The following is a 121,896-nucleotide window of genomic DNA, read 5'->3' as shown; positions in this document are numbered from 1 at the left end:
CAAAATGTGTAACTTTTAAGCAGTTTTACTTTTAGATTTATTTATCTTATGTCTATGAGTGTTTCGCCTGCATGTGTGTCTGTGCACCACGTGCCTCTCTGGTGCCTGAGGAGTTTAGAAGGGAAGTGTTGGATCTCCTAGGACGAGGGTCTGGATGTCATCTTTGTATTCATTAGCTGCCATATATGTAGATGCCAGGACTGAACCCAGGTCCTCTGCAAGAGGAACAAGTGCTCTTAACCACTGGGCTATCTCTCCAGCCCCCAAACTTGTGGTTTTAAAGTTAACTAAGAGTCGGTGAAACTAGAGGGCTTATGTACATTTGGTCTGGTTTGAACTGGTTTTCTGGTAATAATTCTTCCTCTGTTTTGTTTCTTATCTCTGTTTAACCATCTTCACCCCTAGTTTTATCTTGGTTTGGTCATAAGGGACTCTTAGTCAGTAAACACTCAGACCTCATGACTTACTCAGAAAGCAGGCAGAGGAAAATACATAGTGCTTTTCATCCGAAACAAGGACCCAGAGTTTGCCTTTTGTCCCCTGTTTCAGAAGGACAAACACCATTAGTCAAGCTCAGAAACACAGAAAGTGGACTAGAAGGTACTAGGGTAGAGAGGAAGGGAGTGAGCTGTTACGGCTTGATGGCATAGTTTCTGGTTGACGTGATAATGAGAAGGTTTTGGAACTAGGTGGTAGTGAGTGTTACACAAAACAATGTGTGTAGTCAGTGCCACTGAATTGCAACTTAAGATGATAAAATGGTAAACTTCAGATTATGTATATTTTCCCGCCATAGGAAAAAAAAAAAAGAAGACAATCATGATGTAGCTAAGTGATGAGCACTTTCCTAACACACGTGAGGTCCTGAGTTTGATCCCAGAAAGAGGACTCAGCAGTTACACATAGCTGATGCTCTTTCAGAGGATTCAGGGTTGGTTTCCAGCGCCCTCATCAGGCAGCTACAGCTGCCTGCAACTGCGATCCAGAGGGATCTGACATCTTCATCTGGCCCCTCAGGGTACCCACACGCACGGCATACACTTACACAGATTCACACATATACACATGAGTGAAAATGTCTTTTTTTTTTTTTTTGGAAGAGAAGAGGGAGGCGGAGGGAGGGAACAAAACACCTCCTGAGAATTTAAATCAGCTTAGAGAAAAGCAAATGGAAAGATGGTCTTAGCTGGACTTGGTTGAAATAGTAACTTGAACATATAAGTTAAATATGTATGTATATATTTATGATTATACATAGAGGTGGCCGATTCTCTGTCTACACAGACACATACACACACACACACACACACACACACACACACACGAGTAAAGGATATTGTAAGCAGAGAGAACAAACAGCACAAAGGCTTGAAAGAGCAAATGTACCTGATGTATTCAAGGAACACCAAGAAGACAAGTGTTTAGTGAGAATGAAATGAGCAAGATTAGAAACATTGTTAATATACAAAGTCAGAGAGAAAACAGATTACACAGAGACACTATAGATCATTTTAGGACTTTGGCTTTTATTCTGAGCAGAGCGACCTGATTTCATAAAGATTAAAAGCAACAACTGGTTGCTCTGCAGGGAACCGACTCTAAGTGGCAAGTAAGTGGCAAGGACGCAAACACAGGGTCCAGCTTCAAGCCACTGAGAGCTGCTGACAGCTCGGCACCAGGGCTGAGAAATTACCAAATTTGAATAGAACTTCAGCCAGCAAGATTTTCCTTCGGATGGGTTATTGGATAAAAGGTAAAAGAAATTTGCCTGGACACTTATAAAGATGTAGGGCCTGCACTATGAGACAGTTCGCGAGCCAGGCAAGGGACTGGAGATTGAAACACATACACACACACAGACACGGGTCATCCTTGAAACAAGGATGCCAACTTTATTGTGCTCCAGGGAAGCTTATATAGAGATCCTTAACTGATAGCCACGCCCCAGCTCTTGGGATTTTCTGCTGTAAACCCACCAGAAACCACTCCCCTGCCATCAGGAACTCACGAGGCTCTCGGGCTCCGAGCAGCTGCAGACACAGGAAAACAAGTTGTTTACTCTGTTCACACCGTCAGGCAGGCAAAGGGTCACAGGAAGTCAAGGGTCCGAGGGTCTGCAGCTCCAACAGCTCCCCGTTTCTATATAATTAGACAGGCCTGTCTTGGGTTGTAGAAGCACACATTCACATCTTACCCGTCATCAAGAACACTTGCTTCAGCTCGCAAGGTCTTTGTCTTAGGTTGTGACAGGATCCTGTCTTTCCCGTCTCTGGCTCACTGGTCTCTCCGTAGCCTGTTGACCCATACTGCGCTCGGAGGAAGCCCACTCACTTGGGCAAATAGCGATTTTACATCACTGCTGCTGCTGACGCCTGTTGTAGAGGCAGAGCAACAGAAACCCTCCAGCTACAGGAGTTCCTAGCTGTTCAGCAAGCCTAGGCTGTGTGGTGGCTGGACTGGCAAGGGAGCAGCCAACCGCATGCTCCGACTGCTCTTATAAAAGGAGGTCTATAGGTCAAACCGGAAAATGCCCTGGTGAAAATTATATAGGGAATTCTGAATCTCTGAGGTAGTGGCAACCTGTCTGGCTAGGGGATCAACAGTGCTAGCCACAGCAGTCGTCTGACTGGTGGCAATTCTGGCTATCTCGGAGGCCGCAACGGCGACAGTGACAATAGCCGCCACCACAGCCACGGAGATCCCGAGGGATCTCAGGAGGGACTGCTCGGCACCAATTGACTCACTGGGACAGGCACCAAGCCCACAGCGGCAATCATCTCGTTAGCCCAACAACTGTTCAAAAGACAGAAAACTTGAGAACAGTTAAGGGCAGAATCATTCAAGGTATAATTAGTCACAGACAGCCACATGAGAAGTCCTATTTTGGCTCTGGTTTTAAACAGGCACGAAGTCCACAGAGATACCATCCCATGAAGGTAAACACTACCACACTGGGCTGGATTCTGGAAATGAAACTCCTGAGAATCCTTGCTAACATTCTTGTAAAGTGATCTCGGTCCCCACCACCACAATGAATAATGTGCTTTAGCCATAAACCATAGTACCGAGCCAACATTTAACACAACGAGAAAGAAAATTCAGCAAAAATAAAACACAAACTGCCAGGTAGTTTTCACATGCCAGTAACATTATTATGTCTCCAATTAATGGAAATGACTGGCTGTTCTATAGCCCAATCAGTGGAAAGGAAGCATGGCCACAAGGAACTATCCAGCGACATCATGTCACCATATGATGACATATATGTCGTAGCCCCAACGACAGCAGGCACCAGCGATTCCTGACCTGGGCCCATCATACATGTTGGTCATGGCTGATGGTCAGGAGAACCGTCCATAGGACGCACAAGACGTTCAGGAATCCAAATGGGGCTTTCAGCATCCTGCAGAAACACACATGCACTTCCACACCCCCAAGTGAGGACTGGATCAGGCCACACCCATGCTCCAGTCAATGCATCCTTCCACTGTGCCGTCGATGAGTAGAGCCACGGGGCTGCCAGTGCTGCTGAGCAGCCGATGTTTGAGTATGTGATTCAATCGTTAGAAAATTTAATATATAGAGAACATTAGAAAGGATTTTCCATGGGAATACTATACTCCCCCTTTTTTGTTTTGTGAATATAGTCTTTGAGAGTTCGGTGAGCTGTTCCACTATAGCCTGTCCCTGGGGATTGTAAGGTATTCCTGTCTTATGAAGGATGTCATAACTATTACAGAATAATTGAAAGCCTCTACTGATATAAGCTGGTTCATTGTCTGTTTTAATAAATTTTGGGGCCCCATGTAGGCAAAAGCTTGGAGGCAATGACTTTTTACATCCTTCACCTTTTCCCCTGAGTGGGCAGAGGCAAGGAGCATGCCTGAATAAGTACCCACAGAAACATGTACAAATCCCAGTTTGCCAAAAGATGCCACCTGAGTAATGTCAGATCTTTTGCCAGATCTGACTGGGCAAAAGACCCCGAGGATTAACTCTTAGATGAGTAACAGGAGCAAGTTCTGCACATAAAGGGCATGCTTTGACAATCTTAAGAGCTTGTTCCTTAGAAATTTTATATGTGAGCCTCAAAGAAGTAACATTAAGATGGAACTTATCATGAGCCCTCTGGGCAGAGGCCAAGGAATCCTGGAGCAGAGAGATTAAGAGAGCTCAGATCACCTGGTCAGCCTGTGCGTTGCCTTCACTAAGAGGGCCAGATAAGCCAGAATGTGCCCAAAGGTGGCCAATATAAATCTTATGAGATCTTTTTCATAAAAGTAATTGAATGTTAGTTAACAATTCATGAACTGCAGAGGTAGTGGCTGTGTTCCTGCTGTTTCCAAAGGGGGAAGAACCTTAGCAACATATATGCTATCAGTAAAAAGATTAATATGTTCAGCCGGAAAGGTAACTAAAGCTACATGAATGGCAGCCAGTTCTATTTGTGCAGACTTGTAGGGTACTTTCATTCTGACAGTCTTCTGGGCTGTGACTACGGCAGCTGTGCCATAGGAGGATCCATCTGTAAATACATTAAGGGAGCAATCTAGGGGAGCTAGCGAAATAATTTTAGGAAAGCAAACCAGATGTTCCTCAAAAATTTTTACTAATTTATTAGGGGGGTAATGATTGTCAAATTCAGCAGACTGAGTGGTTAGAAAGATGGTCCATTCTGGGCTAAATAACTGGGGCCAGTTAAGCTGCCCCTTATTGTACGGAACAATCACTTTATCATGGATTTTGTCAAATGTCCTAAGAGTCTCCAGGTAGGCCGTGTGTAACACCTCCAGTACAGCCAAATGATAGGGCTGCACAACCTTTTTTGGAAAGGCTCATCCGTGCACCCAGAGAATAGGTCCCTCCTGCCAAAAGACTGCAGTGGGCTGCAAGGCTGTGCAGAAGACCAGCAAAAGCAAAGGCTAAGACATTCACGACCTTCAGGTGTCAGTAGCCTGGGAGACGTGGGGTTTGAGTCACCTCTTAAGATTTCAAATAATGACCTAATCCAGTTAATGTCTCCCCAAAGCCATTGAAAGTCATTGAGAGTGTGGAGCTGATCTATTCTAAGAGTGACCTTTTGTGGTTGAACTCCAGTCTGTAGGAGCTGATGGCCCAAATACTGGAAAGGAAACATAGTCTGCATTTTTCGGGGGGGGGGGGGGCAACAACTAAACCAGACCGTTGCAGTCTCTCATAAAGTGTCTGCAACCCTGCATGCAAATCACATTCCCGAGAGCCTGCAATAAGAATACCATCCATATAATGAATGACATATAGCTGGGGATGTTGCTCCTTTAGGGGCCACAGGGCTCTGGAAACATAACTGGCACAAAGTTGGACTATTGGCCATGCCCTGGAACAACATAACCCATTGATACCTTTGGTGCAGCTCTCTGAAATTAATAGAGGGAACACTGAAAGCAAATTTGGATGAGTCCTCAGGATGCAAAGGAATAGTAAAAAGCAGTCATTGAGGTCAATCACCACCATGTGGTAGTCCTTCGGGATAGCCACAGGTGTTGGTAATCCTGTCTGTAATGATCCCATAATTTCCATACATTTGCTAACCTGCCTAAGGTCCTGCAATAGTCGCCAACTGCCAGATTTCTTCTTGATAACACATATGGGGGTATTCCAAGGGGAAGTGAATGGGACTACATGCCCAGCAGCTGACTGTTCTTGCACAGGCTGCTGAGCAGCCAATAGCTTTTCTTCTGATAGGGGCCACTGTTCCACACACACTGGCCTAGTTTCTCTCCATTTGATGGGAATTGCAACTTATGGCTCAACAGTGGCCCTCAGAATAAAATTTCCAATCCTGCTCTGTCCCCATGGAGGCACTGGAAGTTGAGATCAGATTTCCTACCACCACTCAAGAGAGGAGAGAGACCTTCCCTCTCCCTTAGAAGAAATCATGTATGCACACAGAAGTCACACCCTAAGGCCGGTACCCAAAACTTTACTGCCAGAAAGGAATTCCCACAACAGTCGGGGCCAGCAGACACTGTTTTGCTCCAGATATCTCCTCTCTCTGGATCTTACTATCATTCTGCCTTCTCTCCTGTGATGAAAGATCATTTTTCATTTACATTTTCTTCCAAGGCAGTTAGTTACACACAAGCTTTCTTTCTTGCTTGCTTTTCTTTTGGTTTATTGAGATGGCCTAACTCAGCAGCCCAGACTGTCTTGGAAATCATTATGCAGCCCAGGTCTCTCACTGAACCTGGAACGTGTACAGATATGTGCAGCCATGCCTGGCTTTTCACATGGGTGCTGGGGATGTGAACTCAGGTCCTCAGCCGTGCTGAACAAGCACTTAATCCACTGAGCATCCCTTCAGTCCTGTATGGACTGTTTTCTGTGAGACTTCAGTGTAATGAATTAGAAGTGGAAAAATAAAAGGCTGTCTATCTCTTTATATCTTTCTTGTTGTTGTTGTTTGTTTTTCAAGACAGGGTTTCTCTGTATAGCCTTGGCTGTCCTGGAACTGCTCTGTAGACCATGCTGACCTCAAACTCACAGAGATCCGCCTGCGTCTGCCTCCCGAGTGCTGGGATTAAAGGTGAGTATCACCACATGTGCCACTACCGCCCGGATGTCTTTCTATTTTTAAGATAGTGATGATGTAGGATTCCCCTCTGTATGCTATGAATATGTTCTATTACCATTGGTTATTAAAGAAGCTGTTTCAGCCAATGGCTTAGTAGAGAAATCGGAACAGAGCTATAGAGAGAAAATAGGCAGAGTCAGGGAAAAGGCAGCAGAGGAGAAAGATGCCAGCCGCCACTCAGAACCTTACTGGTAGGCCACATCCTCATGGTTATACACAGACTAATAGAAGTGGGGTTAATTTAAGATGTAAGAGTTAGCTAAAAATATACCTAAGCTATTGGTCAGTGTTGTAATTAATATACTTTTTGTGTCTCATTCAGGTCTGGGCCGCCAGGAAATAAACAAGCAGACTCTGCCTACAGAGAGTACTAGTGACTTGGAGTCATTGTAACAGGACACTGACCACACAACCAAAGGGAGGGAATGTTTGTTGAGCTCATGGTTTCAGAGTGATTTCAGTCCATCACAACAGGGAAGGCCTGGCGACTGGAGCAGTTTCACTGGTGTCTGCAGGAGCGGGAGGAAGCAGAAAGAGTTCAATCAGAACCAGGTAGGGTTTAATAGTGACCGACTTCTATCAGCCGTGCTCTACGTCCTAAAAGCTCCCACAAGCTGGGGTCTGAGCACTGAAAACACGAACCGTGAGAACATTTCAGAGTCAAACCCTAACACATGGAAACACTACCAGTTCAATCTCTAGGCATCTTGACATTTGAAAGCAAACTAACTAATTTACTATTTTTAGTAGTAACTTTGAAGCATGGAAGGGTATGATCACTAGCTGCTTATGTCGTGAAATCCTTGGAACAAGATTTCACCTTGTTGCTGTCACCTGGGTTGTAGTGGGAACAGCATAAAAACAATTGCTTTGGAAAAATTCTTGCCTGTGTTTTAGGAGGTAGGCTCAAGAATATTCACAGCAGCAACAATTCAAACGCTTACTGATGAGCGACTGCAACCTTCACAGGATACTATGTAACAGGGAAAACAAACCCACCTCCACCCAAAATTATGTATCAACCTTAGAAATGTAGCAGGTGAACTGCAAAGCTAGTGGCAGAAAGGTTCCCACGATCTGAAAACTAAAGTGTGATGGTGGCTCAAGCATCTTCCAGGTTATTCTGTGGACTGAGGCTGGAGGATCACTTGAACTCAGGACTCAGAGGCAGCCTGGGCAACCGAGTGGGTCACTGTGCTGGTCAGTTTTTGTCACCAAACCTAGACTCCCCTGGGATGAGGGAATCAGTTAAGGAACTGCCTTTGTGGCCTGAAGGCACAACTTTGAGGCATTTTCTTTTCTTCCTTCTTTTTTTTTCTTTATTTGAATCATACTTTATTCTTTCATTCATACTATTTAGGTGATTTCTGAACTTGAAGATTACCGTACACATTTTTGAGATAATATAATTATATCATTTCACCTTCCCTTTCCTTTCTTCAGACCCGCCTATAGCTCCCTTTTCAAATTCATGGCCTCTTTTCTCATTAATTGTTGTAACATGTGTGTATATGTGTGTTTGTATTCCTAAATACATAAATATGTGTGGAAAATTTATTTATTTATTTTGTTTTTTTTCAAGGCAGGGTTTCCCTATGTAACCTTGGCTGTCCTGTAACTCACTCTGTAGACCAGGCTGGCCTTGAACTCACAGAAATCTGCCTGCCTCTGCCTCCCAAATCCTGGGGTTAAATGCGTGTGTCAGCATCACCTCAGCATGGGACATTTTCTTAATTACTGATTTATGCAGGAGGACTGCTGCAGAAAGTGGTGCTTTGCAAGCCAGGGGAAGCAAGCTAGTAAGGAGGGTTCATCTGTGGTCCCTGCCTCAGTTACTGTCTGGGGCTCCTGCTCTGGCTTCCTTCAGATAGACAATAACCATCCGTGAGCTGAAATGAAACGTTTACCCTCCCAAATTGCTTGTAATCCTTGGTTCGTGGCAACAGCAGAAAGCAAACTAGGACAGACCGATGATTTTAAAGATAGGAGACAATTTTAGGAAATTTTAGAAAGAACTGAGTATACATTAGGAAAGATGTTACCAAGCCAAACTGTTAAAAGGGATACAGAGCCAGATAGGGTGGTACATGTCTGCAATCTCAGCAATTAGGAGGTGGAGCAAGGGGATCAGGATGCCATGGCCTGCCTGTGTGGCATAGTGAACTGTAGACCTGAACTTCATGAGACTCCAGCTCAAAAAAGAAAGAAAGGAAAGAAAGATGAAGAAAGGAATTAAGGGAGGGAGGGAGGGAGGAAGGAAGGGAGGAAGAGAGAAAGGAAGGAAGGAAGGAAGGAAGGAAGGAAGGAAGGAAGGGAGAAAGAGAGAAGGGAAGGAAGGAAGGGAGGGAAGGAGGGAGGGAGGGAGGAAGGAAGGAGGAAATAGGAAAAAACATGAGAATACCTGTGTTCAATTAGTGTTTCTTGGCCCCAACGTGTAGGAGGAAAGAGATCCTTGTTGATTCCTGGCTGCTCAACCTTGAAATAATCACACAGAAACTGTATTATTTAAATCACTGCTTGGCCCGTTAGCTCTAGCTTCTTATTGGCTAACTTTTACATATTAATTTAACCAAACTCCATTAATCTGTGTATCACCATGAGGTCGTGGCCAACCACAAAGATTTAGCACATCTCTCTTCAGCAGGGGCTCCATGGCTTCTCTTTACTCTGCCTTCCTTCTCCCAGCATTCAGTTTAGTTTTCCCCGCCTACCTAAGTTCTGCCCTATCAACAGGCCAAGGAAGTTTTCTTTATTAATTAACCAACCGTATTCACAGCATACAGAGGGGAATCCTACATCACCAGGGAAAGAAAATAAGTAGAGAAAAGAATGGCCCAGGTAAGTGTAATAATGGCGGCCATGCTGAGGGACTAAGTCAGTTCTAGACTCAAGACCATTTATTTCATTAACTTCTATTACACATAAATATCCTTTTTTTGAGAAAATATTTCATACTCAAAACATCCAAGTTCATGAAGCAGAGACTAAAGATTAAAGAACCAGGATCCTCAGGCCATAGGGCCTTCTGCTGTCCTTAGGGCAGTGGTTCTCAACTTTCCTAACACTGTGGCCCTTTAACACAGTTCCTCAAGTTGTGGTGACCCCGACCATAGAATTATTTTCATTGCTACTTCATAACTGAAATTTTTCTACTGTTATGAACATAATGTAAATATCTGATATGCAGAATATCTGATATGTGACCCCCCAAAAGGGGCTATGACCCACAGGTTGAGAATCACTGCCTTAGGGAAAGCCCTGACTCTCGACTCCATCCTAGACCACGTAGGCAAAGTGAAACAGTTTCTGTCGACCAAGGTCTTTTCCCTCCCACTTGAAGACGAGCTCTGCAGTCTTCACATGCCTCTCCATTGTGCTCTGATGTGCAGTCTTCACACGCCTCTCCATTGTGCTCTGATGTGCAGTCTTCACATGCCTCTCCATTGTGCTCTGATGTGCAGTCTTCACACACCTCTCCATTGTGCTCTGATGTGCAGTCTTCACACGCCTCTCCATTGTGCTCTGATGTGCAGTCTTCACATGCCTTTCCATTGTGCTCTGATGTGCAGTCTTCACACGCCTTTCCATTGTGCTCTGACGTTTTAGTTGGGAAGGGAACACGGGATGGTTTATTGGGTGGGTTCCCCCACCACACCTTTTAATCTCTGTAGACATCATCTGTTTAAAAATTCAATTGTAGGACCACACCACATTAATTATATAAAATACAGGTACAAAGCTGGGCGGTGATGTTGCATGCCTTTAATCTCAGCACTGGGGAGGCAGAGGTAGGCAATTTGAATCTGCAAATTCGAGGCCAACGTGGTCTACAGAGAGAATTCCAGGACAGCCAGGATGACACAGAGAAACCCTGTCTCAAAACAAACAAAGAAATAAACAAACAAAAAGGAACACTGAGTTGATTTCTATTCACAAGTCAAGAGAAATGACCATAGATATCCAGAATATTAATATCCCCGGTACTGTGGTGAGAGAGAGCTATCGCCCTCGAACGGTGGAAGTGGAGGTTGCCCACAGAAACAGGATAGAGCAGCCGGGAGACCAGAATAAGAGCACAACTCTCCTGCTCCAATTCCAGGAATTTAACATCCTATTCTGGCTCCTTCGTGTCGTGTAACAAAATTTTTCCTGGGGGAAGATGAAACACAGTCTACTCACCCAGATAGGAAGCCTATGATAGACCAGGGTACAGATATCACCAAAGTCAAATTTGGTGAACCAGTGAGTTTACTGGGGTTACTTGTAGGAACAGAAATGACTCAAAGACAGCTGTGCCACCAGGGCCCACCCCAGCATAGGTGACAGTTCACAAAGCTGGGAACCTGGAGCACACTGCACAGCCTGCAGGCAGACCAGCAGGCTGGAGGGTGTCCTTTCCAGGTGCCTCAATTGGTCAAATCGCTTTCAGGCAGCTTGGCTGGTTTCAGGCAGCTGCTCTGGTCGCAGAGTCCTCCTCTTCGCAGCTTTTTCTCCTCTGAGAGTCTTCTTTGCAGCTTAGCTTTGAACTTAGCTTGAAAAGGACTCAGTTTTTTCTGTTACTTTGGCAGAAAGGAGCCTGGTGAATCTGGTAGGTTTCAGGGACTTCCTGAAATTATTTTGGGTTGTTTACCCTCCTGCTTAAGGAGCTCCCCTGCATGATGGGCTGTTTCAGGGTCAGAGGAGAACTGCTACACGACAAGAGGACCCAGATTTGATTCCCATCACCCACATGGTAGCTCACAGCTACTTGTAACTCCAGTCCCAGGGGATCCAACACTCTTTTCTGAACTCCCCAGCAGCAGGGCATACACGTGGTGCATATTCATACATGCAGGCAAAATACTCATATACATGAAAGAAAAAAATGTATACATTTTTGTATTTTCCAAGATAGGATTGTTCTGTATATCTGGCTGTCCTGGAACTCACTCTATAGAACAGGCTGACCTGGAACTCAGAGATCCACCTGCCTCTGCCTCCCAAGTGCTGGGATTAAAGGCATGTACCACCATATCCAGCTTATAAATCTTAAGGGAAAAAAAAGTTATACGCCTCCACTTGGGAGGCTAAGGCGAAACTGTCTCAAATTCAAGTCCCCCCTGAGATATGAAATGAGTAAGGGATGCTAGCCCACTAGAGCATGTGGCTCTCAGGCCTTGGCCTTCTCCTTCATTCCTCCTGCCTTGCTAAAAATCCCTTAAATTACATTCCTAAACCTAGCCACCAAGGTCTATTCCCTTACTTGGCCACTTCCTCCCGAAGTTGATGGCCAAAGTCGAGTGAGCAATCAGAAGGTCCCTTTGGTTCACCTAATTAACATGCCCAAGTTAAAAATTAGACACCTCATCCTAACGCAGGGTTTGCCCCTTCATTTTTTATAAACCATCTTTTACCTAGGCCTCACATCTGTCTCTCCTCTATCTAGAGAAGGTCCTTTGTCCCTCCAGGACAAATACCCCTTCCCCCTTTTCCTTGTCCCATTCCCCTTCTCGCCCCTCCCCCCTCCCCCTTTACCACGGCATCCTAGCCGGTTCTAACACAGACCTCCCCTTTTCCTCCTCTTAAAAATCACACCTGCAAGGTCATTTGCTGCTGTTTTTCTGCCTGAGTCAGAAAGTAGCCACTTTAACTTTTCTTCACTGCTTAATAAAGTATCTCTCTGTGAAAACAGGTGTTTAGATGTGTTCTGTGCCTAATTGGGAGGGGTGTCTGGGAGGGAGCCCCTTCCGTGAATTTCATACCAACCTGGTCTAGAGTATGAATCTTCTTTAAAAAGGCGGAGGCGTGGCGGAGAGGGCTGGTGTCCAGGGAGGCTGGGAATGTGACAGAGAGTCAGACTAGCGCCCGTGAGACACTGGGTTCAATCTCTCTGTTGACGTTTCCTCCTAACTGAAATATTCCCTCCAGGAGAGAGGGAGAGGCTCATTGAGATTCCGGTGAACAAACGGCCACACTTCTGAGAAAGCAGAAAGTTGCAAGGCTGTCTGTTGAAGGCCCCTCCTCTAGCTTTATGGCAAAGAGTAAACAGTTCAGGGGTGGGGGTCGGGGGGAGGAGTCTCTGACCAGCAGAGCTGCCCGGAGAAAACCTGCCGAGCACGTTTTCAGAGAACTCCGAGGGATGCTGTGTTCTTGGGTTGTAAGGCGTTCTGGGTGAGCTTTTCGGAGAAACAGCGGCTTTCAGTCATCTCTGCGCCTGAAGCAACCCCTTCCCCATAGTCCTGTTAGTGACTCCGATACATGTTCCTAGTCCGGGCTACCTTGATGCTGTGAGGAAATGCCACAGCCAAAGCGACGTGGAAAGGGTCTGTCAGGCAGATCACAGTTCATCATCGGAAAAGCCAGGACAGGAATTCAAACCGGGCAGGAACCTGGAGGCAGGAGCAGGTACAGAGGCCAGGAATGGGTGGAGCTTTCTGTTAGAACCCAGGGCAGCCCAGGGTGGTACCACCCACAATGGGAAGGGTGTGGGGAGGGCTCTTCGACATCAATCACTAATCAAATAAATGCTTCGTAGTCTTGTTTTGCAGTTCAATCTTAAGGTGGCATTTTCTCAGCTGAGGCTCCCTTCTCTCTGATGACTCTAGCTTGTGTCAAGTTGATGTAAAACTATCCAGCACAATGCAGTTGTTACTTTGTTCTGTGGTAGGTTCCCTTTTGAGGGAAATAAATGTGTGTGTTCTGTCTCTGAAGGGAATCTCTCATACAACACCTCAGCCTCTAATAAAACAGAGATGCCTATAATCCTGGCATTTAGGAGACAGAAGCAGGAGGACCAGAAGTTCAAGGTCATCCATCCTCTATCACAAATGGCATTCAAGACCTCGTCTTGAATTACGACAATGCCCTGTAGCTGGATCTTAGGGAGGCATCTTCTCCATTGAGGGTCCCTCCTTCTGATGACTCTTGCCTGTGCCATGTTGACATAAAACGCACCAGGACAGAGGGTAGTGGTGTAGATCAAGCCCAGGCTCCACACGCGCTAGGGAAGTGCCCCTAACACCGAGCTGTACATTTGCTTATGCTACTTTGAATATACAAAAAGTCAAGAGACCCATTTTCTTTCTTCCACTCAAGTCTGAGTCTCTGAGATCAGCAATAGATCAACATAAGTCAATGAAAGTCCAGCGGACATGGGACAGCACAGATGTTTTACAGCCTGGAATCTTTGGCATGTGTAAAAGTTTCCAAGAAGAGCCTTCTTTGACCCAGGCAGGAGGAAAGCATCTTGCTCCAGCCTCAAACTTTACAAAGCCATATGCAGAAAAAAAATATAAAGAAAAAAGTTCATTATTAAATAACGTATGTTTATTAAATAATAAACAAAAGCAACACATAGTTACGGCCACGCCTAACCCTGAGCACACTGCGAACCAGAAACTCTGAGCATCTCCTCTGGAGTTGACACCTTCTAGGCCCCAGGAAAATGCTAACGCAGATGTCTTCTGCTATGGCCTAAAACAGAAGGCGATTGTTTCTGAAGGTCATGAAGACTTTGGTTTCTGATGTTGCTGACATTTGAAAACTGCTTTTGCGTGTAGCAGGACTTGAGTAATACTTTTATTTATTTATTTTTTTTTAGCAAGAGAAAAAATTAAATTCCGGAATTCTTTCTTTCTGACAATGAATGCAGAAGATTCTTTTTTAAAAATTACTTTTGTTCTGCCTGTATGTATGACTGTGCACTTCATGCATGCATGACCACAGTGGCCTGTCAGGAGAGGGTGTTGTGAGCCACTGTGTGGGTGCTGGGAATCGAACCAGTGAGTACTCTTAACTTTGAATCATTTCTCCATCCCTGTGGGAAAGATTCTTTTTTGGGGGGAGGGGTTGATTCTTAAATAACAAATTGTCATATCTAAATAGCAGGACTACTTTTTTTGTTTTGTTTTGTCTCTCGCCCACAATAGCCTTTAATTCCCAGTGTAGCCAGAGGTCTCCTTGAATGACCTGCCTGCCTCCACTCCCAAGTGCTGGGATTAGAGATGACTACCATGACCAGTTTATTTGTTACTAGTAGTGGAACCTAGGTCCTCAAAGTTCATTTTTATGGAAAGACTAATTTGCTCTTTATTTGGGCACCTTCATTGCCTTGCTAGTTGGTGTAAGCGTAAGTGTGTCTTATGTATGTGATGTACACACACAGAGGCTGTCAGGGTCTGGATGTCTTCCTGTATTACTTTCTACCTTTTCCTTTTGAGGTAGTCTCTTACTGAGCCTGACCCTGGTACCAGGTGTGGTCTCAGGCATTCCTGTAACCTCATCACTGTGGGGACAGAGACAAGAAGAAAACTGGCCTTTGCTGTCAGCCCAGCCACAAAAAAAGGTTAAGTTTCATGTTCAGCAAGAGACTCTGCCTCAAAAGAATGAGGTAGAGGCTGGGCAGTGGTGGCACACACTTTTAGTCCCAGTACTCAGGAGGCAGAGGCAGGTGGGTCTCTGAGTTCAAGGCCAGCCTGGTCTATAAGGTAGAGAGTAACAGAGGAAGACACCCAGCATCCTCTTAAAGCCTTTGCGTGTGCACTCCCACACACATAGTCACAGTTAAGCTTACACTCATATACATACACACAGAGAGACAATAAAGGTGCTCAAATCAGTCTTTTCAGAAAAACGAATTTTGAGTTAATGATATCTACTTATGTAGCGTTGCTTGCTCTGAATTATGTCAATGCAAGTGTTCAAAATCTAAACAGATCTGACTTTTAAAAGTAATTAAATTTAGTTAGGTATGGTTTGACCTCTGACCTCAGGACTCAGGGAGAGGCAGAAAGATTACTACAAGTTTGAAGCCAGCCTGAGATATACACTGAGCACCTGACTCAATTCAGGAACAGGAAGGAGATGGTTCAGTAGATAAACAACCTTGCCACTGAGCCTGATGCCCCAAATCTGATCAGCAGAGCTGTGTGGAAGGGGATGATTGAGTATTGCTTGCAAGTTGTCTTCTGACTCCCGTATGTTTGCCCTGGCATATACGGCCCACCTGCAATAAAATATATATATATATGAAGAAGAAAAGGAGAGAGAGAGAGAGAGAGAGAGAGAGAGAGAGAGAGAGAATCCCAGGCTGGCCTTGAACTCACAGAGATCCACCTGCCTCTGCCTCTGCCTCCCAAGTGCTGGGATTAAAGGTATGCATCACCACCGCCAGCAAGATAAAAATATTTTTAGGTTGTCCTCCATCCCTTGAAAAATTAGGGTAATAGAGTCATACAATGCTATTGCTATGCTGGACAGTGGTGACACAGGCCTTTAGTCCCAGCACTTGGGAGGCAGGGACAGTTGGATCTCTGTGAGTTCAAAGCCAGTCTGCTATAAAGAGCTAGCTAGTTCTGAGACTGCAGAGATGGCTCAGCGTTTAAGAACACTGGTTGTTCTTCCAGAGGTCCTGAGTTCAATTCCCTGTAACCACATGGTGGCTCACAGTCACCTGTATAAGGTCTGGTGCCAACTTCTAGCCTATAGGGACACACACAGGCAGAACATTTGTGTGTGTGTGTGTGTGTGTGTGTGTGTATAAAATAATATAAAATAAATCTTAAAAAAAAAAGGGAGCTAGTTCCAGGACAGCCAGTGCTACACAAAGAAACCTGTCTCAAAAAAAACAACAAACAAACAAACAAAAAACAACAACAAAAACCCACACATAAATAAAATGCTATCGCTAAAAATAATTGGGCATACAGAATTTGTTTCAGGAAGCAGTTTTCAGATTGCATTCTCATTGAGTTTAGAGTTCTCATTCACATATAACTGTTCTTTTTACATGTTTAAATAATTGTTTACATTCCCCCCCACCCCCGCCGCCAGGTATCAGCAACTCAGGCTGGCTTCCAATTCACTATGCAGCCCAGGTTAACTTTGCATTTTTTTCCGGATCCTCCTTCCTGTCCCTTCCCCGTGTGGAGACAGCAGCACTAAGCTACCTCCCCAGCCCTAAAAAGAAAACGTTCGAGGAAGGGGGCTTAAATAAGCTCAGACTGCTCGCTCAGAGTGATGGAGGTAGAGAAAACGAACGACGGAAGTCAGGAATCCAGGAGACCACGGAAGTGCAGCAGGATAGTGCGGTGGGGTTCGTTTTGTTTTTACCGGGTAACTAAGAACTAACTGGAGATCCACACTCTGTCACGTGCTGGAGAACGATGCCAAGACAGGAACTCTCGTAGCTCAAGCTTTGAGGCTCTCAGGCCGGGCTTCCTGGTGGCCCTGTGTGCTGCGAATTTAGATGAATACTCCAGAAGTAATTCAAGTCATGGGAAGGCATGATTTCAGCGCACATTTATTTTTATTTAACTTAATTTTATCCTTTCCTGCTTAGGGAAAAAAATATATGTATTTCTGTGTGTGTGTGATTAAAAACGTCCTAGCGAAAAAAAATCCAAAACCTGTATTCCCTGTTCTCACAGCCAATCCTGATTGCGGGTTGCGACGAGGCACCGAAAAAAAAAAAAAACCATGAAAGAAAGAAAAAAAAAAAATCAACCCCCCCCCCCAAAAAATCCCCCAAAACCCTGACATTCATCCTCCGGCCAGCAGGGGGAGGCAGGCCGTGCGCCTCGACCGCTCCGGCCGCTCTCTTCCCCACGTCGCCGGCGTCCTGGCGGCGCTACATACTACGCATGCGCGCGACACTCCGGTCTTTTTCCCCCTAGCGCCGCCGGGCCCACAGGTCTGCGTGGAGCCGCGATTGCGGGTTTCTGTTCCGCAGGATGGTGAGTGGGCATCGGGGGCTCAGGGCGGCGCCTGCACGGGACCGAGGGTCCCCTCCTCTCGCCGATGTCCGCGCGGGGCCCGTCCAGTGAGGCGCGGGAGCAGATGGCACTCGATTCTCGGCTGTGCGGCCGCCGCTCCTAGCGTGGCCTTCATGGCTGCCGGGGGGAGGGGCTGCGGCGTTGGAGGCCCGGGACACGGCTTGCGAGGGCGGACGCCCAGCTCGACCCCGGCCGCCTCCCGGGGCGTCCCGAGGGCTGCAGTGCGGAAGCCTGGCCCGGGCCGGGGAAGTGGCTTTTAAACCGGGATTGTCAGCGGAGGCTGGACGCCGTGGCACTCCTGATCCCGGAAGCACGCGTCACCTGGGATTTGGCGACTTTAACCCCTTCCCAGCTAGTGCCTAGCCCTCGTTTTCGGTGTGTTTGCTGAGATCGGACTTTGGAGGTGACGTGAGGGTGTAGGTAGCGTTACCTAGTGTTAGTGTAAGTGACTGCGGAGTGTACGCTGTCCCGGAGCACCGATGCCCTCAGGTTTTCACCAAACGCGGAGGGGAAGTAAGAATTGTGAGGTTAAATTCTCGAGGTGAGGTGCCCAGTTTTCACTGTCCAGGATGAAGGTTGGCACAGGGATCAATTGGTACCGGTTCACGAGAAAGCAAGTAAAGGAATTGAAAGATCGTTTAAAGACAATACGAAAATGAGTTTGTACCTGCTAAGTAGAAGTAGGATCCTGCAGCTGTGGAAGGCTGAGTCTTTGGCCAAAGCCTTGCCTCTGCATCCATCTTCACAGGTTTTATGATGCTTGGTTATGTGTTTTCACGATCTCAGTCAGACTGTGAGTTGGGGTCGCATACTGGCTATTAACATTACTATTCACAACAGCCAATTTACAGTTGCGAAGTAGTGTGAGGAACCGTGTTAAAGGGTCGCGGCATTAGGAAGGCTGAGAGCCACTGCCCCAGAGTGGTTCTAGATTCCAGTCTGCTTAGAACCATGCTACAAGTTGACAGTTGTATTAATTTGCTTTTGAATGTTACTGTTACATGTTTTAACTCAAGGCAGAAGTGCCTATTAGCACACAGAAGCTATCAAATTCTAGGTCTTCTTGGGCTACATAGTGACAGCCTGCTCGGAAAAATAACACTGAAACACTTAGTAAAACACTGATAACTTTTTTCTTTCCTTTAAAGGGGTTTGTGAAAGTTGTCAAGAATAAGGCCTACTTCAAGAGATACCAAGTGAGATTTAGAAGGCGGCGAGGTATGAGCAGCTTTTCTCCTGGTTTTGTTTCTGAATCAGCTTCGTGGTGGAATATCCGTCTTAAATATTTTTGTTCTTACAGAGGGTAAAACTGACTACTATGCTCGGAAGCGATTAGTGATCCAAGACAAAAATAAATACAACACACCCAAATACAGGATGATAGTTCGTGTAACTAACAGAGACATCATCTGCCAGGTGAGTTATGTTTGAGTGTTGTGTGATCAGACTCCACAACTCTAATTTAGTTGCTGTGCTAGGGAAGGTTTTCTTGGAGTTAGGTTTAAAGCTGGAGCTTCAAAAATTGCTATTTTTGGCCGGGCGGTGGTGGCCCGTGAATCTGTGAGTTCAAGGCCAGCCTGAACTCTAGCTCTACAAGAGCTAGTTCCAGGGCAGGCACCTTGTCTGAAAAAAAAAAAGAAATTGCTATTTTTGGGGAAGTTTGAAAATCTTGGCCCAGTTTTATTGAGTTTGGGAGAAAGGCTGGGGAAGCAGGTTTGTATGTGGTCTATCTCCTAATTACTCTTGCAGAGTTTGTCATACACGAGTTCCTGGCTCTTACTCTATGCCACTTTACTTGTTAAAGAGGCTGGTAATCGTTTCAAAGTGGGAAGGCCCACTTTTTTATTACTATTATTTAATGAGCACTGGTGTTTTGCCTGCATGAGGGTGTTGGGTACCCCGGAACTAGAGTTACAGATAGTTGTGAGATACCATGTGGGTGCTGGGAGTTGTGCCTGGCTCCTCTGCGAGACATCTCCAGCCCCGTTGTTGAAGGTGATGCTGACAGGCAGGATCGCCACCTGGCTGTACAGTAAGGTCCTGGATTGAAAAACCGGCTTGCTATTTCTGTTTGAAGTGGGTTTTAAAATGTATGAAAATGTCTTCCACTTTGGAAACCCTTCAAGAAATAGCAGTTCCTGTATTCAGCACTTGCACGTAAGTTTTGGGTAGCTGAAGTTTGCTGGCTGGATGCACTTGCTTTCTATGCAAATTTATTGACAGTGAAGGGAGGCTGTCCTGATAACTAAGCACCACCTATCTAAGGCTTAGTTGAATTTAACCTAAAGGATATTTTAAGAATTGAGTTTTTTGTTTTTTACTTAATTTTTGGGGTTGGGAGATTTGAGACAATATGTGTAGCCTTGGCTGTTCTGGAGCTCACTTTGTAGACCAGGCTGGCCTGAACTCATAGAAATCCACCTACCTACCTCGGCCTCCAATGCATTTTGCACCACAGCCCTGATTTTTATTTACTTTTTTGTAATGCTAAGTTCTAACGTGTAGTATATGGTTTAGCCATAAGTTGACAAGTGATAAATTCTAGCTGTGGGTGGGGATGACCACACACACACACACAGATGTTCATAGAGCTGTCTCTGCACGCACACACACACACACACACACACACACCGTCTTGTTAAAAGGACTTAGGTGGGACTGGTGCTGGAGCAGCAACAAATACTTACCTGTTTTTTTCTCACTGCAGATTGCCTATGCCCGTATAGAGGGGGATATGATAGTCTGCGCTGCTTATGCACACGAACTGCCGAAATATGGTGTGAAAGTTGGCCTGACGAACTATGCTGCCGCCTATTGTACCGGCCTGCTGCTGGCCCGCAGGGTGCGTCACGGTGACTTCTGGAGAATGGAGCTGTTTCCTTGTGGCTTCAGGGCCACTGGCGTGGAATAGTTTTGTCTGCTTGTTTGTTTCTGGATCTGTCTAGACCAGCTCTTCAGGGGTGGGATCTGTGTGGTTTGCTATCCACTGGGGGTGGTCTGTAGCCTTGTGCAGTTTGAGTATTTCAGATTGTTTATGTGTTTACTTATTTTGTGTGTATGAATGGGGCACACGCCTGCTACAGTACACTGGTGGTCAGAGGGCACCTGCATGGGCTGGTTCTCTTCTAACCGTGTGTTCCAGGGTAAAGTACCTTTACCCAGTGAGCTGTCTAATAGCACAGAACTTAGCTTCTAATCTTGAATTTGAAAAGTCAATTATGAGAATGGTTTGTTAGCCAGCAAAGACCCAACTACCTAGAGGTGTGTGAATCTTTTACTAGCCTGTATTAAAAAATGTAGGCAAGGGGTGTGTCTACTCAGAGCCTTAGAATCTCATTTGATGGGATATCTATCACAGGTAGTTTATATAGACATTACAATTTAAGAACATATCCTCCCCACTTTGGAGGATGGACATTAATGTGTTTTTTTGTTTCGCTTTTCTACATGATTGACAGTATAAACTAGTAGGTGAAAATAGGAAATCTGCCTTATTTTTGTGTTCTCAGTTCTGACTGTTTGCAGTGTAGTCGGCAAGCAGCGTATCAATGTTGACCCCATCGTTCTGGGTTGCTAAAATATACTTTTGTAGGGGAAGGTTGCTGTGATGGGTAAAAACATCTTGGTGAAGTCTTGGCTTATGGTGAAACCCAGCAGAGGAGTAGCCAAATTAAAACATCACACAGCAGAGCTGCAGACAGCCTAGGATCCTACCTAAAATTCTACTAAGACTACATCTGATGACACTCAGCATTGAGACTGAAGAAATACAAAAATCACACAAGTAAATGTAGGAATGAAGTTGTTCCATTGTTAGATGAATACATTTAGGGTAGTTTGAATGCATTGAGATAGGTTTTTATGTTGTCTTCTTTGTTCATAGCTTCTCAATAGGTTTGGTATGGACAAGATCTATGAAGGCCAAGTGGAGGTGACTGGAGATGAATACAATGTGGAAAGCATCGATGGTCAGCCTGGGGCCTTCACTTGCTATTTGGATGCAGGTCTTGCCCGGACTACAACTGGCAATAAAGTTTTCGGGGCCCTGAAGGGAGCTGTGGATGGAGGCTTGTCTATTCCTCATAGGTAATAAATAGTATTCAAGGTTTCTGCCTTGACTCCAGTATTTCCTGTTTGTTACTGGTTGTACAGTGACAGTCATTCTGTGCCTGCTGTATGTTAGATGCTGTGCACAGGAAGGGATTGTAACCTGCATTAGTAAAGAGGAGACAAGGTCTCACTATCTAGCCCAAGCTAGTCTGGAACTTGAGGTGATAATCTTCTTGCCTCTGCTTCCTGAGTGTTGGCATTAAAGGCGTGTGTCATCACTGCCTAGCCCTGTACATTTTCTTTTTCTGGTCAGAGTAAAAGTTGATTTATTGAGTTGGGTGGGGTGTGGCTTTTAGAATATACATTTAGAAACAAAGCTTTCAGCCATTAATTAAGATTGCTGGGCATTCTTGGAAATTAAGTACATTAGCTTGTAGTTCCTTGAAGTTGGTATGACTTATTGGCTTACAAATTGCTCCTTGAATATCTCATTCATTGTGACTTTAGACAAATCACTAATTCCTCTTATCCAGGGTTCTACTGAGAAATAAAAGGATTGGAGGGATGAGTTTGGGACTGCTTCCTGTGCAGTGGGCAGGGGAACGTAAGGAAATACTAATCTGAGCAGGACGGCAGTAGCACACGCCTTTAATACCAGCAAGGCGGGTGGACCTCTGTTTGTGTTGGAGGCCAGACTGGTCTGCAGAACTACACATAGAAACCTTGTTGAAATAGAAAGAACAAAAAAAGTGCTGATCTGGCTGTGAATGCTTGAGAGACAGAAGGATGGCTACCCTGGGCAGTATAGAGTTGATCTCCATGAAGATAAAAAGCAATTTTGTTTATGGAGTCTTTATCTTGTGGAATTGAGAGTGAGCTGCTAGTGATGACATCCTGCTAACTGAGCAGTTAGTAGTTGGTCCTTTGACTGCATATGATGCGATAACTGTTTCAAGACGGGACTGATGGCAGCTCCTGAAGTGAATTCCTGGGAATGTAGTAGTTTCTTGTGTGAACACTAAAACATGAAAATTTCATTTTAGTACCAAACGATTCCCTGGTTATGATTCTGAAAGCAAGGAGTTCAACGCAGAGGTACATCGTAAGCACATCATGGGTCAGAACGTTGCAGACTACATGCGCTACCTAATGGAGGAAGATGAAGATGCTTACAAGAAACAGTTCTCTCAGTACATAAAGAACAATGTTACTCCAGACATGGTAAAAATTTACCTGAACATGCCTGTTCACTTGAACAAATACTTGTTTCAGTGGGTTGTAATCTTAACTGAGGTTTATTTCAGTTGCAGAAAGGAAGGTTGCATGTTTCTCTGGGAGGATAGAGATTGGCTCCTGGGCTGCTGCTGCCCTAAGTGAAGTTAGCATACTGGGTGGGAAGGTACTTTGTGTGCTGACATAAGTGGGCTTCCAGGATCTCCAGCCTTGGGCACAAACAGAGTAGCAGGAGTGGTTTCTGCACTGCCTGCCTCATCTCGCTGGTCAGATTTTCAGTGCAGTTGTGCAAACTCGATCACTAGCTCTGCATAATGTGGCAGCGGCTAAGGGAACCAGGTTTGCTAGAGCAATTGTGGTGACAGCAATGCACCGGCCTCAGGCGGCTACTGGGGTGCCCATTCTGTCCCAGAACAGGTCTGCTGTTTCTCAATTATTTATTCTTTATTGAGACCAGGCTTCACTTCTGAACATAACCAGGGAAGTTGATATTCAACCAGGATTGTCTTTGAACTTGAACTTAAGATAGTCCTGCTTCTACCTCCCAAACCCTACCCTAGTGTTGGAGATAAAGGCACGCACTATCATGCCCTACTGTGACTAACATTTTGATTTTTGGATGGAATGAAAAATACATTTTAGAGTTTATTAATCCTGGGGAGCTGTACAGGTTGTTTGCAAAAGTAGGGGTCAGGGGAGATACTGTGTTTGCTTGCAAGAGTGAATTTGGTATTAGAAATCTAGGATGATTAGATTAACACACTGGAATAAATCCATGGCCAACCTGGTCTCCAGAGTTAGTTCCAGGACAGCTAGGGAGGCTTACACAGAAACCCTGTCTCAAAAAACAAAAACAACAAAAAAAAATGTGTGTGTGTTATAGAGAGCATATCACACTATTCCAAAGCTATTATAACTGAAAAGTATAGGTTGGGAAGCACAATTTTCTGTGGTCGTATGCGTTGGATCATCATTTGAAACTAAATTCACAGCTTGAGCTTTTAAGACAGTGAAAGCATGAATAGTGACTGTACTTCTGCAGGCTTTTTATGGGTCTTGTATTGACCTACTTATGTTGTGTTTGCTCCAAACGTCACGTTCCTGGGCTTTGGGTGCAGTTTTTAAAAGATTTATGTTATATATGTATATAGTGCTTTACTTTGTGTGCCTGCATAACCAAGGACATCAGATTCCATTGTAGATGGTTGTGAACCATGATGTGGTTGCTTGGAATTGAGTTTAGGATTTCTGAAAGAGGCTGAGCCGTCTCTCCAGCCTTGAGATGCATATTTCTTCATAGCTTCCTGTGTTCGTGCCACACTGCTCTTTGGCTAATACTTTTTATTTTGTGGTATTCAGGATTAAACCCAGGGTTTTGTAGGGCTAAACATATGTGCTCAACCACTGAGCTTCTATCCCAGGCTTTTTGTTGTTTTCTGAGACAGGGTTTCTCTGTGTGACTCTTGGAGCCTTTCCTAGAACTCAGTCTAGACCAGGCTGGCCTTGAACTCACAGAAATCTTCCTGGCTCTGCCTCTCAAGTGCTGAGATTAAAGGCCACCAGTGCCAGCTCCCATAGTTCATTTTATCTGCAGCATTCTCTTCTTGTGGACATGTATTATTCTCTACAGACATGATTTACAGTGTGAATGATTTTCACCTAAATAACCCCCCTCATCTACATATGGGAAGCTGTATTTGTTCTCTGTTGGGAAGAACCAGGTTTACTTTGTTCATGCAGACGTTCTAGCTATGGTGGACTGTGATGGGGGAACTTATTTTCTGAGAGGGAATCAAGCATATAAGGTACTAGGATTGCCAGCCTAGGCTACCACATTCAGCCAAGAAACTAACCTTTTTTGTGGTGGTTGTTTTTTTGAGACAGGGTTTCTCTATAGCCCTGGCTGTCCTAGAATTCACTCTGTAGACCAGGCTGGCCTTACAGAGATCTGCCTGCCTCTTGAGTGCTAGGATTAAAGGTGTGCACCTCCACCTGGTTTTTGAACATCCCTTCTAAGGGGGCTAGAGTTAATACTACACATTCAGGATCACAATTTTGAGGGTTATTATTATTATTATTTTAAACAAGTTTAGAATCCAGTTTCCAGCAACAATTTAATCAAATAGGTAAGGTTTGAGGTTCTAGAGACTATACTAACTACCACATAAAAATAAATAGCAGAGTATGTCTTCTGTGCTGGGAACTGCTTTAAAAAGCTCGTCATGTAAAAGTAGATTGTAAACCTGCAGTATATGAGACAAAAGAAAATTGGTTTCTAGATTTCGTGGGGCCCCTTTCTGTGTCCTTTTGCTGACTCAGTTGTCAGTGGACCTTCCTTACCCCTGTATAGTTCCCATCTTAGGCCCTTGGTCTGGCGTGTGCCTTTTCTTGAAAGAATGCAGATAGCGGTTTATTTCTATAAAGATAAGTTTGTTGTAGGCGGGGCATGGCTGCCTCTCAACATAAGTAGACGTGAGAATGCTGTGAGGAAAAGGTAGGTTACACTTTGGTATTTATCAGGTAATGTCAGCTTAGTTCTTTAGAGAACTGAGATTTAGCAGGACAGATGAGCAGGCCGTGAAGTACTGTACCTTAATAATAGGGCATCTGAAGAGAAGGCAAATACTGTTTGCTTTGCTTTGTTCCAGATGGAGGAGATGTATAAAAAAGCCCATGCTGCTATACGAGAGAATCCAGTCTATGAAAAGAAGCCCAAGAGAGAAGTGAAGAAGAAGAGGTTTGTGTTCTACCGTTCTCTAGTCATAAGGTTTCATCTCGCTGGTCAGATTTTCAGTGCAGTTGTGCAAACTCGATCACTAGCTCTGCATAATGTGGCAGCGGCTAAGGGAACCAGGTTTGCTAGAGCAATTGTGGTGACAGCAATGCACCGGCCTCAGGCGGCTACTGAGGTGCCCATTCTGTCCCAGAACAGCCCTGCATATTTTAATTGACTCCTATAGAGGAAGCACTGTTACAGAGTCACAGTCCCCAGGACTCACTATGGTGCTATATCTGTCTGCCTGTGAATTCATAACAGTCTGCCTCCTAATCTCGAATAGTAGGCTTGTAGCCATTCTCAGCTGAGGATGGCAGTGAGAATCTAGCCATTGCAGCTAACTATATGCATTAGAAGTTGAGGTGGGTGGTGGCACAGTTTATGATCTCAGCACTCAGGCGGTTGAGGCCATGAGTACAGTCACCTAAAGGAGAGAGAGACAGATAGCTATGAAAACCATCTCTCCAAATAATGAGGTTTGCAACCTCCATCCAGTTACAAAGTCTGCTGCTTTTCAGCTGAATTTGGGAGCTATATTCCTGCCTTTCTTAATTTTTACTTTGTTCTGTAGGTGGAACCGTCCCAAAATGTCTCTTGCCCAGAAGAAAGATCGGGTTGCTCAAAAGAAGGCAAGCTTCCTCAGAGCTCAGGAACGGGCTGCTGACAGCTAAAGCAATTTTCTATGAAGATTTTTTTCATAAAGATAATAAACTTATTGACCAAGCAGCCATTTCTGTGTTAGCTAAGCCGTTATTATAAAACTGGGGGATAGCATGAAGTCATGAAATCAAAGGTGTGGAACACTCAGATCCACTGCCTCTGCTGGGATTAAGGGCAAGTATAACCATATCTGGTGGCAATTTCCCCACCTCGACAAAACAACAAGCTTATTTTTCCAGACAAGCCGTCTTCCATGGATTCCAGCAGAGCTCTTGGGTTTCTAGTCTTCCTGGAAGGAATTGCTATCCTTTAGCTTGTCCGATTTGGTAAGCTACAGACCCATGATCGTTAGGATATAGTTCTTCCAATGAGGAAAAAAAACCTCAAAGTCAGTCTTAAAAGCAAACCAGTGTGAATCCATGGCTGGAAGATTTGAGAATGATTTTAACAATCCGAACAGAAAGGGTTTGGGGCTTTTCTAGGCTTAGTTTTTATTTATTGGCTGGTTGGTTTTTTCAAGGCAGGGTTTCTCTGTGTATCAGTTCTGACTGTCCTGGAACTCACTTTTTAGGCCAGACTGGTCTCTGACTAACAGAGGTCTGCCTGCCTCTGTTCTGGGGATTAAAGGCGTGCACCACCACTGCCTGGCCTTAAGTTTTATTTTATGTAAATCTTGAAAGGTATGTGCCAGACTTGAATATACATAGGAAGATAACTTGAAAGGGTCCAATATTAAATCTTAAATTTACGTGGGAAAAAACCAAGTGATATATTTATGCCTTCTAAGAAGTAACTTGGTTCCACAAGAAAATTGTCTTCTGTGAATTATGCCAGTCTCAATAGCCTCGATGTATTTTTTTGTCAGCCGAGGTGGCTCAGGATTTGAGCCTCTTAAAATGTCAGGCTGAAAACAGTTACTTAGGTACATCCCCAGCATAAGGTAATGTCTGTTGGCTGATTGATTCTAAGATGGCCCCATCAGCTCTTCAGGTTAATTCCAGTCAGTGGCAACTTGATGTTAACATGTGGAATACATGAATCTAAGAGTCGCTCTCAACAGTTTCTAAACTCCATCTGGAGTTAAAATGTGTAAGTATAAGACAACAAACCAGTCTTTTAATAAAAGGAGTCATTTTAATTTACCTGTGTGTCACTTTTAATTTGAGTTAATGTGCAGACTTTTTACCATGCTAAAACATTAGTAAATTCATATAAATTTCCTTGTTTACACAGCAGCTTCAATGCAAACAACGTGTCCAGCAATGGGATTTGCTAACCGATCTACAGTGCACTCACTGTTTATGGAATGAGGTTTTTCACAGCATTAATTTCAGTCAAAATATCAACAGTGAATGTACCTGTGAACTTGTGAAAGGGCAGGGATGAGTTTTGGACATCAACACATTGCAGATGATAACTGGCTTCATAGCTCCAGGGACAGAAGCCGTTCCTTTAAATGTTCTTAAAATTATATGTAGATTCTCAGTGATGGCGATGCTATCCAAAAGAACTAAGAGTCATTTGTGTAGGAGATTTTCTTCCACAATAATGTTTTTAGGTTATTTAATATCAAAGAATGTTCCATTTCCATTTGATTTGCTGTGACTTTGAGAGCAATACAAGAATAGAGCTGCTTTTCCAGTTCTTCCCGGATTTCACTTGGAGCACCATGCAGTAAATAGTCTTTGAGTAACTGACAGGCTTTTGCCAAGTTTGGCTGTATTACTTCTGAAGTGCATTTCATTGTGCTCTGGTCACAGCTAGTTCTACAGTCTGTACCATAGACACAGTCCAGGTCAGACTCACAATGGCGATCCTTAATAAGTTCCTTTAGGTTGGTCTCTGGCACAATTTTTCTCATATCCACCATCTTCAAGTCATATTTCTCATTGTATCCTAGGTTTTTGGCACTGGTGTCACACATGAGGAAGTTTCCATAGGGGCCATGGAAAACATCCTCCACAAATTCTAGAAGTCCTATGGCTATCTTGGCCTTTCTAGGCCAAGACGGTGTGAACAACTGGTCCATGCTCCTTCTGAATCCAGATGGAATAAAAAGTTCAATGACCCATGGAAGACTTATTCCGTAGAGAGAGGTATATTCAACACTTTCCATCACGTAGAGGTCACCACAGAACCCCATTAGTTTTGGGGTGTGTTCTTTATCTTTAAGTATGACCATCAGAAGAAACTCATTCAGTTGGAGAAGGGCCCATGCTGACTTGGCTTCTCCTAAGGAGACCTGGCCATCTCTGTCTCCGTCAGCCACTGTCAGGATGAGGTTGACCAATTCAGAGAGGTTTCCTTGGTCACCTAATTTTGTCTGTCAAGATAAAGATTTGTTGAGTTACAAAGGAGGAATAAAAATTAGGAGAATCAGGGCTGGAGAGATGGCTCAGTGGTTAAGAGCATCACCTGCTCTTCCAAAGGTCCTGAGTTCAATTTCCAGCAACCACATGGTGGCTCACAACCATCTGTAATGAGGCCTAGTGCCCTCTTCTGGCCTGCAGACAGAATACTGTATACATAATAAATATTTTTTTTAAAAAAATTAGGAGAATCCTTAATTTAAGCTTGTGTATCTTAGCAAGTAAGTCTGAATATAAAAAAAAATGCTGAAATGTTCTTAGTGCCAGTCTAGAGTACCATGTGTGAGGGTCCTGAATTTAATCTCTAGTCCAAAACAAAACCAAAGGCATCTCTGTAATAGAATCAGTTTGTAGGTCACATGATGGTGCTAGCAGTTATCTTGCCACAGAATAAAATGCCTTACATCTCCTAAATACCAAACATGATTATCATATGTATACTGTGTGTGTGTGTCTGGGCACACATGCAGCGAATGTATGGACTTGGTGTGGGGTAGAAGTTAGAGAGCTTGTAGAACTCAGTTCCCTCTTTGTACCATGTGGGTTCTAGAGATTGAACTCAAGTTAATAGGCTTGGCGGCAAGTGACTTCTGAACCATTTCCTTAGAATAAAAAAGTAAGTTACTTTTAGTTACTATTTTTGTTTTTGAAAATAAAACCTAAAAAAAATTTTAAATAAGAAAAACCTAAACAGGTTTTCTTTATTTTGAGATGGCCTCTTGTCTTTGCCTGCCAAACCCTGGGATTATAAACATTCACGAACATGGATTTACATAATTTCAAATCCAATGTAATGGTGCGCGCATATAATACTATTTACTCAGAAAGCTGAGGCAGGAGGATTACAATTCAAAGCCTGTCTGGTCAATTTAGTCTGTTTCAAAATAAACTTAAAAAGATAAAAAGGAGTTGTGTGATGCTGGAGCACACCTTTAATCCTAGCCCTTAGGAGGCAGAGGCAGGCAAATCTCAGTGAGCACGAGGCCAGCCTGGTCTACAAAGTGAGTTCCAAGACAGCCAATACTACTACACAGAGAAACTCTGTCTCAAAAACAAAACAAACAAAAGATAAAAGGGAAGGGCTAGGGATATAGTTTAGTGGTCCTTGGTTCATTCCCCCATATAATGGGAATCCAGGTATTGAGACTACATTAATTTTATTTCACTTTTTTGAATCAGATTTATTATTTATGTACATGGCCTCACATTGTAGGCCAGGCTGGCCTGGGACTTAACTATGTATCCCAACTAAACTGGCCACAAACTTGAGGCAACTTTCCTGCGTCACATCAGTCTCCCAAGTAGCTGAGATTACAGGTATAAAATGCAGTGCCTGGTTCTTGTTATCAATTGAATGTCAAAATGTGCAGCAATCGAGTGCCCCTTAATTATATTTATAGCTATTATAAATAATATAAAGGTTAACATCCATTTTTTCCCTTTTATTGGAATCATTTCTTCGGGATGGAGTCTCGAAAGAAAAGAATGCTAACAATACGACGAGTTAAGACAGGGTCCTGTGGGTTCCTCTGTGTGAACCCAGCTTCACACTGCAGGTGCAGGACTAGACACACTCACCTTAAAGAGACTGTAGACCATTTCTTTGAATTTCTGCACAGTAGTTCCCCGGGTTGGTTTATCAAATAGCACTACTTCTTTTCTTGGCTCCAATTCAGTTCCAAAATCAAGATGAAGAGCTTGTTCCATTTGACATTTCACAACACCTGGTAGATTATCCCAAATTCCTAAATACATCTTTGTGAAAAAGAATGGCAAATTACGTATCATACGAGAGGAGACGGTACAAAGCAGACAGCTGCCTTTTTTCAGGGCCTCCTCCTCTACCAAACTTAAGCAAGCACTGAACCACTGAACTAGATCAGTGACTTTATTTTTACCTTTTGAGATAGTCTCACTGTGTAGCCCATGCTGGTCGCAAACTCAAATCCTCTGACCTTAATCTCTTGAATGCTACGCACGCACCAACATACCCAGCTCCCGACTTCATTTCTGAATGTGAATCTGAAGTATTCCTAAAGCTTTTTCCTTAAAAAAAAAACTTTTAAAAGATGAACACAATGCAGCTCGGTGGTGGTGGCACACACCTTTAATCCCAGCACTCAGGAGGCAGAGGCAGGTGGATATCTGTGAGTTGAAGGCCAGCCTGGTCTACAAGAGCCAGTTCCAGGACAGGCAGGAGAAACCCTGTCTTGAAAAAAACAAAAACAAAACAAACAAAAACAGTGCAGCTAAGATTTAGGATCTCTCTAAGCTTAAGTGGGTAGTATCAAATTAACATTAGATAGTATAATAACGACCAGTAAGTGGGTAGTATCAAATTAACATTAGATAGTATAATAACGACCAGTAAGTGGGTAGTATCAAATTAACATTAGATAGTATTTACTACATTTTATAAGTAAGTGGGTAGTATCAAATTAACATTAGATAGTATTTACTACATTTTATGCAAGACTAAGTTCCCTGTAAACAGTGTGTTAAGTGCAAAAACGGTGTATTAAGCTTGGAGTAAAGTCAACTGCAAAAGAAACTAGAAGACGATGTGAGGAACAAGGGGTGTGTGCTGCGGGTATTACAGGCAGCACAAGAGTCTTCAGCGACTCCCAGGGTTGAGCCTGCTGGAGCTCTTAGGAACCCATATGTCTTAGTGTGTCTGAACGCCACATTCAGGAGCCTTAACTCTGATCATGTCGTCTCATCTTTCTGTCCCATTTCTCCATTTGGGATGGGATTTTTTGTTGTTGTTGTTATTTTTTTGTTGTTTTATTTTCCTTTTTAAGATGGGGATTTTCACTTTTGTTCACTCGCTCTGTGAACCAAGCTGGCCTGACTCTGCCTTTGCCTCCCGAGAGCTGGGGTTAAAGCTGTGTGCCACACCTGAACTTAGTTTGTTTTCTGAGACGGGGCTTCTTGGTTCTGTAGCTCTGGCTGTCCTGGAACCTGCTACACAGACTCGGCTGACCTTGGACTCACAGAGATCTGCCTGCTTCTGCTTTCCAAATGTTGGAATTAAAGGTGTCTTCCAACACCTCCCCCGCCCCCCCGGAAGCTGAACTTTGTTTTAACAGAAGGCTCCTGAATTTTCCTTCCCTAAAGCAGCTGAGGCCTTGGGATTCTGGCTGTGGACTTCACTGTAAGGTAGAGGAGCCTAGGAACAGATTGGCCCTGGGGAGCTCAGGCTGTGCTGACCCCTGGACTACCCTCTTATAAGGCCTTACTCTGAACCACTCCAGCTTGGGTGTAAGTTAAAGAAGGAACAATTTTGCATATCATTCCCAGATAGCTGGCCACCACCATCCACAGCACTCCAGGGGGGCACAAACTGATGGATCGTTGTTTTTTTTTTTTGTGTGTGTGTGTGTGTGTGCCAATAAATAATGGCACATCAAATATACCAAATCATATTCAGGACCCTAGACAGATGGACTTTCAGTTACACCAGGTAGAAGTCCTTCACAGGGAATTATTAAAAAAGCCAAACCTCAAGATTGAAGTCTGGCAGGCAGGCTGACTCATTTCCTAGTCATTTGTCCTGAACCTCATCCAGGAAAACTGCTATACTTGTATTTTTCTTTATATTGTTTTAATGATAAGTTCTTCTGCATCATATTTATCAGCTTTTTGTGGTTTGCTTGCGATTTAGTTCATTCTCCTATGCCTACAGTTTAATTCCTCTTGAAGTATGAGCTCAAATGTTATCTTTAAAAACTTTCCCTGGATACCAGCTTGACTTATGGTGCTGATCCATTCATTTATTTTCTCAAAAATATTTATTTATTTATTATGTATACAAAATTCTGTCTGTCTGTGTGCCTGCAGACCAGAAGAGGGCACCAGACCCCATTACAGATGGTTGTGAGCCACCATGTGGTTGCTGGGAATTGAACTCAGGACCTTTGGAAGAGCAGGCAATGCTCTTACCCTCTGAGCCATCTCTCCAGCCCCATTCATTTATTTTTGAGACAAGAACTCATGAATCTGAAGCTGGCCTCAAGCTGGCTGTGTAGACAAAGGTAACCTTAAACTTCTGATCCTCCTGGCGCTACCACTTGAGAGTTGAGAGTACAGAAATCTGCAGCGCCAGGACAGAACCCAGGGTCTTGAGCAGGGTAGGCAAACGCTCTACCATCTGAGCCACATTTCCAGCACGGTGAGCACCAGCTCATCTGTCTCCACCTCCTTTGCTATTTCACTTTGTGTTTTTCCAGATAGAACAGTGCATTTATAATGATTATTATTTATTTGCTCATCTATGAGCTGGGTGTCTCCCACCATTCTGGGTAATGCCGGTGCCTAAGGACAGCATCTCACTTGCGTTCCTCACACCGCACTCCTCTAAGACGCTGGGGAAGGGATTCACAAGTCTGTTTTGTTCCACTGTGTCAGGGTCTTTCCAGGTAGTTCAGGCTGACACTAAACGTGCAGTGATCTTCCGTCTCAGCCCCCGCATGCTTGGATTGTAGACATGCGCCACCATGCCTTCCTACATAAATACCTACTGAATGGTGGTAGCAAACTGCAAAAACTGCAGAATTCATAAAAAATTCCTAATGCTTTGATTCAGGAATTTTTAGCTGTGTATGTTTTCAAGGAGGTGTTTTGGTTTTAAGACAGAAGCTTGCTATGTAGTCCTGTCTGACTTGGAATTTGCTGTGTATACCAAGCTGGGTTTGAACTTGAAATCCTTCCTGATACATACATGCACACCATGCTTAGCTTCAAGACTTTTTGTTTTGTTTTTTCCAACAGGGTTTCTTTGTGTAGTCTTGGCTGTCCTGGAACTTGCTCTTGTAGACCAGGCTGACCTCGAAATCACAGAGAGACCTTCCTACCTCTGCCTCCTGAGTGCTGGGATTAAAGGCGTGCATCACTAATACCTGGTACTTCAGAATTTTTTAATAATGCTTTTAGTTTAAGGGGAATTTTGAGTTTACTAGCCAGGTACAGTGGCACACGACTGTAGAGACAACTCTTAGGAGTTGGAGACAGACGGATTAAGAAAAGCTACAGCCACAGAGAGTCAGGGGCCAGTCTGAGCTACATGAGACTGTAGAAAAACCAATAATTAATGATGGTGGTTAGACCCACTGACATTCCGGAGTGTTTATTTACTCTCCATACCTGATTGTTGGGCTTGGTGGACAAGCATTTCCCGAAGTACAATGTCTCTGTGACACAGAGGCTGCTGCACGCAGGGCCGTCAATAACTCCGGTCTTGTATTTGTCACACTGAAAACCAGGAGATGCAGAAGTAAGTGTCCATAAGTAGAACTATCTGAAGGATCCGAGTAACTGAAAGGTACTGTCTTTAAGAGGAAGTTCTCAGGTGGGAAGGTGGTGGTGCACACCTTTAATCCCAGCATTCAGGCGGCAGAGACAGGCAGATTAAGACAGACCTGCCAGGATTTGAATTTAAGCGTTATTGTTTACCATCTTTGTGAGAAGCTAGCTACTGGAGCGTACACAGAATTTTGGAAGCATTTTTCCCACTCAACATGGTCTGAAGTAGTATGGTTTCTACTTCATCCAAGAAGAGAAGAACTACATTTTCAAAAACAGTTCATCACAGCAACCTGGGCTACAAGGTGACTTCTAGGTCAACCCGGACTAGACTGAGACCCTACTTTCAAAGAGGAGAGGGAAAAGGGGGAACAGGAAGAAGAAAAGGAAGGAGAAGAGGAGAAAAGGGGAAACAAGGAGAGGAGGAGGGAGGAGGAAGAAATCTGAAATGATATTTCAATACATAATTTGGGTTGAGGTCGAATTCAAAATGAAAATGCAGAATATTCAGATTGGAAAAACAATGAAAACTTGCAGGATACAACTAGCACATCTCTTAGAGGGGGATTTACAGCTTTAAATGCAAGGCTGAAAAAAACAAGAAACTACACTTAGTCATTAAAGAAGCTCAAACTTGAGGCTTACACTAAGTTAAGCCTAAAGAGGCTCACAAAGCCCTAGCACTAATGGGAGCAGAGTAAATTCCTCAAGATGCAGGAGGTACAGGAGCAAAGCAGCAACAAGTGCAGGAAAACCCAGCAATATCCAAGTCTCCATCTTTAGAAACTTACAACGGAAGCCTTAGCAAACCTGACCACAAACACAGGAGCGGAGACAAAAACAAACATTAACAAGAAGCACTGGGTAGTGGTTGGGAAAAATACAATGACTTTATGGCAATATATTTGAAACGAACAAGTTTTTAGAAAAATATAAATAACAAAAATAAAGCCAGAAGATGCAGCAAAGTTGAACAAAATTAATAAACCATTCGAAAATTTTTGCCCTAGACAGGTTTCACACTGTAACCCAGGCTGAGTTGGAACTCAGTAAGTACCTAGGCTTGAACATGTGGCAATCCTCCTGCACTGGCCTCCCAAGTCTAGGAATACAGCCATGAGCAAATACTAGTGAATATTTTAAATAATGAAACCAGAACTGGCAGGGAAAAGGGAATTGTTGGGTGAGGAAGCATGAGGAAGAAATGAGGGAAAAGAATTAGCACACATTGTACGATACCTATGTATGAAGAAGCCATTTCTTTGTATGCTACCTAGCCACATAGACACATGTGTTTGAATTCTTAGTCCCCAGATGGTAGAACTGTCTGGGGAGGATTAGGAAGTGTGGCTGTGCTGGGGGAAGTGCATCACTGGGGTGGCTTTGACAATTCAAAAGTCCAGGCCATCTCCAGTTCCTGGAGGACCAGCTGCAATGTTTCAGCCAGTGCTCCAGCCCATGCCTGCCTTCCTGATACCAAGTTTTCGATAGGAAGTCATGACTCATCCTCTGAAACCATAAACTCCAATAACTCTTCTATAAATTGCCTTGGTCATGTGATAAGTGTGCCTTGTCACAGCAATAAAAAGGTAACTAACCCCAGCACATGGGAGGAAAAGGCAGATGGATCTCTATGAGTCTGAGGCCAGCCTGGTCTATAAAGAGTTCCAGGACAGTCAGGGCTGTTACATAAAGAAACCCTGTCTTGAAAAACAAAACAACAACAAAAAAGATGAAGAAACTTCCCTAAGAAGTTAATGAAAAAAGCAAGACACACAGACCTGAATCAATATAGGGAAGTATTTGTCCAGCATATACGAGGGTTCATTTCCAACACTGCATACCCAACAACAACCGAATCAGTAACCAAAACAATTTTGCTCCATAGAGAACAGGTCTAGATCTAGAGATCCTCTGAACACTGCCACGGAGCTCTGTTTGCAGACACGGAACCTGAAATCTGGGCCCACTCAGCCTCCTGAGCTGTGCTTTTAACCAGCAGGTAAAGCGCCAGACTGACAAGCTGGACCAGAACTAGCAGAGCAGGTTTAAGGTTGACTCAGAGACGCCACTCCTAGAGTCCCCACAGAAGGTCTCTGGTCACCTCCCGCCCTCCGTCCATCCGTCCGTCCGTCTGTCCGTCCCTCCCTCCTTCCACGTAAGCCAGCTAAGATGGAGCCACAACTCCCATGTTGTCTTTTCAGGACTTTGTGCAATGCCTCACACATCACCAAAGGAGACAGAAGTGCCTGCCAGCCGGGAGCTGAGGGGACTGCTGGGCTCCGCCCGAGGTGTGGCATACTGGGCTCCCACCGAGGTGTAGCATATGCTATCTTAAAGACCCTCTGGGGCAGGACTGACAGCTGCCTTCTTCAGCTGTCCCACCTTCAATTCTCCAGTCCCAAGATCGCTCTGTTTAAAACACAGCCTTTTCCGAACACTCCCCTTTCCAAATGGAGAACTGCCGCCTGCTCCTGGGCCCATATCCTTCCCCACTGTTTCACGTGACCCCAAGTCTAACATCACTGCAGTGTGGCTATCTTGTGCACTGGAACGTAAGGTGACTTAAATGCACAGGCCACCACGGGCATCTCTGATGCACACTGTACAGCATCTGAAAGTGCTCCACAAACATTTATTAGTTACCAACACAAAGAACACAGTGATTCCGACTGGGAGCCAAAGGCATGGGCATACCTGCAGTACCAGCTGTTCACTGAGGAGTACAAGCTGGGAATGGTCAATAGAATTGTATTCCCTTTTAAAAAATTACTATGAAAAATTTATTACTTTCCCATAATATCTCAGTTCCTTTTTGTTTTCTTCTTACAAAGTCTCTTATTGGTAAACCACTAAGCAGCAAACAGTCCGGAATACAGCTGTAAGAATCAGATTTGTTGTGAGCAAAGGCCTCAACCCAATCCTGCATCGAAGAGGCAGTCACGAGAACAGGCTCTTCAGTTTGTGCTTTCCTACCACAAATCAAAGGCAAACGTCCCACACATATGTGTGGAAAAAGCAGTTGGCTTCATAAAACTACAACCATTCCAAGTAATATCTACACAGGTGTTCATCTGTGCATCAAAATAACCAATAATTTATTAAGTAATTTTTAAAAAACTAAAATTAAAAAAATTAAAAGACTACTCTAGTAAACAGCACCTTTTCTCTTTGCTTGCACATACCTCATAGTATCAGAAGAGGGCACTATTTACCTTTCTTTTTACAAAACCCACTTGCCCTGACAGAATCCTGCCCCAAACTACAGACTGGACCACAAGGGGGCAATAACAACAAACAATGTATATAGTACTTAGCTTTTAAATGTTTTCAAAAATCCATGATCTAAAAATGTATTTCAAACATCACTTTCGGATTCCTGCTTTTCCTTAACAAGACTAAAAACCAAGTACACAGAGAGACACATACATCCAGAGATAGAGACACCAAGACACACACACATAGACAGACAGACACAGGCATACATGTAGACACAGATCCACAAATACAGACACACAGATACCCACACTCATACACACAGAGACACAGATACAAGACACACAGACAGATATATACACACTGCAGAGAGACAGACAGTCACACAGGCAAACATAGACACACATGTACAAATATAGACACACACATGCACACACACCGAGCACACGCACGTGTGCACACACACAGAGCAGAGGTACGCTTGTAACAATGCCTGAAAACATTTTCTCTATCCCTTTCTCACGTATTGCCCGTCTTCACCCTTTCTGCGCTCTGTCGTAAGCTTTTCCATCTTTTCCTCTACTGACTTCCTCTCTCACACTTTAAAGATGCCCAAGCCAGGCCAAGCTAAATAAAATTCTATTATGCATTACTGTCTAATCAAGAACATGGCTCCCAATGGCTTCAGTTTAGTCTATCTTATGATTATTGCTTTAAGTAACAAATCATTATCATTGGGAATTGAATCTCCAAAGAGACGGATTAGATTTGGAGTCCCTGGGACCACTTAGTGCCTCTGTTTAAAAGGTGTGTTCTTCTAATACTCACTTAGGGCCACTAACTGGGCCAGGGGCACACCCCAACAACTACAGACAGGGCCTTGAACCCCTATCAGAGGAGCCAGTCAGAGGATGGAACTTTGTGGCCCTGAGAAATACACAGAAGTACTTCTCCCGCTCCAGCTAATGAAACAGGGCATGTCTAGGAAATCCTGCCTACAGAGTCCAATTATACAAGATTTCTGTATGGCTGAGCACCAAACAGGATTGACTGAAATAATCCCGCAGTTAGGGAATTATAATTATGTATTAGTGGAGAGGGAGCATAACTGGAAAAGGAGAGACTCCTTCCGACCAGGGTGAGTGGTTGCTCTCATTTTCAGAAGTGGCTTCTACATGTCTCTCGTTACTCCCTGACCTGGGCACCTCAGCAGTGTTCTCAGGGAGGAAATGCTGGGGAAGCCTGACTCCCAGTCTGGGGAAGAAACACTCCCTTGCTGTGGCCCCAGATCCGTCCTATTCTACAAGGCTCTGGGAGGTTTTGTTTTGAACAGGTGTCACTCTGCAGCCCTGGTTGGACTGGAACTCGCTATATAGACCAGTCTGGCCTTGAACTCACAGAGATCCACTGCCTTTGCCGTCCAAGAGGTACCACCTCCTCTATAAGCTTTTCTCTCTGTTCTACTTACAACAATCAGGTGTCTCTGTCGGCAAAGTCTTCTTTCTTTAGATTTTACTAGTACAACTACTTGTAGCACAGACTAAGTCATCTTAACCTGATGGAATGGTCTTTTGTTGTTGAAGTTTGGCACTTGAGACAGGATCTCATGTAGCCTAGGCTGCTGGATTCAAGCTCACTGTGGAGCAAGCAGAAAGACTTCCTATCCTTCTGCCGCCACTCCCCAAGTGCTTTCTAAAATCTGTTTCATTTATTATTTGAGAGGGGGCAGATGCATGCGCACAACTGTGCATTCAATTCTCTCTTCCCATCTTTATGTGGGTCCCAGGGACTGAACTTGGGACTTTAGGTTCGCATGGATGGTACTCTCCCTGCTGAGTTAGCCCCTCCTCCACTTTTTTTTTTTAAAATGAAGTTTTGCTATTCTTCAGGCTAGCTCAAATTTGAAATCACCTTGCCCCAGTATTCAGTCCTGGGATTACAGGTGGGTGCCACCATACTGACCACACTGTTTTTATTTTTCCTGTGTCAGCTTGGTTGGGCTACAGTTGTTAGTTATTAACACAGTCTAGATGCTGTTGTGAGGGTTTGTTGATGAAGTTAAAGTCCATCGCCATTTGACTTTGGGATCTGATTCAGTTCGGTGAAGGGATTTAAAAGCGATTCTGCACGTTCTGTGATGGGGAAGCTGGGGACTGACACACTCGGCCAGTGCTCTACCAACTGAGCTGAATCTACAGCCCCTTCCCTACAGATCTGGGACTTGACTAATCTGACGATCTTTCATAGTTGGTTTTGCTTCTCTGGCAGGACTCTGACAAGACATTTTATCATAGATTTCCGTGTTTGTTATATCTATCTTCTCAGCCATACTCAAGGGCAGGAAGAAGATAAAATAGTAAATAGGTTCTAAATTCCAGTGCTTGGGAGAGAGAGGAAGAGGACCTCTCTGAGTTTAACTATTCCACATAGTCAAACCCGATGCCAAAATAACTAATAATAATGATAAATAGCACATGTGAGACATGGTGTTAATATACGAATTCATTTTATCCTCACAGCCACCTGATACGGCCATTTGTGAAAGCTCAGTAACTTGCCCATCTTACACAGTTCAAAAGGGCGACTGGACCTGAGACCTAAGTCTCTTTTACACCAAAACTCACACTACAATAGATACAACCCCTCACACAGACGTGGGGAGTGGGAAAGACAGGAAGCCGCACAGAGCACACACCAGACTGAACATGACGCTGTGGATAACCTCACCCTATCCTGGACACAGCAGCAGGCAGTGCTCCAGCTGGAGCAGTCAGCAACCTTTAGGAAAATCTCACAGTGCTGTAGTTACAGTGATGACAGGACCTCCACTAGGAGATCTACCCTCCAGGGGTAGTGGGTGAGCTGGGTTAGAGAGGGGCACGGGGCAGAAATGTCCTTCTCACCTGTGAACTGGGATTGAAGGAAGCGGTGCATTGAAGGGGGTGGGGTCACAGCCCAGGGCCTTGTCTCTGGCCTGGGATTCTCCCCAGTAGACATGATACGGTAATCCAGAAGTTCCTGATCCTCAGTAACTGTATCATCAGTGCAAAGGGCTTTAATATAAGTGTGTGGGGAAAGCCGCAAGACTTCAGGGCTGAGTAACAGATGGGGTTCAGCAAGAAATGGCGCTCTCACTGCAAGCCTCACCTCGTGTGACCTTTGTGACTTACATGAAGGTGGAAGGAGAGAACCCACTCCACACGCACACTGTGGCTCACATGCACCCCACTTCACCATCATGTGCACACATAATCCTAAATATTTTACATGTATGTGTAAGTGGCTGCAAGCATATATATGAACTGTGTGGGTGCCTGGTGCACACGGAGGCCAGAAGAGAGCATGGGATCCCTGGAACTGCTGTTGGGAACTGAAAAGAGACCATAAGCCCACATGCAGCCTTCCTCGTCAGACATCTGTCTCACTGGCCTTTCTCCTTATGAGCCTTCTGTCCAACATTTCAGACAACTGCTCCTTCTCATCAGGTTGCAATTCAAAATGCCATCTTCACCAGGAGGCTCTTCCCAGCCCGGGAGGGCAGCATACCACAGCCATTCCCGACGACACACTGTTACCTTGTCTCACTGTGTATGTGAGCTCAATCCCAGTTCATTCTGTGTTGTTATCTTTTCACTATGTTTCTTACTGCGTAGACTTTTAAGATCTTACCACTATATCCCCAGCACCCAGAATAACTATCAGAGAGCAAATATTCAATAAATACTTGTTGACCTCTTCTAGGCGGAATTATATATAAAATCTACATATAATCAATATATAATTTATAGAGCCATCTACCTATATTATCTCTCTCTTTCTTCCTTTCTTTATTTTTATAGCTCTGGCCTCAAACTCACACACACTTGCCTCTGCCTCCCAAAGTGTTGGGGTTTAGGTGTGTGCCACCTGCAGGAAGGACACTTTTAAAAGACTGCTATAGGAGGCTGGAGAAATGACTCAGCAGTTAAGAGCACATACTGATCTTTCAGACTACCTGAGTTTGGTTCCCACATTCACACCAGATAGCTAACAACTGCTTACAATTCCAGCTCTGGGAGACCTGATGCCCTCCAGCCTCTGCAGGCACTGCACTCATGTTCACACATCCACGTGTGTATGCACACACACATACACACATGCTAAATGAATGCTATATGACAGTGACTACATATGCACACATCCACATGTGTATGCGCGCACACACACACACACACACACACACACACACACACACTAAATGAATGCTATATGACAGTGATTACTTTGAGAATAAATATTTTGGAATCTAAAAGCAATACCGCCAATGCCCAGAGGGAAAAGGCTACGCTTGTAAATGCTAGTAAGCAGTGGCATTTGTGGATCTTTGGGATCCGATGTCTCTTCCTAATCTTCCTTCACTAAGATGAGACTGAGGACTTGGGATGAAATCTGTCCAAAGCTTACACAATGCTGTCATCTTTTCCTGAGCATGTTTTTGTTAAGCATGGCTTTGAGATAAGGCAACTTTTAATTTTACACCTAGAATTTGAAAACAGCAGCCACATACGTTTTGGTCCAGCTCAGCTCACCTAAGAAAAGAACAGCAGATGTAGTAACGCACAAGAGAGATAATCTACTCAGACTCCGTATCTCAAAACAAGAATGACTGGACTGAATAAGGTGTACACATTGCTGAAAATTTTGAAAAACTCCTTAGGCAAACATTGCACAACTAAAACACTGGAGGACAAATCTAAAATCACATTTTAAGGCAGTGAGGGGCTGGTTCAGATTTTCTCTACATGTACATTGTTAGAATTGTAATATCTGTATGAATGGTTTTCCTTTTCTTTACTTTCAACTTTTAAAACATTTAAAATATGTCTCTCAAATAATACAGTTAGATTCTCCACCCCATTCCCCGAGATAGGGCTTCTCTGTGAAATAGTCCTGGCTGTCCTGGAACCCACTGTGTAGACCAGGCTGCCCTTGAACTCACAGAGATCTGCCCGCCTCTGCCTCCTGAGTGCTGGGATTAAAGGTGTGCACCACCACCACCCAGCTGGATTTGTTTTCTGTTTCTGTTTTGAGGCAGGGTCTCACTCTGTACCTCAGGCTGCCCTTGAATTTGTTACACTGTATATAACTGATATACACTGTATATAAGCGGTATACACTGATCCTTCCAAGTGCTCCAATCAGAGGCCAGTGCTCCTATATCGAACTTTAGATTTTGATTTTTAGAAGACAGCCGACAAACTTTGTATGAAAATATCTGGTCCATTTACATTTAATGTAATTACCAACAGCAAATTTAAATATACTGCAGTTGATCCCACAGTGAGCCATACAGAACTCCTCCAGGACTCGAGCAGTTAACTGACAGCTACTGGAACGGAATTAGTAACCTCTTTGTTCTAGGATCTCTCTCAGTTAGAGTGGGCCTTTGAACAGGCCACGCCTCTTTGTGAGGGTGGACCTCTATGCCCACGCACTGGCCAGTGACAGTTCAAGGGCTGGGTGGACATTTGCAAGGTCATCTCAGCTCCTGAGTTCTCTCTGTGTGTGTGCACATGTACAAGTGCACACATGTGGACCCAGAAGACCACTTCAAGTTCTATTCCTCTGACACCAAATGCAAAGTAACAGCATTAAAATAAAGCTGTGAGAAAATTATGCACTTTAGGCTTCAAAGAATTTGTAAAACAATCATCCAAATATGCTGGAATCACATTCTGTCTCTAGTTCTTACAATTAAAGGGAAGTTAGGGTAAACAATAGTGAGGCACTTCAGTGGTATTTCACAGTGACAGGGTACATGCCAACAGACACCTTGTGTTTAATAAGATGTGAGTACAAGATAAAATCCTAACCACTGACTTCTGGCTCCATCTCTGAGAGTGGTCGCTCTAATATTACCAGATGGCGTGAACAGGCTTTCCTGAAATGGGGTTGTGAACATAACACTACTACATTAAAGATACTGAGATAAGTATTCAGTAATGGTAGTTGTTTATTTCTGTTAATAACTTTTTTCCAAATATGTTTGAACAAAGAATACTTGACTCAGAGATTATACATATTTGTGTGTATTGTGTGAATGCACAGGTTTGTGTGTGTGTTGTGTACATGCACATGTTTGCGTGTGTGTGGGGGGGTGTACGTGTGGATGGATGTGGCTATGCCTGCACGTGGGGACCATCAGTGATGTCTCCTATCATTACCCACCTTTACTGATCTCATGGACTGGCTAAACTGGCTGGCCTTCAAGCATCTGAGTCCTCCTGTCTCTTCCCTAACTGAGGTTTTAGGCATGCATCCCAGTGTTCGGCTTTTTACATTGGTGTCACAGATCTAAACTGAAGAACTTTACCCAATGAACCATCTCTCAACCTGACAATACTTATTTCACTATGCTTACTTACTTTCATTTCGGCTCAAATATTGGCTCCGTAAGAGCCATACACTGTTCCTGTTGTAAACAAGTATAGATGTGTATCTGAGACGACTGGCCTGGGTAAAGTGACATCCAATAATCACAGAACCGCTAATGACTTGTAACTACAGGAATCTTAAGAATTAGTCCTCCTCCTTCTCCTCCTTGTCTCCTCCTCCTCTTCTTCCTCTTCTTCTTTTGAGATAGTTTCTCATCCTCATCATGTATTCGTCTTACATGGAACTTATGGTCCTCCTGCCTCAGTCTCCTTCAAGCTTAGCAGTCACAAGGCATTACTACTAAAAATATAATTGTATGAAGGGGCCAGCAAGATGGCTCAGTGGGAAAAAGTCCTTGGCAAAAAGCTCTGATGATCTGAGTTCAATCCCAGATGCGGCAGCTCACACATCTGTTACCTGAGCACTCCTAGGTAAGCGAGGAGAAGACAAGGAGAATCAGCTCACACAGACAGCACAGCGGAGAGCAGTGGCAGAAACAGGAACACGGAGGAGGAAGAGAACTGAAAGCTGTCCTCTGACATTCAAAGCTGCACGCTTACACACACACACACACACGTACACACACATGCATGTTCTCTCATGTACACACAAACATGCATGTGCATGCATACGCACACACTCTAGATATTTTGCAGTTTTATGAGATGGGTATGGTTTGGAGGTAAGCACCTGCTTGGATCCCTTAGGTCCTTGGTTTAAGCATAAGTCCCACACAAATAGAACAAAACAAAAATAAATATATGGTTCTGAAATTAGTGTTTTGATATATATTGAAAGGTATTAGTAGAAAATAAGGAGTTAACTTAGTCAAACCTCAAGTATTTAAAATAAGAGTGCTCCACAGCCAGTAAATACTGCTATTAATCTTGAACTGATAAAATGACTTTTATAAAATATATTGAATCATTAGGAGAAAAAATAAGTGATAAATATATACCCTTTAGATAAAATTTCATGTTTGAAAAGACTCCATTTGTTAAAAATATGTACCCTAAAATGGGTGTGGTGGCCCACATCCTTAATTCTAGCACTTGGGAGGCAGAGGAATGCACATCACTGTTGCATGAATTCTAATTGGTATTAATAAATAAAAATCTGGAGTCAGATATTAGGGATGAAAGTTGAAAGTTCAGAAAAGCGTGCAGCCAGGCACTCGAGAGGCCTTTTATCTCTACCAATGCTCACACTGAAGGGGCGGTTGATTTTATCAGTTCAAGATTAATAGCAGTATTTGCTGGTTATGGAACACTCTTATTTTAAGTAATGGAGGTTTGACTAAGTTAACGCCTTATTTTCTATAATACCTTTCAATATATATCAAAATATTTACTTCAGAACCATATATATATTTTGTTTTGTTCTGTTTTTATGGGACTCTCTACTAATCCTCAGACTGCATCCGAGTTCCTGTTTCCACCTGCCTTATATTCCTCTCTCCGCCCAGTCATACCTATTACTCCTGTCTCCATCTTCCTAGTGCTGGGATTAAAGGCCTGTGACTCCCAAGTACTGAGATTAAAGGTGTGAGCCACCACTGTCTGGCCTCTATGGCTAACTAGTGGTTTAGCTCTGCACTCTGATCTTCAGCCAAGTTTTACTTGTTAGATCACAAACAAAACATCCCTACACATCTCTGAGTTCAAGGCCAGCCTAGTCTACAGAGCGAGTTCTAGGACATCCAGGGATACACAGAGAAACATTTCTCAAAAACAAGCAAAAATAAAAGTATTCTAGAAAGTCTATACATACCACACTTATATCCTAAACATTTTCTAAAAATCTGATACATAATAACCCAAATTTCAAATACATTTGAAAACTAAAACAAAATTCTTTTCTGTAGTGAGATTGTTTCCACACTGGTACACTGACTTTCCTGTATTATGTTTTTAGAATTCTAAGTACTGAATTTATCAATAAGTTAGGAAGGTCAGTACAAGTATAATATCAAATTGCCTTTACTGTTGAAGACATTAGTCAGTCCTTACATAGTAACTCTATTGGTTACAGGAGGTTTTCAAAACGCTAAAAACTTTAAAATACTTACTATGATCTTCTTACAGTCCTTCCCTCTGCATAGCTCTGTATAGGTTGAATACTGCACATATATGATCCAGCTTCCAACAAAAACCACCAACCAGGAAAAGAAAAGATACTTCACCCGCATGTACGAGAGACGAGCCTGCAAGGGAAGGACACAAAAGTCACTCGTTCAGCAGCGAGCCGGCACTGGTTGTCCTGGAACAGGGCACTCTGCTAGCTTAGAGAAGCTCAAAGCACGTCAAAGCTTTCATATGGCGCGTCTACAACAAAGCACATTTTCAAGGAACCCAAACAACACCGGTCTTAGAAAAGTAAGTTCCCCAGTCTTACCAAGGAAAGGGGAACAAAATACTCTTTAGGATGTACAGCTTTTCAAATACCACCGCCAGAGCTTCTTACTTAGCACAGCGCACAGCACCACTGAGACCAGGAAATGAGATCTACAATTTCTGTTTATTAGAAACTGACCAAACACTGCTTCAGATGAGAATTTTAAAGGTCTTTATGACTAAACATAGTAATAATAAGATGTTTTAGCCAGCCAGTGGTGGCATACACCTTTAATCCCAGCACTCAGGGGCAGAGGCAGGTGGATCTCTGTGAGTTGAAAGCCAGCCTGATCTACGGAGTGAGTTCCATGACAGCCATGACCACACAGAGAAACTCTGTCTTGAAAAACAAAGAAGAATGACAACAAGAAGAATGACTTAGCCAGGTATGGTGGTGTGCGCTTGTGAGCCCAGCACTTGGGAGGTGAAGCAGAGAATCAGAAGTTCAAGGTCATTTTAAGATTCTGTCTCAAAAAAAGGAAAACAAACAAACAAAAAAGGAAAATGAAAAGAAAAGCATAGATGACTCCTCGCGTGCCAATGAGTAAAGCCACACAATAGCATCCTCTTTGCTCTGATATCCAATCGCAGCTGTTGGGGCCTTTCTGCACCAGGCACAGAGCAAGCCGCTAATCTTCAAATGCGGCAGTCGGTCAACATCGCCTGGTATTTTCTTTTCAGATCAAGAATTCCAGTGGTTTCGTTTAATAAACAGTAGAACTGAGGTCTACAGAGAGAACTGAGCAGAATAAATTAAAGACGCACACACACAATGAGAGCTAGCTTTGCTGCTACCACCCCGAGCCAGTTTCTCACACTTGGGGAACAGTAGAACACTGTCAGCACCGTGAGCATGAAGAGAGAGCAGGGAGAGATGAAAGAGCCAAGGTGCACCTGCAGAAGACAGGAGTCCAGAGGGAAACCAAGCTCTGACACAGATCTGTCCCTGTGCGTTCTCACGCACGGTGAAAACCCCAGTACCAAAAGCCTGAGTACAAATAATTCAGTTAGATGGTAGGTTTTTGAATTTTATTACTAAATATAAAAGAGCGTTTTGTTTGTTTGTTTTTGAAGACAGGATTTCTCTGTGTAGCCCTGGCTGTCCTGGAACTCACTCTGTAGACCAGGCTGGCCTCAAACTCACAAAGATCCGCCTGTCTCTGCCTCCAGAGTGCCGAGATTAAAAAACCACACTGCTGCTCAGTACAAAAGACCCTTTAATGCAAAATATTTTTATGTAGCTCTAGGTGAATTCATAAAAAAGCTAAACCACATGCAGCACAATAGGACCAAGGGGTCCGTCTAAAAACCTTTTGCGATTACCTGGCCCTAACAGAAGTCTGATCACCAGCGATAGACCGGCATGGGCTAACATGATGAGACTCCACCAAGATTAAAGATACATGCCTGCAAAGTAAGCACCCTGTTGTGGACAGAGCAAATACTAATGAACACCAGCTAAAGTCCATCTCAAGTCATGGTGCGAGAGCCCAACAATGCTGTCCCTGGCTGCAGCCTTCTCTACCCTGCCAAAGAAAAGCCAGGATCTGGATCTGAGCAAAGCCTCTAGCTGCACTCACCAGTCCACAGGAAACAGTGGAGACAGAGGTAGAATCTGAAGCAAGTGACAGTTTGAGGCTGTGGGAAACTCTGCAACACGAGGAAGTCATTTCTTCAACCACAAGGGGTAAAAAGCAAGATAAGGAGAAACTAACAAAGAGAAAAATATTGAAACACAACAAATGACTATAATATAGAAATCTTTTTAGAGTTCTGACTCAAATGAAAAAATGGTAAAACAAACAAAAAATAAACTGGGTGGTGGTGACGCACGCCTTTAATCCCAGCACTTGGGAGACGGAGGCAGGAGGATCTCTGAGTTTGAGGCCAGGCTGGTCTACAGACTGAGTTCCAGGACAGTCAGAGCTGCACAGAGAAATCCTGTCTCAAAAAAACTAAACAAAACAACAACAACCCCACCTCAAAACCAAAACCCCAAACCCCAAAGAACAAAGGAGGATACGAACACCACCGACAGACATGCTAACACGGAAGGGGGACGCTCACAGACCACAACCTGGAGGAAGACCTGCAGGCAATGCTGAGCGGGATAAAGTCTTCCCCAGGGTCATCCACAATACCACATGTTAAACCCTGAAATCATATTCATACATGTAACATTATACAGATGGAGTGGGTTGTATTTGTATACTTATATTTAGGAATATATTATATATGTACGTACAATTAAAGAAAAAGAGGTCATGAGTTTGAGGGGGTGGTGTACATGGGAAGAGCTGCTGGTAAGGGAAGAGGAAAATGGTAAAATTTTAATTTCAAAAAATATTGAAAAAAAATCAAATTTGAAGGCCTGGATTGATGGAACATAATTTAATCTCAGTACCTGGGAGGCAGAGGCAGTCTGATCTCTGAGTTCAAGGCCAGCGTGGAGAGTTGGTCAACGTGGAGAGTTCTAGACCAACGAGGGCTACACAGTGACGGCCTGCCTGAGAACAAACCAAAATGAAACAAAGAGAAAACTGTCTTTGTGACAAGCCAAAGGTTTTCCTTTTTCTACATTTTCCCAAGTAGGAGAGAGAGAGAGAACCACCATGTGGGTTCCAGGGATTGAATTCAGGTCCTTAGTTTGGCAACGGGCACCTGTACTAGCTAAGCCATTCTGCCAGCAAGCTCTCCCTTCCCTCTCCTCTATTCTAATGTTTCCAGTGATGGGGACCAGACCCGGGTTCTGTGTTTCCTAGACAAGCATTCTATCACCAAACTAACCTCCAAACCCCACAAAGAACCATTGATACTTGTGAGACAACGGACAACCGGAAGAACGACAGAATGCCCATGGTGTGAAAAGATGGTTCTTCTCTCTCCGTGAGCTGTATTTTCCCACACACCCTGACATATGTTCCGGGAGCTGAGGTAGCCCATGAGTGCTTCACACACACAAAAGGCCAAGCATGTTGTAAAGGAAGTCAGATTAATGATGTCCCCAGCAGGGTGCTGGGCATCACCTATTATAGACATCACGACCTAAGAAGCAAAACACATCTTTATCCAGCACGCTATGGAAAATTGCTTCTTATGTATACAAAGTGGTGCAATGACCTTAAAATCTGCAGATCTGCAGCCTCCCGCTGTAAAATGATAACTGAAGGAAGAAACACTATAAATTACACCTCTATTAACTAATTTTATTTTCCCCAGGTGGCATTTGCTAAAACGTTTCTAGTAGTCTATTGTACAACAGCTACCTAGACAATCTAGCCTTTCATTAGGAAATACAGCCTGAAATTTCTGTTTATGCTTAACTGTTTAGAGTTATGTCCTAGCAGGTTTTTTATTAGCTGATTTTGTTCTTAGCTCCTAATGGAACACTGCTTTATTCCAAACTATGCTCTTGTAAAGCAAAACAGTCTTAGAAAACACACAGGACAGCAATTCCCAACTGTGTCAGTATGGCCCCCTAGCAAGACACTTGGTGACATCTGGAGACATTCGGTCTCAGACTGTGGTTTGCTGCTGGTTTCTCATGGGTAGTGTCCAGGAATATATTTAAACATGCTATGATGGATACTAATTTCCTCCCTGTGGTGGTTTGAAAGTGACGCTATTAGGAGGTGTGGCTTTGTTGCAGAAGTGTGTTGTGGAGGGAGTAGGCTTTGAGGTCTGCTGTGCTCAAGCTACTCTCAGTAGAACACAGTTGCTCCTGCTGCCTGCAGATTAAGATGCAGAACTCTCTGCTCCTTCTCCAGCACCATGTCTGCCTGCCTGCCGCTGTGACCTACCACGATGATAACGGGCTAAACCTCTGAAACTGTAAGCGAGCCCCAATTAAATGTTTTCCTTTATAAGAGATGCTGTAGTCATGGTTTTTCTTCACAGCAAAGGAAACCTTAACTAAGACACTCCCCCAAGCATCACCCAGCCCAAGACGTCAAATTTGTATGACACTATCATTTTATTTTTGATTAGCCTTTAATGGGATTCTTACCAATTGGTAAGACTAATCATCAATCTTTTATTTGTAAATACAAGTCACTGAAGATGGAAAATATGCACTTGATAAACAACCTTTCTCTGTCAAACCCACACTAGAGAACAGTGGTGTAGGTGCATCCCCAGCAAGTCCGTAATCCTAGCACTGGAGAGGTAAAGACAGGAAGAACAGAAGTTCAAAGAAAACTCAGCTAGCTATATAGCAAGTTTGGGGCCAGCCTGGGGGACATGAGATCTGTCTCAAAGACAAAGGCAAGGTGCTGAAAAGATGGCTCAGAGGTTAAGAGAACTGGCTGCTCTTCAGATGATCCAAGTTCAAGTCCCAGAACCCACACAGTGAGTAACAACCATCTGTAACTTCTGTTGTCTGGGGATCCAACACCCTTTTCTGACCTTTGCAGGCACTGTGTGCAAGTGGTGTGCAGATGTGTGGGTAAAACAGTCATCCACACAAAAGAAATATAAAGTGGGGGTGGAGGGAGGCTTCCCACCAAGCCTGCCCCTGACCTGAGTTCAAGCCCTAGAACCCATACGACAGAAAGAGAAAATGTGCTCCCTCCCACAAGCCATTTTATGACCTCCACACAGATGGCGTGCATGAGGGGGACATGCACATACATGTGCCCACCTCCCAGATAAATACAAGGCAGAACAGAAAATCCCACAAAACCCTGGAGAGATTTTAAAAAGCAGAAATTTATTTCTTTTTTTAAACTATTGCTGACACCACATTGATAATTTATCTTACAACAAATCTAAAGATTTTTTTGTTGGTTTTGTTTTTAAGACAGGGTCTATGTAGCTACCTGTTCTAGAACTGACTATATAGACCTAGCTGGCCTCAAACTGAAGAGATCTACCTGCCTTTTCCTCCAGACTACTGGGATTAAAGGAGTTCTTACATGAGAGATGATTTTCCTGAGTCCTGCTCTAAAACGTCTAGGTGGAAGCTACACCATGTCTGCAGCCACACAGTGTCTGCAGCTATACCATGTCTGCACTTACACCGTGCCTGCTGCTACACCGTGCCTGCACCTATACCGTGTCTGCATCAACACCGTGTCTACACCTACATCGTGCTTGCATATAAACCATGCCTGAAACTACACTGTGTTTGCGGCTACACTGTGTCTGCATATTACACCGTGTCTACACATACATCGTGTCTGCAGCCGCACTGTGCCTGCAGCCGCACCGTGCCTGCAGCCACACTGCACCTGCAGCTACACTGTGCCTGCATCTATACCACATCTGCATCCGCACTGTGTCTGCAGCTGCATTGTGCCTGCAGCTATACCGCGTCTGCAGCTACACCACGTCTGTAGCCACACCGGGCCTGCAGCTACACCATGTCTGCACCATTCTTTCAGTTATACAAGACCAGCTGAGGAAGAAAGGAAGGGGAGAATTACATATGGGCACAACTGCCAGGAGGTGTGGCTCACTAAGGGGCCAGCTTTGTAGACCAGCAGCCCCTCTGAGAGGGTTAGAAAGGCAGGACGGAGTGGTGAGGAAAAAGGCACAAGTGTAATACTAGCCCTGGGGAGGCAGACACTAGAGGATCCTAGGGCTCAGCTGGCCAATCAGGGTAGCCTAACTACTAAGGTCCAGGCCCCAGTGAGACAACTCATCTCAAAAAACAAGGTGAACTACTCATAGGGAATGATTACCAAGGCCACCTCTGAACTCTACATACACACCTGTGCAATGTGCAACCCCTCCACCCAAAAATTCACTTAACTGTCAATATTTCTGCAAGATTAAAAAAGAGTTCTGATAGATTCTGAAGGTTCCCTTGACAGTCTTCATGATTTCTAGACCCAGGGCAGTTAAACACTGCAGCATAATCTCTTTCCTTCAAAGAGAAGCAAGTGTGTATGTCTGGATGTTCAGGCAGCCAGAGGAGTGGGAGGCAGGTCACCTCTGAGCACCATTATTCTGCCATAGTGTCCACGAAAGGATGACTGGATGGTCAGGGCTACAGTCCAAAAGGAGTCCCTGCTGGAATAATCTGAGAGCCAGTGAGGGGTGCTGTCCCCGTGGGCTGCTGCCCTTCCCTCCCGAGACCATTACCTATCTGTAGGGTAGATGTCACAGACACTTTCTGGTCTGCTGACCTCTGTGCCATCGGACAGAGACCCCCAAGATTCTAGGCATGTTCTCTGTAAAGGAGTCTCCATGTAGACACACCCTAAGCTTTACTGTGCACGTGGAACTGGACTGACGGTTGCCTGGAAACCTGTTACTAGGAGAGGGCCCGCTTGTTCTTCCCGGTCACCCAGCTAACTTAGCCCTGAAATAACCACACAGAAACTGTATTCATTAAATCACTGCTTGGCTTATTAGCTCTAACATCTTATTGGCTAACTCTTACACCTTGATTTGGCCCATTTCTATTAATCTATGTATTGCCACGTGGCAGTGGCTTACCAGGAAAGATTCAGCATGTCTGATTCTGGTGGCTCCATGGTGTCTCTCTGACTCTGCCTTCTTTCTTCCAGAATTAAGTTCTATCTCCCCTGCCTACCTAAGTTCTGCCCTATCAACTAGGCCAAGGCAGTTTCTTTATTCATTAACCAATGAAAGCAACACACAAACAGAAGGAACTCCTACAGAAACCTTTTCTCAAACTGTGCTATGTTTAAATATGCTGGCAATGAACCACCTGGCATTGGACTCCCTGAAGGCTGACCCAGTTTGGCAAAGTCACACCACACCAGGTTTTCATTCTTATCTCTTCATGTGGTTTGCTTCCCTGTGTGACACCTGCAGGGACCACCCCCCATGCCTGGATGCAGAGGAGGGTGTTGGATCCCCTGGAGTTACAGGAAACTGTGAGCCCTCTGATGAGGTGAACTGTGTGACACAAACTGGGTCCTCTGGAAGACCCGGAGGACTCTTAACCACTAGCAATCTTTCTGGCTCTCCCCTAGACTAATAAAAAAATGTTTTGTATTTCTTTAGGGTATGTGTCTGTTTGTGTAGTGTATGAGCTTGCATTTGTGGGTATTTGTGTGTGTGTGCGTGCGCGCACATGTGCGCACGCATGCCTGCCTAAGCAGAGGCCAGAGGAAGACAGTGTCTTGTTCCGTCACACTCTGCTTTATTCCCTTGAGACAGGGTATCTCACTGAGCCTGGAGCTAGGCTAAAGCAATCAAGCCCCAATAATCCTCTTGTCTCTGTTCTCCTGTCTTAGCTACGACTGGGGTTCCAAGAGTGAAACCATGCCCAGGTTTTTATTTGGGCTCCAGGAATTAGAATTCATGTCCTTATGGTTGCACGGCAAATACTCTTAATCACTGAGCCAACCCCTCCCCTTAGTAATTTTTAAATAGTATCGAAATCTAAATGAGTGCATAACCTTTTAAAGCATGGGTGTGCCATAACGTATTTGACCCTATCTGTACTTTTGGGCATTAATTATTTCCAATATTTGCTATAGTAACAAAAGCAATACTAGTAATGATGATCAATATTTGCTACTGTTCCACATCTGGAACCAATAAACACTTTAAATATGTTAATTTATTTAATCCTCTTAAGATTTCTGAGCCACTAGAATAAATTAGCCAACGGTTAGAAAACTGGCCCACGAGTCAAGGTGCCACCTGCTTTTATAGACATGAATTTATTAAATTTACAGCCGCCACCACCCTATTCATCGGTGTGCTAACTAAGGCAGCTTCTCTCCTGTGACAGTGGAGACCACATGGCCAGCAAAGCCAATGTTTGCAAACCATCTGATCATTACAGAGAGGATCTGCTGACCTCATACTGTCTGGAAGATTCATTCTCTCCTCTGCCTCATGGATGTTGGTTCAGCCTGGGATGTGCTTTGACAAGCGTTTGTCAGTGGATGTGGTACAGACTGTCCAGTGGGATTTGCCAGGAGAAAAACAAAGCCCTGGTTGTTTACGGACCCCTAAATAAGTGACACCATAGTCTACATGAACTATACCTACACCCTAGGGGCAAGCTCAGCAGAGACTATCACGTATGTGGATGTGTGAAGGAGAAACAAGCACATGTACGCCACGGAGTTTGGGGGATGGTACCGCACATGCTGCCGTGGTAACTGACTGACTGAGGGGCCACCATTTCTCTCTTACGAGAACTCTACAAGGTGGGAACTGTTCCTCATTTTACAGATAGAAACACTGAGAAACACAGAAGGGCTGAGCAAATCATGGTGGTTCTAAGTAAGAGGCCCTGAATTTGAATGGAGGCACCCTGGCTTCAGGACCTGTAACTGCTCTCCTTCACAGCCTATGAGATACAGAAATCTTTGCCTGAGTATCTCATTATTTCTTCAGAGAAGATTTCATAAGTGACATTTCTAGTTCAAAAGCTTTGCAGTTTTAAGAGGTTTAAAACAACATAATTTGAAACACAATACTAAGTTCCCCAAAAGCTTGTAAAAATGAACACTCACTGATTTTCAAATGTACTTATTTTACTCGGCTCAGAACCCAGTTCTACAGACAGCTTCAGTTTCATTTGACAATGGCTCATTTTAAAATATGGTCTTTGAAATTTTAGCATGAGACCTGACAAAAGTCCAGGCACACTGAGGTTAGGTGGACACTAAGTAGACCTCATAGATTCCTCCCTGGGACTTCTGAAATGTAGAGTATGCCAGGGCTGTATCTAGGAAACTATCGCAAAGAAGGCAAGGAGGGTCGACCTAGGTCAACATGGCTTATCTTAAGATCTGCCAAGGCTGAATTCTTTGTGCTTGACCTACAATAGTGAAAATGCAGAGGAATCTAAGCTGGGCCTTTAGGTTAAAGGAATCCGTGGATAAAACTATAAATGACCTTGTCTGTTTGCAGTCTCTTCAGAGTTGAGTGAATATCATTCACATTTACCTATTTTGACATTTGTAGAAAAACGTTCATAGTGGCAGTAGTTCTTAGAATAGACTAAAAAAATCAGTTATAGGGCTAAAAAGATTGCTCAGTAGTTTAAGAGCACATACTACTCTTGCAGAGGACCTCAGTTTGGTTCCCTCAAGAACCTAAAACTCCAGCTCCCGGGATCTGACACTTCACTGGCCTCATCTGACACTGGCCTCAGTGGGCAATACAAACAGACACATACATAATTAAAAACAATAAAAATGAATCTTAAAAAGTTTGCAAGCTGGGCATGGTGGCACATGCCTTTAATTCTAGCACTCAGGAGGCAGAGGCAGGTGGATCTCTGAGTTTGAGGCCAGCCTCAAACTACAGAATTATTTCTAGGAATGCCAGGACTCCATAGAGAAAACAACAACAAGAAGAACATCAGCTTGTAATGATAAAATAATTTTAGTACGGCATAGGAGACACACCTTTAATCACACCACTTAGGAAGGGGAGATCTCTGTGTGCTGGGGGCTAGCCTAGTCTATTTCACATGTAGACTGGGGCAGCCAGAGCTATACACCGAGATGCTAACAAAACAAACACAAAATCATTTTGAAAACATTTCAAACCATACAAATAGATGGCCCTCTTTAATTGTGGAATTTCTAAGACAGGTGTTAATCCAAAATTGCCTTCTCAATTCTCAAATTCTAAAGAAAGCTAAAATAAAACCTAAAGAAAGTTCTTAAAGAAAAATGACAATTTTTCTGATCCCAACAATGCTTACTTAGGAGTAAACTTAAAAAGTAGGGAGACATTTTGAGAGCTGTGTCTCCTTCACATTGGTAATTACTTATCACAACACGAGAGCTCAGGCAGTAGGAAGGCTTTAGCTGGCCCTTCAGGGAATGCTGAAAATAACTACGCCGAATCTCTCATGAAAAATACATTGATAGAATTATCTATGATTCTTAATTAAGGTAACAGATAACATAAACATTAAATATGAATTGCTGCAAAATTCTTAAATATGCAGCATGTGTCCAATAGGTAAAAGATACCGGAGGATTTTAAAATCAAGGGGACGGAAATACGGGGCAGTGAATGAAAGCACCTGCTGAACAAGTCTGAGGACCGGGTTAGAACCCCAATCCCCATATAAAAGCTGGACATGGCTGTGTGCACATGTAACCCCAGTGCTGAGGGTAGAGAAAAGTACCCCAGGAGTTTGCTGGCCAGTTAGCCATGCCAAATCAGTGAGCTTCACGGTCACTGTGAGACTTTGTCTCAAAACTGAAAGTGTCCTCTGCTAGCCTTCAATGATAACCTTGAATTTCTAATCTTCCTGATTGTGCCTCCCTAATGCTGAGATTACAGGTGAGCACTGCTTGTTAGGCAAGTATTCTACCAACAGCTACACCCCCAGCTCCATATCTTATTTATTTAATGTAGGTGTGGTTCTTAAAGAAAATGGCCCCCAAAGGGAGTGGCACTATTAGGAAGTGTGGCCTTGTTGGAGTAGGTGTGGTCTAACTGGAGGAAGTGTGTCACTGTACAGGTGGGCTTTGAGGTCTTATATATGCTTAAGCCATGCCCAGTGGGACTTCCTATTGCAAGTCAAGACTTAGGGCTCTTAGCTCCTTCTCCAGCACCACGTCTGCCTGCATGCCATCACAATTCCCACCATGATGATAAAGAACTAAACCTCTATAAGAGTTGCTGTGGTCATGGTGTCTTTTCACAGCAATGGAAACCCTAAGGTGCGGGGTCTGTGTATCTACTGATTTTATACTAAATGAGCCCTCTCCCAATACCCTCTCCCTACTTTTAAGCTTTAAAATACTGCTTTGTGTTTTATTCTGGGATGTTATTAATTTAAAAATTGTATTAAACATTTCTTAAAATCAGTAGAGTGGATGCTTTGTGGGGGTAACTGACGGGGTCACATGAGAGATTTTTAAGAAGATGGACATGTCAACATTATTCTATGAATGTACTTGTCTAAATTGGTCAGACTATACAACTGGATATTAAAACAGTTCACTGTACATAAACTATAACTCAGTAGGAATGGAGAGGGAGCTGACCCTCCCCTTCAACACCCAGGAAAGCAGGCCCTGCACCTCATCTGGGCAGTATGTTGAAGCTAGCTCTATTTGTGCGCGTGCGGGTGAGCCGGCCTGAGAAACGTGAGCACCAGAGATCTGGTCCTGCCCCCATAGGTCCTGTCCCACACCACGCGCTGGAGCTTGTTTATGCAGTGGTGTCCCACACCACACGCTGGAGCTTGTTTATGCTTTCCCTCTGAAGAGACACAGATCTGCTATCAATGTTTATATACAAACTTCTGTGTCAAAACAAGTTTTAATTTCCCTGGAATAAATAAACCAAAGTATAATTGCTGGCCATGTGACATTTACATGTTCAGCTTTTAAAGTAATTGCAAAACTATTTTGCAGAGGGGTTTTGCTGTAGGAAGACCTGCAGCTTGTGGTTACCCACCTACTGGGGCATGGCCTCTTATACTATGTACGCGGACACTGAACCTACATCCGTCCCTTTTTTCTTTTTCCTCCTTTTTGCTGGATGCTGTTCAGATTGTTGAATTACGGGATTTAACCGTTCAAGCAGAGAATTCTAATTTGTGAATTAGAATAACTATTTTTCATTTTCTGAGCTATGGGATTTCTTTTTAGCGTTTGTCCATCCCTTTCAGGGTTTTACCACTCCCCCCCCCCCCAAGAAAGGGTTTCTCTGTGTAACAGTCCTGGCTGTCCTGGAACTCACTTTACAGACCAGGCCGGCCTCCAATTCACAAAGATCCACCTGCCTCTGCTTCTCAGTGCTGGGATTAAAGGCATGCACCACCACTGCCCAGCAGCAAGTAATTTTTTTTTTTTTTTATAAAAGAGAGAGAAAGTTCTTAAGTTGTTTGGAAGTTTTTAATTTTATGTGCATGAGTGTTCTGTCTGCATGGATACCAATGGTGCCCATGTGAGGTCAGAAGAAGGTGTCAGATTTCCTGAAACTGGAATTTCAGATTACTGAATCACCACGTGGGTACTAGGAACCAAACCCTGGCACTCTGCAAAAACCACAAGTGCTCTTAACCACTAAACTATCTCGCTAGCCCGTAAAAGTAATTCTAAAAGCATCACAATGTATTAGGTATCTGCACCAGGGTTTCACTTGCTTGAACCTTCAAGCCCACTCCACGCTCCTCTCAAAGACTTGTGACAGGGTAGAATACAGTACGCTCCTCTCAAAGGCTTGTGACAGGGTAGAATACAGTATGCTCCTCTCAAAGGCTTGTGACAGGGTAGAATACAGTATGCTCCTCTCAAAGGCTTGTGACAGGGTAGAATACAGTACGCTCCTCTCAAAGGCTTGTAACAGGGTAGAATACAGTACGTACCAGAGGCTGTAACCCTGCTCCCCAGCCTTACCCTGGCAGAGCTCTTTATATTGCTCTGCTCTGCTTATTTTCTTTGAACTACATCTTTCTTCAAATCCTAATACAGATAAAAATAAATAAATATCAACATTGTCGTTCTGCTGACTCCATGCTGGTACAGTGGGAACCGCGCTTCCAGTACATGAAACTTAGGGGACAAGCCGTATACAAACTGCGGCCATGTCCAGAGTTTTAACACTATCTGAGGTTTCAGTTACCTACTGAAGGTCTGAGAAGAAATGCTCCCCCCTTTCACTTACTTCAGTTTTTCCTGATGTGGGGACATCAATAAGAAGTTTGGCATCTACTCACTGTTTACCACAAAGCAAGTACTGCACTGGGACTGGAAGCGATGACAAAAGACATCAGACTTGCACACTGCTGGCAGAAGTGACTGGAGAGGCTGCTCTGGAACGCAACCTGGCAGTTCCTCAAAAGGTTAAAGAGGAACTCAGCACATGACCCAGCAGTTCCATCTCTGGGTATACAGTCAGAAGAACTGAAAATAAATGTCCACACAAGAATTTGGACATGTTCCAAGTGTTCATAGCGGCATTACTTATAATAGCAAAAACTGGAAACGATCCAAATGCCTATCAACTGGCGAGCAGATAAACAGTACGCTGTCCCATTCGATGGGCTATTACTTGATCATAAAGGAATGAAAGGATGCGGATGGAGCTTAGCAGAGTGTCTGCCTAGCACACCCAGGGCCTGGATCCAAGGCAGGCACATGCCTACGATCCCAGCACTCAAAAGGCAAAGAAGGATCAACGTTTAAAGTTCACCCTCCTCAGCGACATAGTAAGTTCAAAGTCAGCCTGGGCCACAAGAGACTCTGGAGTCCTGGTGCATACCTCAAGGGTGAACCTTGAAAGCATTAGACACATGAAAGAAACCAGATTCAAAGGCTACACAGCGTATGATTTCCATTCAGATGGAATGTCTCAAACAGGGAAATCCAGGGAGACACAAAGTGGATGGGTGGTTGTTAGGGCCGGAGTGGCGAGGAACTTCTAGTTTGTCTTAATGGCTTCCCCAGAAGGCCATTCTAGTATCATAATCCCAAGCATGTTTGTTTTTATTAACTCTGTAACAAAGTAGAGGTTTCCTTTATTCCTAGGGCATAATTATTTGGGCCAAGGATGAAAAGAGTAAGGGCTCAGATTCCAGAGTTTTCTTTTTTTTACTCAAATCTCCCAGGACAACAATAATCTGAATTAACTGACAATCTGAAACTCTAGATTTTTTCCCCCTGTTTTAGACACTGAAAACCAGTAATATTTAAAAATGTGTCTATAATTCTATTATACTAGAAGAGTGGTTTTCATTATCCATTTGCTTTTCTGGCTATCCAAATGCAATTTACTTTACAGACAACTGTAATCAGTGTGCATTCTTTCTGCATTGCAAACGATGTTAGCCTGGTTTTTAACAATGGTGTTCAATACAGCAATGATACTCCATCCAGCCAAGTGATTATTATTTACCTAACTCTTTTTATTTCTTAACTTTTATTTCCTCCACTTGGCTGTGTGTAGGCAAGAATATACACAGATTTTTGCTTGATTCTTTTTAATTATTCTCTTAGGCTGACTTCTAACAATAGTTTACAAGTCAAACAACATGAGCATTTTTCTATTTTGCATAGCTTTAATTTCAGAACAAAATAAACAAATAAAGACACGATGCGCTGTGGGACAATGGTTCCCTGTAAACATTTGTTTCTTGTACTTGTTTAATAAAATGTTGATTGGTCAGTAGCCAGGCAGGAAGTAGAGGCAGGGCAATGAGAATAGGAGAATTCTGGGAAGAGGATTCTGCGTCTATAGTTGTGACCCAGACGCAGAGGAAGCAAGATGTGACTGCGTCACTGAATAAGGAACCGAGTCACATGGCTAGCAGAGACAAGAATAATGGGTTAATGTATGATGTAAGAAAGAGTTAATAAAAAGAGCCTGAGAGACTAGGCCAATCAGCTTTTTATTAAACAAATACAAGAAACAAATGCTTATAGGGTAAAACCATTGTCCCACAGCAATGATGGAGAGATGGCTCAGCAGCTAAGAGCACTGACTGGTCTTCCAGAGGACGTGGGTTCAATTCCTAGTACCCACATGGCAGCTAAAACAACTGTCCATTAATCCAGTGATCTGACATCCTCACACCAATGCACATAAAATAAAATAAAAAACAGTAACAAAAACAACAATTAAAAAATATACGTAGACACAAAAACCCCATAATACACAATACCCAACTCTGTTACTCTGTGGGAGGGGATTTTCCTGACTTAAGGCACAAGGACACTGTTGAAGTGATTCACTGAACTTAAGAGTCTGGTGGGTTAATGCCAGTCAAGGATGCTGGGGGAGCCACAGGGAAACAAAAAATGGCTTGGCCTCCTCGTGGAGATCTCCATTCTACTTTTTCCATTTGTGAAGCAACCTTATCACCTTCCAGTGCACAGTGGGGTCTCATCAGGAACAGCAGCCCTGGGCCCCTCTGCTGTCATTCTGTCCGCATCAGTGTCTGCACAGCCTCTGTGCACATATTCGTACCAGAATTAGAATGGTTCTCGAGTTATACATGAGGTCAGTCTTGGACATGCAGTGAGGGTTAGAGATGATACCAGCTCTTTACAGCTGTCCAACGCAGGAGGGTCTCTCAGACTCACACAGGAAATCATTTCCAAGACCTGGTAGGACAGAGCAGGGTGCAGAGCAGAGTGGGATGGAGCAGAGCAGCTCCATCGTACACACAGATGGAGCTGAGTGAAGGATGACTATATAGAGCTTGCCCATGTGCACCTGGACTTCCATTTTGACTCAACACAAACATTTTTTTTTTATGACTCTTGCTCTTCAAACAAATTTTCAGCACTGCTTCACAGTGTTGTTAAGTAGTAGCATCAGGGGCGGTGTGGAAGCATGTATAAGGATAGGGTAATTAAATGGGCTAAAATAGCACTACAGTGCTATTATTACTGAATTTTATTTTTTCCAAATAGATCCATATCTACCTTTTAATTATAAAAATTGCAAAAGCTCGCTGTAAAAAAATGAACATTTTTCTGGGTGGTGGTAGCGCACATCTTTAATCCCAGCACTCAGGAGGCAGAGGCAGGCAGATCTCTTCGAGTTTGAGGCCAGCCTGGTCTATAAGAGCTAGTTCCAGAACAGGCTCCAAAGGTACAGAGAAACCCTGTCTTGAAAAAAAAATTATAAAGTATACAAAAAAAGGGGAAAGTGAGTCTTCCTGTTTGGGGGGTGACTAAAGCATACTTCTCCTGAATTTATGTTTATCTAAGTGTAAAATGTATTTGATGATCAAAGTCTTAGCGAGATTCTCATGGCTGATAGAAGAAAGGAGATTCGAACAGGGGGTGCTGGTAATGTAAGACTAGAGGATAATATGCCGTGCTCTCCTTGAGAAAAGAGCACACGTGGTGTTTCTGAGAGCGAGAGACAGAGGAGATGACAGTCCCAGTGCGCTCTGGGAGTAGCTTAGCAGAAATACAGAAAAGTCTTCCTCCCCCTTTTTTTGAGATGACTGGAACTGGAAATTCTTAAGGATCAGTTTCCCAGGTGTCTCGGGTGCTGGGTTTGGAAGAACATCCCAGCAGGTCCATCTAGGAACTCATTTTATGTAAACAATACAAAAACCGCAGCCATAGCTTTTATAGTTCTAGAAGGTGATATGCAGGTTGCTAGAAGTTCTATGTGGTGATATTTTGTTTGTAATCTAACAAATAAAGCTTGCCTGAAGTTCAGATTGCAGAGCTAAGCCACTAGAGGCCATGGAGGCCAGGCAGTGGTGGTATACACCTTTAATCCCAGGATTTAGGAGACAGAGGTAGTTGGATCTCTGTTAGTTCAAGGCCACCCTGGGCTACACAGGATTGAATCTTTCTAAAAGAGAAACAGAGCTCACACAAAGGTGATCCCAGCACTTGGGATCCCCTGCCTTTAATCCCAGCACTAGGGAGGTGGAGACAGGCGCGATATGGCTGGGTGGAGAGAGGAATTTAAGGCAAGAGGAGACAGGAGCTCAGATACAGATACAGTGGAGGATTCATAGAGACAGGATCGCCCCTTTGGTCTGAGCATTGGTAGTGGTGAAAACTCTAGTGATTGGCCGCTCTGCTTCTCTGATCCTTCAGCTTCCACCCCTAATAGCTGACTCCGGGTTTTCATTATTAAGACCAATTAGAATTTATGCTACAGTTCTATACAGGCTGCTATGGTAGAATTGTCATCAAGTCTTCCTCAACAATGGATTCTGGGCACCAACTTCAGACAAGATGTGCTCGCTGGGGTAACAGGGGCAGGAATCTTGTAGGAAGAACCAATCACTTTATGATCGTATTTAATACCTGCTCCACAGAAAGGAATTCATGTTTAGCACTGTAAACCTAGTCAAAAACCCATGTCTGAAAAGGTCATAGACCATAGTGGAGAAGCTACTGCTGTTTGGTAAATGGACATCATGGGTATGCATGATTGCATTCTAAATATTAATGCTTATGCCCATATCAAAGAAACTTCCTTTTTAGTAGGCAGTGGTTATTGCAGAGATTCGTAACTAGTCAATGTTCCGAGAAGTAACTCCTCAGTCCTAAATGGGGCAACTACTTCACCCTCTCCAAGGTTCAGAGAACCACACAGAAAAGGAGGCAGAAAGAAGGCAAGAGTAGAGGAAGAGATGGACTCTTACAGACTATTTTCTGGGCATGAGACGACCACTGCACTCTTGAACCAGCAGCAGCGGCAGTGGCGGCAATTATCTGAACAAGATGCACGGACTAGGCTTAACAACACTGTGGCTCATAAAGTTCTCCGTCTCTGAGGATCTATAGGCAGTCAGTGGTTGCTGGTGGGAAGGGCAGATGTTTGTTTGCTATTGTAACCACTGGTAAGTTGTCCGTGTTCCTGTAAATAACCCTACTTAAACTCACGGGATGATCAGCCCAGAAAAAGAGAGATGAACGTAGACAAGGACTACTTGGGAAGAGAAAGGGGATCAGCAGAAGGGGAAGGGAAACAGGAGAGGGTAGGACGGGAACTTGAGCTTGTCCCATCACATCTACAGTCAAGAACAGAGAGAAAAGAGCCATTCTGTCTGTGCTTCTGCTTATGTAGGCAACTTTCTTCACACAGCATGGGGCCTTGCCCATGAAATGGTACAACCCACAAGTTGGGTCTTTCACCACCAAGTAACAATCAAACAATCCCCACAGGCATGCCCAAGGACAACCTGATCTAGATAATTTCCCATTAAAACTTTCCTCAGTTCTTTCTAGGTTGTATCAAGTAGACAGCTATAACGACCCAGTTTACCTGGACCTTAGAGGAGGAGCCATTCTTTACATACATATAGGTGGTAATTAGGATACAAAGGAACTCACTGAGTGTTTGATAAATTGATTTAACATCAACCTTAAAATAAAAAAAGCCATATTAGACAATTCAACACAAAATTCTCATCTGAAGGAAGACTACTATCAATTAAAATAATGTATTATTTAAGCCAAACCTACTGTGGCACAAATGGCGTAAGGGGCCAGTCTGAAACTCTGCATGAGACATAGGTCTTTCCTTTAGAGAGCTTACAGTTCAGATGGGATATAAAAACATAACTACAAAAGCACATACTAAAAACCATGTTCAGGACAGGATCTCTACAGAAACTGTGTAGCTGGAGGTGACAGAGGAGATGGTCACAGAATTCAGTCTTAGATGGCAATCTGAACGGAGGGGACAATTTGTGGTAAGAACTAAGTGTCTTCCCAGGAAAGAGCTGTACTCCCAGGGAGTAAACTCTAGCACAAAGCCAGGGATCAAGATGGTGGGGTGTGTTGGAGCGGCAAAGCAGTAACACTGCTTAAACCGACCAGCGAAAGAACCAGGCTCACAACACATCGTGCATCTGAGCACGGGAGTGGCAGCTTCTACAAAGTCGCCAGCGTGCAAAGGAAGGAAGGGGTGTAGGGCGCGGTGACGGAGAGAAAAACATTCACAGAACACAAAGTAGCCCGGAGAAGTGGAAGGCAGATCTGAGCCATTCCTGGAAGGTTTAGAGGAAGCCAGAGTTTCACTACCGGGAGACTAACGATGACTTGCTGTTGTTACTGATACTTCTTAAAAACAATTTTTGAAAAAATCCCAGGTTGCTTGTCCTAAATTGCCTAAGAATAGAATGAGGCACTATTTTGGTCCTCAAGAGCCTGGCAATTGTGTTGAGAAAGCAGTTCTGTGTTCCATTTTTCAAGTGCTACAGAAAAACACTCTAGGCTGATAAATTGTGAAATTTTCAGGGAAGAAGACAATTTCTTGCCTGAAAAAGAGCATGGAAGAAAAATGATATTCTCAAAGGTGAGTACATCAGATTAAATCTAGCAGACATATACAGAAAATATAATGTGCAAAAGCTAAACCAAAATTTTGAAGTTAGGTAGGGTCGTGTGAGGTGAGGGAGGGTGGTGTACACTTGGGAGGGGCAATACGAAGACAACCACTATACTTATTGCTTTTTTTTTTTTTTTTTTGAGACAGGGTTTCTCTGTGTAGCCCTCTGCAGACCAGGCTGGCCTGGAACTCACAGAGATCCTCCTGCCTCTGTTTCCCAAGTGCTAGTTTTAAAGGCCTGTGCCACCACTGCCCATTTCAAGCTGCTTTACCTTAAGCGCCCTTGAGGATAGAACAGCGGCATCTAAGAAAACAAAGATGCACGAGGAGGTATTGCCTTGAGCAGGATGTCTCAAGGCTGACAGCAGTCTAGAAAGGATAGCTCCTCAGGGCTGGGCAGAAAGTAAAAGCAAAGTGCAGAGTTAAGAGATGATTTCTGATCAGGAGTTGTACATAAAAGAAACTCCTGGTGCCATCTGTAATTGAAGGCACCATTAAAGGTCCCAGCCTGCACAGGTCATAGGCTCCCCCATAAAGGTACATTTTAAAAAGTGTATCTTTATTCATGTGTATATATGTTGATACGGGCACATGTGTAGGGTACCCGTGGAGACCAGAAAAGGGTGCTGGATCCCCTGCAGCAGACGGTGTTGTGAACCTGCCCAACATGGGTTCTGGGAACACACTTGAGTCTTAACTGATGAGTAACCACCCCCGCACCAGGAAGGCACATTAGTAGACACTTACGTAACCCAGAGTTGACAGGGAACACACACCTGCCCAGAGTCATCAAGACTTTCAGATTTCTGCTTTTTCTCCAGACACCACAGAGAAACGGTACTGGGAGAGCTAGAGGGGACTTGGCAGGTATGGCGACCCTGTCTACTTCAAGTGGGGCAGTGACTGAGGACCGCAATAAGCCATCTATTAAAAGCACAAGAAAGAAAGACACTGAGCAAGTGATCTATAAAATGCTCAAGGCAAGGAACAGAGTTCTATTCTGAGTTCCCAGAGCACAATTGATTAGAGCAGCACAAGGCTTGTCGGTCAGCAGCCTGTGCTTCCATTACAAGCGGGCTGACGGGTTTCTGCAGAGGAGCAGTAAGCTCTCATGTTCATCTTGCCTACTTGAAAACACAACTTAAGCCAGGGCTGATGTGACACTGCAGCTCACATTCAGCAAGCTCAAGGCCCTCAGTTTGTTTCCATCGTCCTCACCACCACCCCCATAAAAAAATAAAGCAGAAAAAGCATTTCAAACCTAAAGATGTTTATCTTTGGGGCCTGAACATGGTACCTGTAACTTCAACCCTGGGCTCAGGAATGCCTCCTTAGTTGAGAGCACTTGGTGCTCTTGAAAAACGCTTGGGTCTAGTTAGTTCTCAGAACCACACGGTGGCTTACAACCACCTGTATTTCCAGTTTCAGAAGATCTAACACCTTCTTCTGACCTCTATGGGCACTGTGTTATGTGGCACACATACATTCATACACATGAAATTTAAAAATTAAATTTAAAAAGATAAAGTTTAAAAAAAGGGAAGAGCCCAGCCTGGGTTATTTCCTTTCAGTGTTTTTGTTTTGTTTTTAAACTTTTTCTGTTTTGTTTTGTTTAACATGGCTCTACTACGCTCTCACTTAACTGAACTTCTGAATCTTGTGGTTAGCCAGGCCTGAGGGAGCGCATTTTCCAGATGACTTGTTTGTGCCTAATTATACAATCTGATCCCAGGGGAACAACCAACCAGGAGGAAACTGCACTTGAATTTAACCCAGATGCCAATTTGGTAAACACTTCTGCAGATTCATCAGTGGACTTGGTTCAACTCTGTGGCTGGGCAAATGTTTACTAAGAACTTGATGGGGCCGGGCAATGGTGGAGCACGCCTTTAATGTTAGCATTTGGGAGACAGAGGCAGGCGGATCTCTATGAGTGTGAGGACAGCCTGGGCTACAAAGAGAGTTCCAGGACAGCCAGGGCTTCACAAAGAAACCCTGTCTTGAAAAACAAAACAAACTAAAAATAAAAACAAAAAGAACTCGATGGCTCTCCCCCTCCTGGCAGTCCTGAAGTCCGTAGATCTTTCCCAACACGGACTCTATTCTTAGGTTCATCTTCAGCTGTCTCTCAGTCAAACACACTTCTTTGTTTGTCTTACTGTCCTGCAAAAACGCAGCTACATGCCATAGTCTTTAGTCATAACCTTTTAGCCTCACAACTCTTTTTTTTTGTTTTAAAGATTTTCATTTCATTTTATGTGCACTGGTGTTTTGCCTGCATGTGTGTCTGTGTGAGGGTGTCAGATTCTCTGGAACTGGAGCCACACAGACAGTTGTGAGCCGCCATGTGGGTGGTGGGAATTGAACCCGGGTCCTCTGGAAGAGCAGCCAGTGCTCTCAACCACTGAGTCATCTCTGCAGACTCACAACTCTTACATTCAGTTCTTGAAAAGTCTGTCACCTGCAGCCACTATCACTCCCTCAGCTGCCATGTCCTCTATTTGTCCTCTGATTTAAAAAAAAAAAAAGCAATTTCTTAAATGTGTTTTCTATATCACTGCTACTGTGCACACTGATGCAGAATGAACTCTGCCTCCTGTAACTTATACTTTGTACTAAAGCTGCATGTCAGGTTTACCTCCAACTCTCTGTACTCACTGCCCTTTTCATTTCCGTGCTCTAGTTGCTTGTTCTTTTAATAAATTCCAGAAAGGCTATGTCTACCTGAATCAACTAAAAAAAAGTTTAGGTTTTTTTCTTATAGTTATTACGATAAATAGACTTCAGAGAGTTGCTCTTCCTGTAAATCCTCATGGTGTCTCCTTTCCCTAGAGCCATGCTATTCACTTAGAGAGCAGCTTAAGGGAGTCGGCTCTCTCCTACTGTGTGGGCTCCAGGAATTGAACTCAGGCCATCAGGACCGATGGCAGGTGCTTTCACCCACTGAGCCGTCTCAATAGCCCATCTGTAAGTTTTATAGGTTCCAAGCTGTTATGTGAGCTCGACAGAGAAGCTGCCAGTGGTGCATTTGGGCCACTGTAGACCTGACCTGCACTGCATGTGAAGGTGGAACCCCTGCTCTAATCCACAGCCGGATGGTGTATGAGCACAACTTCAATACATAAGAATTCCTTCCAGCGGCTGGTGAGACGGCTCAACAGTTAGGAGCACTGGCTGCTCTTCCAGAGGACCTGGGTTCAATTCCCAGCACCCGCATGACGGCTCACAGCTGTCTGTAACTTCAGTTCCAGGTGTATGTTTCACACAGACATACATGTAGGCAAAACACAGAAGTATATAAAATAAAAATAATTTTTTTTAAAAAAGGGCGGGCGGTGGTGGCACACACCTTTAATCACATCATTTGGGAGGCAGAGGCAAGTGGATCTCTAAGTTAGAGGCCAGCCTGGTCTACAGAAGGAGTTCTAGGACAGCCAGGGCTACACAGAGAAACCTTGTCTCAAAAAAAAAAAAAAGAAGAAGAAGAAGAAAAAAAAAAAAGAACTTGTCCTAAACAAACAACCTCCTGTAAGCAGCAGTATGGTGTCTGAAATGTTTCTGAGTAACAGACAAACCTATATCTAACTGACTTCAACAGAAAGAGACTTTATGGATCAAATTCTGTCCTACTATAGGCTTTACTTGTCCTTCTTTTGATTACAGAAAGCTTCAAACCCATATAAAGTACAAAGAATGGTACAATGAGATTCTGTATGCCAAATGCCCAGTTTTAAAACTTACCAAGATTCAGGCATTCGGTACCATTTTTGCCTTCCTGTCCCCTGTCCCTCCTCCCCTTGATGTTTTCTTGTGTTTGTTTGCTGGAGGCAGGGGCTCACCCTAAACCCATACTGGCCTGAAACTGGTACCAGTCTTCTTCCTGCCTCAGCCTCTACGTGCTGGGATTGCAGGCATGTGCCTGCTGTGGAATAATCTTCTGCACACCGTGAATATATATTATTCTCATTGGTTAATAAAGGGCTGACTGGCCAGCAGCCAGGCAGGAGGTATAAGCAGAATGGCCAAACTGAGAAGGCTGGGAGAAAGAAGGAGTAGAAGCAAACTGGACATGCTGTGCTAAGAAAAGTTTCCAAGCAACATGGCAAAGCATAGATAAGAAATATGGGTCAATTAAAATGCAAGAGTTAGCGGTCGGGCAGTGGTGGCTCATGGCTGGGTGGTGGTGGTGCACACCTTTAATCCCAGCACTCAGAAGGCAGATCTCTGTGAGTTCGAGGCCAGTCTGGTCTATAAGAGCTAGTTCAGAACAGACTCCAAAGCTACAGAGAAATCCTGTCTTGAAAAAGGGGGTGGGGGGTGGGAGAGTTACCTAGTAACAAGCCTGAGCTATCAGCCAAGCATTTGTAATTAATGTTAAGCCTTTGTGTCAGTTATTTGAGAACTGGTCGGTGGGACTGGAACTCCTGACAATAAATGATGCCCAATATTCAGGGCCACATACATACACATAAAACCTGAAAAAGCTTTTTAAAAGTTCTAAATATATAACAGAGCCATACGCAACTTCCTGGTCCTGTGTCTCTCATGCTGGTTGAGGTACAATGGGCTAAGCTGTAGAGTGGGTTCCCACAGGTCTCACAAGGCCACAGTACAGAGAGGCATCTCAAGCTGCACTGCACGGCGGGGTTTAGGGTTTTGCTCATGCAGACAAAAAAGGTTCCAAATATGCAGTAAAGACAGATTCAGATGGAGAAAACCTCTAAATGGGTTACCGTGTGTTTAAAAATATACATAGGCTTGGGAGAGAAGGAATAAACAGTCATTAAAATAAAATATGTAGTTTTAAAATAATAAAATAAAGTCCTTAAAAAGAGAATAAAGTAATATAAGAAAAACCACATAAAGATGGAAAATACACAGAGTCTGGATACTGTATGTTATTGTGCTGTCTTTGAAATTTTTGACTGCTAAGGAAGGAGCAACAGCTGCTAAGAGACATTTGATTATCAATGCTGTTTGATTAAACCAACCTATATATTTTTAAAAATGTTGTGACTTCAAAATGGAAGTCAAAATATATTTTACTTTAGGGAAGAGATTATGCTTTTATTTCCACAGGAAATGAGAGGCTGTGGATTTGTTCAAGGTTAAAGACGATCAGGTTTGATAGAGGAAGACCCCCTGAAATCCTAACCACAGATATAAAGAAATAAACCTAGAATAACTACAAAACACGTGGGCTGGAGAGATGGCTCAATGGTTAAGAGCACTGACTGCTCTTTCAGAGAACCTGGGTTCAATTCACAACACCCACATGGCAGCTCACAACTGTTTGTAACTCCAAGATCTGACACCCTCACACATACATGCAGGCAAAACACTAATGCACATAAAATAAATGAATTTAAAAAACTATAAAATATGTAACATATTTTTACATGCTCAAACATAAAACAAAAGGATCATCTTTGGCTGATGTGCACAGTCTATACTTGTATTAATACAGATATACATTTACCTTCAAAAGTTTATATATTTTTAGGAACCAGATACCAATAAAAACAGACAGACTTGGTGATCCAGCCTTACAGAATACTACAGCCAAGACTTAACCAATATCCTAAATTTTCTCAGGGTTCAAAGATAACAGCACCCACAAAGGAAGTAGTCTGGAGAATGACAGTCACATTCTCAAAAAATAGATTATGGATATTTATTATCATTTAAGGAGGGTTGGTTATAAGTTGTTATTGGTAATAATAAAAAAACTATAGGTCTTTTTCTTCCTTCCTTCCTTTCTTTCTTTCTTTCTTTCTTTTTTTTTTTGAGACAGGATTTCTCTGTGTAACAATCCTTGCTGTCCTGGAACTCGCTTTTTAGGTCAGATTGGCCTAGAATTTATTGACATCTGCCTGCCTCTGCCTCCCAAGTACTGGGATTAAAGGCATGTGCCACCACTGCATGGACCAAAGATCTCTTTCTAAGGGAAAAAAAGGGGTATATGATATAGAAATGATAGGATTAAAAGATAGATTATTAAATCTACTTTAATTGAAAAAAACTATTCATCTCAAAAATCTTTTACATTGGTATGGATTTTATTATCTTGATACAAACATAAAGTTAATTTTGTTATACTGTATGTATTTTCTACTCTTGTTTAGGGTATTATGTTTATGCAGCTTATGTAATATATAATTAAGAAATACAGATTAACAGTCATTTATAATAGCCAAATTTATAGATATATTAGGTATGTTTTCAAGGTCATAAACAGATATATTTAGATAGAGATATGGTCTTCAAACACTTCAAAGACCTACAGAATATGGCATTTAATATGTTTAATAACTAAGGCTTTTCATGACAGTGAGACATGTCTGCTCCTGGTAGCACCAAATACTTCAGAGAAGATAATGGACATTGAAGAAACTCCACATGAAGTTTATTTTCTTTATGGTGAAAGATGTCCATATGGGCAAAGAAAGTGCCCTTTACTCTACGGCTGACAGTAACTGTCTGAACTGGACCAGCAGGATGGGCCTGTAGGTCAGGGATAAATGCCCTAACATGACAGAGTAAACTTGGGTGACTGTCCAGTCAGCTGTTTCTGCCATTTATCTAAATTTTTGGAAATCGCTTGCTATGCACTTCCTGTTTACTCAGGTAATATTATATCCTTCTAGAGTCTTTCACAGAGTTGAAGACTAGATAATTATATTTTCCTTACTTATGATAAAAAGGTAAATTAGATATAAAACTTTGGGCTCAGCTGGGCGGTAGTGGTACATGCCTTTAATCCCAGCACTCAGAAGGCAGAGGCAGGCAGATCTCTGTGAGTTCAAGGCCAGCCTGGTCTACTAAGAGCAAGTTCCAGGACAGGCCCGAAAACTACAGAGAAACCCTGTCTCAACAAAACAAAACAAAACAAACAAACAAAAAACTTTGGGCTCATCCAGATAACATAGATAAATAGCGTATTTTCCAAATTCAAATGGACTAGATATTGTAACTATAATTCTTGATATTTATTTTGTTATACATAGTTTTACTATGTTATGGTTAAGCATTCCTTTTTAATAAGACAGAAAGGGGGAAAAGCTGTGGAATAATCCTTCTGTACACTGTGAATATATATTACTCTCATTGGTTAATAAAGAACTGACTTTGGCTGGTAGCCCAGCAGGAAGTATAAGCAGGACAGCCAAACTGAGAATGTTGGGAGGAAGAAGGGTGGAGTCAGTGAGGTCACCATGAGACACAGAGGGAGTAAGACATGCTGGAGGACAGGTACAACCATGAGCCATGTGGCAATACATAGATTAATAGATTAATAGATTAAGAGCAAGTTAATGATAAGCCTGAGCTATTGGCCAAGCATTTACAATTAATATAAATCTCAGTGTGTTTATTTGAGAGTTGTTAATGGGAAACTTTCACCTACAAGCGTCACTATGCCTGGCTTGATTGTCATTTTTTAAAAAAGTACTTATGTGTAGTGAAAAGCAAAATCTTAACTATAAATTTTTTTGAGGTGCTTAATCAAACGCTGGGCCTCAACCATGTCAGGTCAGACACTGTCACTAGCTATATTCCTAGTCATTCAAATAAAAACAAAAGGTTTTTTTTTATTTGCTTTGTTTTTGTCTGGGACAGGGTCTCCCTAGGTTCTTGACACATTATGTAGACGAGGATGATCTTAAGCCTGTGACTCTCCTGTCTCCACCTCCCGAGTACTAGGATTACAGGTCTACTACCAGTCCTGCTCTACAGGTCTAAGAAATGACAGCACCTGTTAACTCACATTCTATTAAGGTTGATGGACATGTGGATTCTAAACAACGGAGGTAAAAAGCTGCTATGGACAAATCTTTTTTTTGTTTTTGTTTTTGTTTTTGAAGACAGGGTTTCTCTGTGTAACAGTCCTGGCTGTCCTGGAATTCACTTTGTAGACCAGGCTGGTCTCAAACTCACAGAGGTCTGCCTGCCTCTGCCTCCCAAGTGCTGAGTGCTGGGGTTAAAGGTGTGCACCATGATTGCCCCCACTGGACAAGACTTTTTGTGAAACATATTTTCATCTTTCTTGTATTCTTTTGTATTTATTTTTAAATAGTCTTTAAGTAGCTGTTTCAAAAACTGTACGTGTGGAGATATGGTTGGTGAAGCAGCTGAGCAGGTCGAGCCACTTGCTGCCAAGCCTGGCAACCGGAGTTTGATCCCTAGGTCTTACATGGTAGAGGGAGAGAATCAACTCCAACCCTGCAACTTGTAACCTCCATACCTGACCACGGACCACATGCACCCACACACATACAACTACACACATACACCAAATAAATGAATACAAAGAAAAATTTAAACATATATAGATCCTCCTGGAAATTGGAAGCAGACAAGATTGCCAGGCAAAAGTTGGGAGCATGGGGGTGGGAGTGGAGTGGGGGGAAGGGGAGGGAGGAGAGAGAAGGGAGAAGGGGAGGATTGGGGAGAGCTTGGGGGAGTGGGATGGTTGAGCTGGAGGAAAGACGGATATGGGAGCAGGGAAGAAAATATCTTAATTAAGGGAGCCATTTTGGGATTGGCAAGAGGCTTGGCTCTGGAGCGGTTCACAGGTGTCCACGGGAATGTCCCCAGCTAGAACCCTAGGCAGTGAAGGAGAGGGTGCCTGAACTGGCCTTGTCCCATAGTCAGACAGATGACTATCTTGAATATCACCATAGAACCTTCGTCCAGAGACAGATGGAGATAGAGAAAGAGCCCCACACTGGAGCACTGGACTGAGCTCCCAAGGTCCAGTTGAAGAGCAGAAGGAGGAAGAAAATGAGCAAGGAAATAAGGACCGTGAGGGATTGGTCCACCCACTGAGGCAGTGTGCCTGATCTAATGATGGAGCTCACCAAATCCAGCTGGACTGGGTCTGAACGAACATGGTATCAAACTGGACCCTCTGAATGTGGCTGACAATTGGAGCAGACTGAGAAGCCAATGATAATGGCACTGGGATTTGTCTCTACTGCATGTACTGCATGTTTTTGAGATCCTAGTCTATTTGGATGCATACCCTCCTAAGCCTGGATGGAGCAGGGAGGACCTTGGACTTCCCACAGGGCAGGGCACCTTGCCCTCTCTTAGGACTGGAGGGGGAGGGGGGACAGTGAGTGGGGGAGCGGGAGGGAAATGGGAGGAGGGGAGGAAGTGGAATCTTGAATGGTATTATTTATAAAACAATAAAAATAAAAAAAATTTAAAAACACATTTGCAGCTGGGTGGTGGTGGTGACACATGCCGTTAATCTCAGCACTTGGGAAGCAGAGGTAGGTGGATCTCTGAGTTCAAGGACAGCTAGGGCTGTTAGACAGAGAAACCCTGGCTCGAAAAACTAAAATAAAACAAAACAAAAAACACAACACATTTGCAAAGGTATATACAGTACACACACACACGTACTTTTTCAAATTCAGATTTGAATCATTTCGGTTGTGGTAGGGTAGCATGCAGAGTCTAGTGCGTTCTCACCAGCAGCTAAAGCACTGTGTGTTTTAACTCAGTATCTCAACATTGTTACCGCAAAGCTGCTCTGTTTGATCCTCCACCCACCCAGAGTAAAGCTTCAATTCCAGGGCTGATTTTTGTCACAAGATGAGCTCGGTAGGTTTCAGAGTGAAGTACTTCCATCTCCAAACCCAAAGAAGGAGAAAAGGGTTCCACTAGCCACATTTTCAATATGGTCCCCGGCTTCACACCAACTGAACATATTTTTAGGAGATAAGACTATCCTGAAGCCACGTCACAGGTGACTGGCTTGAGTGCTGGTCCTTCCATCAGTTCTTTTCCTGTGTGATTCCCGGAAGGTCTCAGACATTGGCTCTAAATCCCTGGTTACATCCACTCTTTACAGCATACTTTGTAATCACAGAATACAGGTGACATAAGACAGAAAGATTACCACAAGTTCAAGATCGATCTAAGCGACATAACCAAGACCCTGTCTTAATAATGACCCTCACTATAATGGCCCCTTTTTGGGTTTCATGGTACTCTAAAAATACGCCTGACCTAACAATTATCCCTCCAAGTATTTGCTTACTTCTCCCACCAGTCTACAATATTTTGAACAAAATACATATTATATAAAATAGCCTCCACTTACCCTAGTTTTTTAAAGTTTTACATATTTACTTATTTTTATTCTTTATGTATGAGTGTTTTGCCTGAATGTATACAAGTGTAATCGGAGGTACATTTAGCCAAAGGGATATTAAGAATGCTGGGGCCTAGGAGAAGGCTCAGGGGGTGAAGGCACTTGCTACCAAGCTTGGCCATTTGAGTTCAAGTCCTAAAATTTGAACTGGCTCCTGAAAGTCATTTTCTGACTGCTGCTGTAGAAATCTAGCAGTCACTGTATCTAGGGTAAACATTACAGTGAATAGCTGTTTTCTAGAAGTACTTTGACTCTGAAGAATCACTGTGGAAAACTGTGATTATTTCCCGTAATTCGTAAAATTATCTTTCTGAAAGGGCATTACAGTTGTTGCATGATTTTGGTCATAAGATGCCTCCAGCACACTTGAAGCTCTTGGATTATTGTGTACTGCAAAAGATACACAATAAGAACCAAAGTCATGAGGGCCTGTGATGTTTATCTTTACAGAGACAGATTAAATTAGGGTCCTCGGTATAAGGAAATACTTTACCCAAAAAACAACTTTATGCAACAATCAATAAATATGCCTTTGCACAGCTGTTGGCAGTTCAGTTCATCAGAGGCTAGACCTTCCTGCTGCCACACAGGCCTAAAAATTCATCTTGATGTGCCTGTTTTCTTCCACCGACTCACACAACACAGAACACCCGACAGACCACCACATGTGTACTGCAGCATGAGGCGCACTCATGTACACACATGCACAGAGAATACATAAATAAACATTTAAAATGTAAAGATGTGCAGGAATCTTAAGTGGAGGTTACTCTGACTAGGGCAGGGTGACTCAGTGGTAGAGTAACTACCTGTCACTCATGAGAACCTGGAGTCAATTCTCAGCCCTGGAAAAAATACTTTAATGCACATTTTTTTTTCCTAGACAGGGTTTCTCTGTAGCTTTGAAGCCTGTCTTGGAGCTAGCTCTTGTATGCCAAGTTGGCCTCGAATTCACAGAGATCTGCCTGCCTCTGCCTCCCGAGTGCTCGGATTAAAGGGGAGTGCCACCACTGCCCAGCTAATGTACATTATTAGGTGAAAAGCCAATGTGAATAGGTTATAAACTGTGCTAGTCTAACAGTATGGCATCTAGAAAGCAGAAATATGGAGGTGGTGAAGAGATAATCAGATAACATGAGTCAAAGGGAGGAAGGTCTCGGCGCAGGTTCATCAATTGTTCTCTATGGTACTACAGACTGACAGGGGGAGGCTCTATCCACTGTGCTCTATGGTACTACAGACTGACAGGGGGAGGCTCTATCCACTGTGCTCTATGGTGCTACAGGCTGACAGGGGAGGCTCTATCCACTGTGCTCTATGGTACTACAGGCTGATGGAGGAGGCTCTATCCACTGTGCTCTATGGTGCTACAGGCTGATGGAGGAGGCTCTATCCACTGTGCTCTATGGTGCTACAGGCTGACGGGGGAGGCTCTATCCACTGTGCTCTATGGTACTACAGACTGACAGGGGGAGGCTCTACCCACTGTGCTCTATGGTGCTACATGCTGACAGCCGGCTCTACAAGAGCTAGTTCAGCAGCTAGGGCTGTGAAACAGAGAAAGCCTGTCTTGAAAAAACAAAACAGAACAGAACAAAACAAAACAAAAACAACAGCAACAACAAAAGAAAGTCTAAAGTGACAAATCTGGCAAGATGTTGGGGTTTTTGTTTTTTTTTTTTTTGTTTTGTTTGTTTTTGGTTTTTGAAGACAGGGTTTCTCCGTGTAACTTTGAAGCCTGTCCTGGAACTCTCTCTGTAGACCAGGTTGGCCTAGAACTCACATAGATCTGCCTCCCGGAATTAAACACATAGCAGAAGTTTTAAATTTGTATAATTGCATATGCACAGTTCAAACTCACTTCCAGAACCAGCACAAATTGTGAGGTTTCTCACCCTCATTTCATTTCATCTTGGCTCACCTCCCCCCCAGAGCATTGTGAGACACAGGTAGTATGAAACAAACGAGCATTCTGCATCCCTCTTTCCCCACCAAACCATGCACTACACCACAAATTAAACAGTTGTCTCTAGGGAAACCTATTTGCCAAGAGAGTTACTGGCCAAAGTAAAAGCTGGCTCTCTTCCAGTCTGCTATACAGGGACAAGGGCGGCTGCTCTGTGGATGGAGATTGATGGCAGGCTGGTCTGTGGTTACTTAGTGTCAAGATGAAGGATATCAGGTGCACATCGTTTGGTGCCCAGAGACTTCTGATGATGGACTTGCTCTGTCTAATTTCTTACACTCACCAATAATGAGGATTATTTACTGCAGAGCGGGTGCAGCCCTGCCCTGCTCCTGCATGATACAGACAAGTTAACTTAAGTCCAGAAAGCACAGGCCATTTGCCCCAAATCACATTGCTGCTTGGTGTCAGAACCGAATGCAGGTAGTGAGAGTCAGTTCCTTAGCTGTTTAACCTCTCTCTGTATGTATGTAAGTATGTATATATGTATATGTGTGCATATATATCATGCGCTCTACGGATATCGGCTAAGGTCCAGTGGCATGTCTAAATGCCAATAAGGTTGGGATCACTGGTAAACAGGGGATCTGCTATGGTGCCTCCCTCAGGAAAATGGTGAAAAACCTGAAATCAGTCAACACACCAAGTACACTTGTTCCATCTGTGGCAAGACCAAGATGAAGAAGAGATGGAATCCCTGGCAACTGGCACTGTGGTCCCACAATGGAAAACAATGGCTGGGGGCACCTGGACCTGTACCACCACTTCTGCTATCACAGTCAAGTCTGCAGACCAGCAAAAGTGCTACCATTTGCAATAGCTTGCCACAAACGGGTTAACACATGTAACCAAAAAGAAAAGAAAATGATGTTCATGTATTAAATAAAAAACCACTTTTCATCTCAGTCATTGCAAAGACTTGAGTCATAGACTCTTTCCTATTAATACTCAACATAACTTTTACTTTTGCAAGACCTTGTGCAAGCAGGTTTTTATTTGGTTTGGATTTTATTTCAGTTTAATAAAGACAAGATTTCACTCAAACTAGCCTGGGATTCACTATGTAGACTTGGCTAAATGTGGACCTGTGGCAATCCTCCCGTTTCAGCTTCTCCAGTGCTGGGATTACAGCTGTGAAATGCCATGGCCAGTTCAAACTAGTTTTATTTGATTTGGTATGATGATGATTGTGTGTATATGTGCCTGGACATGCATGTCACAGCACACATGTGAAGGTCAGAGGACAATTCTGTGGAGTTGGTTATCTTCTTCCACCCTTACGTGGGTCCTAGAGATTGAGCTCAGGTTGTCCGTCTTGCTTAGCAAGTACCATTTCAGTTGATGCTCACAATAACGTTCAAACGGACTGTGTATTAGGACCGTGAGCTCACAGCCTGCCTATGCTACACAGCAAGACCATATCTGAAAATAACCGAATGAATGAATGAATGAATGAATGAAGAAATAAACTATGTATTTTAGGTTCTAGAATCACACACACACACACACACACACACACACACACACACACACACACACATCAGAATTGGATTAAAAACAAGAAAATCTGCCAGGCAGTGGTGGCGCATACCTTTAATCCCAGCCATCAAGAGGCAGAGGAAGTCAGATCTCTGGATTCGAGGCCAGCCTGAACTACAGGGCTGAGTACTAGGGCAGACTGGGCTAGACAGAGAAGCCCTGTTCCGTAGTGGAATATTACTTTAACTAGTCAAAGATGTGTTACATTTGTTTATGCTGTGGAAAATTATTTTAACTGTGTAAAGTTGTGTTACTTTTGTTTATGCTGCATTTATTTGTTATTAAATTATTTATTTAATTATGTGAAGATGTGGTGCTGTTTCACCTTGCCTGCCTAAAGCACCTGAATGGTCTAATAAGAAGCTGAACAGTCAGTAACTAGGCAGAAGAGGAATAGGCTGGGCTGGTGGCAGAAAGAATAAATAAGAGGTAAAATCTAGGCAAATAGGAGGAGAGAACGAGGGAGCTGGGGACACACCTTGGGCCAGAAGTCAGACAGCTGCCAGCCAAACAAGGAGACAGCAGGAAAGTAAGATATACAGAGAGAAAGGTTAAAAAAAAACCCAAGGCAAAATGTAGATAAAGAGAAACAGATAAAAATAAGAGCTAAGCTAAGGCCAAGCATTCAAAACTAATAATAAGTTTCCATGTTGTGATTTGGGAGCTGGCTGGTGGCCCAAAAGAAAAAGGCTGTTACATGTCTCAAAAAAAAAAGCAAACTTCATCTGTAAACTCTAGATGATTCTTTAAAACTATATAATAAGCAAATAGAAATAGAACCATGAAAAGTAATAGCATTATTTTAAAATTGATCCAGATATGTAAAGGGTAAGATCTTTACTTTATCCTTATATTACCTTGTAGCCTTGCTCCATATCTGGTCAGGAAATACCATCTTATTTTCTTTTTTTTTTTTAAGTTACAGACTTAGTTCTGCATAGTCAGAGAAAAAAATTGACAAAAACCATAATTTATAGTTGACATTATGGAGATTTGAATTTCACCTTCTCTGCAATCATTTATTTATGCAATGATTTTTAACCCTACGAATGGCTTTTCTGAAGGGGAACCAGAAAAGCTTAAAGGTCAGGCAGCTGTCTGAGTCCAGTCTCATCCAGTACCAGCCACGGCTGTCAGATACCAAGAACTTGTACACTGAGCTGTGTAGTGCCGTCCCAGCAGAACCTGGATGGTTTATGTTTGACTCTGCCTAAAGGATAGGTCATTCAGATCTTTGTATATGTGTGTTTAATACATGTGTAAGCGTGTGCACACGTGGGGGGAGAGGACAACTTTTGAGAAGAGTTTCTGATCATACCACATCTGAGCCAGAGTGTCTGATTTCCTCTGCACCACCTACATCAAGCTAGCGGGTGTGCAAAAATCCTGACAATGACTCTCTCCACCTGCATGAGCATGCTGGGATTATGTGGCAGGGTTCCCGGGTTCTGAACTCAGGTTGTTAGGCATGTTCAGTTAGTCGGCTTTATTTATTTAATGTGTGTGGGCATTTTGCCTGCATGCACAGATATATGCACCACATGCATGCCTGGTGCAATGGATCTGTGGAACTAGATCCATCTGGACAGGTATGAGCTGCCATGGAGGTGTTGAGAGTTGAACTCAGGTCCTCTAGAGGAGCAGCCAATGCTTTTAACTGCTGAGCCAACTCTCCAGCCCCAGTTAGTGTTTTTACCCGCTATGCTATCTCCTGAGCCCCGAATCTTTAAAAAACAAATAGGTTAACATAAAAAGGAATGGGCTTCACTGTGACTTCTGTGCACGTTATATTTCACTACGCTTTGTTCCCATTCTTCCCCCCTCCCATCGCCCCTCCTGCCTTCCTCTCTTCCTCAAGTTTGGTCCCCTGCTCCTAGCTCCCCTTTTGTTTCCCATTGCATATACTCCACTACCCTCCCTGTTTCCCCGCTCTTTTAAGATCTCTTCATCCCCTTCCATGATCTCCTTTCTAATTCCATAATATAAACCCATATGCAAACACACACATTGTTGGTTCTCACACACTGCAGTACATATTGCTTGAAACTCACTGTGGGAGCCCCTTTTAAAACCAAGAAGCAAAATGCAGTCCCTGCACTCACCCAGCTACCAAGACTTCACAGTTGAGTGCCAACATACAATGTGAAGTATATGGTTACATTCTTTCTAGTTTTTGTACTTTTTTTAAAAAAAATTTTTTTTGATTGTATTTTAGACCTCTAGTTCTGCCTTAGTTAGGTTTTTTGTTTGTTAGTTTTGTTTATAGAAACAGCGTTTCTCTGTGTATTTTTGGAGCCTGGTCTGGAACTCCCTCTGTAGACCAGGCTGGCTTCAAACTCACAGAGATCTGCCTGCCTCTGTCTCCTGAGTGCTGGGATTAAAGGCGTGTGCCACCACCGCCCAGTTTAGTTATTGTTTTTATTGCTGTGAAGGGACACCGTGACCACAGCAACACCTGAAAAGGAAATATTTAATTGTGGTGGCTCTCTTACAATTCAGAGTTTCAGTCCATCATGGCGACACACAGGCAGACACGGTGCTGGAGCTGAGAGTCCCCACAGGCAGGCAACAGAAAATCAGCCGACTCACTTGGCAGTATCCTTAAGCACAAGAAACCTTGCCCACAATGGCACAGTTCCTCTGACAAGGTCATACCCACGCCAACAAACCTAGGCCTCCTAAGAGTGCCACTCTCAGTGAGATTATGGGATTATGGGAGCCAATTACATTCAAACTGTCATAGTTTCCTACCTACCAGATATAAAGCAGAAAATTTGCAAAGTACTAGAAAAAAGGGTTCAGATGACACAATAGTGTGGTTATCCTGTCCTGTGAGCCAAAACACAGGCAGCAACTGTCAGCAAGTTCCAGATCATCTGTGAGACCTAAGAAACATTAAAACTTTATATCCCTTTCTCAGAATAAATTTTAATTTTGGGATCTTAGTCTCTCTGGGTCAGTTTTCCAACTATCTGATGAAGCTGACTGAGGTTGACAACCAGACCAGCTTCCTCTCAGCATTATTAACTGGTCACTTAGCATGTAACTTGTGGACGCTACTTGATAGGGAACTGTATATATTTCTTCTTAATCCATGGGCCTTTCAATGTGTGGGGATCTTAATGGAAACCCCCACCTGCTTTACTTGGTGGAGACCAAATGGTGAATCAAGGAAGAAAAAGAGGCCTCTAGACATCCTTAGGCTTCTCCTGGGGCCAGGACTAAAACTTATCCTAGAGATGAATGACTCAGTGGTTGCTGTGGTTATCTATGTTGCCTTCAAAAGCTCTCAGCCCAAGATCATGTTATTATCCAATGAGGGACTGACATCTCAAACTATTACACATTATAGTTTTTGACAGACTATAGTTCTGAATGTGAAAGAAAGACAATAAAGTTTTGATAGCTATAGACAAAAGCTGTAGACAAAAGTTCTAAGCATAACAGAAAAACTGATTGTAGACAGAAGTTTCTGTCCTGCCCAGTCCCACAGCCGTTCAGTCCCAACAAAGCACACAGAGGCTTCTATTAATTATATACTTGTCAGTCACAAATCACAATCCCAGAAAACCTAAACACAAAAAGGACCCTAAGAGAGAAATGCACAGATCTAAACTACATGGGAAGAAGAAAAAGACAAGATCTCCTGAGCAAATTGGGAGCACGGGACCTTGGGACAGAGTTGAAGGGGAAGGAAGAGGCAGGGAGGGGAGCAGAGAAAAACGTAAAGCACAATAAAAATCAATAAAAATAAAAAAGCTTGTCTATTAGCTCTTACAATTTAAATTAACCTATTTTTTTATCTATGTTTAGCCATATGGCTTGGTACTTTACTCAGTGAGACATTCTCATCTTGTTTCCTCTGCATCTAGCTTGTGACTGAAGACTGAGCTTTTCCTCTTCCCAGAATTCTCCTAGTTTGGTCACACCGCCTATACTTCTTGCCTGGCTATTGGCCAATCATCACTTTATTAAACCAATACAAGTGACAGATCTTTACAGGGTACAAGAGCATTATCCCAAGCACTTTCTCTTCTTTTCTTTTCAAAACAAGAACTCTGAATCTAACCTCCTTTGTTTAGCTTTTTTTCTTGACCATTATCCATAACAACTTGTAACCAACACGCTAAACAAAGACAAATACCCATAATCCATTTTTTGAGAATGTGGGTGTGGTTTTCTAGACTACTTATTGCTGACTGGGAACACTGAAAATTCTATGGCGACTCAAAGAAAATTTAGGATTAGAGTCAAGCGTGACTGGAGTATTCTTTGAGGCTGGATCATCTCAGTCAGAAGTCTTGAGGCTGTTCTGGGTGTAGAACTCAGAGGAAACTGTAACAGAGGTGCTCTGTGGGAGCCTCTGTATGGATCTACAGGCTGAAGACAGATGTCCCAACGTCACAGAAGAACTTTGGGTGACTGTCCAAACAGCAAGATGTCTCTGTCACTTCTAGAACTTTGGAAGTTGCTTACAATGCATTTCCTGTTTACTTAGGTACTATATCCTTCTGGGGTCTTTGATGGAGTTGAAGACAGACAGTTATAGTTTTCCTTAGTTATGATAAAAAATAAATTAGATATGAAAGTTAGACTCACAGAGAAATATTGTAACTATAATTCTTGCTTAATAACTGTTTTGTATATGTAATTTTACTATGTTAAAGTTCAAGCCTTCTAGGATCAGGGAAGTAAATATCTTAATTAAGGGAGCCATTTTAGGGTTGGCAAGAGACTTGACTCTAGAGGGGTTCCCAGGTCCAAGGAGATGTCCCCAGCTTGTTCCTTGGGCAGCAGAGGAGAGGGTGCCTGAACTGGCCCTATCCTATAGCCACACTGATGAATATCTTGCATATTACCATAGAACCTTCATCTGGTGATGGATGGAGATAGAGACAGAGACCCACATTGGAGCATTGGACTGAGCTCCCTAGGTCCAAATGAGGAGCAGAAGGAGGGAGAACATGAGCAAGGAAGTCAGGATTGTGAGGGGTGTGTCTACCCACTGAGACGGTGGGACTGATCTAATGGGAGCTCACCAAGGCCAGCTGGACTGGGAATGATGGAGCATGTGATCAAACTGGACTCTTTGAATGTGGCTGTCAATGAAGGCTGACTGAGAAGCCAAGGACAATGGCACTAGGTTTTGATTCTACTGCATGTACTGACTTTGTGGGAGCCTGGTTTGTTTGGATGCTCACCTTCATAGACCTGGATGGAGAGGGGAGGACCTTGGACTTCCCATGGGGCAGGGAACCCTGACTGCTCTTAGGACTGGAAAGGGAGGGGGAGGAGAGTAGGGGGAGGGAAAAGAGAAGTGGGGAGGAGGTGGAAATTTTTAAATAAATAAATTTTTAAAAAAGTTCAAGCCTTCTTTTTTATTTAGACAGAAAAGGGGAGAAAATGTGGGATTCCCTTCTGTATGCTGTGACTATGTTTTATTACCATTGGTTAATAAAGAAGCTGCTTTGGCCTATGGCAGGGCAGAATATAGCAAGGTGGGAAATCCTAGCAGAGATAGAGGAGTAAAGAAGGCGGGGCCAGGCAGATGCCATGTAGCTGTTGAAGGAGGACACCAGAACTTATAGGTAAGCCATAGCCCCATGGTGATACATAGATTAATAGAAATGTGTTAATTTAGGATATAAGAGCTAGCAAGGAATATGCCTGAGCCGTTGGCAAAAAGAGTTGTAATTAATACAGTTTCTGTGTGATTATTTGTGTCAGAGTGGCCGGGAAACAAAAGTACAGTTTCTGTTTACAACTGATAAACTGTTCACATTAAGAATTTGTGGGGGCTGGACAAGGACTAGGTGGACAAGCATGAGGACCTGAGTTTGAATACTTGGCACCCACATGAAAAGCCAGGCTCGGAGAAAAAAAAAAAGAAACAAAAAAACCCAGCCAACCCAAAGAGCTAGTTGGCAAGCCAGACTCTCCAAACTGGCAAGCTTCCAGTTCAGTGAGAGGCCCTGCTTCAAGGCAATAAAGACAGGGAGGAACAGATGAGGTCACGGTAATGCTTTGGTGTGGATCACCACATGGACAATTTTGAACGCTATCAATTCAGGTTAGTTTGGGAAAGTTGTATGAGGACTTAGCACTTAAAAATTAACCAGAGCTTTCACCCAACTGTCAACCGTGAAAAACTGGACACAGGTCAGTCAACAGATATGGGCAATTCAGAAAAAAAAAATTAGCCTGGGCTACCTTCCCCTATCACTGGCTCAGCACTATTAGTCCACTGAAGTTTGAGGGGAAACCTCCTTGTGCAGCCTGAGATCTCTAGGGCCAGTTCTTCAGTAGAAGGGCTACGGAGGTTTACAGATCTTGGGGTACCAATGTCTTGGTGGCATGAAAGTATGGACAAGAGGTTCATTAAATGCCAATAAATTCTCTGAGCATGGCACTGCCTGCCTTTAATCCCAGCACTGGGAGAAGTAAGCAGGTGGACGTGGTACAAGGTCACCTTGCCGACAGAGCAGTTCAAGGCCAGTCTAGCTGTAAGATCGTGTTTCAGCCTGGTGGCACATGCTTTTATTTACTTATTTATTTGTTTTTAATTACAAACTGTTGGGCCTCTTGCTCAGGCTTTATTGCTAACTAGCTCCTACTTGTAAATTAACCCATTTCTATTAATCTACAAATTTTCACATGACTCATGACTTTACCTGTGGTCTAGTGCATTTTGTTACTCCAGGGACTGGCTAGCATCTCCTAGACTCCACCTTTCTATCTCTCTGTATTTTTTTATTGATTTTTATTGTGCTCTACATTTTTCTCTGCTCTACTCCCTGTCTCTCCCCTCCCCTTCAACCCTCTCCCAAGGTCCCCATCTCCCAATTTATTCAGGAAATCTTGTCTTTTTCTACTTCCCAGCACATACTTTTAAACCCAGAATTCTGGAGGCAGAGGCAGGTGGAAATCTGTAAGTTCAAGGCCAGCCTGGTATGCAGAGTGAGTTCCAGGACAACCAGGGCTACACAGAGAAACCAAAATAAATGAAAAATGAATTTGTCTCAAAAAACAAAAACCATACACATATAAAAAGTATCACTATTTGCAGATGATATGATACTATACATAAGCGACCCCAAAAATTCTACCAGGGAACTCCCACAACTGATAAGCACCTTCAGCAAAGTCGCTCAATACAAGATTAACTAAAAGAAATTCAGTGGCCCTCCTATATACAAGTGACCTATAAACAAATGCTGTGAGACGATGGTCTGTACCCTGTTGCTTGTATTATTTTTAATAAAATGCTAATTGGCCAGTAGCCAAGCAGGAAGTATAGGCAAGCCGACCAGGCAGGAAGTAGAGGTGGGGCAATGAAAACAGGAGAATTCTGGGAAGAGAGAGTCAGTCTGCAGTCCTCACTCAGACAGAGAAGAAGCCAGACACAGAGCAAGCAAGATGTGACTGCCTCACCAAAAAAGGTACCACGCCACGTGGCTAACACAGACAAAATTTATGGACTAATATAAGTTATAAGGGTTAATAAGAAGCCTGAGCTACTAGGCCAATCAGTTAATGATTAATGTAGGCCTCTGTGTATTTCTTTGGGACTGAACGGCTGCAGGGACTGGGTGGGATAGGAAACTCAGTCAACAGACCAATGGGCTGAGAAAGAAATCAGGGAACTAACACCCTTCACAATAGCCACAAGTAATATAAAATATTTTGTGTTAACTAACCAAGTAAGTAAAAGACCTGTAGAGGCAAGAACTTCCAAGTCTTTGAAGAAATTGAAGAAGATATCAGAAGATGGAGAGATCTCCCATGCTCATGGATTGGTAGGATTAACATAGTTAAAAATGGTCACCGTACCAAAAGCAATCTACAGATTCAATGAATCCCCATCAAAATTCCAACACAATTCTTATACACATCTTGATAAAATGATCTCAACTTCATATGGAAAAATGAAAAACCCAGGATAGGGAAAACAATCCTGTACAATAAAAGAACTTCCAGAGGTATCACCATCCCTGATTTCAAGATGTATTACAGAGCTATAGTAATAAAAACAGCATGTTATTGGCATAAAAACGGACAGGTTGATCAGTGGAGTCAAACTGAAGACCCAAACATAAATCTACATATCTATGGACACCTGATTTTTAACAAAAAGGCAGAAATATACAATGGAAAAAAGAAGGATCTTCAACAAATGGTACTGGTCTAACTGGATGTTGGCATATAAAAAGAATACAAAATAGATTAATATATATCACCCTGTACAAAACTCAAGTCCAAGTGGATCAAAGACTTCAACATAAAACCAGATACACTAAACCTGATAGAAGAGAAAGTGGAGAACAGCCTTGAATGTCATGGCATGGCAGACAACTTCTTGAACAGAAATCCGATAGAACAGGCACTCAGATTGACAATTAATAAATGGGACCCCATGAAACTGAAAAACTTCTGTAAGGCAAAGGACACCATCAACAGGACAAAATGGCTGCCTATAGAATAGGAAAAGATTTTCACCAACCCCATATTAGAGAGAGGGCTAATATAATATTACACACACACACACACACACATAACTCAGGAAACTAGACATCAACAAACCAAAAAATCCAATTTAAAAATGTGGTACAGATCTAAACAGAGAACTCTAAACACAAGAATCTCAAACAGCCAAGAAACACTTTAAAAAAATATTCAACATCCTTAGTCATCAGGGAACTGTAAATCAAACCAACTCTAATATTCTATTCTATCTTATGCCTGTCAGAATGGATCAAAAGCACAAGTGACAGCTCATGCTGGTGAAAATGTAGAGCAAGGGAAACACTCCTCCATTGCTGGGGGGGAGCGCAAACTTTCACAGCTGCTATGGAAATCAATATGGAGATTCCCAAAAAACTGATAACCCATCTACCTCAAGACCCAGCTATATCATTCCTGCGCATATACCAAAGATTCTCCATTCTAGTGAGACCATGTCTAAAACTTAAGAAAAAGTCAAAGTAGGGCTGAGAATACAGATCAACCGGCAGGGTGTTAGGCATGCAGGAAGGCCATAGTTAGACCTCTAGTTCTATGTAAACCACCTGGTATAGTGACATTAACCAGGCGTGGTAGCCACGGCTAGACCTCTACGTCTATGTAAACCACCTGGCATAGTGACATTAACCAGGCGTGGTAGCCACGGTTAGACCTCTACTTCTATGTAAACCACTTGGTATAGTGACATTAACCAGGCGTGGTAGCCATGGTTAGACCTCTACTTCTATGTAAACCACCTGACAGAGTGACATTAACCAGGCGTGGTAGCACTCGCCAGTAATCCTGGCACCTGGGAGATTAAAAGCAGAATCAGGAGGTCAAGGGCATCCTTTGCTACATTTAAGCTTGAGGGTAGTCTGGACTACAGACTGTCTCTCAAAACAAACAAGTCAGGGTGCACATGTCAGTTCAGGTACAGGGAACCCATGCAAGTTGAACAATGAATGTTTCTGATGAGGACAACTGCAAAACCAAGTTCATCAAAACAGCAACAAAATATCCATGAAATGAGCAACTCTACTGGAAAGCTAAGAATCAGACTGAAGCAAATTAGACTGCTGCTCAAATGATAATAATTAAGGATTATAACTTCACCAAATTACCCTGCTATAGCTGACTAAGAAGGTTTGCTTAGCCCTGCTTTGTCCTAGGGGAATAAACTATCTCATAAGTCCATTTCATCCAATGCTATTTAAAAGCTGATGAAATGCTTAAACAATTCATTCTATTAATATAGAAATCCATTATAGGACATAAACATGAACCGAAGTATAAATGGCACTATGAGTAAAGTGGGAAGTATTGCTGTATATAGCACATAAAATAAGGCAAAGCATTCCTGTTCATTTTAAGACCTGTGTGTGTGTGTGCATGTGTGTGTGTGCGTGTGCGTGTGTGTGTGTGTGTGTGTGTGTGTGTGTGTGTGTGTAAGCCAGAGATCAACCTTGGGTGTTGCTCCTCAGAACTTCCCGTCTTATTTTCTGGAGTAGGTCTCTCAATGGGATGCAGCACTCACAATTAAGCTAAAATGGCTAGTCTGCAAACTCCAAGGATCCTCCTATCTCCAGAGTCCCAGTTACTGAGATTACAAATATGCATCACCATGCCCAACTTTTTTCATAGGTTCTAGGAATCAAGACCTGGGGGTGCTCACGCTTATGAGGCAAGCAATCTGCCACTGAGCTCTCTCTCCAATCCTGAAGTGAAGTCATACCCCATTACAGTTTTGTTTTGTGTTTCTCTGGTGGTTAGTGTATTAGTTATATTGCTCATTGCTGTAATCAACCTGGAACCACAATCATTCAGCCCAAATAAACATTCAGAACCTTACATTAATTATAAACTGTCTGGCCTATTGCTCAGACTTATTACTAATTAGCTCTTACAATTTAAATTAACCCATAATTCTTACCTATGTTTAGCCATGGGGCTTGGTACCTTTTCTCAGTAGGGCATTCTCATCTTACTTCCTTTGCATCTGGCTTTCCTCTTCCCAAAATTCTCTTAGTCTGACTGCCCCACCTATACTTCCTGCCTGCCTACTGGCCAATCAGCGTTTTTGTTGTTGTTGTTATTTGTTTTGTTTTTAGAAACCAATATGAGTGACAAATCTTTACAGTGTACAGGAGCATCATCCCACAGCAAACACCCAACCTGAGGAAAGGGTTATTTTAGCCTTCAGTTTTAGAGGGTAGTCCACCATGGCAGAGAAGGCTGAAGAAGTAAATCACATTGCGTCCACAAACAGAAAGCAGAGAAAAGGGAACGCTGGTGCTGAGTTCACATTCTCCTTTCTGTTTTACATTCAGTCCAGGGCCCTGTGCATGGAACGGTGTTGCCCACACATAAACTTCTCTCACCTCAGTTAGCTCATCTAGAAAACTCCTTACAGATATGCCCAGAGGTTTGTCTCCTAGGCGATTCTATCTAACCCTGCCAAGCTGACATCAGTGTTAACCATCACGTTTAGTTATATGGAGCATCTTCCCTACACCTGTTGAACATCTGTACATGTTCCTTTAGATTTACTGAGTTATATTAAGGAGAGGAGGAAGGGAGGGGGAGGCGAAGAGGGAGAGAGAACATATGTGTGTGCACTCGTGATGCACAGCTGGAGCACAGAGGCTGACGTGACACCTGTGTCTTCCTATCACTCCCCACCGTTCTGAGTCAGCGTCTCTCACTGAGCCTCAGTTAGACGTGTTTGTCAGTGAAGCCCCAGCTGTCTCCTCCACCACCACCTCCCCCGATCAGGACGGGGTTGGAGATGCACACTATCATCCTAGCTTTAATGTGAGGCTGGGATCTGAACTCAGGCCATCATACAAGGACGTTCAGCCGTCTCCCCAGTCTCCTAGATATCAAGTTTTTCCAACGTCCTTAACTGTTCTGGGTCTGATCCCTTGCAAAATGTGCACTTTGCCAATGTTTTCTTTTGTGCTCTAGGTTGTCACCTCATCCTGGTGACTGCTTCCTGTGCCCTGCAGAAGCTTTCCAGTCGGATGCAATCTAAGGCTATTTACTCCAACTCTCTTGCCTTATTTTATTGAAATAACTTACTAATTCTGTAACAAACACACTGCAGGCAGGAGGATAAATAGGGCAGGTAAATTAAAATTTGAACAGGAAGATTAAAATTCACATCAGGACTTTTAAATCAACACATTAGACTAAAAATATATGTTTGTTATTTACACAGCTTGCCAAACTAAATTCAAATAAGCAAAGGAAGCAATAAACTACTAACATTAAAGAGAAAGTAGGACGTTCACTTGTATAAAAGATCTAATGAAATGGTAGAATTCAAAAGGCAAATATAACTCCACTAATGGATGAAGGAGCAAGGTAGAGAGAGCCCTATCCCAGAACAATCCATCTGACAGCCGACAGGAACTGGAGCCAAACTGCTTGTGGAGAGCCTGAAGGAGTCCAGAGAGCCAGCCTGGCCCTTCAGGACACCTGAGGGTGATGGGCTTGTGCCAACCAGCACGAACAATGACAGGAGTGAGCAAGAGAGTCTGGTGACAGCAGGAACATTTGAGGAGCTGGACCTGGACCTTGTTGGCTGGCAGCCTGATCTTCCCCCACTCAACAGAGGTCAGCCAAAAAAAAAAAAAAAAAAAAAAAAAAAAAAAAAAAAAAAAACACAAAAACCAGATTTCTGGCTGGGCCTGGTAATACATGCATGTAGCTCCAGCACTCAGCAGACAGAGACAGTATTTTCTAAGAGGTTGAGATCAGCCTGGGCTACATAGTAAATACCAGGCCATTCAGGGCTACAGTGTGATAGCTTGTTTCTAAAAACCAAAAAGGAAAGAAGAGAAACATTGGAATTCTGAAGGAAAGAGCAATCGGAGAAAGCCAAAGCTTCTATGCGGGTGCAGGATAACCAGAAGAAAGTGCCCCGACACAAGGGAGAGGACTCAGGAGGAGACTCAACCACACAAGTCAGGAGTCTAGTGAAGAAACAGAACAACTTCTACCACTCCAGTTACCCAATCCTTTCTGAGACAGACAACCAAAGATCAGCAGGTACACGAGGAAAGAGCCAAGAAAACACACATGGAAAACAAAACACACATCAAAACAGTTCAGTAAAACATTCTTTAAAACTCCTATGAAAGCTGTGAATATATTCAGTAGAAGAACACTTGCCTAGCAAACCTTAGCTGTGGTCTTCAGCAGAGGCAGGGCAAAGGAACGCTGGTGGGAGGGCGGGAACAGTATAGACTAAAGATGCTAAAGAGGAAAATCCACAAAGAAGAATAGGGCTGGGAATGTAGCTCAGTGGCACATGACTCCCTGGGTTCAATCCCCAGCACTCCAACTAAGAAAAATAAATTTGGAAGAACCCTTTTAAAGCAATTTTTAAATACTTGGAATTTCAGAAGCATTTAGAAAAATAAGGAAAGTGAACAGATGATCTCGAAATACACTAAAAACAATGAGAGGCCTGGGAATTCAGTTTAGCTGGTTAGGCACTCTCTTGGCATGAACGAACAGCTGGTTAGAGTCCCAGGACATGCTCTCTCTCTCTCTCTCACACACACACACACACACACACATACAAAATGGGCATGCAGAGGTGAGGCTGGGAATTCAGCTCAGCTGGTTAGGCACTCTCTTGGCACACATGCACAGCTGGTTAGAGTCCCAGGACATGCACACACACACACACAATGGGCACACAGAGGTGAGGCTGGGAATTCAGCTCAGCTGGTTAGGCACTCTCTTGGCACACATGCACAGCTGGTTAGAGTCCCAGGACATGCTGACACACACACACACACACACACACACACACACACACACACACAATGGGCACGCAGAAGTGAGGCTGGGAATTCAGCTCAGCTGGTTAGGCACTCTCTCGGCATGCACGCCCAGCTGTTTAGATTCTCAGGACATGCTCACACACACACACACACACACACACACACACACACACACAACTGGCAGAGGTGGCAGCAGGAGAGGAGACTGAGGAGTTCAAGGTCTGGCTGTGGAGATGGCTCAGGAGATAAAAGCACTTTCCATGCAGGCCTGACCACCTGAACCTGATCCCTGGAGACCATGGTGCAAAGTGAGAATCAACTCCGAAAATCATCTCTGACCTCCACTTGCATATGGTGGCATGCGTGTGCATGCACATGCGTATGTACACACACACACATACACACACACACACACACACACACACACAAACACACACACACAAACACACACACACATTTTATTTTCTAAAGTCTTCTTCAGTTATATGGCAAGTCCAAGGCCAATCTGTGTTGATAGAGATTTCTGTTTGACCCAGTCCCACAGTCATTCAGTCCCAAAGAAACACACAGAGGTCTACATTAATTATAAACTGGCTGGTCTATTAGCTCAGGCTTCTTATTAACTAATTCTTATATCTTAAATTAGCCTATTATTCTTGTCTATGTTAGCAATGTGTCTTGGTACCTTTATCAGTGAGGTATTCTCATCTTGTTTCTCCTGTGTTGACTGCAGACTGAGCTTTTGCTCTTGCCAGAATTCTCCTGTTCTTGTTGCCCCACCTCTACTTCCTGCCCTCTACTTCCTGCCTGGTCGCCCTACCTGGCTACAGGTCAATCAGCGTTTTCTTAAAACAATACAAGACCACTGTCTCACAGCAAATCACACAAGACCCTGTGTGATGGCTATTCTTGGTTGTAACCTTGATACACCAAAGAGAGGGAGCCTTAGGTAAGGATCTGCCTCCATGAAATTAGCTTGTGGGCCTATCTGGGGGGCATATTTTAATTACTAACCAGTGTAGGAGGGTGCAGCTCCTGTGGGCAGTGCCATCTCTAGGCAGCTGGGCCTGGACTATAGGAAGAAGTTGAGCAGGCCAGGAAAGAGAAGCCAGCAAGCAGCGTTCCTCCATGGGATCTGCTTCAGTGACTTCCTTCAGGTTTCTACCTTCACAATGGACTTTAACCTGTATGCTGAAATGAACCTTTCCTTCCCAGGTTACTTTTGAACACTTTATGGAAAAGGACGCAAAGATGTCCATAATAAAGTACATAAGGCACATGGAGCCAATCCAAGAGACACCCAATCTGACAAAATCCCTCGAACGCGGAAACAGAAAAATGCAATATGAGAACTATGAAGTTAGCATATCCTGGAGCTGAAGTAAGACAGTTCTAAGTCGTAAGAACCAAAGGGATGTTGGGGATTGTGGCATATGCCTTTAATTCCAACACCTGGGAGACAGAGGTAAATGAACTCACAGAAGTTGGTCAACCAGTGGGTTCCAGGCCAGCCAAAGTTACATGGCAAGACCCTATCTCCAAAAAACACAATGCAATAAAATGACTATCCAAAGGGCACAGTTAGTGCCAATACAACTAACCCCCTTTCCTCAGGGAATTTAAAAACAGCGATATAAAAGAAAAAGGGGTCACGTGCAAAGGACTGAGACTCAAACTAGCTCCTTGACAACAGGGGTATTAGTAGATAAGGAGCCATGATTTCAAATTTTCAGAAAAAAAAAAGTACTTTTAGCTCCCAATTCTGCACCCAGCTCAATAACACATAGGAACTGGAATATAACAAACTCAGTTTTAGGCATGAAAGCGCTCAAAAGGCTCACTTCCCTCACACCCTTCCTAAAGAACTTATTTCAGGATGTGTCCCAGCAAGATGACAGCATAAACCAGGACAGGAAAACTCAGGATCCTAAACACAGTGAGTCGAATCCAGAAAGGGGAGGGGATCCCAGGAAGATGGTGTGTTGTGAGCACTGAAAAGCCATGTGGTTTGGAGAAAGGAGGGGTACTGGTTCTAATTTTAAAAAGAGGGGATTCCAAACATAAAATATAACCAGAGTACAGAAAAGAAAATAGCACTACGACAAAGGCAAAGGAAGGAAGGAGGAAAGGAAGGAATGAAGGGAGGAAAGAAGGAAGGAAGGAAGGAAGGAAGGAAGGAAGGAAGGAAGGAAGGAAGGATGGATCAAGGCAACTAGAAAACACCTAGAAAAAAAATTTGTACTTACTGAGTTCACTGAAAGAGGACAGAGCTAGGCAGCAACCAGGGTGCAGCCTGCAGCATGGGGCAACGGATTTGTTTCTTTTTTTTAAATTAATTAATTTATTTGTTTCTAAGGGATTTTTTTCTAAGGAAAGAAGTCAGATATGCTGATATCTCCTTTAATCTTGGCACTTTGGAGGCTGAGGCAGGACTGTCACCAGTCCGAGACCAGCCTGGCCTACATTCATCAGTTCCAGGCCAGCCTGAACTACAAAGTAAAGCCTTGTTTTTTGTTCGTTTAAAAAAGTACGAAAACCAAACCCCATGCCATGCCCAAAGGAAACAGACATTATGGCAGTACAGCCAGTGCCCTGGTTATGAAGAATTCATGGTAGATCAGAGAAGAGTATGCAGTTGCTATTTATGTTGGAAGCTTGGGAGCCCAAGGGTCATCACCCCAACCCTAGAGAGAAGAATCGCAATCTCAGCATACGAACTAGGTCTGCACCGAGTAGTATTTATAGAATCACATTTTAGGGAATTCTAAAATTGGAGATGTCTTTAATTTTAGGCCAGGACAAATGTTGATTATGTTGGGTCTCAAGACATAAACTGCAGTATGCTAGGACCATTTGCTTTGCCTTTTAAAAATATATACAATATCAACTGACACCCAGTTCTCCCTTTGGATGCACTCTCTCTGGAGGTGAGAGTCATTTTCATAATTCAAATGGTTTGATGTTCATCAACTAGCCCAGTTCACTTGAAGTTAAGGGCAGATAAAAGGAAAAAAAATGTTTGCACATACAGCTGAGTGTAACCAGGAAATCATGCAATAAGAAACCTCAGGGAAGAAGGGCTGTGATGCTCTCAAACAAAACGTGTCCTTAGTTTTAAATCATTATTCTTTAACAGAAATGTTGAAAAGCAACCAAATCTAGGGAATTTGCAAATGCCACATTTTCTTTCTTAGTGGCAGATATGTGAGGTTCTCCAGGAAGGAAAAAAAATCATAATAATGGGCTTAGTGACAGAGGTAACCCCTAAGGTCCATTACCTCAGAAGACTACTACAAGCTTTAGTCTATGGGTCTCAGGTTTATGAGGGAGGTTTTATCTCATGGAAAAGTAACATCCCGTAAAAATATAATACCACCTATTTTCCATACTATTTTTTCACAATTTCAGGTAGATACATAATTTGTATTATGTATCTTTGATCATCTACATACTTTGATCATTTCCCCACTGTTACCTTCCAAGTCCCTTCTTTCGAAGTCTCCCTGCTACCTTTCAGATCTGTTTAATATTTCTTTATTTTTGTGCCTTACTGAATTTAATAAAAGTTTCTTGGTTGGTGAGATAGTTCAACGAGTAAATGTGCCTGCCACCATGCCTGATAACCTAAGTTTGATTCTCTGAATTCATATAGTAGAGGAGAAAAATAAACCCTGCAACAATTTGATTTCCATATCTCAGCTACGGAATGTATGCAGCCGCACATAAATACACACACAAATATATCTGAATAAAAATATAATAAAAAGTTAAAATTCAGTAGCATTGTTCATATGAATACGGAGGACCCAGGTGGAAGTCTGTGAGTTAAAGGCCAGTATGATATACATAGAAAATTCTAGGACTACCAAGGCTAGGGCTACATCCTTTTTTTTTTTTAAAAAAAAAAAGGGGGGGAACCCCCCATGATTAATAAAATACTACAGAAAATCAGCTATCATAACAAAAATACTTGAAATTTTATTATATATTTTATTAATTTCTTCCAGTAACCACATCTTAGGTAGCTCCTGGGATATATACACTATTCTTTAGAGACACAGTTAGAAGTTAGAGGCATAGTAACCAGACAAGAGAGGTAAAGGCTTTGAGAGTAAAGCAGATCTGACAAGTGGAAGGAACTACTAAGGCTTGGACTACATGGTCAGCTATGTACTTTAACTTACCATATACGTATTCTTTGACGTAAGGAATTAATGTATCAGTTCCATGAAACTCTGTATCTTGAGTACATGTGTGTGATCCCAGCACCAAGAGGCTGAAGCAGGAGAGTTTCAGCCAGCCTAGTATACACACAAGACCCTTTCTCAAACAAGCAAATGAAGAAGTAAAACACCCTTGTTCCACTCGCCAATCAAACCCTCTCCGCATCTCTATAAACATCTAAGCAGATCCACTCTACTCCACATTTACCCGGCCCCTGCTCTGAGTCAGATCTTAAGGACAAAGAGCAGAAACCAACATTTCAGCTCTCCAGGAGCTCACAACGTTAATAAAAGATAAGAAATCCCTGATGGTGCTTCAGTATCATCTGAGAGACTCAGGGGCTGGTTTCGTCTGTTTAGAGCCTAGCACAAACAGGAGAGGAGCTAAAACCTGAAGGTCTTAGAGAGGAAGTGTTCAAAGGTCACTGCCTCTTTGAAAAGAGACTTAGAGATAAGCAAGAATAAAACAGATAAGCAGGTGTAAAGGCTCAAGGCAGAGCACTACAGGACAAAAAGGAACTGGCAGAACTGGGAAGTGTTATGTGATAGAGCCCTGGTCTAGCGTGACAGACCCCTTGTCTAGTGTGCACAGGCTTTGAGTTCAAGCCACAGCACTGCAAAATTAAAAAAAATTAAAACAAAGAGGAAAAGATAGGGTAGACTTGAGAGTCAAGTGGCATGCTGGTATGTTTGGAAAAGTCAAGTATCTCAAGGCTGCTGGAACAAACGAGTCTGTGCTGGACGTGGCAGGAACAAAAGGCCAAGCTTTCCACAGAATCAGGCCACTAAAGGAAAGGGAAAAGTGAGTTCACAGAAGAACAAGTAAGAAGAAGGCAGGTCCAGTTTGGGGAAGATGATGCTGAAGCAAGGTGTAGGGAGGATGGCTCTGAGCTGGCAGATAGGCCACTCCAGTAGGCCAGTCAGCAGAAGAACAAAAAGCTACGATGCATTCATGTGCTATTTAGTTTGCATGAACACAAAAGACTTGAGCGCTGACTACTTTACTACTTTAAAAACAAGAGTTTCCAAATTCGGTATCTGCATTTCTCCTCTTGTAATAAATACTCGAATTTTTTTCCATAGCAATTGCTAGATTGATAAACATAGTTTTTCCCTTTTTAAGACCATACACAAATGGTTTTACACAGTTATATAAGATGTAGGAACCACAAATTAGAGAAAGAAATCAATATTTGACTTCTTGAGATTGTCTTTGTTCACTGAACATGAGGATCTCCACTTGCATCCATTTTTCTGCAAGCGAGATGACTTGGTAGTTCTTGTTTTTTTTTTTTTCTTTCCTCTTCCTTCTTCTTTTTCTCCTCCTTTTCTTCTTCAATTTGTTTTTGGAAACAATGTTTCTCTCTATAGGCCATGCTCTTCTGGAACTCACACTATAAGTCAGGCTTGCCTTAACCTCGGATCCTCCTGCCTCTGCCTCCCCAGTGCTGGGACTAAAGCCCTGTGCCACAACACCTAACTGACTTGGTTCTTCTTTATAACTGAAAAACAAAATCAGTGCACACATAGCGAATTTGTTCTTATCCATTTCTCTGTTACTGGCATCTAGGTTGATTGCATAACTTAGTGACTGTGAACAGCGTTGCACAATGCAAAGCTCTCCTCTCAAATCTCTTTGGTATTACCGTTCCCCAGGCTGTAGGGAACAGGACCTTGTACACGGCAAGCAGGCACCCAACCACAGAGCTGCGTCCCTAGTCCTGCTACCACAGTAAATCTAACACTAATGGGAAAGAAACAAGACATTTGGGGAAATGAATGTTTTCTTTTAAATGGTTAGAATTCAGTCACACTTTCTCTCGCAGAAAAGAATTCCAAAAATGTCCTCCAGGATTCCTCCTCCTTGGTTATTCAATCAAACACTAACTAGGAACTCTTGCAGAAGGGCTCTATGCATGAAGTTTTGTAGTGGTATATTGATCTGTATTTTGATAAATAAATCTTGTCTGAAGACTAGAGGCAAAGCGAAAGCCACTAGAAATCAGGCAGTGGTGTCACACACCTTTAATTCCAGGATTTGGGAGGCAGAGGATCTCAAGGCCACCCTGGATTACGCGAGATTAGTGCAGAAACAAATCCAGGTGGTGGTGGCTCACACCTTTAATCCCAGCACTAGAGGGAATATAAAATGGGAGGAGAGAAGGCTTAGTCTTAGTCTGCATAGTCTGCAGTCATCTAGCCTCGGTAGAGGTAAGACTTCTCCAGTGGCTTAGCTGCTTTGTTTTTCTGGTTTTCCGGTGGAAACCCAATTTCTGTCTCTGTGTTTTTATTATTCATGCTACAGAAGTTTCTAATCAGAAGGTAATGTGGCGATACAAGTCTTGGAAGCAGAGGAGAACAGCAGAAGAGTGTGCGAACTGAAAAGGGAGACGAAAAGATGAGGAAGGGATGCGGAAGACAGACGAAACAGTGTGCCACCACTGCTGCTGAGCTTGAAGATGAGAGAACCATGGCTGCAGAGCATAAGAACAACCACCCAGTACAATCGGAGTAGAGCTGAAGGGGAGGAGTGATGATATGAAATAAGGGGAAACCCACAGAATCAGCTGACCCGAGATAGTGGGAGCTCAACGACTCCAGACTGACAACTGGGGAACCTGCACTAGGTCCCCTGAATGCAGGTGACAAAGGTGTGGCTTGGGCAGACTGTCTGAGGCCACTGGCAGTGGGACCAGGATCTAACCATAGTGTATGAACTACTTTGTGGAGCCCACTCTCTATGAAGAGATACCTTGTTCAGCCTAGGCACAGTGTGTGTGTGTGTGTGTGTGTGTGTGTGTGTGTGTGTGTGTGTGTGTGAGAGAGAGAGAGAGAGAGAGAGAGAGAAAGAGAGAGAGAGAGAGAGAGGAAGAGAGAGAGTCTGAGGGCCTTGGTCCTCCCTCAATAAAGTGATAGGACAGAATTAGCTGTCTTCCCAGGGGAGGCCTTACCCTCTCTGAGAAGCAGATGGGGGTAGGGTGAGGGAAACTCTAGGATTGGTATGTAAAAGAAAAAGAGAAAAAAAAATCATGGAAAAGAAAAGAACAACTACCCAGCCGCCACCAAGGACAACTGGGGGCCTAGGTTCCACGACCACACGGAAATAAGTTCTGACAAGATGCTAAAGGAGTCTGAAAACCAACTTATTCTTAGAACTTTGGAAAGGAACAGGCCTAGAGGCCTTGACTCCATCCTTGTGAAACCTGGAGCAAAGAGCCAAAGAGCCAAGTGACTGTGCCCAGACATGTGACTACAGAACTGAAATCAGGGCACAAATAGCTGAACTTTGTTTCAGCGGCTAAATCTGTGGTGATTGGTTACAGGAACACTGAAACGCAAATACAATTCCATAAAAGACTTCAAATGTGATTGTTCATGGGGCTGGGAATGTAGCTCAGTTGAATGCTTGCCTAGCAGGTATGAGATCTAAGGTTTAATGCCTAGTACCTCATAAACCATATGCAAATCCAGCACTGGAGAGGTAGAGGCAGGATCAGAAGTTCAAGGCCATCATCTGTTGCATTACAACTTCAAGGGCAGCCTGGGCCATGAGATCTGTGGCTTGAATGATATTGGCTTGAGTGATATTCCTCATTCTCTGGCATTTGAATACCTGGCATCAGGTTGACCTGTTTGGGGAGGCTTAGGTGGTGTGGTCTTACATCACTGGGAGTGGGCTTTGAAAGCTTGAAGACTTTGCCATTTTGAGTTTACTCTCTCCATGATATGTGAGGTCTCTGCTGTTCTGCCACCAAGCCTGCCTGCTGCCATGTTCCCCACTATGATGGTGATAGACTCCTATTTCCCTCTGAAACCTTAAGCCCCCCAAGCCCTTTCATCTAAAGCTGCCTTGGTTTTGGTGTTTTTATCACAGCAATAGAAAGCTAGCTAATATAGAGAGACTGGTGTTGGAGAGGATGAGGACCGCTTGTTGATTTCTAGCCACTTAGCCCCAAAATAATCACACAGAAACTGTTGTAATTAAATCACTACTTGGCCCATTAGCTCTAGCCTCTTATTGGCTAACTCTTACAAATTAATTTAACTCATTTCTATTAATTCTATTAATTGCCATGTAGCTGTGGCTTACCGGCTGAAGTTCTGGCATCTGTCTCCAGCAGGGGCTTTCTCAGGTTTTATGTGTGGGAGGTCCTTCTGTCTATGTGTTGCTTTTACTGGTTAATGAATAAAGAAACTGCTTTGGACCTATAGCAGGATAGAACTTAGCTAGGTGGAGAAAACTAAACTGAATGCTGGGAGAAAGGAGGCAGAGTCAGAGAGAAGCCATGTAGCTCCACCAGAGACAGACGCTGGAACTTTAGCCAGTAAACCACAGCCACATGGCGATACACAGATTAATAGATATGGGTTAAATTAATACATAAGAGATAGCCAATAAGAAGCTAGAGCTAATGGGCCAAGCAGTGATTTAATTAATACTATTTCTGTGTGATTATTTCAGAGTTAAGCAGCCAGGGTCAAACAAGCAGCCCTCCTCCTACAGACTGGTTTTTAGAAAAAGCTCTTTTAATCTCATTCTGTCCCTTAATATAATCCTAGACAGTTCACACATTTCTAGACATACCAAGTTATTATGAGCCGGGTGTGGTGGTGGCATGTGTCTTTAATACCAGCACTCAAGAGGCAGAGGCAGGTAGATCTCCGTGAGCTTGAGGCCAGCCTTGTCTACAAATCGAGTTCCAGGACAGCTAGGGCTACAGAGAGAAACCCTGTCTTGTGGGGGGAGAGCTAAGTTATTATGAAACTCAGCTTAATTTATCTTTAAAATAAAATAAAAACTAGCATAAACCAATTTTGGTTGAACACATTTTTAATCCCATCACTCAGGAAGCAGAGGCAGGTGGATCTCTGAGTTTAAGGCCAGCCTGGTCTAGAGAGTAAGTTGCAGGACAGCCAGATAATAAACAAACAAAAACTTTTAAATGTATAAACCTACATAAAATGTAAAAGAAAAGCACAGTGAATCCTCTTCTCATAACTGTATTCAAAATTGCTATTTTTCTCCCACCAAAGACATTTAGCAATGCTGAAGAAATGCTTGACAGCCACTACTGGATGATGTCAGTAGCAGAGAGGATATAAGCCAGGGATGTCGCTAAACATTCTACAGTACAGAATCCTACACACAAAAAATAGCTAGTATAAATTTCAGTAACACTGACATTAAGAAACATTGCTCTTAGCCATGTACATTGTTTTTTGTTTGTTTCTTTGATTTGTTTTGATACAGGGTGTCTCTGCATATACTTGACTATCCTGGAACTCACTATGCAGACTATGCTGGTCTTCTACTCAAGAGATCCACCGGCCTCTGCTTCCCAAATGCTAGGATTAAATCATGTGCCGCCATAGTTGGCTTGGTGGTAGTGCATTGTTTTAATCCCAGAGGGTCAGCCTGGTCTACATAGTGAGTTCCAGAACAGCCAGAGTTATATAATAGAGAAACCCTGTCTTAAAAATAATTAAATATAGGGCTGGAGAGATGGCTCAGTGGTTAAGGGTATTGAGTGATCTCCCAAAGGACCTGGGTTCAAATCCCAACACCCACACAACAGCTAACAACTGTTTGTAACGCCAAGATCTGACACTCTCACGCAGACCCACCTGCAGGCAAAACACCAATGCACATAAAAGTAAATAAATGTTAAGAAAAAACTTGAATATAAATAAAAATAAAATTAGACCTAAGCAAGGGTTTGTAGGCTGGCATGTTGACCAAGAAGCTCTGATTTTCTTCCTTCCTTTATTTCCTTCTTTTTCATTTTTTGGTTTTCTAAGACAGGGTCTCTCTGTGTATCCCTGGCTACGCTGGAACTCACTCTGTAGACCAGATTGGCCTCAAACTCAGAGATCCGCCTGCCTGATTTTCAACAAAAGCAGAGTGAGGAGTGAACTGTGGCAGTAACGGTGAGATCTAATAACCTATTAACAGACTTGTTCTGTCTGCGCACTAACTCATGCAGAAGGTGTAAGCACATCCAAAATCCTTCTCTCGGGAACGTCCTGAGGTATAGTTACTCTGTTATTAGCAAAGAGAAATATATTTACAGTAACACATAACCCCACTGAAAAACATCAAACTGAAGTGATCAATCAAGAAGGAACCACTCCTCTGAAAAGACACACAAACGGTCTGCAAACAGGAGATGCTGAACATCTCTCGTCATGAGGGAAACAACATCAGAATGAGCTATCACCTACTCCCACTAGGACGGCTACAACACTCAGAACAGAAAATAACAAGTCCTAAAGAGAGTGTGGGAAAGCTGGGACCCTTCACACTGCTGCAGGATTGTAAAAGATACAACCACTATGAAGAATAGTATGAAGATTCATCACATGTGGGCTGTGAACATGGTTAAGAGTGAGGAAGGGGTTGGAGGAAGGGAGGGGATCTAGAGGGGAAGAAAGACCAAGCAGGGCACATTTTTTCTCATATTCAGATGCAAGAGCTGGAGGATGGGAGGAGCGTTGGGAACACAGACTCTGGACACGACAAGGCCACGGCACTCATGAGCTCAGGCAGCTGCAGTTCCCGCGCAAGCCCTGAACAAGAGCAAGCCAACCACATTCCCAGCACAGACAGGGTACATATCTACAGGTCCCAGCTCTTACTGAGGAGCTACTCATTCTGTTCTGAGCAGTGGCCACTGGGAGGTTTCCAGGCTTCAGCGGATGCCCCCACACCCCATGCACACACAGGCAACAGCAACTGAATTTATTGGGTCATAAAAAAGAAAAAGTTGGGAAAATATGAGAGGAGCTGGAGGAGGAAATGGGGGTAGGAGGTAGATGTGACCATATTTCGTTGCATACATGTATGAAACTCTCAAAAAAAGAACTTAAAATTAAGAATAATTATTATCATTAACAGTCAGGAGGTGGAAGCACAAAGACCTTGAGACAAGTCTGGGCGTCACAGTGAGACTCGAGGGGAAGATAGGAGAGAGAGGGAGCAAAGGACGGATGGGGAGGAAAAGAGAAGAGACAGAAGAGAGAAAAGGAGAGGAGGGGAGACAACGGACGGAAGAATACTGCAGGGTTCTATTTACATGAGGTATTTTAAGAGCGTCAAACTAATAGAAACAGAAAAAAGGATGTGGTTACCAAGGACGAGGGTGGGGTCCAGGGCCAGAGGAACTAGGGAGCAGTTCAACTTTGCAAGATGAAAAAGTTGAGATCTGACACACCCAGGGTACAGAGAGTACATTTAAAAACATTTGGGTTGCTGCATGTTGTGCTGCACACCTTTATACCAGCACAAGAGGCAGAAGCAGGCTGGTCTCTGTGAGTACAAGGCCAGCCTAGACAACACAGCGGGTTTCAGGACAGCAAGGGCTGGATAAGAAAACTGTCTCAAAAGAAACAAACAAACAAAAAGTATTGTGAGGGCTGGAGAAATGGCTCAGCAGCTAAGAATATTGACTGTTTTGTTGTTTTTTTTCCAAAGGACCTACGTTCAATTCTCAGCACCCAAATAGCGGCTAACCACCATCCCTAACTCTAGTTCCAGGAGATCCAACACCCTCTTCTGGCCTCCACAGACACTAGACAAAAACACCAATACACATAAAAATAAAATAGTTTTTAAGTTGGTAAGGATGGGATCTTCTAGAAAATTTATCATTTCTTCAAGGTTCTCAAGAAGCATTGTAATATCAAATGACTACATGCCACCCTATGCTTAAATTTGGCTTTGGCTTCATTTTGATTATTTTTTGAGACAGTGTTTCACTAGGTAGCCCAGAATATATTACAACTATCAATCTTCTTCCTCAGCCTCCTAAATCCTGGAGCTACAGGCATACACTTGAATTTAAAGCATTACTGATCATGGATGGTCTCTGTGCACGCAACTTTGGAGCTAATTATAGTTCTAGAGATTTAATTTCAGGCAAAGGTCAGTGCACGGGCTTCTCCTTCCACCAACTTTTGGGAATACAGAGCTACCTACTCTAAGTGCCCTTTAAGTCAGAGTTTCTGGAGACCGATATTAAATATTACTCTTGCTCTAGCATTTGTGAATACTGCTACAGCTACCACTGATACATCAGTAACTCTCCCTGAACTAAATCCTCCAAAATACCCATATTAAGACACAAAGAACCAAACCATTTGAAAAACGGTGCTAATATAAGCCGAATTTCCAGGTATCAGAAATTTTATATAATAGATGATGTGCTTATAAAACCAACACTTGGGAAGTAAGGGAAGAAGACCAGTGACAGACAACATACAATTCTGTCTCAAACAAACAAACAAAGAACAAAAGAACTGTTGAATAAGCACTAATTAGAGCAGGCCATTGTCTGCTGTGGTGGTGTTCACCTACAATCCCAGCAGCAGGAGGACTGCCACAAGTTCAAGACCACACTGGTGCATATAGGGAGTTCCAGGAGACCTCTCCAAGAGTCAGCAAAACAAAAAAATGTTTTCCGTTCATTCACGACAGCCCTGACTGAAGACATACTAAAAGTGCCAGGGCAGTCACTTTAGAGACAATGCCTCAAAATTTAAAACTCTACCTAAAGCTTCAAGAGAAGACATCTTAGACTTCAAATTTCATTAGAATTCACAATCTTTTCCTATGTTCCAGAATATGAACAGAATGACTTGAATGGAGAATGGGTATAACCTAAGCATATTAAGTTACTCCAAACTGCCTTTTTTGGGGGGAAGAGAGGTGTTTCAAGACAGGGTTTCACTGTGCAGCCCTAGATGTCGTGGAACTCACTCTGTAGACCACGCCTGCCTCTGCCTTGTGAGGGCCGGGATTAAAGGTGTGAGCCACCACCAACCAGAAGTCCCTTAACTTCCATTCTTCCAGAGCTTAAGGACAGAAGAAAAAAGGTATTCTAAACTAAAGCCAACAAAGTATAGGGTTGCTGTGCTATCGTCCTTACTCCAAAGCCAAAAAAATTACAGGTTTACTCAATTGGAGTAAACCCCAAACAAAAATAGATACCAATTTGTAAAATCCACACTGCTAAAAACACATGCAGGTGCAATGAAGAGTTACCGCAGCCAGCAGGTCCTGAGATGTTCGTGCTATAGCAGTAAATGAAAGAGAAATACCAACTAAGAGTGGTTTATTTAAGCTGGTTGACAGAGCAAGTTTCTGCACCAAGAGTCAAGAGTCTAACTCTTCAATATGCTACAACACTTGGCACACACAGAAAGCGTTATTTCCAGGGTAATTTCCCAACAAATTGTGGCAGAAGATGTCATACATCAGCTCACTCTGAGAATGACGCCTTGACGTTGGAAAACGTGTGCTCAGGTACACGCTATCAGCTAACTTACGCAGAGAGGCTGTACTCCTGCACTGCTGCCCTGGAAGCAACTACTGCGGGCACCAAAAACCTGGCACTGGCGAACGCTGTGGCAACGGGGGAGACACGAGGCCAGTGTCCGCAGGGCTAGCTCAATGGATCGCTTTCCTTTCCACTTCCTCTCACCCTTCTTTTCTGTTTTGTTGAACTATTTACTCCTTTAAATTCAGATACTACCGAATTTATTTAAAAAAAAAAAAAAAACGCCTACCCATTAGCAGTCAGTCTTTATTTTCACCCAACTCTAAACAAACACTAATCTATTCCAGTCTTTACCACTAAACAGCATCTCACCACATGATTACAGCACCTAAGTTCTTTTCTTTGGATACAGTGGAATCTCTTGGCTGTATCAGCAAATATGAACACAGTAGCTGGTACTCAGACTCCTGTTACAGCCTAGCAGTCTGCAGAAACTATAACATTAATTGCAAAATACTAAGCTTTGAGGGGAAGGGAGGAAATTTAATTACTGTTTTGTTTTTAACTAGCTCAAGATGCTTAATTTTCCAGAGGAGGCCACAACTACCAACCACAGTGACATCAGGGCTAATGGAAATTCTGTGCGTGAAGCTCTTTGATAAGTCAAAAGATTAAGTTTCCCCTCCTAAATTATGGGGAAAGGGCTGAAGACATGGCTCAGCAGGTAAAATCACTTACTGATCTTGCAAAAAGGATCCAGGTTTAGTTCCCAGAACCTTCATATTGGCTCACAACTACCCATAACTCCAGTTCAAGCGGCTATGACGCCTTCCTCTATCCTCCACAGGCACCAGGCACATACACTGCAGGCAAAAACATTTATACATATAAAATAAAATAAATGCCTTCATTTGCTTTATTTTGTCATTTTTGTCTTAACAAGTTTTTTGTTTTTTGAATTTTTTTTTTGAAAGAGAAGGAACATAAAGTTGGGTAGATGGAGAGATGGGGAGGATCTGGGAAGGGTTGGGAAAGGGGAAAAACATGATCAAAATATATTGTATGAAAAATATTTTTTTTATTTTTTTAAAATATTTATTTATTTATTATGTTTACAATATTCTGTCTGCATGAAGACAGGGCACCAGACCTCATTACAGATGGTTGTGAGCCACCATGTGGTTGCTGGGAATTGAACTCAGGACCTTTGGAAGAGCAGGCAGTGCTCTTAACCTCTGAGCCATCTCTCCAGCCCTGAAAAATAAATTTTAAAGAAAAAATTGCTATCCAGGATGTGGTGGCACGTGCCTTTAATCCCAGCACTTGGTAGGCAGATTTCAAAGAGTTCGAGGCCTGCCTGGTCTACAAAGAGAGTTCCAGGACAGCCAGGGTTGTCACACATAGACAGCCTGTCTCCAAAACCAAAAAAAAAGAAAAGAAAAATTGCTAGAAAAAAAAAAAAACGGAAAAACGGATAAAAAAAAAAAACTTGGAAGCCTTGAGGCCTAAAATGGAATATAAGTGATCTCTGACCCCATCCAGTTGAGACAAACAGCAAAACCGCCAAGTATATAAAACTGGTCTGTAAAAGCTCCATCTCCTTCCCAGGCCCTTTATCTCCCTTCCTCTTTAAAATAAATCTAGCACCTTGCTGTTTCCTAATCACAAAGGAGAACTATCTCCTATACCTGTTGAATGACTACCTCACTATAACCTAAAACGTGTATGTGTAGAAATGTTACTACCATAAGGAATCTGGCCAGGTGTGACAGGGCACGCTAGTATCCCAGTACTTAGAGGCTAAGGCAGCAGGTCTACCATGAGTCTGAGACCAACCTGACCTGTACATCAAGTACCAAGTCAGCACGCAGGGATACACAGCAAGGCCTTATCTCAAATGAACACAAAAGTAAAAATGAACTCCCCCCAAAACAGGTATTTGTATAATAAGACATTCCCTCAAAACATAAAATAACAATTAGTTTCCCAGTTGGGCAGTGGTGGCACATGCCTTTAATCCCAGCACTTACTTGGGAGGCAGAGGCAGGTGGATCTCTGTGAGTTAGAGGCCAGCGCTGTCTACGAAGCAAGTTCCAGGACAGACAGAGTTGTTACACAGAGAAACCCTGTCTCAAAAACCAAACAAACAGAAGAGTGTGCACAATAAACCCTCTCCATGACAAATCAAATCTAGTTAGTTAATACACTGCTAGGGATAATGTGCAATTTAGAAGAAGTAGAGGAAAAGAGAAGAAACTGAGGTTGTGGAGCTAGCTCAGACTGTAAAGGCCTTGCTGCTCAAACATGGGGAACTGAATTTGGTGCCCAGCACTTGCACCCTGGTAATCCCAGGGCTGGTTAGGTGGAGACAGGAGGATCCCTAGGCTCACTGGCCGGCTAGCCAGCCAGCCAGCCAGCCAGCCAGCCTCGCCTATCTGGAGAGTTCTAATGGAGACACTGCATCAAAAACACAAAGTGGTGGTGGTACACACCTTTAATCCCAGTCTGGGGAGGCAGAGGCAAGCAGATCTGAGTTTGAGGCCAGCTTGGTCTACAGAGGGAGTTCCAAGACAGCCAGAGACACAAAGAGAAACCCTCTGGGAAAAGAAAAACAAAACAAAAAAGCTAGGAAGGTGGTCCCTCAGGTTATGACCGCTACACTCTTGTAGTCACACAAACTAACAGAGCAGGAGGATCAGACATACAAGGTCAGCTTTGGCTACCTGCCAAGTTCTAAACCAATCTCAGCTACATGAGAATTTGTCTTTGAAAAGAACTCTTGAGTTTAATTTAATTTTTTGAAACAAGGTCTCTCTCTCTCTCTCTCTCTCTCTCTCTCTCTCTCTGTCTCTGTCTCTCTCTTGCCCTAGCTAGCCTAGAATTTGCTATGTAGACTAGGCTGGTCTAGAACTCAGAGATCCGCCTCCCAAGTGTGCTGGTATTTAAGCCCCGCTGGCAAGCTTACCCTAATTTGATAACTGACAATGATACAAATTCAGAAAGCTAGAAACACTGTCAGCTGTCATTAATGGAAGGTATAACTATTTTTAAAATGTGTGTGTGTGTGTGTGTGTGTGTGTGTGTGTGTGTGTGTATGGTGCTGGGGATTGGACCTAGGTGCCTCTGAGCTATAGCCTCAACCACATCAGAAAATCCGTGTGTTATAGTGCCAAAGAGTGTTTGTGTTCACATCTGTGGAAAGCATTCAGAGCCAAACAATTAAAGTGTAAAACTCTACCAAACCTAAAAAAAAAAAAAAAAAAAAAAACCCTAATAATAGAAAGCTAGGTAGTTTCTCTGTTTGTTTTGGTTTTGATTTTGATTTTTCAAGACAGGGTTTCTCTGTGTAGATCTGGCTGTCCTGGAACTCACTCTGTAGACCAGGCTAGCCTCGAATTCCACCTGCCTCTGCCTCCCTGAGTGCTGGGATTAAAGGCATGCATCACCACTGCTCAGTTGAAAGCTACTTAGTTTTAAGTTAAAAGATTTTAAATATGCCAAAACAGTTTAACAATAAATGGTCACCTGGTAAGGGTGGAATTCTAAATTGGGTTCTAATACTGGTACTCAATGTACAACTATCTCTGGCGGTGCTGATGCAAACAGAACATTCGGTCTTATGTTCTTAATACCGTGAGCTGTCAAATCGTCTTTTCAATCTGCAGCATGTCACTCATTTCAGAGTAATGACTTATACATGCAAATGTCAAATAAAAACGTAAGATCTACTTGGACTGCGATGGTTCCTTCTCAACTCTTTTTTTTTTTCATACTTGTAAGAAGCACCACCAGCTAACCCAAAATACCTTTCCCACACCTTCAGGCCTCTTACTGTAAGCAGCGTCCTGCAGAAACACCTAACAGTGCTGACAATGTGGGAGGCATTGATTTGTAGCTGTTTTTCCATTGGAGTGATGGATTTTGAGATCAACTACTCCCGACGTCTACTAGGTCCCCCTGGTGACCAAAGAGCGCACGAAGGCAGCAGTAGGGTTCTAAAGCCGGCGGGCAGCGGAACAGAAAAAAATCATGAAAAATTAACACACCAACAGCACACACGACGTGACTGCGAACCGCGCTCGCACGGCCGGGGAGCTGACTGGAGAGCCGCACGGCAGTCACGATCCCCTTTCAGTTGACCAACGCAAATACCCACCGCCTCGATCCGGCTTGCCGATCCCTCCCTCCCATTTAAACCAGCGTTGGGGTGGGCAAGGCAAACCCAGGGGCTCTGCACCGAGGCGCAGCCGCTGGCGGGGACTTGGGGACCCACTGGCATAACAACTGGTCACGCACAATTCTCTGAAATATGGAGGAATGACACACCACGTTTTGCTACCCGAGACACGGAGTCGGGGATGGCAGGGCTGAGGGCCCCCCCCCCCCCGAGCCAAGGTGGAGCACACAGAGGAGGGACCAGAGCCGGGACTCTGAGGGGCGCAGAGCTGGGGCGGCGCCCGGGGAAGGCGGGGGTGAGGATCGGGACGCGGGGCGAAGCGGGACCAAGGAGGGCGCGAGGCGGGGTCGCGGCCGGCCTACCTGGAGGTAATGGGGTTTCCTCAGCCAGGCCCCCGCGCAGAGACTCCTCGCCATGGCACTCACATCGCCCCGCCGCGCCGCAGTCGGAGGCGGACCCGAGCGCGGCTGCCCGCCCGCCGGCCGGCCTCCCCGCCCCTGCCCCGCCGGCCTCCCCGCCCGCCCACGGCCTGCCCGCCCACGGCCCGCCCCCGGCGCGCGCTCCCGGGGCTGCGCGGCGCTGCGGAGGGCGGAGGAGGAGGGCGGCTCGGCGCGCGCAGCCCCGCCCTCACCCCGGCCGCGGCTCCGCCGACACAAATCCGCCTGCGCCTTGGCGCTTAAAGGGGAGGCGCGCACGGGGGAGGGGCGCGGGCGCGAGCGGCGCGGGGGTGCGCGGAGCGTGGGCTCGGGGCAGCGCCCCCTTTGCAGGGCCCGGGCTCGCAGCTCCAGGTGCTGAGCCCTGAGGTCCGCGCTCCTTCCTGACTCTGTCAGGACCTGTGAGAGCCGGTGGCACTGAAATTCTGAGGACGCTTGGAGCTGCTACTTAGGGGACCCGTTCACAGTCCCGCTGCAGGGAAAGGAGGCGCCCGCGGCCCCGGAGACGCCGCCACCAGTGTCTGCGGGAGGACGGGGCTCCTTCCCGCTCAGTTCTGCGTGACCTTCCCAGCCACTTCGCCGCTTTGCACACCTTCAACTTTTGTTTTTCGTTGTTTTACAATTTCGACTGTTTAAGTTTGCATTGTTTACAAAACAGCTTTTGAGTTTTCCTTGCCTCTACCTCAGAATCCTGACTTAGAAGTTAAAAAAATAAAGGGCGAATTGAATACAGTTCTGAGGGCAAGAGCCCTCCAGGGACGTGGCAGAGCAACTCAGTTCAGAATACACAACGCAGGGCGTGGCGTCCTTCTTTGACACCGACGGCCAAATAAGGGAAAAAAGAGCCACCCAAGAAGGAGTATGGCAGTTGATCTTAGTGACTTTAACGCAAGAAGATGCAGATCCTACTTTATTTTTTCCTTGTATGCCATGCTTTTCCTTGATGCCCACCAACTTTATGTTTCTAGTGTTTCCAGTTTCTGGAGACAAGTTTTTAACTTAGGTAGTGTCTGTTGCTTGCAAATACATACATTATCCACTGACTTGCATTTTTAATTAAGTGACTCCAGTAATTTCTAAGATAAAGATGTTCTGTATATACAGAAAGACAAAGAAGGCAAAGTCCCTACCCTAATGGCTATTATATTTTGGAGATGGGGAGACAGGCAATAAAAAACAAACACTGAATATAGAAAAGTCTGCTACGAGCCAGGTTTAGTGTCCTATGCCTGTAATCATAGTACTTGGGAGGTATAAGAGGATCAAGAATTCAAGACCAACCTCAGCCCAGCCAGCCTGGGCTACACAAAACCCTGTCTCAAAATAAATAAATAAATAAAATAAAAACAATTGGTGAAGAAAGGCGATAAAGCCAGATGTAGTAGTGAGGAAGAGGAAGGCATATCTGTGTGAGTTCAAAATCTGCCTGGTTTACATAGCTGTGCTACATAGACCATGTCTAAGGGGGACAGGGCTGGTAACGGTAAAGGGGTCGGGAGGGGTGGAGAAGACCACAGATAGAGTTAGCTAGAAGGAAAAGATCAAGAGTTCCATTTTGCATTTGAGCTGTGTATTTTGAATTCAAGTGGAGTCTGTTTGGGGTTTCGGTTCAACTTTTTTTATTTTTAGCCAAAATTTCATATAGTCCAGGCTGGCCTTGAACTCCTGATCCTCCTGCCTCTGCTCCCAATGCTGTGATTACAGCTGTATACACACATACCCAGCTGTCAAGTGGCAGTGTCGAGTAGGTTACTATGTATATCAGTATGGGATAAAGAAAAACATTCCACACTAGAGATGCACAAGAATTCTAAGCATTTTTAGACGGCATTAAAGTCAGGTTTTGCAAACTGGATACGTTTGTAAAAGGGGGGAATGTAAGTAGAAGAGAACCAAGGATGAAGCCCTGGGTATAATGCAAAATTCGGGAAGACATGGATGAGCAAGGAACAAAGCCTAAGAAGGAGCAGCCCGTTAAGAAACGAGGTGCCTTGAAAGCCAGATTGAGCCAGGGTCTCTGAGGAGCCAGTACTAATAAGTTTTTTTGAATCTTGGTAATAGGTTTCTCCACCAACACAGTAAGCCAGATCAATTACACACCTGAACTAAAGCAGGGAGCTTATATAGCCTGTAGGTGAGGGATGATGGTATGCCCATCATAAGCTGGGTTTGTGCCCATGTATGGTCAAAAGTTGAAATGCTTAGTTGGGCATGTGGGCTGCTTGCGCCTTCAGGTGAGGAGCTGCCATATGTAAATGGAGGTTTCTCTGTCCTGCCCTGCCCTGTAGCTGCTTCCAAATAATCACTCAGAGGCTTATATAAATAATATGAATGGTTGGTCAATAGCTCAGGCTTATAACTAGCTAGCCCTTACAATTAAATTAACCCATATTTCTATGTATGCTTTTTCATACTCAAGGCTTGCTACCTCATTTTCTATACTGTCCTGCTTGTTCGGGGCTGGTTGGCATCTCCCTCAACTCCACCCCTCCTCGTCTGAGTTCTCAGTTTGATTGTTCCACCTAACCTTATCCTGCCTGGCTATGGGTCAAACAGCCTTTATTATTAACCAGTAAGAGGAATACATATTCACAATGTACAGAAATATCATCCCACACCAGCCAGAAGCACCAAGAATGCAGAACTGGACTTTTTAGCACCTTTTCTTTGACGGAGATTCTCTGAGAGGATGGAGTTTGGATAGAGAGAGATATGGGTATTTCCCGATCAAGCAGGAGGGAGCTGGAGATTCCAGCTGAACAAATACTATTATTAAGAACTGGGAACTGGTCTGGAGGTGGTGGTGCATGCCTTTAATTCCATCACTCAGGAGACAGAGGCAGGTGGATTTCTGTGAGTTCCAGGCCAGCTGGGTTTATAGAGTGAGTTCCAGGACAGCCAGGGCTATATAGAGAAACCCTGTCTTGAAAAACAAAAACAAACAAACAAACAAAAATGTTACCACTAATTTAGTCATTGTTAACATTTTAATGGAGCAATGGAATATGAGAATAGGTTTAAGAAAGAAGTGGGGTGAGGGATTGGAAAGATGGCTCATCTGTGAAGAGCACTGACTGCTGTCCCAGTGGAAGAGTTTCCATTCACAGCCACTACGTGGCAGCTCACAAGTCATCTGGAACCCCAGTTCCAGGGAATCCAGTGTGATCTCTGGCCTTAGAGGGCACCATGCATGCAACTGGTGCACAGACATATATATAGCAGGTAAAATACTTGTATAAATAAAACAAAAATAATAAAGTGGATTTTTTTAAAGAAAAGAATGAGGGAGAAAGAAAACCTTGAGGGAATGGGAACGTGGCTTAGTTCGTGAAATGCTTGCCTTGGATTTGACTCCCATCATCACATAAACTGGGCATGGTTGTCACGTGCCTGGAATTCCAGCACTCCAGAAGTGGAGGTGTGAGGATCAGGAATTCAAGGCATTCTCAACTTCATAGCGTTATTGAGATCAGCCTAGTACACGTGAGATCCTGCCTCTAGGAGAAAGAGGGAAAGGAGGGACAGGAGAAGATGGATGAGGAGAAACGGGAGGGAAAGATAAGAGAAGGAGCAAGGAAGGAGAAAATAATAAGAGAAGAATGATTAAAGATATCTGATACAGAAAACTGGAGTCCCGTATTGAAGCAGTCACTAGTTGTTGAAATGGAATCAAAAGGAGGTTAAGGCCTCTATGGACCCTTTAATGGCAGTGAATGCAGAGACCTGTGTCTGCCCAAGATGCTGGGGATAATCAGCCATTAGGGGTTAACGCTAAACAAGACCCTTAGACTGCCTTCTCTAGATGTCAGGGAACATTTTGGAAGAAGAGGCAGAAAGTACACAAGAGCTGGAAGACGAGGCAAAGGGATGCAAAATACCATCCTCTAGACTCAACACAACTATTGCAACCATCAATTCACAACTGGCAACACAAGACTGACCTTGTCCAAAATCAGCCATGGATGGAGAAGGCACTTGTGAGCCTTTACCTTCTACTGCTGAATTAATGGCTATTGACAAATTCAGAGAGAGAGAGAGAGAGAGAGAGAGAGAGAGAGAGAGAGAGAGAGAGAGAGATTATCTTCAGTAAGTGACTAGGCTCCAACCTATGGTCACACAGCCCTGGTTAATCTTAGTGGGTCACTCACCTGGACCAGCAGGTCATTCTTCAATGGCAGAGAGCTGCAGAGGAAGAAGAGCCAGGGGATCAGACATAAAGGGAGGTGGGTGGGCTCAGGAAATCTTGCATAAACTGTGTCTTATGCCAAGCAAGCTTATTAAGAAGTACAGTATCTTATATACTATTTTCAGGGGAGAAATGGGACAGAGACAGCAGAAATTATCACTCAATGGGAAGAAGTCAGCAGGAGGAAATGCTGCACGGAAGGAATGCAGGGTATTCAAAAGCATTACATATCCTGCACACAGTGGACTTGGAGCTGATAACTCACTCCATTCTCTTCATGGAGAAAAGCCGAGGTCTCAGGATCCGAAACCTTAGTTCTTTTGGGGTCCAGACTTCAGCTCTGGATTAGATGGTCCGTCAAGTCTGCCCCTGGATAAGGACATAGAGCTAGGTGCCTTTTGTCCTTTCATCTGGGTCTCTGGGAAAGCTTTGGATCAGCCTGGCTCTCAACAGGTCACAAAACAAATTGAATAGATAACAAGTATAAGAAAGAAATTTGTGGGAGAGAGGGGTACAAACAGGTAGTAGGAAGACAGGAGATGGTGGGGGTAAGAGTGGTCGGTGTGTGTTATATACATATGTGAATTGTCAAGGAAAACATTTGATTTTTAAAAAGATTGAAAAGTAGCCCAGAAATATTTGGTTTAATGCATATGATACAAAAGAAGGTTAGAAAAGAATGTCATAACACGAAATTAGACTTGCTGGCGTAGTGTCGGGAGGAGTTTTGTCTTGGAATATAGTTCTGGGTGGTCTATATGTAGAAAAAGAAACTATGAATGTAGGCATGCAGGTGCGCAGAGGTGGTGGTGGTGATCTTTGGGAGTCCTATTTAGATGGTTCTGGTTTTGTTAGAGGCGTAAGGAGTAATGTTACCAAGCTAAAAAGAAGTAGGAAAGTTTAGTGGAGGTTTAAGAGGAGAGAAGGGAAGATGGGAGGGGAGGAGAGGGGAGGAGAGGTGAGGGAAGGGGAGGGGAGGAGAGTCAACTAGTCATCTAGATGGCCACATGAATGGGCTAGAAAATATTACAAGCTCACTGAGTGTGTCAACTGCCCACTTGAGTTCATGAACATGAATTTAAGTGGGATAAGTTGATATGATTGTGTTGTTTTCTCCATCAATAATCAACTACTAAGGATACAGTTTCAGAATAGTCTGAGAATTCTCCATAATCAAAACTCATCAAGGGAATAAACAAGAGTAAAGAAAGGGTAGTAAGGAAAAGGATGTAAGCAAGAGAGTGGTTTTGATTCGCCAGGGGAATGAAGATGAGTGAACAGAACATAGTGAGCACAAAGGGGTCAAGGACAGCGAAAGGGCGATAGAATCAATCCTTGGCAAACACCGTACCACTGAGCCTTGGGATCAAAGTAGTGGAAATCTGTGTGATTCCGTAAGTTCTGAGTCAAGGGGAGAGACAAATGCGCAGTGGAAAGAGTGTGAGACCTTTCATTCTGTCTGCAGATAACTTTCAGCCGCTCCTTCTTTTCTGCGCCCTCATCTAGAGTGTGATGGGATAGAGTAGAGCTTGGAGAAGAATCTGAAGTGCAGGACCTGGAAGAGACTCAAAGCCAGAGTTCGTAATTAGCAGGTGCCCAGAGGTGAGACACCAGGAACAGAAGATTGGGAACCCAAGGTCAATCTTGGCTGTGTTAGGAGTCAGGGAGAGAATATGACTAGACCTTTAATTCATAGGCCAACTGGCTCGGATACCTCTGTGTGGATTCTTCTCTTCACTTTTTCCTGTTCTGTCTGCCAGCATTGATTTACCTTTACTGTCTGTTTCCTTTGCCTTTACTTTGTAACTTCTCAGTTAAACTCATCACAAGGGATTTGGAAAGGTAGACCCTAAAAGGGGATTTTTGGAAGCTTCAGAACAGAAAGCAAGAAAGACACAAATAAAGGCGGGGAGAATTAGGCTGTCAAGCAAGGATTCCAATAGAAAGGTACCAAGGGCTGGGGTCATAGCTCAGTGACAGAGTGTGTGGGGCTGGAATGTGTGAAGCCCTGGGTTTGATCACCAATAATTAGGGAGTGGGAAGAATAGGAGTGAGAAAGCAAGGCGGGGGTCATCTTTACCTGACTTTCCCCAGCTAACACAACTACAAATCAGTTCTTTCTGTAAGCTCTGTGGCCTGTATTTATCTTTTTCATCAATGTAGTGTGGAGTATTCGTAATTTTAGATGATAAATGCATTTACACCCCAAGAAAAATCTAGTATGCGCAATATGTTACATTTTAATCATGAGAACTTAGATTGAAAGACGAAGCAGGACTTTAAAAAATTCTTCCATAAATAGGCATATAAGAACCGGGGCAGTGGTGGCACAAGTCTTTAATCCCAGCATTCAGGAGGCAGAGGCAGGTGGATCTCAGTGAGTTCAAGGCGAACCTGGTCTACAAAACAAGTTCCAGGACAGACAGGAATATTATACAGAGAAACCCTATCTTGAAAAGCAAAAAAAAAAAAAAAAAAAAAAAAAAAGGCATATTGGATATAAAAATAAATATACACCAGGGTCATGATGGCAGACAAAAGTTCTAGTCAAGCCTGACAACCTGTGTTCTATTCCTGGAAACCACATTTAAAAACAAAAACAACAAATTAACACCCGAAGTGGTACAAATGCAGGGATCCTACCTGGGTGGTCAGGCTTGCTGGAAGAGGCTTCTACTTGCTGAGCCACGCCTGAGCCCTCTCTGCACCCTTTGATATGTGAGATTATAGGTGACTCCAGTGGTCTGGAGAGGATTGTATCTGATAGAATAAACCAGGAGGAGGGGCTGTGCAACGGTTTGGTATATGTCCTTTCCTTGTAAAGGGTTTTCTGGTGAGATTTTTAGAGAATTGTGGGTTTGTTGAAAGGAAGGGAGGAAGGCCTCACACAGTTGTTAATTGTGCTGCAGTTTTTTGCCTCTCAGCTGGAAGGAAGAGGCTTCAACCAGATTAAACTTGAAAGCAACATTCACAATCTGAAATAAATTACAAATGTTGATCTTTTATCCATTACTCGTATTGATGCAGTCCCTGAACAAACAATGTTGTTTTAATAGTTCTTTAGGAAAATAAACCAGGCAGTAGTGGTCCATGCCGTTAGTCCCAGCACTCAGGAGGCAGAAACAGTCTGGTTTACAGAGCAAGTTCTAGAACAGCCAGGGCTACTTAGGGAAGCCCTGTCTTGTGTGTGTGTGTGGGGGGGAAACGGTTCATATAATTTGGTGCTAAGATTTTTGTCTGACTTGAAGCATATTAATATAATTTTGAAAATTAAAATATACACTAATGAAAATGTCACACTAAAATTTTATGCTGGTAATTCATAGTGACTGTTACTAATGTCAGAGCTCAATATTGTAGGAAACCTGTCATATGAAAGTTAGTGAAAAGATCGTCTTGTTACGGCGACTGTCGTCTTCAGAGGGCTGCACACTTGCCCCAAGGCAGAGAAGATGTCAGCCTCTGGCAAGAGTCTCCATGTGTTTTGTTTTGTTTTGGACTGTCATCATGAAAGGGAACTTTGCCACACAGCCGCACTGCTCTTGTGAACAGCTGAATATGCCATGCTCTCTGCATGTTTGTAGGATGTTTGAGGAAGTTTGTAGAGATGGATATCTGTAAGGCAGCCAGGGGTAGCCTAGAAGCGCTGCTGTAGCCCCATTCTTTTGGGTGATTTGTAGTGTGTTCTTCCTTCTGGTGACCAGCCCGAGACACTTCCCAGTCCTCTTGTAGAGAGGATTAGCTATCCAACACCAGGAAACACCAGCCCTCTCGGAGGACAGCAAGGCCTTAGAGGGCCCAGATGTTTCCTCGCTGATTACTCCTAGGAAAATCAGCTAGGACCAGCCAGTTCTGAAGTACTGTAACAGAGCTGTATCCTGATCTCAAGCTCTGAGCATCCCACGGGGTCAAGTAGTTCTGAGGCCATGCTTCCATCACTGACTGGGGCCGACAAGTATCAAGGACGATATCCCCTGACACCTCTGAGCATACTGTTAGTGTGACAACTGCAGCAGCCATCTGGCCTACTCCTTTAATGACACTCACAGCAATTCTCTGCTGTATATGACAGACAGAAAGATGATCCCGTGGATGACAGTCAGAGAGACTTGAAACACACACGCATTCATCAGTAATTATATCAGCACTGGCAGCCACCACCGTCCAGCCAACAATCTCGTTCTTGACGCTGAGACCAACGGGTTAGGGTTAGGGTTAGTCCTGTAAGTGCCCCTGCTTACCTGCTGGGTCAAGGTCACCTGATATGGCAGAGAAGAATCAAACCACGCTAATTGGAGGGTCCACAACAAAACTAAGACTGTGATAAGTTTATGAAGAGCAATCAGACTTTTTATACTGTTATCAGAAACAGAATATAGTAGCGAGTATCAAGACAACACAGAACATGTCTACTCTAAAAAGACTTTTGATAACCTCAAAGACTCTTCTTTGAGGAGTGCATAGCCATGCTCTTGGGTACGCTGAGAGTGTCCTGCAATGACCACACACGGCCAGCAAGCCCCAGTGATACTCATGTCTGCCTCCCACAGCTCTAGAGTTATAGCTTGTGCACTGCTGGGCCACAACTTTCCCCTGAAGGCTGGGACACAAACCAACTACCACTTTTAAGTTCTCTGTGTTCCAGCAAACAACTTCCCTATACTCAAGCATCCCTAATAAAACCAGCGGGTCACAAACAAAAGGCGTGACCTCAGGAGTAGCACTCGGGAAAGAGGAAGAACTTCAGTGTACGTGGAGAGTGATGGGGTGAAGCAAACCAAATGCACTACATACATATATGAAATTGTCAAATGATAATAAAAAAGATATTTAACCTCCTCATGGCTTAGTGTAGTAAGGATTCCTTGAACCCTTATGGCCTTATCAGCTTGTATTACCTCATTCACAGAAAAAAAGTGGTGGAGTCACCAGGAAATAAAATTTGGAAAGCTAAACTGCTTCCTTTCTAATCCTGAGTTTCTTCTTAAAAATAAAGGCATTCTTCCTGATAGGTCTGCCTCAAGCTCTAAATACACATCAGTTCTGTGAAAAAAAAAATGTGTTTTTCTTTCTTTCTTTCTTTCTTTTTTCCTTCCTTCCTTCCTTCCTTCCTTCTTTCTTTTCTTTTCTTTTCTTTTTTTTTTTACCAGAATTAAGCAAAACCAAATACAATTAAAAACATGAAGTAACCAAGTTGTGTCACTAAGAGTCTCGGCGAGGCGCTGGGCCAGCCTGGTAAAACAACCGTCAAGGATACAAGAGGGCTGTGGATGTCACTCACACAGAGCACTTACCCAGCATTCCTGGGGCCCTGGCTCAATCTTCAGTTCTGCTTACAGTGATGCAACAAGCACTCAAGAACAGTGACAGGAAGAATCATCCAGAAACTAAAGACAGCCAGAATTCCGCCTGTGCAGAAGTTAGGCATGCAGATGGTGACCGAAGGGACCAGGAGGCCAAAGGCCTCTAATCCCAATACTCAGGAGGCAGAGACAGGTGGATCTGAGTCTGAGGCCACCCAGTGTACAAAGGGATTTGCAGGTCAGCCAGAGTTACATGGTGAGACCTCGTCTCAACAAGACAAAATAGAAAGAAAGCTGGCGTGAGAGATGACTCAGTAGTTAAGGATGTTTGCTTCTCCCCACAGAACTGGAATTCAGTTCCCAGCATTTACACTGAGGGGTCCACAACTGCCTGTTAACTTCAGCTCCAGGGAAGCTGACACTCTCTTCTGGCCTCTGTAGGCATTCGCCCCAAACAGGCATTCATTCACACAGACATGATGGGGAATCTCGGCCAGTCACATTCTGCTTAAGGTGTGGCCATTCAGGCTATAAAAGATCAAAGTGCCTTGCCACCCGCCCCTTTTTCGGTTTTATGGCTCCATTAGTGTTCGAGGGATCTCGGGTCTCGTAAGTTTTCCCCTTTCGATTGAAAGCTAAATCTTTATATAGACTTGGTCTGGTTATTTATCGATTGACCGCGCCCGCCACACAGACACAGAAACATAAATAAAAATAATCTTTAAAAATAATAAAATAAGCCAGGGGCGGTGTGTGCCTTTAATCCCAGAACCCAGGAGGGAAAGGTAGACAGATCTCTGTGAATCTGAGGCCAGCCTGGTTTTTCAAGACTGTCCTGGAACTTGCTCTGTAGAATAGTCTGGCCTCAAACTCAGAGATCTTCCTGCCTCTGCCTCCTGAGTGCTGGGTTTAAAGTTGTGCCACACCACTGTCAGACTAAACAGATTATTTAAAAAAAATAGCAGGGTAGAGAGAAGGAGAAACAGAAACATTCAGGGAAAGAGAACAGGTAGCCCCAGTAATATGTCTGTGTTAGGCTTATTCACCCCCATGGTTGATGCTTCTCAAATTATGTCTCAGAAAGGTTTTAAACCTCCGCACCTGCAATTTCTTCTTTTTCTTTTTAAAATGCTTCAAAAGGTTATATTTCCTTATATTTTATTACTTTATCTTGTGCACATGCACATTTGCACCAGGGCACAAGTGTGTGCACTTCTACCAGAGGACACCTGGTGGAAATCTGCTCTCTTCTTCTCCCTGTGGGACCCAGGAATCCTACCTGGGTCGTCAGGCTTCTTGCTGGAAGAGGCTTCTACTTGCTGAGCCACGCCTGAGCCCTCTCTGCACCCTTTGATATGTGAGATTATAGGTGACTCCAGTGGTCTGGAGAGGATTGTATCTGATAGAATAAACCAGGAGGAGGGGCTGTGCAACGGTTTGGCATATGTCCTTTCCTTATAAGGGGCTTTTCTGGTGAGATTTTTAGAGAATCGCGGGTTTGTAGAAAGGAAGGGAGGAAGGCCTCACACAGTTGTTAATTGTGCTGCAGTTTTTTGCCTCTCATCTGGAAGGAAGAGGCTTCAACCAGATTTTTCTTTGCTGTGCCCCATAGTTTCTCACCCGCCTTTCTATCCCGTCTGAGTGTAGTCTCAGCAAGAGGTCTGGGCAGCAGAGGCTAAGTATCAGGCAGAAAATTCCCCATGGAAGTCTTGACAGTCAGGCTAAACACCGTCTGGAAATAATGTTCTTTCTTGCGCAAGGAGCACATAGTTGGGCTCCCAGGACTGGCTTTTCCTTTTCCTACTGCGAACAAATGGTTTGGCTACAGGACACGAGAGCTGCCGATTTCCTCCACGTTTGGACACTGTCTGCTGCTCCCTTCCTGAGTACTGTAGAGTTCGTAATTGGTACCAGCAGAGGCTTCTGCACTGATTCAGTTTGGCGAGAGACTCCGAGCATCTGGGGACAAGTTGAGAACTGGAAATAGATCCTGCCCATTGACTCAGCAGGACAGGAGTGCCTGCTTCTTCATCCCATACCAAGTTAGAACTTGTCAGTGTCAAGGACATCCGATTCCATCCCGCTTTGGGTCTGGTTTTTGTTCCAGGGGTGACTTGCATATTGAAACTGAAGCAGTGACAGCTGGTACAGTATTAGATTCTCCCTCTTGAAAGTCTAACAAAGTCATAGAGTTCTGAAAGTCTGGTAACTTCCTCTTCCTGTGTAGCATGAATTTCACAGAATACTACCCCCACCCAGGCCATTTGGGGAAGCAATTTCTCATCTCCCAAAGCAGAGGAATTCATGGTTTACATTCTTCCTTTAATCCAGAGAACTTTTCATCTTATCTACCCTAGAATTGGGAATCTATGTTTCATTTTGTTTGGTCTTTTGAAACAAAGTCCAAGGTTGTATCCCTGAAACTTACTATGTAGCTCAATGTCCTCAAACTTTCAGTAATTTCCTCTGCCTCTGTAGTGTTGGGGCTGCAGGCATGGTGAATCATCACACCTACCTCAAAAACCTATCATTGATGGATCCCATCTCTCCCTCCTAACACTATCTCTGCTGCAAACTCTAACAGGCCGCTCTGGTCAACCAGAAGTCTCTCTGAGGTCCCTGGTGAGAGTTCTTTAAATGGGTTTGTATCAGGTTACCTGAGCCTGGAGCACAGCTCTATTTTCTGACTAGGCAACCTTAGGTAAGTTGCATGGTTTCTAGTTTTCTGTTCTCTAAACTTGCTTAAAATGTTATTGCTTAAATCCCAGGTAACATCTGAAAGTGTCTTAGGAGGTGGGGATACGTTTTATTGGAGAAGCACTTCCTGGCATGCGCACGGT

The 121,896-nt window shown here is 43.6% G+C and overlaps 2 protein-coding genes, 1 long non-coding RNA gene and 3 other non-coding genes across 8 annotated transcripts; 4 read left to right on the top strand and 2 right to left on the bottom strand.

Annotated features, from left to right (window-relative positions):
• Positions 1-9,492: 9,492 nt before the first annotated feature.
• LOC146893733 (uncharacterized) lies at positions 9,493-13,011 on the bottom strand. The gene is made up of 2 exons (XR_015002601.2): positions 12,359-13,011; positions 9,493-10,484 (listed from the first exon to the last, which is right to left on the bottom strand). It is a non-coding gene; the product is annotated as an uncharacterized LOC146893733 (long non-coding RNA).
• A 4,182-nt stretch (positions 13,012-17,193) lies between these two features.
• Positions 17,194-27,225, top strand: Rpl5 (ribosomal protein L5). Of its 3 annotated transcripts, none has more exons than XM_048447066.3 (8): positions 17,194-17,325; positions 18,513-18,582; positions 18,665-18,780; positions 20,072-20,206; positions 21,248-21,450; positions 22,458-22,635; positions 25,296-25,384; positions 25,995-27,225. In XM_048447066.3, exons 1-8 carry the CDS (start codon positions 17,323-17,325, stop codon positions 26,092-26,094), a joined length of 894 nt encoding a protein of 297 aa, XP_048303023.1. In that variant the 5' UTR covers positions 17,194-17,322; the 3' UTR covers positions 26,095-27,225. The 3 variants fall into 3 exon arrangements, with proteins under 3 accessions (XP_048303023.1, XP_085547638.1, XP_087764881.1); XM_085691512.2 differs by having other exon boundaries at positions 22,458-22,636; positions 25,300-25,384; XM_087908755.1 differs by lacking the exon at positions 20,072-20,206.
• Positions 22,294-22,387, top strand: LOC125408683 (small nucleolar RNA SNORD21). The gene has a single exon (XR_007234533.1). It is a non-coding gene; the product is annotated as a small nucleolar RNA SNORD21 (small nucleolar RNA).
• On the top strand, positions 22,934-23,066 carry LOC125408685 (small nucleolar RNA SNORA66). The gene has a single exon (XR_007234536.1). It is a non-coding gene; the product is annotated as a small nucleolar RNA SNORA66 (small nucleolar RNA).
• LOC125408684 (small nucleolar RNA SNORA66) lies at positions 25,449-25,581 on the top strand. The gene has a single exon (XR_007234534.2). It is a non-coding gene; the product is annotated as a small nucleolar RNA SNORA66 (small nucleolar RNA).
• Dipk1a (divergent protein kinase domain 1A) lies at positions 27,198-109,623 on the bottom strand. The gene is made up of 5 exons (XM_087908753.1): positions 109,496-109,623; positions 45,452-45,586; positions 33,595-33,702; positions 30,031-30,207; positions 27,198-28,406 (listed from the first exon to the last, which is right to left on the bottom strand). The coding sequence occupies exons 1-5, from the start codon at positions 109,547-109,549 to the stop codon at positions 27,594-27,596; spliced, it is 1,287 nt and encodes a 428-aa protein (XP_087764879.1). The 5' UTR covers positions 109,550-109,623; the 3' UTR covers positions 27,198-27,593.
• Between the last annotated feature and the right edge of the window lie 12,273 nt (positions 109,624-121,896).

The sequence above is a fragment of the Myodes glareolus genome, chromosome 8, assembly GCF_982192425.1.
Source record: "Myodes glareolus chromosome 8, mMyoGla1.1, whole genome shotgun sequence".
In the NCBI taxonomy this organism is placed as follows: domain Eukaryota; kingdom Metazoa; phylum Chordata; class Mammalia; order Rodentia; family Cricetidae; genus Myodes; species Myodes glareolus.
Note: the sequence above shows the minus strand (reverse complement) of the source record. Positions and strands in the feature narration are given on the sequence as shown.

Coding starts and splice junctions, on each gene's coding strand:
- Rpl5 (XM_048447066.3), top strand. Junction 18,583..18,664: donor GAGATTTAGAAGGCGGCGAG/GTATGAGCAGCT, acceptor TTGTTCTTACAG/AGGGTAAAACTGACTACTAT. Junction 25,385..25,994: donor AGAGAAGTGAAGAAGAAGAG/GTTTGTGTTCTA, acceptor TTTGTTCTGTAG/GTGGAACCGTCCCAAAATGT.
- Dipk1a (XM_087908753.1), bottom strand. CDS start 109,549: ATGGCGAGGAGTCTCTGCGCGGGGGCCTGGCTGAGGAAACCCCATTAC. Junction 45,587..109,495: donor GGAAACCCCATTACCTCCAG/GTAGGCCGGCCG, acceptor CTTCCCTTGCAG/GCTCGTCTCTCGTACATGCG. Junction 33,703..45,451: donor AGGACTGTAAGAAGATCATA/GTAAGTATTTTA, acceptor CCTGGTTTTCAG/TGTGACAAATACAAGACCGG.